This window comes from Wolffia australiana, chromosome 16, assembly GCF_029677425.1.
Source record: "Wolffia australiana isolate 7733 chromosome 16, ASM2967742v1".
Classification (NCBI taxonomy): domain Eukaryota; kingdom Viridiplantae; phylum Streptophyta; class Magnoliopsida; order Alismatales; family Araceae; genus Wolffia; species Wolffia australiana.
The window spans coordinates 6248640-6392818 of record NC_135850.1 but is presented as its reverse complement, the minus strand read 5'-3'; the positions used below and the strand labels follow the sequence as shown (position 1 = coordinate 6392818).

The following is a 144179-nucleotide window of genomic DNA, read 5'->3' as shown; positions in this document are numbered from 1 at the left end:
CTCTCCCGTCACGAAGGAAGAAGTAAAAAGAACTGCCTCTTCTTTGATTTCTGCAGTAAGACTTTCTCGGTCCATGTGACGTTTTATCTTTTGATCTTAGCGGGTCGCACTCCATAATTATTTTTTTTGGGTGCAGGAGCTGTGCAGCAGTAAGTCAGCAAGCACAGCTTCATATCTGTTATTTGATCTCTCTGAAAGGTTGATCCTTGAGGGACGCCTGTTCGAGGTAGTTTGTAGTTGATATAATTATGCTTAATTTTCCTTGATCAAGAAACTAACTTGGAACTTTATTTAGTTTAAGAAATTCTACCTTAATCTCTCATGCAGTAAATACCGTTCAATCCTCAATGCATACTCAACAAAATGTAAATTTTCTCAACGAAAAAACTTATTTTGATAATTTAACGTAGTTATGGGGTGAAGGGTGCACGTTTCTGTCCAGTATTGACATTTACCCCCTGGCTCTACTTATATGTTCCAACCTATTAGAAGGTGATTAATATTCTTCATGAGCACTTGTCTTAATCATTCTTTATGCTATTATATTTAAATTGAAGTCTGAACCGATGATGAATATAATGCATACCGTGACTAGTCGGCGTTATTTTGTTTTATCCTCTGCTTTGCTCTGTGCTCTGTTTGGAATAACTCAAACTGCACTGAACTGATGTTGAATAAATTAACATTGAATTTTTTTTCTTCATTATTTCATAATAAAAAATAAAAAGAACATCATATTTTTACTTTAATTCAATTAGATGTCGACAGAGAGACCAGCCTACTAACCTCTTACGTTGGGTTTCTTTTGTTTGACCTTTCAGGCCCTTCTCCACGCAAGGGAGTCTCTTCGATTACGTAAAAAGATATTACAAATGAAGTTCGTTTCAGCTGGACGGCAGCCAAGGAAGGCAGAATCAATGTGGACCAATGAATCTTCATTCAACGAGGCCCTTGGATCATTGATCACCGAAGATTGGCCCAGTTTCACTAAGCATCAGCATTCGGAAGACCACAGCATTACTCCGTGGAGTTCATTAAGGTGCTACCTTCAGAGCATTTTGCAGGTTATTCCCTTGTTTTGCTTTAAATAAAGTATTTTCAAATTTGAGTCCAACGTGAAAATAATTGAATTGTCATCTGCTTTAGGTGGGAATCATCTATGAGATTATTGGAAATGGGGCCGAGGCGGAGATTCTTTTTCGGCTTGGAAAAACAATCTCCTTATCGCTTGGCTTCCCAGTTTTTGGCTTTCATTTTTCCTGTAACCTAGGTATCCAGGAGCTTGTTAGTTTTACCTTTTTGTTTTTCTTGATTTCAGTGTAATAGGAAACTGAAAATGATCTCATGTTCTTCAGGGCAAGTATATCGTAAAAAGCAGCTTTTAGATTTGGCGGAGAACGAGCTTGAGGTAGCAAGAAGTAGTTTAATGGAAATCCGGGGCAACATTTCTTGTCAACGTTGTGAAGCTGCCTTGGAAACAGTAATTGGGTTGCACAGTGGAGATTTTTTCAGAAGCAAATTTCTCTGTTCATCCCCTGTGAAATGTATAGAGAGTTTGTCAAAAGCTCTGACAGAGTATAGATCAGCCATTGAAAATTTAAATCCTGCTCACAACTTCACAGTCAAAGCAACTGATGCAACAAAGGCCACTGATAATTCGTTTTCTGATTATACTCGGAATGGAGAAATGAAGGAACCCAAATTCATGACGAGACGCACATCAAGGAGGAAGGCTTCCGATGCAAAAGCAGATCTGTCCCAAAATTTCAAGCGTACAAGTTGTCATGAGCCGGCTCAGCACAAAAACGGTGAATTGAGGGAAATCTTAGTGTCAAATTCAACAGAATCCCATTTGTTGAAAGATATCATAGTTGCTCAATGGCAGTGTCACGTGAGACTTTTTTCGCTGAAATTACTCTCGAAAATGGGTATAATTTTGATGCTTTTTTCCTGTCTTTTCCTAATGGATTTCGTCAGCTCATTATTTCCTCTTCATGAACAGGAAAATGCATGAGAGTTAATGGAGGGATTCACGAAATGCACGAAGTATTTTGGCAGAGTATGTCAATGCTCTTTGATCCTGGACATGCACCTAAAACTGGGGGACGTGACCTTCACTTCCTTGAGTTCTTCGGAATGGAGAATTCGATTAGTATTTTTCCTGTTCAGCGTGCTGTATTGTTGTACGAGATGAGTCTCTTTTGTGTCAAGGATTGTTTCTCAGAAGGATCCAGGTAACCTTTTGCCATAATCTCTTTTTTAACCATTTAATTAATCTGTATTTTTATTTTCAGAAATAAGTGTTGCGCTCTATCTAAGCCTCAGATATGGAATGTGCTGTCGTGGCTGTTTACAGGATTTATTCTCGCCCAAGAGGTCCCCCTACTCTTTCAGAAGGTTACTGGTCTCTTGAGTCCTTCTCTATGATCACAATTTCTTAAAGAAAATTCCTCTGCGTTGATCTCTTTTTGGATTTCTGTTATCGTCTTTGAGGCTGAAAACAAAATCAACAACCAATGAATTTGACTGTGTCATTTCGGTTACTGACTATAAATCTTTAACCCTTCTCTATAAGCCAATTTTTCGCCCAATCTGAGGATCGCGATATCTGATGTTTTCTATTTCTGAGAGATTCAGATACTTTTACTGTCCCAAATCCTAAGTTGAAAATTGGACTCATTATTTTTCAATGTTCTCTCATTATTCGTTTTACAGCTGGAAATATTTTGTAAACTCATGAACATTTTTTAATTACTGTTTGCCTTTTATTCTTTCATTGTGTAGATTTGCAGGTTGATTGCTGCTGTGATTTCTCTGTCAGCATCGACAGGACATCTTTCTTTGCCGTTTTCCCTCAAATCGCTTACGGAAACACATTTGGCTGCGTTCTTTCACCAAGCCTCAATCGGCGCTAATCTGCAACATTTGTACGTTTCTAATGTCAAAGATATGGATATCAAGGGCAAGGTATAGGATCTTTTTATGATGTTCAGAATTTATCTGATTCAAGATTATTTTCAATATGTTAGAACTACCAGCTGTTTTATATAATCATCTTATGGTTCCGTCTGTCTTTAACGGTAGGTGAAAACCCTCCTATCGTTAGATAGAACTCTTGAATAAGTACATAAACATCCTATGTCAAAAAGAAGAAAAGTCAATCCAAGGGTATATAAATTACTTTTTTTGAAGAACAGTAAATGGCTTTATAAGAGTTACACTATAAAACAATGATCTTATTTTTTCCTTGTTTCAGAACTCCACAAAAAGCGTATTGGACTTGCAAACAAACATCAGGTACAAAAAAATTAGAGAATAAGAAATAACTCGAAGTTATGATTGATTTTAAATTGAAGTTTGGCTTTTCCGCAGACCTCTTGAGAGAGTTTCTGATCTGGAGAAGTTCATTCATGCGTCCTTCAACAACCTGCCCAGTTTTCCCGTTCTCTGCATCAGTCTGCTCGGTGGAGACTTTGTCAATCTCCTCGGCGAAACTTTGTTGCTTCCTTCTTTCTATCCGGCCTGGCTACTTCTCTCGCGATTGGATAGAAATAAGCAACCAATAGTGATGCTACTACCTGTGGATTTTTTTCGTGAAGGTATTTTTGACCCTTGAGCTCTTTTCCGCATCGAAAATGTTGAACTAAATTCATCTGCTGTTCCTTTTTCAGAAATTCAGGATTCTTCTATTGGCGACCAAAAGTATTCTACAACCAAGGAAAACCTTATCACTAGATGGGAATGCCCCTGGGGGCACACGTTAGTGGATTATGTAGTGCCACAGTATAGAATAATGCTGGAGGAGAACTACATGTCCCTTTTGCAAACGTCGTGTAATGACTTGGATACACCAAAAAACAGGGTCATTTGGTGGTCAGAGAGGTCCCGCCTGGACAAAAAGCTGGACATGTTCTTGAGGTATATTGTCGAATAAAAACAGTTATAAATTAATTTTAATTATTGTTAAAGAAACTATCTGTTAGGCTAGCCGTTGGGTTGTTTCGTATTGGCCCATCTATATTCGGCCCACTAATGTGTATACATAAGCTGTGCCCTAAAAGGATGAATATAAGCTTCTATTATTTCTTTTAGGGCACAGGTTATATATATACACATTAGTGGGCCAAATATAGATGGCCCAATACGAAACAACCTAACGGCTAGCCTAACGGCTAGCCTAACGGCTAGCCTAACGGCTAGTTTCTTTAACAAGTATATTTTGGTCCAAACAAGTTTTTTGGATGCTAGGTTACATAAACTGGTCTTTTTATGGAATTTTCCTCTTTGAATATTGTAGAAGAATGGAGGACTTGTGGCTGGGTCCTTGGAAATGCTTGTTTCTAGGAGAACGCGATGACAAAGATCTTGAGCCACTGCTGGTCAAGTTGAAGAGCAGCCTGGAATCTGAATGCAACTTAGAAGCAAGCACAGATCTTCTACGGGTAGTTGTCAGTGGTTCTTCGTCGGTGTGCAATGTTGAAGCGTGCATATCTCAGATGGTTCAGTATAAAGGCTACCTGGGAAGGGGAATGTGTTGCGGGACAGAGAGCTTTAGGATTTTTTCTTCTGGAACTGATGAAGCATCGGACACTATCTCAGATTCAATTCGTTCATTAATATTGGAAACATCCAATTCCACTCTGCAGGAGGCTGTTCAGAGAGAACCCATTGTCCTAGTGCTAGACTCTGACTTGCAGGTATGCAGTTGTTTGTACCTTCTGATGTACTTACGGACCCTCCTGATTTTATGACTAATTTTATTTTGATATAAACGAAATTATGCTTTCATGTACTCTGCTTGGATCATCGTTAGTTTTTGGGGACGATGAGGTCTTTGTGGCCATCATCATCTTCAGCTTTAAGTGACGGTGACGATTTTGTCATTGTCGTTGTCATCTGCTGCAGACAAATGAGGATGGCAATAAAATTTTTGCCGTCTCATGTCATCGGAGCAACGATGATAAACAGATGATGATGAGACAAAATCCTCATTGGCCTTTTTATCTTCGTCCTGGATTGGACAAATGACGGGAACGACAACGACTTGTCATCCTACTCGTCGTAATTGGTGATGGCGTACTCAGATCATTACCTCTCTATAACAGATGTTGCCATGGGAGAGTTTACCTAGTTTAAGGAAGGAGGAGGTTTACAGGATGCCTTCAATGGGTAGCATTTCTGCGACGCTTGCCAGAAATGTTCGGCGTGAAGAGTCCAATAAAATAGCAGCTTTCATCCCTTCGATCAACCCGTTGGATGCATACTATTTACTGAATCCCAGTGGAGATCTCAGTACTACGCAAATGGAGTTTGAGGAATGGTTTAGAAGTAAAAAATGGGAGGTAAATGAATCTTGCTTTACTTCGTTTCTTAATTTTACACATTCTCTTTTGCAAAATCAAAATCATCTACATGTTTTATGAATTTGATAAAAGTTGATGTGCAGGGAAAAGCGGGAAAGGTACCTACACAGGAAGAACTTGCTGACGCATTGCGAAACCATGACCTTTTTCTTTACTTTGGTCATGGAAGTGGTAAGTATATCGCATCGTTTTCTTTCCTTAAATAACACAGTTTATAATGTTTCAAAATGTCAAGAACTCAAGAATCCTCATTTTTATTTCCTTCAAAAATATATTTATTATAGAAAAAAAACTCACAGGAACTCGAGGATCTTGCATCCTTTTCTTTCCTTGAAAATTATATTTTATGAAAAATCGAATCTCTATTTTCAAAATGTCAGGAACGCAGTACATATCGGGCAGCACGATCCAGAGACTGGATCATTGCTCCGCCACACTCTTAATGGGCTGCAGCAGCGGATCTCTCGTCCTTCGGGGAAATTACACGCCCGCGGGCGCCCCGCTTTCGTACCTCTTAGCTGGGTCGCCGGCCGTCATCGCCAACCTCTGGGAAGTCTCAGACAAGGATATTGACAGATTTGGCAAGGCCATGCTGACATCATGGCTACAAGAGGCAAACTCTCCAAACCATCACACTCTATCTTCAGATAACAACAGAGATCTTTCCCAAGAAATCGAAGCCCCCCGTCGAACGCGGCGAAAGGCGGCCAAAGACGGGGCAGTCGTGTCTAAACCAGATTCGCGCGAAGATGCTTCGAAAACCGGAAGTTATACGAGGGTAGCATCATTCATGAGTCAAGCAAGGGCCGTTTGCAAATTGCCTCAGCTTATCGGGGCGGCCCCGGTCTGCTACGGCGTTCCTACGTTGATAAGACGGAATCAGAAGCCCTGATCTTCATTAAGCAAATCAAATCCCCTTTTTCTTCAGTCCTTTGGGTTACATCTATTGATCAGATTGCTGATTTTCAGAATTAATTATAAGATTAACAGTTTATACTGATATCCCAGGAAAGCTGTGGCAGCATTGACTCAGTTTATGTTGCATCCGTGAATCAATCAGCTCTGACGATGACCCCTTCAGCGGTGTGCCTCTCTATTTCTATTCATTATAAAATGTCACTCTTTTTTCTCTATTTTATCTGCAATGTATGTTTGGAATCTGCCATTCAGCTAATTGAACCGTGTCTTATTTGACAATTACTTTGAAAATTCCTGATCTGGTCATAATCTGTTGACATATATGTTTGCTTTTTTGTTTCCTTCTTTTCAATGCTACTTCAATGCCCATACCAGATGTTTCAAGGCTGTTGAGGATATAGTTCAGGGACGAGGACAGGATGGATTTTTCGTCCTGGGAAAAAAAAATCGTCCCAGACAAATTTCGGGATGAAAATTTGTCCCGGGAACCACTGGACGGGACGGTTTTTGTCTCGTGGGACGAAAAAACCATCCGTCCGGAGGTCTCAGACAATGGACAGACGGATGTGGACGAAAAACCGCCGGATTCACATCTGGCGGTTGAGATCTCGCCACGTGACCTTGCTATGACAATTTGCATCAAGGCCGCTGTATTTTTCCGCTCGTGTGAACTGAGGCCGCTCAGAATTAATTGTACATATGTCCATTTGTATTCTCTCTCCTCCATATTTCCCTAAAAAACTTAGAAAAATCATATTAATAAATTAAAAATATAAAATGGGTTTTTTTCGTCCGGGACAAATATCGGGATGAAAATTCGTCACTGGAGGACTGGACGGGACGAAAAACCGTCCCGGTATGATTGGACCGGACGGTTTTTTTTATTGATGGACGAAAAACCATCCCGTCCTTCGTCTCTGAACTTACGCTGGATGTCGGACGGGAAGAAATTCGTCGCGTCCATTGTCCATGTTCGGGACGATCCGGAACTATAGTTGAGGACTTTTATTTGGGTGAAAAAGACGTTGTCTATGCCGAGGACGTGTTGAATGACATTCATCTGGCTGAATGGTTATATGCATGTACCAAGTCAGAACTCTAATCAAGCACCAGTTAATGTTGTTTAGGCTTTACCTGTTGTATGCCTGATCGCCTATTGAGAGTGCTTGATTATATTGTCTACCAAGGAATTATTTTTTGTTCACAGTTTTTGCTCTTGATGTCATCAGTCAGCACCTTAGGTGGAACTTATCTTGATTTTTATGCTTCTCCAATTCAATTCATGCTAATTATTTTAGCGCTTAATCTCGTGCGATTGATTTTTATGCTTATGGTTAATAATTTTATACTTCTCAGGCACCTCATGTTAATGGTTTTTAATCTCATGCATTTTATGGTAATGATCTTTTTCCAAGGGATGTGATACCGTTCTGATGTATAAAGATGTAGGTCAGGTGAAAGATAGTAATCTTACATTGCCTTTTTGTATGACTCAAATTATGTTTTTTAAACTATGACATGTTTTTAACATTAATCTGCACCAATCGTGAAATATGGATTTTTCGAGACCTCCTAGACATTAATCTGCACCAATCGTCTGGGACGTGGATGATGGACGGGACATGATGAAGATCGTGCCGTCTGTTGTCCAGAATCAATGCAGCGACGCGGACGGGACAGTTTTTTGTCAGCGACCTCCGGATGGGACGGTTTTTTTATCCGAGTGGACGAAAACTGTCCCATCCGGAGGTCTCGGGACGAAAAACCGTCCCGTCCCGATTCGCGCCCAATCTCGACAACGGGATGATTTTTTCGTATGGGGACGAAAAACCGTCCCGTCGACGTCCCTGCACTATAGTAGTAGCACACATATGTTGAGAAAAGATTCAGATCAATGAAAACAATCAAATCATCAAACTTGGACACTAGCTAATTTGTTTGCAGGATGTATCTGTTATAGGAGACTAATATAGATAGTGTTTTAACAGGGGCCAAATAAGGAGCTCTATTGTATTTTTTGATTTTCCTCTTATTTCTATTAAATTCAAATAAATGGGAGATGCAAAGTTAAATATTAGTAAAACTGCGAGGGATAGTAGTGAATTGATGTAACAATTTTGGGCCATTCCCTGTAAACTACAAGTGTGGACCAAAGGAAAGGAAAAGCTAACAGTTATGTCTTTAAATTCCATTTCTATTTTCCCAAATACTTAATAACTGTAGAGCAGTATGGAATTTGGAGACTTGTATGTTTCTTATCATTCAAATTAGATTCTTCAATGTAGAAATCCAATTGGATAATGCATTTACTTGGAAGATAGGAATAAAGATTAATGGTCAATGTTTTTGCTTGAAAAATGCCTGCATTTAAGTTTAGATGAAAGTTTAAAATTTAAAAGGTCTAAAATATTCAAGCAATGGCTCGACCAGCCCCCTTGACCTGGATCTATTTGTGGTCAAACATAGGAAAATTATTCAACAACCTCGGCAAATCCAACCATGAAGAAAAATGTCCATTAAGAATTTAATTGATCAAGATTGCATCTCATATATTCATTCCTATGAAGATGGTTGACATTTGACCATATGAATGAAGCACCAAACCTTTGAATTTGTAGATGAAATTTCACTTAGTCCAGATAACTCTTCTACCATTTGTCACGTGTTCAAATCAGCGTGACATCGTCTGGCTTGTGTAAGTATTGAGGTCAATGTTAGAGCATGAAAAATATTTTAAATTGACTGATTCTGAAAATAATTTATGGAGAAGAATACTGACCCATATATTTATGATTCAGTTGCGAAAATAGAATCATACAAAGTTTATACCGTATTTTTCAGAATCCATCGAAGTTAAAATGAAGGTAAAATGAAGATAATTAACTTTATTTTTTTAAGGTTGGAAAACATTTTCTTATTACTACAGGTTCAAATGACTATTTTCTATAAATTTATAGGTGTCCAACAGGAATTTCCCCATGTGAACAATGTAAAGGAATGTATCTCTGGATGGTCAAACATGAAATAATGCAGAACTTAAATATAAAAGGGGAACATAGATCTGATTATTGTGAATCATCCAGACGTTTGATTTGAAAATAATTATAGGGTTTGGTACATTCCAGATGAGCCGGATGGGATTTGATGGAACGATTGATGAATGGGACAGAGTGTGATGGATGGCTAGTGGCACGTCGCCCATCCTGTCACATACCCCTGATTTTTAGAAAAAAAATCATCTAAATATGTCTTATGTCATACCATTGTGACATGTTGATACGTTCTCTTCAAAGACGTGTCAGCTGATACTCCAAGAAGAGAAGCCAAATCAGGCCGCATGCTGGAACTTACATGTGGGAACAGAGTCTCACAAAGACACTATAAATAAATGTGAAAGAAGAGAGGAGATAATGCACATATTTTTTAAGAATCTGTTACAGAAAGTGGTAGCTGGGGCTAAAGGCTGGGAGTAGGAGGCTCACGAGACCAGAGACAGAGAGGATTTTTAATTCCTCTCAAAATCTATCCCCTTCCATTCTCCAATTCTTAGTTTGCGTTCACTTTTCCTATCCGGTGACTTCTTCGCTTGGATCTGGGGTTGTTTGGAGAACTCTTTGATATATGTTCTTGATTGGGTTCATAGTTTATTTGGAAGCATTCTTCAGATAACACTTTAGCAGATTTTCCTCCAACAAATACATGATGGTATCAAAGCCGTGTTGCATCCTAACCGTCACACTTTTGAGCTGTGACCTACAAATTTTCATTTCAAGCAATTGGGGAATTCTTTGATTTTGAGTATGATGAACCACAAATTAGGGTTAAAAATGTTGTTTAAGGCTTCTGGTTGATGCAACAATATTTATAAGTTTCCTTACGAGCACAAGGTGAGCTAGGGTCAAATCCAATGAGAGCAAGTATTGAACAAGTCAAATTTATCTTTGATTTATATTTTTAGGATTTTCATCATTATTTTAGGAAAACAATCTAATTTTTTAAAAAATTGAACTACTAAAAAGTAATAAAATAATTCTAGGAAGGTCAGAAAATATTACCTATATTTAACCTAATGTATTCAAATTTTACAGTAAATTTTTTTTTGGGAACTATTATGTAAATTTGTAATAGAACAATATTAATTCATTCTAATTAAAATATCTTCTCTCGCGCTTCCACATCGCCATGTAATGGTTGATGGACATGAACACGAGTGGAGTGGAACAGCGCTGGTTGCAAAGGAGATCATAGTGGATACATGTTGACGAGCGGCTGAGCCGGATGAATGATGATGATTTTATCGTCGCTAGTGCGACGGAGATCGAAACAGATACACACCAATGAGTGACAGAGTTGGAGGTGGCATGAGGAAGAAAAACAAAAATGTGAGTTGGAAAAATATGAAGATCACACTAAGCTCGTTGTCACATGCCCAACAGACCGAGTGGTGCTTTTTCTTCACATGTCTTCATATAAACATCACTCCTTAAACCCTTCACTCTTGCAGTACAAGAATGGACCCAAACTATATTTTGAATGAGCAAATTACTCTGCTAATTGCAATTAGGAAAAAAATCCATGGGTCCTTTGTATCTATCCAAGATGGTGGATGGAGAGAGGAGAAAAATATGGAACTATCCTCAGAATTTCAGCCCAAAACTCCTGGATCATCAGATAGCATTGCTTCAATTTGGAACAATCTGAGCCATTTGATTTTCTCTCTTCCCTGAATTATATGGCAAATTCCCGTATGGCACAAACTTCTAGGAGGAAAAGAGTCAATTAATTCATTAAAATATTAAAATAAATTCAAAATATATTTTTTGACTTATAAATTTATATTTTTTAGGAATTTAACTTCATAAAATTTCATTAAAAAATAGAAAATTTAGAAAAATCAGAACATCATTCTAAAAATATAATAGACCCTTAAAAATTTTAAATAAATCTAAATATTTTTTCTGACTTGTAAAGTTATTTTGTTCATGAAATTAATTTCAGAAAATTATGATAAATTCATTATAAAAGTGCAATAAATGATATTAAGCATCAATAACATGCATTTGTGATCATTACAATGAAAATAAGGACATAAAACATGAAATTATTATGAAAACTAGGATGCTATTTATGATTATCAGAGTCAAACTACCTTCAGCTTCATGGCAATATTGAATGGAACAACTTATCCACTAAAAACACTGTACATATCAGATTTATCTCATAAGTTTGAAACTCAAAAAGCATGGAGGAGTCCAACAATAAAGGGAAAAGTGTGATATAAGATCATCCTCACATTGCTGAAATTCTCTTTAGTATGCTATTAAAACTCCAAGCCATGAATTACAAATTGGAAGACACTAATATAACTTCTTCCAGACCTGTCAATGAATCTAACCAAGGTATGCACATGTCCTTGTTGATCAGGGAGGTAAAAATAAAAGGAAAGTCAGAATTCAGGAAAAAAGCCACCTAGTTTAAAATGTGTGGAACAATCCTTTAAGCCACAAAAGATACCCGATCCTAAAAAACTCACCTAGTTTCTTTTTGATATAGAAGGCCCCGCTCAAAATTGGTTCATCTAAGTCAAGGATAATTTTGGATTTGAATATTAGTTGATATTCAGGCAGCACTTTGAGCACATATAGAAGCTTTCTTCTAAATCTTTGTGCGAGTAATTTATCAATATCTGATAACCTTAAATCTGTTTCAGATTACAAGTGAGAGTTAAAAAACTTCACGTCATTCTCATCTATCTAACCACTGACATTCATGAAATGCATATCTTAAGGGGTTGAATGATGGATATTTTGAGGTCACCAAGCAAAATCACACCGTCATGTTTTTATTTGATTTCATTGAATGAAATACTATTTCATTATTATTCTAGTGCAATGTTTCACCGAAAGAGAAAAATCGAGGAGAAGAGGACAAAAGGAAAGGGTACTCATGAGCAGGGAGGTATTTACGCAGGGAAGTCATAACTAGATTTGCAATTTTCTATCTATGAAGTTAAAAATTTCTGATATAAAAATATTCTTTCTGAAATACATGATATTATGCCTTGTCTTGAAAACTAATTAAGGAGACTGATTATATACTAAGTGTTGTTGAGGACAATCATATACTGCTCAGAACTATAATATTCTTGTTAGATCTTTGTGGTTAGTTAGGTTATGGCTTGGGGGCCAAGTTGAAGTAGGTCAAGCGACGTTGCTCCATGGATACCGACATATACCGCAGAGGTCATGTTTGTTCGATAAGCCAATATTGCAGAGGTCATGTTAGATCTTTGTGCTCAGTGGAAGGCTTTGGCTTATATATTCAGACTATATTAGATTATATAAGACATAGCCATAATAGGATAAATAATGTCAGATATGATGGATATTATGTGGACCTCAAGCCAAATCATACCACAATGTTTTATTTAAGTTCATTGAATGATATATTAATTCATTATTATTCCACTGTGATGTTTATAATGAAGTCCATGAATACCTGAACTTACCTAAAAAATTATGATCATATAATAATATAATGATCACTAGTCTTTGAACAGGTATTCAAAAAATTCCTATTCAATGGATAGTCGAGATTTACATCAAATTATCTGAATATGATAACACTAACTGATCCTACGTATAAGATAACTGTTGCTGATCTTGTGACTGTTCGTGCGGATAGATAGTGGGTGCTCTTTGGAGAAAGAGTATACATAATTGATATGAATTAATCCCTGAATGGTATTATATCTAAACATCAATCATATTGATCCATTGACCCAAAACACCAATGATATCTCGTGGATGGACAACTATGTTTTGACTATAACCTACGAGTATCTAACCATGGGATTCAAACAAGTCATAGCTCAGATATAGGAAGAAGCACACAGAGATGATGAAGCAGTCAAGACGACATCTTCTGCCCTCAATATAAAAGAAGATTGACTCGAGGAAGATGATACAGCTAAATCCCTGGCTAGGGTAGTGAGGATATTGGAGAAGGGTTTCTTCAATTATCCCCGTTGCTAACTTGATGAACCAAGAATGAGGCATGAAACACCACATATTTTTAAGGCCATTTTGGGGGGTAATTTACTTATACTATCTTCATTTTGGTCTGTGTTCTCATTTCAAGTATTAAATGGGATATTTGACCAAAACCACACTTTTAAACATAATGTTTTGCATAATTTACCAGCCCATTAATTATCATGGAAAATATGTTTAAAAATATTTTTTAATTCTTCTCTCATGTATTTTATTTTATATTCCATAGGGATGATGTAAATATTTTAAGAAATAAAAAATAAGGGAGATGGAACAAGAAATAAAAAAGGGGAGCTGTGCCAGAAATTGAGATACTGCTCGGTGCATCAGCAACCACACTAGCCATAGTTGGGCAAGCGTAGAGTGCTCAATCCCATAGTGGCTGGCAAGTGCTGTTCGAGCCAAACCGGCTTGAAGCCCATATAATAATGGGCCGATCCAAGTGTGGGGATATAAGTGTTCAATCTTATTAAAGAATATTGGATGGTGAGATTTAAAACACATAGTTTCACTATTACTTCTTTCTTTTCTAGGCCCTTGATTCGCTGTAATGAATGATGAAGATGGAGGGACCCTCGACAGACGAATCACGAAGGCAAATGCTGATAGGGAAGGCTGACAAGGATGCTGACATGGAAATTGTGAGTGCACCAGAATAAGATGGGTCCACTGGTGTGATTTAATCACAATTGTCAGACCATTTACTAGGAGATCAGATGACAATGGGCAGATCTGTCCATCTTTGCCCTTGGCTATCAACAATGTAGGCTGGACAATAGTTTCCGTCCAAGGGGCACCTCCGGATGCAATCTGACAGCCTTTGGAGGGTCTCCCTGGCCGGACTACTTCATCCACTGCTACCAGAGGTCCCCCAACGGATTAAAAAGGCCTTGATGGAGACATTCAACAACGGCGGGAGTCTCACCATGAGGTTTCCTTGCCGTCCAAGGGCAATGACAATTCCTTGGGTGTTTGGGAAGTTAAAGGCAAAGCCAGGGGAGCTCCATATCATCCTGGATTGTGCCTGCATGGAGGGAGGCAGGTAGAGACACACTGATTACAGGGGGTGTGATCGACACCCTCAATCTCCGCCTGTCTCAATCAGGCAATTCAGGTAATCTACCAATCTCCATATGGTAGATTTATATTAATTGCTCATACTCATATTGTGGATTGAGCTAGAATACCTTTGATGAAGGACGTCATCAGTGACGTTGTCCCGAGGGTACTGAGACAATGCTTGGATATCGGAGTGATGCCGGACCTCTTCTAGTCGGGTATCAAGGCGATGCTCAAATACCAGGGTGATAGCAGGCATCGTCAAAGACGTCGTCCATCGGGTATGGATCTATGGAGATGCGACTACGTGATGCAAAAACTCCTAGGCGGATGTACGTGCAGGCCCAGACTCGTGGGGTTCGCCAAGCTCTGAGCTCCGGGATGGGCAACCGATGATGGTAACGGTGACCTCCTGACCCTCGCCGGAGCGATGACGGTGTCTACGGTGCCGAACGGACTGAGTCCGTGAGTGCTCTCACGTAACAGATAGGCTTGTCCCGTACCTAGGGAAAAGGCTCGGTAGGTTCTCTCGTGTCCGTTTATCCTCTCACCTATTCTAACTCGAGCACGGTGGAGTGCAATTGAAAGATATACAATAAAATATAATTTAACTAGCGGGCGAGGGGAGCAAGGTACCTCTGTGGTGTCGTCATCCCGGAGTCTTGGTACTTGTCAATGCAGGAACCGATGGGTGGAGTCGGTGGAGCTGTGCCGGAGATGGGCATGACGTTGCTCAATTGGCAGCATTGTCGCGGCTATGGAGTCATGATGCGAGAGCGCAGGAAGAAGGGGGGAGAAGCGGGGGCACGGCGATGACGGCGCAAGCGGTGTGTCGGCGCTACGCAACAGCATTGGTGGTGTGGTGGCGCTATGTGGGCGGAAAAAGTGGTGGGGGTGACGGTGTAGCAGCTACGTGAGCGGCTGTGATGATGGCGCAAGCAGCGGCGCGGGCGGTGGCGACATCGGCGAGGACAGAGGGGCAGGTGGTGCGGCGGCGCTACGCGATAGTGTTGGTGGCGCGGTGGTGCTACGTGGGTGGCGGTGTGGGCGGCGGCATGGGCGGCGGCGGTTTGCGACGATGGCTAGCAGTGGCGTCGATGGCTGGTGGCGACAACGGTGGCAGCGAGCACCTTCCCCTCTCCCTTCTTCTCTCTTCCTCCTCTCCCTCCTCTCTTCTCTTCTTCTCCCTCGTCTTCTTCCTCTTCTTCTTCCCGATCAGGATTCTTTCCAAAAATTCAACTTGACTTGAGTTTTAGGGCACCCATCCATCCCTTATATAGGGATGGTAATGGGCCCCTTAAAATGGGTCCAACAAGGGGGGCCTAATAAACATGGGGGCCTCCTTAAATACCAAAAATACATACTAAATTTAAACACAAATGTTCGAAAAGGGCCGTGCAAGTGAATATGGCCCAAAACTTATGAGTGATGAAGTGCCTTTGCCTTCCTCTTGGCGTGACAATCTGGTGGGGTTCAAGCTGATGGCTGTCGCTGGCGATGGCATGGGCTTCAGTGTCATCCTTGATGGAGTGGGATTTCATGCTCGATCATCCTTACCTAGTTAAATTTCCTCGTATTTTAGTGTATCAGCCTCATTGAGGCATTTTCACAAACACCTTATGGGCACTGATGACTTCAACCTATTTTATCCCAATTTTATATTATATAAAAAATATTAAAAAACCTATTAAATATCTATACCTATACAAATAATATCTTTATAGAGAAACAATACATACCTAATTTCCTGTTAAGTAACCTTCATAATCCTCACATCTTCTCTTCTATTTTCTCTTACATCTCTCTCTCTATCTAAATTAAATAATCTGTTATAAATTAGTTAATCCCTATTCTCTCTCTTCCCCCTATCTCTCTTATCTTAAACTCTAAGCATATAGATATATAAATAGTCCCCTCTTCTCCCTATCTATCATAATTCTTATCCCTTTCTTCTTCATTATTCTTCTTATCACCTCTTATTAAAATAAATATTCCTATTAGTTAACTCCTTACATCTTACTAAAAATAAGAATAATATTCAATATCTAACTAAATCTGACTATCCATTATTATTATATCTACCTCTTATCTGCTGTTCAACTTACAATTAATTACATAAATAAGTCTCCTATCTCCTATTAATAGTATTTTATTATTTCATTTATCTTATTAATCTTCTATTCTCCTTAATTACTTGCATTAACATCAGTCTTAGTTATAGTACCATTTACTCATTTCAAACATCCTACTTCTTTACTATCTTTAATATCTATAAAAATATATAAATGTTATCTTTTATTATTTATCTCTTTGTCTACTTCTCTCTCACACCATTTACTGTTCAATACTATTACATACTATCTTAATCATATCATTCATTAAATACTTCCTCCAACCTACTCATTAATTATCTTCTATTACATTCATTATCTTTATTATTATTAGTTTTCCTTAACGATAACTCCGCCATTAAATTCACTTCTAAAGGCCTGTCCCTATGGAAACGACCTCACTCTTAATTTACATTTGAGTGAGTTTTCTATTTTAACAAATTTGATTGAGGCAAATTAAATTACAAAGACACTAAAATTAACATCACAATTTACCTTCATCAAAGATCAAATGACATATTAGGGTTTGACAATCAGTCATACCCTAGGTCTTTCGGGAGTCTCACACTGATGAAGGATTATACATATACAGTAACTAATGATGGTAATGGTTGCATTAGCGAGTTTGAACACTACTAGGTATCTTCTAGAGCACGAGGTGTAGCTTGGAACCCCATAGGCTGGAAAGTTAACCTATTGACTGGGTTAAAATTATCCTTAGTTAATTAATCTATATTTTGATTAATAAGTTTGGCTAATAATTTTTGTTTGGTCACTAAAATTATTAACTAGAATGATATATGGGCCTAAAGGGTCACACACATAAGATCATAGGGGCAGTGGTGAATATATTTTACTTGATAGGTTTTTATGAAAAACTTTATGTAATATATAAATAGAGGAAGGGCCCCCCATTTTGGGTACGCAGGCCAGCCAGAGCTGGGGGCCTCCCCGTTTATTTCTTCTGAGATTTTTTCCACTTTTCCAAGAAGAGAATTTTCATGGTGAGAGGGTCTGAAAAGTTTTCAAAAATAGTTGGAGAAGAAATGGAGATCCAATTGCAACTTGATCACGTTGATACTTCTAGTGGCTAGGCATGTGAACGACTTTAGAGAAATATCAAAGGGAGCAGTTCAATGATGGAACAAGTTCCCCAAAAGATACATACGATGTATTATGTTTTAGAGATCATTTTGGAATCAATCAATGCTTCCGTTGCTTAGAAAATAGTTTTCTATCATTCAATCAAGGCAGCATAATCCAAAAAGATATTGGTAGCACTTCAATGAAGTCCACCATAATTTCGTCCGACATTTGATTTGGTATGGGTAATTATTTTAACAATCCTGCAAGGGATAAGGTGGCCGATGTGTGCTTCTGAAAAACAGGCATTGATTCACATAAGATGCCAAAATATATGTTGGTTGATAGATTGGAGAGTATGATAAAACCCCTCATGGCCTCTTAACTTTGAGAAATCAAATTCTTGTAATATTTTTGGAATAAGAAATGAAACTACATGAATAATAAACCCCCAGACCATTTTGGATGATGTTTGTTGGAAACGCTGATATATTGGGAATAATTCCTCTTTTAATCATTGCTAGCTTGGGATCCTTTTTTACCTCCTGTATAATGTTGGTTTCATCCAGCCAATGTATAAGTGAGAGTGATCATAAATGTAACTCATCTGTTTTAGAATTTTACCTGGATAAGGCATCTGGTACTATATTCTTGCCACCATTGCATCAAATGTTTTAATTAAATTCCAATGGCTTTGCCAACCATGTGATAATGGAGAGGAATTTCTTTCTGATCTAGAAGAAATTTCAAACTAAACTGATCAGTACGGATAAAAATGGAATATAAAATATTGTTTCCAATGTTGAACAACCCATGCAACTGCGATTGATTCCCTTTCATAAGCTGACTTTAATTGTGCTCTTGATGATAAAGGTCAATTATAGTAATCTATCAGTTGAGACTCATGTAAAAGTCCAACACCCACTTCTTGATTTGAAGCATCAGCTTGAACATCAAGTGGTAATGTAAAGATAGGTACCTGCAGAATTGGGGTTGTTGATAATGTTTGTGTGAGTGATTTCAAGGCTTGTTTAACAATATCAATCCACTAAAATGAGTTTTTCTTTAAAAATGCTGTCAACGGTTGTGAAATAGCTGCATAGCTTCTTTCTAAATATGTGATAATAACCGGCTGGCCCAGACAAAATCATAGTTGTTTCAGTTTTGTGGGTGTCTTCCATTTCGACATAGCTTCAGTCTTGGCTAGATATGTGGATACTCATGTGGCTGATATATTGTGGCCCAATTACTCTTTATATTGCCGCCTGAATTGGTATTTGTTCTGGATTGATATAAAGTTGATTTCTGGAAAGCAGTTCAAATACTTGAGCCTTATTTTGTTCATATTTCTGGACATCTTGATTCTAAATCATAATATCATCTTAAAATATAATCCCCAATCATCTGAGATATGGTTTGAAAATTGAACTCCTAAGTGGTTGGAATGTAGCTGGTGCATTGGACAACTTAAATGACATCAGCATGAGTTTAAAATGCACCTGATGGTTTTAAAAGCCATGTTATGGATATCCATATCATGTGATATGAGCCTATGACATATATACAAGAGAACCAAGCGTCCTCGATCAACATGAAGTGCAAGGAAAACCTGAGAGCATGAGTGTGGACATTGACCCATTTTGTTGAAGTCTGTTGCTGCCTGGAGGAGTGAGAGACCCTCAATCTAGAGGCAGGGTTATCTAGCTAGAAACCCTAGTTTGAATACCATCCGTCTTCCCATCTAATTATTGCTTTTAATTTTTTATTTTATTATTCCTCATCTTCTTCATACCATTCTTGGAACTCTCATATACAACAATTAGAGAAAGCCTAAACAAGTTTTTTACTTCATAATCTGTTTACAACTAACTAATATAAAAATGAGATTTATTGAGTGCTCGCGGGTCTGAGCTTAACTATTCATATTAAGTTGTAGAAAATTCGAATATCTGATTTACCTCATATTGGGTTAACTTCTTCTGTCTTAAACGAGAAATGGAGATATTATTGATTTTGAAATTCATAGAAGTGAGGATATAAAATAAAGAAGGTAAAATTATTTCTTAAAAGTTTCAAGGGTAGTGCTTTGATGAATTTCAAAATATTTACCTGTTATTTTTTACCCTTTTTCAAACATTTTGTGATGTTGTCATAATATATTGATGATTTAATTGCATAATGAAATTACTCCAGTACTGAAAAATTTGGAATCTCAAATTACCTGACAAATTTATTGAATTTTATGATCATGATTTGAGGTCCACCTACAAGAAAATCAGCCAAAACTATATATATTTTTTGAATGCAAGGATGGCAGATGAGAAATGTGTTGAATATAAAATAGGCAAACATGTGATTAAATATATTTTAATCACTAAATATCGAATTATCTCAAAAGGAAGAGATATGAACCTGTTTTGAGATCGAACACAAATGCACTCAGTTTTTTATCAAGTTTTTTTTCAATCACTGTACAACCTGGATTTCCTATTAAGTGATCCAATATGTACCACATTGATGACTTCAGATGCTTTATCCAAAAAATGGTCTACCATAAGGAAATAGTCTAAATAGACATTTTATTTTTTATAGGACAATGGATTCTTGTTGTATTTTGATCAGAGAGCCATGGCCGGCTGTATTCTTGGTATCTAAAACTGACTTTGGTTCATTAACAAAGGCTGAACACCTTTTTAATATTTGAATCTGTCTAGGATAAGCTAAACCTTTCAGTTCTCTACCTTTTAGCTTCTCAGCCTGATTCACTTGTCTATTGTCCTGTCATGTGACCTGAAAACGTCACCCAAGATACATGAAACCTCTATGTAGATCCGATAAGTAATCAAATAAATAGAAAGAAGTGATTGAAATAGTATGATTTAAATAAATAATTTCATTATGAAGTAAATCCTCTCTGTTATTACAAAGTTTCTAAAAATATAAAAATATGATGATATAGGACCTCTGGCAGCATTGGTTTTTATTATGTTTTAATTTATCTTAATTATAAGTTAACATGTCTCACCATGAATTTTTTGAAAATATTAAATAATATATATCATAAATAAAACACAGCATCATCTTAAAAGTCCATAATCCACTTGAAAAATTTGATATCTCTATCACTTATCTCCTTCTAGAATCCATCCTTACTAAACTGAGAAAAACATGAATTTCTTGAATCAGTTTTATTCCTATATCATCATAAGATGGGTTAATGTTTTGGCTGGAAAGAGTTATGAACCCCTGGATGGAAATTCCTTTTCTTTTGGTTTTTAAAATAATAAGGGTTAGTTTGATAATAATTATTTTTGATGTTGGGCTTATTATGCTGTTATCTATGCAGTTCCAAAATTTTTCACCCATAGGTCTATTCATTCTGTATTTTTTAATGGCTATAACCTATTCTTGCAAAGGATATCAAATTCCACATGATCAGCACGAGAAATGATGACAGAATGACATATGAAATGAGATAGGTGAGGTGAATTATCAGTGGTCATCTTATCAAACATTGTAGTTAAATCCAAAAATGCTTTAATTTAATGGAAAATTCAGAAATTGAGTTTGACCAAACTTACTTTGATCATCCCACCTCTTGTTGTATTTGCATTTATTCCATGTCATTTGAGGGAGGCATATTATATGTCATTATCAACAAGGGTTTCTAAGATATCAAAAGCTTCATCAAAATCTTTATACACGAACTTTCCTCCACTCATGGAACCAATCCTCTGCGTATCTTGATACCTGAACCCTGGATAAAAAGTTTGGACAAGCTCCCATTCTTTGATTCTTTGTTGGGGACACTTCCTAGTTAATTCCTTCAATGCTTCACTGAATTCTTGAATAGCTGAATTCTCGATTAGCTCTCCTATAAGCATCACTTTTTCCAACAGAATTTTTTTCAAGCACTCAATTTTCATTTATTTCCTAGAATAAAAACTCACAAATAAGGACGTGAATCAACTTTGATTTTTATCTATAAGACTAAAAGTAAATAATCTCATTTTTATAACTTTATTATGGACATTATGAAAATGATGGCTTGGCAAATAAAAGTGAAATCTTCTAAATGGTTATATGGTTTTTCTTGAGATAAACCATGCAAATTTGGAAGAGATTGAATCATATGTTGATCTATTTTAAAAATCAACCCTGCAGAAATATGATCATTAATGTTTGTGAGCAGCTCATGCCCTAGACGAGCCAAATATTCATGTAATATTATTCTTTGATTTACCATCCCTTCATTTTCATTTAACAAATAATCCTGAACATGATCATTTATATCTTGATTATTTTAATTTTCCTCCATATCTTCTTCATGTACTAGATCATTATGGTTAAGCGATCTTCTACCATTTATTATCAAAATATAAAAAATATGATCCAATAGAACGGGACGATCATAAATTAAAAAAAATGCACTTATTTCTGTTATTTTCCAAGAACTTTGTGAGACAACTTTGATCTCTAACGAGGGTAATGAAATAAGAGAAATTTATTAATTAAAAAGAATAAAACCCCTCATGGCAATCGTTCCTAGGCAACATCACTTATGGTAAAACTCAAAATTTATGGTTTACTTATGCCATTGTTGGATCTGAGTTTAATCAATAAAATTCATTAAACAATACGTACATAATAATTCTCTATAGTGGATGAGATGGGTCATCTCCAAAGGAATGGATCTTAGCACTCTACATATGGTGATCTAAAAGGAATGAGAAAGGCTATGTATATGATAAGATATAGTGATGTGATGGAAATGAGAATATGAGATTGTGATAATGACTGGGTAATATGTGTGAGATGAAAAATAATAATAGGGAATATGTAGATAGACCAATTTAGAGAAAGGGGGAAAATAGATTGATGATGATATGTGAGAGGGTGATAGTAGGATGATATGGTGGATAAGCGAAGGGGTAAACGGATGATTTAATTGTTTTTGATGTTAAATGGAAAAGTGGATGTGATAGAGATGATGTATGTGGGTAATGATGAAGGATTAAAATAGAAGGATGGGATGATGTGGATATGTCTAGATGATATTTTGAAGAACGATCAATGTAAGGCAAGTGGCACAAGAAAATAAGGGTGTTAATTTTAATCCCGTTGTAAATTTAATTTGCCAAATTCAAATTAAATTTCTAACTATAGTAGGAGTGAGGTCGTCTCTACAGGGATAAATCTTTAGAGATTGATCTAATAGTTAATCTAGCTTTAGGGAAAGAAGATGATAAATTTAGTAAGAGGCATTACGTATATACTGATATAAGCAATGCAGTAATAATGATATGATAGTAATAATGTAGAAGATAAGAAGTAATTATATTAATTATGATATATAATAATAAGTACAAATAGGCAGTGTTCAGGACATATAAAAAGGAAGAAGTAATATATTTATAAAGATATAATTGTTATTTTATTATTAGGATTAATATTTTATAGATATTAGAGGTAATAAATGAGCGGTATAATAGAAATCATTGAAAATTTTTCATTTTATGATTAATAAAGGGAGAGAATAACTTAGGAGGTGGAGGAATTATTTTAAGTTTTTAATTAAGATGTAACTGAATAAGGTGAGGAGATAATACTACAGATACTCTGCCTAGAAGGTGATATATTTGGTTTGCTTATTTATTTAAATTAATAGTAGTTTATGAGTAAGATAGGAAGGATATCCATAGTAAATAATGGAATATTGAGGTTTATAAAGTTAGTAAATAGTGTATTTATTTTTAGTAAGGTATACTAGGAAGAAGTAGAGGAAAATGATAAGAATTATGATGACAATAACAAAGGTATGATTTACTCCTATAAATATTTAATGAGGTACATAAATATTTACATCTGATAAGATTTTAAGATTAATAGCTACAGGGGGAAATGGTTTTGATTTTTAGAAGAGTTTACATAATTAGATAGAGAGGTAGAGGACAAAAGAATATAGTTGGGTTTCATAAAGGTAGTTAAGAGGTATGTATTTATATTATTAAATGGTTAGGTGTAGCTTATAATACTAACTTACTATTTATATAACTTTAGATACTTACTAAATAATTTTTGGTTTTTATACGATAAAATCAGATAAAATCAAAATGCCTCAACGAGGATGAACTACAAAATTCAAAGAAATCAAACCTGTCAAGTGATTTGAACTCAATCCATGAATCTGAATCTAATCTACAAGAAAATATCTACCAGATAGAGTGCACAAGCTCACCTTAATCACCTTAATTCAGGTAGATGGAGAATGAGGTGCTGGTCTTTGACCCCTCGCTTTAGTGTGCATCCCTGCCCACCTTCCTCCATGCAGTCACAAAACCAAGGTGATATTGAACTCTTGAGACACTGTGATGGGGGACCATCGCGTCGACACCACCACGGGACGTGTTCGACCTCTCCGAGCTGCCCGCGCCGATGCCCGCAACCCCGACTTTAAATATTCGTCGTAAGTCTTTTATTATTTTCCTGTTTTGGTTATTGAGATAAACATTTGGACCCGGCCATGTGTTAGGCCTCGTCCCCTCTCGTTTATGTTCCGTCCTTTTTACCACGTGTAAGAGGAGGGCCACGTCATGAGACGGATCCCTCCTCCCCTTTATGGCCTCTTGGCACCCCTCTCCCCTATATAAGGAGAAGGCATGCCCAAGGGCCTGAGGAGAGTTTTTGAAAGACAAACGAGTCGTTCTTTTTTTTTAGTCATGTTTACCTTCTTCACGATGAGTTAAAAAAATAGCAAGTGTTCTTCCCCAACCTCTGGTCTGAACCAGCAGCCTGTTGGGATCCCCCCCCCAACGACCCTTGGAGTTCTGACCTTGCCCACCGCCAGAAACGATCGCCGCCGACCGCCCCCCCCCCCTGAGGTCGCCAGCCAGCTCCAGCCTTCCTCGGGTCGGTAGCTCCGCTTGCTCATCGCGGGGGGGACTTCTGCGACCCGCCGGGAAATCCTGTCACAACGGCCGTCAATCGCCGTACTGCTCTACCCCGCGGTCAACTCCCCTCTCGCAGCTGCGGCCTACGGCGCTGGCGGTCAATCCTCGCGCGCATACTCCTCTGCGCGACGCCCTCCGATAAATTTCATCGACCGCAGGTGCGTCTCCCTGCCGTGAGTGACTTTAGTTCGCTGATTCTTGACCAAGACACCGGAGAAATCTCACCGACGGTCCAGCCAACGCGTGCTCACGCGTGGTCGGCGGATCCTCGCTTGCGCCTCGACGGACGTCCTCTCGTCGCCACGCCTTGTGTGCTCACCGACGGGCCTGTGCCTCCCCACCATCCGCGCGCCCTCGGTGTCCGCGGTCAAACCCCCGCGCTAGACTGAGTGTGGACCACCCCCTCTCGGGTACTTGCTACCTCTGGCGGTGACGCCCACACTCTGAGGACCCTCCTATTGCTCGTTGAGGCCCCCTACGCTCCCTGTGCCGTCGGCCTCCTGCTCTGTTGATTGATTGTGCGTCGACTAGGACGTGCCACTGTTGACCGTTCCAACTACTGGAGTGGTATTATCTCGGGAGCCCGACATCTACGGAGCGCTTAACCAGGTTCCTTCTCGACTCGCCTCCCCTTGAATTTATCAGTATTATTAGCTCTTGCAGTGCTGTCTTTCCCTATCGTATTCTGCTGCCGCCTAGCGTCGGTAATTCTGAATAGGATAGCCACCTTCGTGGTGTGATAGGTATCTCTTTGAGACTGACGACCAGACATAGTCGCCGACGGTGAACTCTCCTGGGCCATCACACGCCCCTCTCGACGTGCTAGCTCGTGCGGATCCCGCGGGTCACTGGGAGTCTGTCCTGACCTGTTCGCCTCTCTTAGGACGTACTGAACCCTCGCCCCCCATCGGCCCGTCCTTACCCGCTCTACGAGGAATTTTGAAACTTGCATTCATCTACTTGATCGTGGCGCATCCCACATCATCGTGACGTAACACGAGCCGTCGATCCCGGCGTTACCGTGTTACATCACACTGTCTTGAGCTCCCCAGATATCTAGGGAGCTGTTATCACCCCAAGCAGCCAGGAAAACCCACGAATGAGTCTCCCCCACTACATATAAAGATTGTGAGAAGATGCTTCAATTAGGTGTTTAAGAGATATTTTTAAGGCCGAGGAAGTACCTTGTATTGTTAATGGTGTTAATGAGCTATAGGGGTCTTCCTATGCCATTGGATTGCGTGGGCGCAATCCCTCTAGACTAGAAACCACCGTCTGGCTGAAGGAGGATGAATACTGCCTGGATGAGATTTAATCACATCCATGGACCCCTTTAACCTTTTAGTGAACCCATTGCCATGTCAGTTGCCATGTCAATGGCATCCTTCCTAATTAATTGTTCGTGTAGCCAGGCCATCCTGGCCAGCTTCTGCTAACAAATAAGAAATGGAAAGATTAAGAAAATAATGTTCTTTCAATCTTGCCATCAGATCTTCCTTAAGAAGATCAGATGACCGATATTATATTGGTGTACTTAAATTGACCCAATATGACACAAGCTTTGAACTGGATTGGCTGGAACCCTGTTACCTTTGCTTTCTTTTTCTCTTAAGATCATGGCCAAGACTGTGATTCTTCTATTATCTTTGTGGGCCCAACCCATGTGTGATTTGTAAAATAGTCAAAAGTTAATTCAAAATGGAAGAAATAGGATACAACCATTGGCATATATATTCCATTCTTTTAAGTTGCATTAAATAAAACACCTTCCCACACGTGTGCCCGGACAACACCAATTTTGTGTTGTGTGCCTCATGTGTGACCCCTCTATGGGGCTCAATGGGCGTGCACCTCATCAATGATTTATATTTCTTCAACTAATGATCTGTCAACATGTGGGTGCCACCCATACATGTGAGTGCCACATGTATACACAGATCCACCTGTGTGTTGACACTTGGTTCAGTGCTTTCATTTTTTACTAGTCAAAAGTTAAATAAATAATAAAATAAGATATTTCATTTTTGGTGGAAATATTTTGTGATAGACAAGGCAGTCACACATTCCATATATTGATAATGGATGTGTAATTCTTATAATGAAGTAAAATAATACATGATTTTTCTAAGGTACTTATGATGATATCATAATACGGAGATCACTAGTCTTTAAACATGTACTTTGAGTAATCCTTTTCAAAGGGTACTCGTGATAGACTATATAGTCCCTATCATATGATGAGTATGGCTGATTGTTAGGTCCCTAACTAGGCGGCTTCCCTGCCCAGAGGCCTGCGTGCTTATTTGGAGGGCATGTTTGCGTTTTGACTCACAATATCTAATGACTAAGTCCTATCTAGTGTGATTCTGCAACACACTAGGGGTGTTGACACCCAACCCTGATCTTTCAGACCATCGCCCCTATAGCAGTAACACACTATGGATGGTGAGCGTGCCTGTCGGTGCTCTGCGCGGCGGATCAGGTTGACCCGCGCGTGCTGGAGCAAGTGGGCTGACAAGAGTGAGCGTGCGAGTGCGCCAAGCGGCTTGCGCACGCGCTGGACGCGCAAGCCGGGTGACAATGCCATAAGTGGCGTGCGGAGTTATGCGGGGAACCGTGCGGCCGCACGGGGGCATCGCACACATCACGTGTGCGGGGTGCGGATACATCCCGCCGGGAGACTAAGGCATTGGCACAAAGTGAGCGCCGAGACGGCTTGGGGTGCGTGGCAGTTTTGCAGGTAGCATTGGGCACACAGTGCCTAGCTTGAAGCATTGAGCACGGCGGTGTTTGAGCAGACCAAGTGAAAGGTGTCAGCGCGGGTGCTGTGGCGTGTGTGATCGCCCAAAGGCTGGGAGGGAGTGTGCGATTGCCTCACCGAAGGGCGCACGACACCCGGCCCAGGGACACACATGTAGTGGTGGTGTTGGCGGGCGCGTGCGCGGGGTTGTGGGCCTCATGGCGCAGGAGCGCCCCTACCAAGGAGCGTAGGGCCTCGTCTCATTACTTTGGTATCAACCCTGGTCTTCCCCCATGTAACACTTGTGACGACTATGCAATGCTTTTATGATATTAATGCAATAACCCTATTCCTCGATTGGTTTCGTCCCCACCTCTCCTCTAACCCCTTCTATGTGATCTTAAGCTATTGCAAAAGACTTCCGCTACAAGAGATCAAGGCTGCTCAGTGTTTTGCTCCAACGACTAAGGCCGGCAGGCGCCAGATTCGAGCAACTGTCCTAGCTCGGAATTTGATCGCGTGACACTGATTTATAGACCCAAAATGTGGCATGTAATCATACACATTTTAAAGTCATTTTGGACCATTTCATGTGTATTGTCTTCAATTTTATAAGTATTTTGCATTTCATGCACTAAATAGAAAATGTGATAAAAATTGCATTTTAATGTCATTTTTATACATGTTTAACACATTCAAGAATTTATCAATAAAATATTTTTAAGACATTGTGATTTTCTAATGTTCTATTTAGTATGTTATCTATATTGCAGGGAAGAGAGAAAATAAATAATAATAAAAGTCTTAAAATTTTGGATTTATTGGGCCAGCAAGTCCCGACTAGGTGCATTAGTGCCCAAGCCAGCCATAGGCAAGCGAGCATGAGCGTTGAAGCCCGGCTACAGCCAGAAAGGAGCAGCACCTGGTAGACAAGCCCAATTGGTCACACAAGGAACACAAAGGCCCATTCAGTCCCACAGAGAGGAACCAGGTCATAGTGCAAAGATGAGGTATGTCATTTTAATTCGATTGAGAATACATGCCAAAATTTATATAGCATGACAAGTTTTTGTATTTTCCGATATGGGATTTAGAATCCCCTCATCTCTTTTACTCTCCCTACGGGCCGGGCACTAATGGGCAAGAATGTGATCGCGGCCCAACGGACCGCGATCTAAAGAAAACAAGAAGTAAAATTCAGACCGGGCTTCGAGCGAACCCGACCCAAAGTCGTGTCTTTTTGGGCTATTTTTAAAAGATGGATATGATCTTATCCGTCCAATCTTCTTTTAAGAAGATTTGACGATGGGATCTTCTCCGCCACATTTAATATCTTTTATTTCTTTTTCAGGGCTTCCTATTGGCTGGTGAGGATGATGGGGACGCAGGACCCCTTGGCGGATGAATTAGAAGAATGGATCACTGACGGGGCATGTTGACGTGGCGGTGGGGGTACACCAGCTTAAGTGGGATCCACAGCTACGATTTAATCACAGCCGTTGACCCATTTCAAGATCAGATCAAACGGCCAGGGGAAGTTCGGTCCAACCCCACCCCTGGCTATCAACGCCGCTGCTGGAGACCATTTTCAGCCGGCGAGGGGGGACCGCAAGGCCATCCAACAGCCTGGGAGGACCCCTAGAGCCAATCCCCTCCATCAAATGGCCTGGGAGGTCCGTTCCAAGCCATTAATGGGGGCCCCGAGGCCACCGAATTCCCCATCTTTTGACCATAAGCCTCACGTCGACGAGGATCCCTTCCAACGGCGATGAGAGCATTAGTAGGGTCGTGACAACCTCCTACCTGCTCAAGAAGCTATGGGCGGTTCCAAGAGAAGTCAGAGTGTCCGTGGATTCTCACCTGGACAGAGGAGAAGAATGAGGGAACCATAAACCGAAGCTCGGCGGCGGTGATTGGCACCGCCACCCTCGTCTTCAATTCAAGACGATTCAGGTAAGTTCATGAATCTCTATGGTTGAATTGTATATTTTCCTTCATCTAGATGCTTTATTTTTAGTTAAATATAGATGGAGATTGAGTTATCTTAGAGTTTTTGCACCGCGATTTCGCTTTGGCATTGCATTGAACACCTCATGTGTTCGATGAACATTTTTTGATTCATATATGTTTGATTTTATCAACTTTATACAAAATTTTAAAAAATATTAATCCCTCTTATTCTGACTTCTGTCAGGCATTTTGTTGAACACCTCATTGGCATTCGACAGAAATACCCCCTTATCTTCATTTTCTACTATAAGTAGATCTATATAAACTTTATAAAAACATATAAAATTTAAATAAATAATATATCTCTCAGTTTTCGACTCCCTTTCGAGCATTTGGTCGAACACCTCTTATGTGTTCGACTAAATCAAGCCTTTCAACTTCAGAAATTGAACATAAAAATATATAAGAAAATATTGAAAACATATAAAATACATATATTAGTTCTATAATAAATATTTTATCTAAATTAGTAGTATTCTATAATTATAGGTGATCTTATATTAATATAAACATCTCTTAATTTCTATTATTATTCCTTTTCTCTCTCTTAATATCTCTATATCTATCTAGCTACTTACTTAATCCTATTATAATTAGATAATTACTTATCGTCTTCCTAGCTCTCGAACCTCTACTCTATTCTTCTTCTCCTTCTTAACTCTTATTAAACTAATTACCCTTATTAAGTACCTTCTACTTGTTCACTAATTATATTAATATAATCATTAACTATAACATCCAATATCTTACTTCTTTATTATTCTTAGTATCTATATAGTATATACACACATAATATAGGATATTCTCTCTTCTCTATTTCTCTTATTCACCTATTATTCCATCTACTACTTATTTCTTATTATTCTCGTTAACTTGAGTATTATTATACCTTATTAACTAACAACTCAATTATTAAAACTATCTCTAAAGGTCAGTCCCTGCGGAGACGACCTTACGCCAAATATACAGTTGAATGAGTTATAATTTTATCAAAATTTATTTGATTGTAGGCAAATTAAATTTACTACGACAATTAAAAATAACTACGCAATTTGCTTCCATCACTGATCTCATGGCCATCAGTGTGCAGCTACTGAAGATTAATTGTGGGTGTTATTTGGGAAACAGATTCATCAAATTGATCCCTATGAATTCCTGGATGGTATAATACCTAAATTTAAATTAGGTTGGTTCATGTAACTGTTGTGTAAGTATTCTTAGACCTGAGACACCAAAGACATTATGTGGATGTATAGATGTATTTTGATTATGACATATGAATTCTAATTCATAGAATTTCAAATCTTCTCACGTAAAAGGCCTAAAGAAGTTCATGAAGAAGATTTGAGTGATCAATATGGAATTGTCCACCCTCAGTAGAAGAGAAGACAGCTCTAGGAAGACAATGCAAGGAACTCATTTACCTAGTTAGTTCAGTGGCACAAAAGAGTTTTCAGATGATTTCCTAAATATCTGTATTAATTAGGATTCTCGATTAGGGTTTGAAAGTTGAATGTACCCTCAGACATTCTAAGAGTGTTAAATCAATTAGGGAATATATGTAAACAGTATCCAATGAGCATAAGGCTCTGTGAGGGAGCTGAAAGACTCCTTTGTATCGTTTAAAACATGAGTTGTAGCTTGGCTCCTTCTTGGTTAGAAACTCAACCTGTCAATTAGGTTAAATCAGTCATTGATCAATTAATCTATAAGTTCCCATAGATAGCCAATAAGGTTGTCTAATAAATCTTGTTGGGTCATTAGAATCATTAACAAGTTTGATAGATGGGTCTAGATGTACAAACACAAATTTCCTTTTGGACGTCAAAAGATGTACTAATTTTTTTTAAGTGTAAATAAGAGAAATGTTGAATGAAATTAACCTAGGCCAGATTTCTTCTGTGCCAATCCTTCTCCCTTCTCTCCTTGGGTGCCTTCAGTCCTGGTACAATCGAAACATCTAAAATGGAAAAACAATGATGGTGAATCAATAAAGGGCTTATCAAGATGAGAGTAGAGATTCAATGTGCTGAGCATCACATGGATACATATAGAGGTTGGACACTTAAACAAATCAAAACAAATTGCTTTAGGAACCAAGAAATTACTGGTGTGATCAATGCAAAGGTGATTCAACGATTTGTTTTTCATCCATTTTAAAGGTCTGTAAATATTTTTTTGTCTTCTGACATGTGAATCATTAGAATTTCATGTCAATCACTGCCTCCAAATCTATCACATGGATGTTTGATATATGTTCCCCCATTGAACTGGCTATGGGCAAGAAGGAAGTGGAAGTGGAACCCGAGTAGCAAGATATTATCAAAGCTATTTCATATTAACCAGATAGATACCTAACCTTCCTATTTTTACAAGTCACCTTGCTATAGAAATAATGGCTATTCAGTCCCCACCAGTCAACTTTTATTTTCAACATTCTGAATTCAAATCATGACTCCACTACCAAAGGTCATACTAGTTATCTGCACATTTGGAGACAAATTATACAAGATCTATACTGGCCATAGATGAAGGCAAAGTTAAGGCTTACGCCGATGGATGTCACACCTACTAATCGCGAAAGTATCATTCTATCACTAGGGGGCCTTCTTTAGCCTATGCCCATCTGTCACACGGTCAAATCCCGAGCTAGGTCTCTTGCTCGAATTTGGCGTGTGCCGGCCTCAATATTCAGGGTAAAACACTGAGCAGCCTTGATCTCTTGCAGCGGAAGCTTTTGCAATTGCTTAAGATCGCATAGAAGGGGTTAGAGGAGATGGTGGTGCTCAACACCGTCAGGGAATAGGGTCATTGCATTTATATCATAATGAGTACATCATCATTGGGGATAATCACATGGGGAAACATGAGGGGTGATACAATGAATGAAACGAGGCGCTTTGTGCCAAGGTAATGTCGCCACACCGCCTTAGGGCCGCCGCTCCGTGCGCGCGAGCCCGCGGGCTTGGCGATCAGACATGCCACCCCTGCCTTGACAATCACACACGCCACTAGCACCCATGTCAACACTCTAGCGCGCAGTCTGGGCGACGCTGCCGCAATCAATGCCCCCGAGTAGGGCGCTGCGCGCCCAGCACTACCAGCAGGAGCGCAACGCGCCCGCTGTGCCGTCTCGGTGCTCTCAGTGCGCCACATGCCTTAGTCTCCTGGCGGGATGTCTCCCAGCCCCGCGCCCCCCACACGCAATGTGCGCGCTGCCCGCGCGGTCGCTTCGCGTCACCCCGCACAACTCCGCACGCTACAACCGCGGCACGCCGCCCTGCCTGCGCGTCCCGCACCCGCGCGCAATGCTTCCCGCTCCCGCACGTTGCGCTCGGTGCTGGCGCGTAGCGTCGGCGCCCGCGCGTGGTGCTTGGCATTGGCGTGCGGCGCTTGGCGCGCGCACGCACACACCGATCAGCCTGCGCGGACAGTACCTGATTCGTCCCACCTTGGGCGCGGACGGACACGTGCACAGTCTGCTGTGAATCACCAAGGACAGTGGCAATGGCCTGAAAGATCAAGTATTTGGGCATCGCTACTCATAATGACTTAGTCCTTTAATGTCGTGAGCCGAATTACACGGACACGCCCTCCCAATAAGCACGCAGGCCTCTGGGCAAGGAATGCCGCCTAGTTAGGGGCCTAACACCATCCCATAGAGGGTGTGGGATGACCACTTAAAAAAGTATAACCACCTAAACAAGGTGGTTATATTTCTCTGATATGCCCATTCACAACCACACAAATTAGAGGCTAGTTCATCAAGTGGTGAAGCTTCATGGTATGCTCATATCTATTTTCTCCGATTGAAATAAATATTTTACTGGTGTGGTCTGGAATGAACTCTTCAAAGAGACAATAACTAATCCCCACATGAGTTTATCATACCATTCACAAACCAATGGCTAGTCTGAAGTAGTGAATAGGAGTGTAGAGATTCACCTGAGATGCTATGCATCGGAATACCTTAAAAGTTGGTCCACAGGACTGCATTGGGCAGAGTATTCGTTCAACACTCTTCTGATTCGACTTTGAATTCTACAATGTTGCAGGTCCCCTGACACCTTTTTCAAATGTAGATAGTCTTCTATTGGATACTGACCAGTAGAATAAATATTTTTGCATGCAACAGCTACAACGCAGTCAAACTTTCATGACTAAAAAATATTTTGGAACTATTGCCCGAATTGGAATGGCAGATTCAAGCGGAGAAACCATGGAATGCTAGATAAAAGTCAGTTATTGTAGAAGTCTTGCTCAGATGGAAAGATCTACTGATTTTAAGGACATCGTCGCAGTCAATTTCATTGATCCGTTAGCAGTTTCTGGGATTCCACCTTGGGAACAAGATACTGTCCTATATATTGGATATAAGACAGGTTGGACCAACCTATATAATATCCAACCTGTCTTATATCCAATATATAAGACAATATTGGCTGCGAGGCAGTAGTTAAGGCGGGTTAGAACAAGGGTCAATCAACTTATGACCCTTGTTAAATTGAGTAGAGAAGTACATAAGGTTATCGCCTGCAGGGCAACACATGACGACTTATCAATAAAGGGCCAAAGAAATCATTGGAAATATCGTGATAAAAACAGAGGAGGAAGGCAGTTACGGCTTCCGGTGTATCAACAATCGGCAACGAGTGGGGGTTTCTTCGAGCCGAGGCTGTAGTCGTCCAGAGCTCAGAATGTAGATGTGCTATCTGAATTCTTGGATCTCTGAAAGGCGGGGAGATCACTGTAAGGCAGTGGAGTAAGACAGGACGACGTTCTGGGGGAGACGATCGGATTCTATATCTGATATAAGATCTATTCATATCATCGCCCTAGTTCAACAAACGTGAAACTACCAGATTAATAGATAGATAGATATAGTTCAACAGCCCGCGCCCGCGCGACCCAGGCGCGAACCGCCGCGCGCGAGCACAGCGCCGACCGCCGGCGAAGCCCGCGAACGCATCGCAGCCGCGACCGCCAGCGAAGCCCGCAGACGCGGCGCAGCCGCGACGCCGCAGGTGCAGCCTCGACTGCGGCGCAGCCGCAGCGGCCGCGGCGCAGCCGCACGCCACGGCGTCGCCGCGACGCCGGCGCAGCCCGCGACGCCGCGGCGTCGCCCGCCGCCGCGGCGCAGCCGCGACCGCGGGCAGCCCGCGGACCGAAGCCCGCAGACCATGGCGCAGCTGCGGCGGCAGCCAGCAGCCGTGGCGCAGCCGTCACGCCGCATGCGCTGCGCGGCCGCCCGGCGCTGCCGCTGACCGCGGCGCAGCCGCGACGCCGCAGGTGCAGGCGCGACCGCCCGGCCGCAGCCGCGACCGCCGGACGAAGCCGCGGGCGCAGCCACGACCGCCAGCCGTTGCCGGCAGCGCAGACGCAGCCCGCACGCCGCGAGCCACGCCACAGGTGCAGCCCGCACGCCACAAGCGCAGCCTGCGGCCGCGGCGCAGCCCGCGAGCCACAGGCCGCAGCCACAGTCGGAGCCCGCGCGCCGCAGCCTGCCGCCCGCAGCTCGCAGGCCGTCGCCGCAGCCAGCAGCCATAGGCCGCCAACCGTCGCCGCAGTCCCCGCCAGCCGCCAGCCCACCATGTCTACGGTCGACTCTGGGCCCTCTCCACATGAGAATCTCTCGGTGCAGCCTCTTGTCTTCACCGCGGCTGACTTCGGGCGAGACCTACCCTCTCCGAAGATTGGTCTTCCTCTCCCGCCTGCTCCTGACTGTTGTCGGTTGAGCGCTCCGCAATTGCTGGCCTGGATCAAATTTGTGGAGTCCACGCTGAAGGGCCGTCTTCTCCACAAGCACTTGAACTGCCCGCCCCTGCCGCTGACTGACCCGCACTATGGTGCATTCGACGTCGAGCAGCACTTCGTCCACTCCTGACTGCTGAACCACACGCTCTCTCCCTCGGTCTATGACAAGTTTCTTCACTTGACTATTCCGAAGGAGATTTGAGATCATGCCCACAAGTATTGTGGCCACGATGCCGATCACTGGCGGATCTTCTCGCTAGTGGAGCTCGCTGGTGCCCTATGCCAAGGGACGATGTCCATCATAGACTATAGCTTGGCCCACACTGCACTCTTGCGGGAGGTCGACTACTACATGCCCGTTGGTGATCTGCACGGCGCTGATCGCCGCCACGCTCTTCGCCTTCGGTTCCTGTCATTCCTTGACCGCCTCAACCCGGAGTATGCCGAGGTTCGTCGCAGGACTCTGCACACCAAGGGCACTCTCCCGGAGTTTGACGTGGTGGTCAAGGAGCTGATCGAGATGGAGAGCAGCCTTCGCCGCGATCGCTTTGAGGTGGTCCCCCCAGCCGACCCTACCGCCTTGATCTCCCGCTCGGGGGATCCCTCTGGGTTGTTTCTGTGGCCCTCGGAGCCGCCTAAATCTCTTGCCCCGGACCAGGCCTCCGACCCGCGGGACAAACTAGTCTGCACCTACTACGGCAAGCGTCGTCACACGGCGAAGAGGTGCAGAAAAAAGCAGCTTGATCTTCAAGCTGCTAAGGATGGAAAAGCTTATGTCGCTGCCGTCTCCCCCGCCGTTGTAGCTCCTCTACCCGGCAGCTCGGCAGTCTCCATGGAGCAGTCACAAGCCGATCTTGCCCTTTTGTCTGCACAGTTGACTGCCTTGCAGACCCAGCCTATGGCCTCCTTCGGGACATTCGGTGCTCCCCTTGCCTCTTCTTCTGATCAGTGGTACTGTGGACATACGGCTCTCACCGCCCCTCTCGTGTCGGATACCACTTGGGTGCTTGATATGGGGGCCACGAAACACATGACCCCGTTCAATCACCATTTCGTATCCTACGAGCAGCATAGTGGGACTCGGGCTGTCCTCACTACCGGTGGTGGACGTCTCCGAGTGGCTAGCATCGGGACTATCCATGTGGACGGTCTTGGTCTCATCCACAACGTCCTCCATGTTCCGTCTCTCCGTGCTTTGCTTATGTCACCGCAGCGCCTTGTCGATGCGGTTCAGTGCTCCTTCCACATCCAACCTGACGGGATCTTCTTGTCTAACAAGGTGCGGAGGACTACACCGATTAGGCGGGACCGGGGGTTGCTGTTGTTCGAGGATGGGAGCCGATCGTGCTTTATGGTGTAGTGCAGTCTACACACCGCTGCTGAGTCTCGCTGCGACCGTCTCCAACTTGCTCACCAGCGCCTCGGGCACCCACCGTTCTCTACTTTACAACGTCTGTTTCCGTCTTTATGTATGGGCTTGGACCTTAAGACTGTTGTTTGTGAGGCATGCCAGTTAGCCAAACATCGACGTTCGTCTTTTGCTCCATTGGCTTCCCATATGACGGTACCGCTGTCTCGGATCCACAGTGATGTCTGGGGGCTGGCTCCGCAGTCCAGCTTGAAGGGGCACCCCTGGTTTCTGATCTTCGTCGACGAGGCCACACGCTACACATGAACGTACTTGCTTCCAGCCAAATCGGCTGTAGCGGCCACGGTTCAGCAGTTTTGTGCGATGGTTCAGACCCAGTTTGACTGTCCTATTCAGCGGTTCCTCTCGAACAATGCTCGTGACTACATCAACCACGAGTTGACATCCTACTTTGTCGCGCGGGGCGTTCTTCATGAGACGTTGTGCGTGGCCACCCCGGAGCAAAATGGCATGGCAGAACGTCGTATTGGCTATGTGACGTCTACTGCCCGCACCTTGCTGTTGAATTACTCGGTGTCGTGGATGTATTGGGGAGAAGCCGTCTTGACGGCGACTCATCTCATCAACCGCATGCCCTCTCAGCCTCTTCAGTTCAGCAGTCCGATCGATCGGATGTCCGCTGCATTTCCTGTCGTGACGCTGCGTACCAACCTCCTTCCCCGCATCTTCGGGTGCATTGCGTACGTCCACGACACGGCCCCTACCTTGACGAAGCTTGACGCTCTGGCCCTCAAGTGCATCTTCGTCGGCTACTCCTCTCTCCAAAAAGGGTACAAATGTTTTCACCCTTCTACTCGGCGATTTCTTATTTCTGCAAACGTCACCTTTGCCGAAGTCCAACCTTTCTTTGGCTCCTCCTCTTCTTCCGGCCTTCCGCCGGGAGAGGCCTCGTCATCTCCCTTTTTGGACCCCTTCCCTAGTGTCGCGCCCACGTCACCCCCTCCCCTGCCCACGGACGTCACCCGAGTTCCTCCTCCCCCTCCGCATGACTCCTCTCCTGTGGTGGCCTCCGACTCATGTTCGTCCACGGAGTTCCCACCTCCGGTGTCCTCTCCTCCGACCCATGTCGATTCCTCTCTTTTTCTTTCACCTTCCTCCGAGTCCTCCGCCCCTGCTGTGACATCCTCTCCCACTTCCATCGCTTCCGCTCCCACCTCTCTTGGCCCTCCACCTCCGTCGGCTCCCCCTGGCGCTGACGATGACCCCATCAGTTGGCCGATTGCCCTTCGCAAAGGGGTTCGCCAGTGCACTCGCAACCCTATGTATCCCCTTTCTCACTACCTTTCCTATGACCGCTTGAGTCCTCCATACCGTCTATTTTTTACCCGCATTGCTTCGGTTTTTGTCCCACACCGTCTTGCTGATGCCCTTGCCTGTCCTCATTGGAAGGCGGCCATGGACGAAGAAATGCATGCCTTGGTCAAAAATCACACTTGGCATGTGGGTCCTCTCCCGCCGGGAAAGAAAGCCGTGGGGTGCAAGTGGGTTCATACCCCGAAGCACCATGCGGATGGGTCCCTTGAACGTCACAAGTCTCAGCTTGTTGCTCGGGGCTTTACGCAGTCCTATGGGATCGACTACTTTGAGACCTTCTCTCCCATCGCGAAGATGGAATCCGTCCGTCTCCTCTTGGCTCTCGCTGCTCATCATGGGTGGCTGATTCGGCAATTTGATGTCAAGAACGCCTTTCTCCACGGCGATCTTGAGGAAGAGGTCTACATGAGCCACCCTCCCGGGTACCCTCTTGGCCCTCCGGGAACCGTCTGTCGATTACGGAATTCCTTGTACGGACTGAAGCAGTCACCACGGATGTGGTTTGGTCGCTTCTCCTCCGTCATGCATGCTGAAGGCTACACCCAGAGCAACGGGGATGCTACCATCTTTTTTCGGCATGGCCTGCCCGGGGTAGCTATCCTGGTGGTCTAAGTCGACGATATCCTGATTACTGGCTCAGATACTATTGAAACCTCCCGCCTCGGACGTGCTCTTGCTCAGGAATTTGAGATTAAGGCACTCGGCCCCCTTCGTTATTTTTTGGGCCTTGAGGTCGCCTACTCCTCTCGCGGCATTTTTGTCTTCCAACAGAAGTACACTATTGACCTGCTGACACTGACTGGTATGACCGACTGCTCTCCACTCTGGACGCCCATTGATCCCAACGTGAAGTTGGGTGAAGGGGGTGACTCTCCGCCGGTCAACCCCTATTAGTATCAGCAGCTGGTGGGGAAGCTTCTGTATTTGACTCACACTCGCCCCGACATCAGCTTTGCCGTCAACCTACTCAGCCAATTCATGCATGCTCCGCATGAGATTCATCGCCAGGCCGCCAATCGGGTTCTTGCATACCTGAAAGGCTGCCCCGGGAAGGGCCTCCTCTTCCCACGGAGCACTGACACCACTGTGAAGGTTTATACAGATGCTGATTTTGCCGGGTCTGTCGTCGACTACCGTTCCACCACCGGGTATTGTGCCTTCGTGTTCGGTGGCCTTGTCAGTTGGAAGAGCAGTAAGCAGGACAAGGTGTCCCGCTTCAGTGCCGAGGCGGAATTCCGGGCCCTTGCCGATGGGGCTTCGGAAGGCCAGTGGATCTACGGGATCTTGCGCGAACTTCGCGTCAAGTATTCTGGTCCGATTCACTTCTACTGTGACAACAAGTCAGCCATTGCCCTTGCCAGAAATCCTGGCCAGACCGGTCGGATCAAGCACATGGAGCGTGACCGCTACTTCTTCAAGGAGCGGATGGACGAGGGCATCTTCGACCTCAATTTTGTGTCTTCCTCCGACCAGGCCGCCGACGTCCTCACCAAGGGCCTGTCTAACCCCCTCTTGGTGCGTGCGGTCTCCAAGCTCGGCATGGACGACATCCATACCTCGCTTGCGGGGGGCTGTTAGTGAGATAGGCCCTATATGGCTAATGGGCCCTGTTCTATTAGCCCATTAGCCCTCACTCACATTCTCTCTCCTAGGGTACAAATACCCTTTCTCGTGTAACCTCTAAGTATGAGATTATTATTCTCCTTCTTCCTCTTGTCTCATCGTCCTTCTCCATCTTCTTCCTCCTAACCTAACCTAGGTTAGGATTCCACGGGAACATTGCAATTTGCAAATGAGGAAACGCAAGAAAACAAACGGAAATTTGTTTATTTTGAGGTACAACTAAACCATCATGCCGTGATTAGTGGATTCAACAGAATGATCAATGATTCACTCTCCTCTGTCTTCCCTGTTCTCTTCCTTTATCTCCTCCTTTTCCTCAATTATGTGCTTCATAGATTTCTTTCTTGGTTTGGTGACATTGGAATAACGTAGTTAGCTACGAATGTGTATTCCATGCTCGCACCAAGTTGTTAAAATGATTTCTTTCTTTTTCTGGGAAGAAGTATCCTCATAATTGCCTCTAATATCCGTTGTCTCCGCCAAAGACGAGCTCATGAACGCTCTCACCAAAATGCTACCCAAACGCCTTTCATCTGGTTTCTTGGAAAGCTCAACATCGATCGTCTTACGACATTGATAGTGACTGAAGATGACAAGAGAGATAGAACAGAAGGAGATTTGGAAGAGAGGGGAATAGGATAAGAAAATCCCATAAACTCTAAGAATGGTGTTCTGTAAATGTATAAGCACATAAACTCATTCCTCAACCAGAGGTTCCTGGAATGTGACAAGTAGTCGCACGGGGCTGATCAACTTTTGGGTCTTGAGTTTTGGTACAGTATACCTAATGGTCTAATCATAATTTCGTGGCCTTCAATGATCACCCCGAATGCTTGCGCGTAACAGACACAAATATTGTCTTAAATATTGCATAATTCCAACGGGAAGGGTAAATTTATTCCCAATGATCGAAATATACTATCTGTATTGTTGGAATGAATGGTAGATAAAAGAACGCGTAGTAAGTCTGGAACACGTGAGGTAACAGCGGAAGATAAGATCCGAATGAAGACCGAATAAACCTCTATTGCAATGACCAATATCTCTTTGACAAATCAAACAAATCACTCGTCCAAAAGAGAGGATAGAAGAGGAAAGGCTTCAATGAGATGCTCAGAAGGAAAGAGAGAGGGAGTGAGAAACTGTAGAAAAAAGTACCCGCCCAAGGGAGCAATAAAATATTGTAGTAGAGGGGTTGGTCTCACATGGGCGTAGAATAATCAAAGTCCTCACATGTACAGTACACACTCCATGTAGTTAGTTTTTGACTCGATGAATAAAATGCCTTGCAATAGAAAGGATCGAATCTTTTCTTCTACTCTTCTGAATGAGTTATTTGTCAGCCACACGACTTATTGCTGCACGTTTTCTATGTAATTTCCTGGTCGAACTATCTGAGAAAGTTATAAACTCAATAATTAAAATAAACCGGCATGATGTTTAGAATTTTCACTCTCCGTCTCATCTGTCATATTCCTCCGAAAAGTTCATTTATCATTAATCTCCTGAGACGTCATTTTCACGCATTATGATATCTTCTGAACTATATGAAAGTCACGAATCAATGGTCAAAGTAACCCACCGCCTTGATCCGTGTCTTCTGCAATCCGGATAGCGGAACCCGGAAACAAGAAACGCGTCACGACATCCCAACGAGCATGAACCCAAACAGACGACTCCAAGACTGTCGTATTGACAATAAATTCACAAGAAATTCATCACTGGGTCCTTGTACTGCGTTCTCCATCCTCGTTTACTGCCCTCTCTATCTTCCTATAGATCGCACTGTCTTTCTCTCTCGGCAACGCCAAAGGGCAGAAACGCTTGACCCTCGGCTTTCCTTAGAGGCAGGACCGTAAACAGTCTACCTTTCACAAAGTCTGACCTTTGGTGTAACGGAGGGTCACACGGCCCGGGCCAGAAGCATAGACGACCATGGAACAGCTTACCGGTGGCGGATCGGAAGGCCAAAGGGCCGGCCCAATACAAATTTCGTCGTCTTCCCCGTCACAGCCCTTCCGCGCTGGTTGGAGCTTACACTGCGGTTTGGCCTCTTTCCGTGAAAACCCGTGATAAGAATTAAGTACTCGTCTATGGCTGAGACTTCTCCCCTCCTGCCTTATAAAATCCGCCTCTCTTCTCATATCTTTCCGCCCAGGAGAGCGCAAAGATAAACCATGCCTGCCTCCGTCGATAGTCTGCAACTCGGACCGCTGGAGAAGCCTCCCATGGCTCCACCGACGGCGTTCTTCGAGGGCCTGGTCCAGCGCAAAGATGGGTATTTCTCCGAGGACGACGACGACGAAGCCGATTACGAGGCCTATATTGAGGAGCTCAAGGCGTTGTCGGGGGCGTCTGAGGTGGAGCCGTCGGAGCTGGACGAGAGGGACGAGGGAACGGCGGATGACTGGATAGAGCGGAACGCGAGCCTGGTTCGGCTGACTGGGAAGCACCCGTTCAACTGCGAGCCACCGCTCGGCCGGCTCATGCACCATGGCTTCGTCACGCCCGTGCCGCTGCACTACGTTCGCAACCATGGGCCGGTGCCGAGGGCGAAATGGGAGAACTGGCGAGTGGAAATAGGGGGGCTCGTGCGAAGACCGAGGCGACTCTCCATGGACGAGATCGTGGGAGAATTCGCCGCCAGGGAGATGCCGGTTACGCTTGTCTGCTGCGGCAATCGGCGAAAGGAACAAAACATGGTGAAGCAGAGTATTGGGTTTAATTGGGGCGCCGGGGGGGTGTCCACCGGAGTTTGGCGCGGGGCGCGGCTTGGCGACGTGCTCCGCCGGTGCGGCGTCGTTCGGAAAAGGGGGATGAACGTCTGCTTTGAAGGGGACGAGGATCTGCCTGGGGGCGGTGGGTCTAAGTATGGTACTAGCGTTCCTCTCGAGGTGGCCTTGGACCCGGCGAATGATATCATCTTGGCTTACATGCATAATGGGGAGATTCTCGCGCCGGATCATGGATTCCCCGTGCGGATGATCATCCCCGGGTATATTGGCGGCCGCATGGTTAAGTGGCTGCGGCGGATTTTGGTCACCACTGTCGAGTCCGAGAACTACTATCATTACCACGACAACAAGGTCCTTCCCTCCTTTGTCGACGCCGAGCTTGCCAAGGCCGACGGTATTTCATACATCTCCCTCTCTCTCTCTCTTTATCTCTACCTATATATCTATCTGTATCTACGTAACTACCTCTTCTTCTCTCTCTCTCTCTTACTCTATCATCATCTATCTCTTCCTGTCTCTCTTACTCTATCTTCAGTTATTTCTTCTTCTCTCTCTCTCTCTCTTACTCTATCTTCCTCTCTCTCTGACTAGGCTTCGGGGATTCGGACAGATCGTTCGAATGTTCGATCGGATCGGGCATTCGAACGACCGAATCCGAACAACGATCTGGCCCGTTCAAATCCGATCCGAACGCGATCTGAGCATTTGTTCGGATCGGAATGTTCGAACAAGGTGCCTGTTCGGATCGAATGTTCGAATAAGATCCGATTCGAACACGTTGTTCGAATCGGATCGGTTCGAATGTTCGAATCTAGAGTTGATGTTCATTTCCCGCCCGAGCTGCGAGTCGTTGTCTCGACGACACTGGGGAGAAGAGAGTGGGGAGGGCAGGAAAGAGAGTCTCCAGCGCCGGCAAGCGCCGGCCAGCGGCCGCCTGCGCCGGCCAGCGCCGGCCAGCGGCCGCCTGCGCCGGCCAGCTGCCACCTGCGCCGGCCAGCGCCGGCCAGCGGCCGCCTGGGCCGGCCAGCGGCGGCCAGCGCCGCCCAGCGGCCGCCAGCGTCGGCCTGCGCCGGCCAGAGGCCTCCTGGGCCGGCCAGCGGCCGCCGGCGCCGCCCAGCGGCAGCCAGCGTCGGCCTGCGCCGGCCAGAGGCCGCCTGGGCCGCCAGCGGCCGCCAGCGCCGCCCAGCGTCCGCCAGCGTCGGCCTGCGCCGGCAGAGAGTGTCGCTGGCGCCGACTGTCATTTGTTCGAACTTGTTCGAACAAGGTCGAACAAATGGTAGTCGAACACGAACAACCCAATTTGATCGTTCGAAACTTTCGATCGAACACGAACAAAAGGGATTGTTCGATCGAAAGATTCGAACAAATGGTTCGAATCGGCTTGTGTTCGTTCGAATCTGGCGCCGACTCATTTGTTCGAAATTGTTCGAACTTGTTCGAACAAGGTCGAACAAGGTCGAAGAAATGGCAGTCGAACACGAACAACCCAATTTTATCGTTCGAAACTTTCGATCGAACGCGAACAAAAGGGATTGTTCGATCGAAAGATTCGAACAAATGGTTCGAATCGGCTTGTGTTCGTTCGAATCTGGCGCGACTGTCATTTGTTCGAACAAGGTCGAACAAGGTCGAAGAAATGGCAGTCGAACACGAACAACCCAATTTTATCGTTCGAAACTTTCGATCGAACACGAACAAAAGGGATTGTTCGATCGAAAGATTCGAACAAACAATCCGATCCGATCCGATCCCCGATGCCTATCTCTGACTCTATCTTCATCTATCACATCCTCTCTCTCTCTCTCTCTCTTACTCTATCTTCATCTATCTCATCCTCTCTGTCTCTCTATCTTACTCTATCTTTAGCTATCTCATCCTTTCTCTCTCTCTCGTACTCCATCTTCATTTATCACGTTCTCCTTAGACTTGTCTTCCAGTCTATCTAGTTTTATTCTATATCTATCTATCTATTAATCTATTGATCTTTGTTCATGCCTTTCTGTCTCTATGGTCACCAATATCACATTAATTGTCCAGGCGTATTTCGTTGGTCACCAATATCACATTAATTGTTCAGGCGTATTTCGTTCTTTCTATGTCCGTCAGTCTGTAGCCAGTATTTGTATGCATATCTATGCATCTATGTGTATATCTGTCCATCCATATATGTTTGTGGGTCATGACCGAACTCATCTGCAACTGCCTTCTGAACAGGTTGGTGGTACAAACAAGAGTACATGGTCAACGAGCTCAACATCAACTCCGTCATCACCACCCCAGGGCACGACGAGATCCTCCCCATCAACTCCTTCACCTCCCAGAGGACCTACACCATGAGGGGATATGCCTACGCCGGTAAGCCCCTTTCTCTCTCCCTTCACATCTCTCTCTCTAGAAACCCATCTATCTCTCTAAACCCACGCCCGTTCTGTTGGAACAGGAGGGGGGAAGAGGGTGACGAGGGTGGAGGTAACGCTAGACGGCGGGGAGACGTGGATCCAATGCGAGATCGATCTTATAGAGAGGCCCAACAAGTACGGCAAATACTGGTGCTGGTGCTTCTGGTCTGTCGAAGTTGAAGTGCCTGACCTTCTCGGCGCTAAGGAAGTGGCCGTCCGCGCCTGGGACGTGGCCCTCAACACCCAACCGGACAAGCTCATCTGGAACGTCCTCGTAAGTTCTTCTCCCTTCAATAACCTCATTTTCTGATCGGATTCGGAGTCGGAAAGAGGACTTACAACGGGGATTTGAGCAGGGAATGATGAACAACTGCTGGTTCCGGGTGAAGGTGAACATCTGCCGTCCTCGTAGAGGAGAGATTGGGCTCGTCTTCGAGCACCCCACGCTGCCCGCGAACCAGGCCGGCGGCTGGATGGCCCGAGAGAAACACCGCGAAATCAGCGAAGCACCGCCGTTGAAGAAGAGTGTCTCCACCCCTTTTATGAACACCGTCGCCGGTATGCATTACTCCATGTCGGAAGTCCGTCGCCACAGCACCAAGGACTCAGCCTGGATCGTCGTCCACGGCCACGTCTACGACTGCACCAGCTTCCTAAAGGACCACCCAGGAGGCGCCGACAGCATCCTCATCAACGCCGGCAGCGACTGTTCAGAGGACTTCGACGCTATTCACTCAGACAAGGCCAAGGCCATGCTCGAAGCCTACCGCGTGGGGGAGCTCATCGCTACCGGCTACGTCTCCGACGCTTCCAACCATGGCGCCACCAATCTCCTCCACCTCTCCGCCATAGCCGAGTCCGGCCCCAACTTCGCCCTGAAAAGCCCGAAAGAGAAGATCACCTGCAAGCTCGTGGGCAAGACGGACATCTCCCGCGACGTTCGCCGCTTCCGCTTCGCCCTTCCTTCGCCGGACCAGGCTCTGGGGCTGCCCATCGGGAAGCACATCTTCCTCTCCGCCATTGTCGACGGGAAGCCCTGCATGCGGGCTTACACGCCGACTTCCGCAGACGACGTGATTGGCCACGTCGAGCTCGTCGTTAGGGTTTACCCGAAAGGGCTCATGTCGCAGCATCTCGACGCGCTTCCCATTGGCGGGACCGTGGAGGTGAAGGGGCCGCTGGGAGAGATTGAGTACCTCGGGCGAGGGAATTTTATCGTCGGAGGGGAGAGGAAGAGAGCGAGGAAGCTGGCCATGTTAGCCGGAGGCACTGGAATCACGCCTATTTTCCAAGTGATGCAGGCGGTGCTGCGGGACCCGGAGGACAGAACGGAGTTGCACTTGGTGTACGCCAATCGAACCGAGGACGATATTCTGCTAAGGGAGGAGCTGGATAGCTGGGCGAGGGACCGAAGCGAGCAGGTGAAGGTTTGGTACGTTGTGGGCGAGCCCAAGGACGAAGGGTGGAAGTACAGTGTGGGGTTCGTGACGGAGGAGATTCTCCGGCAGCGACTGCCACCGGCGGGGGGAGATGTGCTCGCCCTTGCCTGCGGTCCACCGGCGATGCTCCAGTTTGCCGTGCTTCCCAACCTTGAGAAGATCGGCTACGATGTTAAGAAGTCGCTTCTTCAGTTCTAATCGCTTGAAAAGAAGACGTCAGCGTGGGGTGTTCTCCGGCCATCTGTACATACCGCCCCCAGTATGCTAAAGAAATGGAGTGATCCTTGTGTATCTCCAACTCCTATCCGCGGCGAGCAGATCCTTCTTTGTATCTGGTATATTTACTTGTACGTTTGCTGTGAAACATGATTCTTCTGGATTTACGCGCTTGTTTTGCGCCAGAAGGATACATACAGACATGGGTGAAAATATAGATGGATGGATAGATCGATGATTTATCCTGCCTTTTGATTGGCTCAATATAAGGGGTGAAGGAGATGCTCGCTATAAGGGGACTAGACCCATTAAACAGATTGAAGTAATAAACAATAAAAAAACAAGGTCGGATGAATTTATCTCTCTGGGACACTCTGGCCCTGCTCGAGGCTATCGCTGCCGGTTTCTAGCATTTTTCAAACTGAGTTCATTCTGAATTGAAAACAGCTTTTATTCCTCATTTCTACCCTATCAGAATCAATCTCTTTAAGTTATTATTATTTTTTGGGCAAAAAAACGGTGCCGGGTACGGCGAACCCAAGGGTTGTGCCCTTAGATTGATCCAACCGGCCCCTGGATGCCACTCAAGGTGGTTTTATATAGGGCAAATACTATGAAAGAGCCCCAACTTTCACTTTTGTAAAGAAAGTAGCCCAAACTTTCAAATTTGTAAAAAAAATAGCACAGACGAATGAGACGTCGCCACTTGGCGTCCAAAATTTTTTTTCCCCCACCGCCGGTCAAAGGGTGACGCGGATGCCACCGTGGCATCCACGTCACCGCGTGACAGCGGACGACGCCGTGGTCCGTACGCCCACGCCGCCGCCCGTCTCCTTCTGCCGCCGCCGGCCGAATTCGTCCCCCGCCACCGTGCGTTTCCGGCCGCCGCCGCCGTGCGTTTCCGGCCGCCGCCGGCGTTTGCCGTCGACGCCGCCTGTCTGCCGCCGTCGACGCCGCCCGTCTGCTAATCATTTACAACTTCTCTGATCAAATTCTCACGAGCCGCGAGAGACAGCAAGCCAAGTCCCGGGAGGCAGCAGCGAGAAGCGCAAGAGAAACCGCGCAGGCCAGGGAACGATGGAAGGCGCCAAAAGACATAGCCAAGAAACACGCCGTGGGCCTTCAAACGCAGCTTTCGCGCACATTTTCAAGAAAGAAATCCATCCGAGAACAACTGAAAATACCCGGGTTCAGCAGATTCGAATCAGATGATTCCCAATCGCCGCCTCAGTTTCCCGGCTCCAGTTCATCTTCGCTGCCGAACAGCAAAGAACCGAGCAAGCTTACGAAGATGATGCGCTCGCTCGAGGACAACCCTGAAGGCGACGAAGGATTCAACCTAGAGATTGGAGACAAGAACATCAAGAAGAGCATGCCCAAGGGGGAGCAGATGCACACGCGAAGCCAAATATTTAAATACGCTTACGGACAGATCGAGAAGGAGAAGGCGCTGCAGCAGCAGAATAAAAACTTAACCTTCTCGGGAGTGATTTCCATGGCGACGGACACCGATATCAGGAAGCGGCTGACGATCGAGATAGCGTTCAAGGATCTAACTCTCACGTTAAAGGGGAAGAAGAAGAATCTCATCAGGTGCGTGACGGGGAAGATAACGGCAGGGCGGGTGACGGCTGTCATGGGCCCTTCCGGCGCGGGGAAGACGACGTTTCTCAACGCGCTGGCAGGGAAGGCTACCGGATGCGAGATGTCGGGATTGGTCCTCATAAACGGGAAGATTGAGTCAATTCATTCGTACAAGAAGATCATCGGATTCGTTCCACAGGATGACATCGTGCATGGAAACTTGACTGTGGAGGAGAACCTCTGGTTCAGCGCAAGATGTAGGTACGGTCGCTTCCTTCAGCATCCTTCGTCGATCATTCTCTTACATCTTATATACATACAAATGTATGCATGTAGTAATTCATGTTCATGCAGGATTGCATATATGTTAAAATTCCCATGTTTACTAGTGTGCTTTCTGAAGAAATGAAGATAGGAGAAGAGAGAAGTAGAGGGAGAAAGAGACAGAGCTCCAGATCCTCGTTTATTTCCGCATTCTTTGTGTCACATATTGATGGTGTTTTATAGGATATTTCTTTTACTCTCGTCTTCTCTTCTCTTACGAAATTCTCTTCTCTTCTCTTTTACTCTTGTCTTCTCTTCTCTTTTATTCTCGTCTTCTCTTCTATATTCTTTTGCTCTATTCTATCCTCTCTTCTTACGAGCTTCTCTTCTCTTTTATTCTCGGCTTGTCTTCTCTAACGAGCTTCTCTTCTCTTCTCGTTTATTCTTGTCTCCTCTTCTCTTAAATGATAGTTTTTTGATAAAGAAGAAGAGGAAGAGGAAGAAGAAGAGGAATAACAGGAAGAAGAAGAGGAAAATGACTGTCGAAATCCGCATACTGCAACTAAGTCACCTCCCCCCAAGTTAAGCTCGTACATGCTGCTCCACCAGGCGTGAATTTACATGCATTACTTTGAAGCCATTGTGGAAAGATGGCTTGTAACTATGTAGCGGTTATTTTGGTTTTGGTACCTATAAAATATGGCGATTGATTAATAACCAAGTACAAACCGAGTGCGGCGTAGTTAATTAAAATTAAGAAATAATCAAACCTGTAACTTGATCATGCTCTTCAACAAGTTGCCGAGTCCACTTGAAGAAGACTGTGATCCCTGCATTACGTGCTTAAACCTTTTTGTTTTAATGAAAATCGCGGCTATAAAGGAAGTTAAAAAAAAACTAAATCCATACTTCGCATGCGTGTTGTTCTCTTCTATTGCCGCATGTGTTTCTGTTATGGCCGCCTTGGTTGCAGAGAGAGCAGTGCATTTGCACGCCTTTCTTGGTTAATCTTAGACCACTAGGACCTGCCTCACTAACATTAGTTCTCCTTCTATGCTTCGGCCTTCCTGGTTGTTTCTTTGCCAATGGGGGGAAGAGGTAGCTTCCATCATTTCCTCCCCACATGTTTTTCCCATTCATCGGCGGGATACCATAAGTATAAGCTAGCTGGTATGAATCCCTCTTCAACCATTCGTTGACGTAGTCAGCAGGGTCCTCCCGGATAAAGTGAATGCAGGCAATAGAATGCGGGCATGGAATGCCCGTAATAGCCCAATATCTGCAGGTGCAATGTTGGGCACGCATGTCAACCACGTATCCTTCTCCATGTGTGCTAACCTCGAATTTAAGATGGCCTGCATGGATAACTCTGCATGCCCTACACTTGAGTCTGTTATCTTCGAGTACCAGTCTTATCCGAGGGCATAAGGAATCAGTAGTCTCCGAGAATATCCCCTTGTTCTTAACTATACGTTCCATGATTGCCGTTCTAATGTATTCCAACATGTCGATGATGGGTTTAGCCCTACTCGGCAAGATGAAGCTATTGAAACACTCAGACATATTGTTATCAATAACCTCACATTTCGGCTTGTCAGAAATAAAAGCCCTGCAAAACTTTTGTATGCCTACCTCTAGAAGATCTTGCACGGCTTCTGCTTTCAATGTGTTCATTTGTCCGATGACCCTCTCGAATCCTTCACGGGTTGTGCACTTCACTGCTTTCCAAAATAGGTTCCTCAAGATGCCGTTGGAATGTCCCTTCTTTCTCCAATTTGCATAAATATGTCTTGCGCAATTCCTGTGCCCCACCGTCCGTTCTTCCGGTGTTCATGGTGTTCCTCATAGTCCGCCGTGCCGTTATCTTCCCCGTCACGCACCTGATGAGATTCTTCTTCTTCCCCTTTAACGTGAGAGTTAGATCCTTGAACGCTATCTCGATCGTCAGCCGCTTCCTGATATCGGTGTCCGTCGCCATGGAAATCACTCCCGAGAAGGTTAAGTTTTTATTCTGCTGCTGCAGCGCCTTCTCCTTCTCGATCTGTCCGTAAGCGTATTTAAATATTTGGCTTCGCGTGTGCATCTGCTCCCCCTTGGGCATGCTCTTCTTGATGTTCTTGTCTCCAATCTCTAGGTTGAATCCTTCGTCGCCTTCAGGGTTGTCCTCGAGCGAGCGCATCATCTTCGTAAGCTTGCTCGGTTCTTTGCTGTTCGGCAGCGAAGATGAACTGGAGCCGGGAAACTGAGGCGGCGATTGGGAATCATCTGATTCGAATCTGCTGAACCCGGGTATTTTCAGTTGTTCTCGGATGGATTTCTTTCTTGAAAATGTGCGCGAAAGCTGCGTTTGAAGGCCCACGGCGTGTTTCTTGGCTATGTCTTTTGGCGCCTTCCATCGTTCCCTGGCCTGCGCGGTTTCTCTTGCGCTTCTCGCTGCTGCCTCCCGGGACTTGGCTTGCTGTCTCTCGCGGCTCGTGAGAATTTGATCAGAGAAGTTGTAAATGATTAGCAGACGGGCGGCGTCGACGGTGGCAGACAGGCGGCGTCGACGGCGAACGCCGGCGGGCGGCGTCGGCGGCGGCCGGAAATGCACGGCAGCGGCGGCCGGAAGCGGGCGGTGGCGGGGGACGAATTCGGCCGGCGGCGGCAGAAGGAGACGGGCGGCGGCGTGGGCGGACGGACCACGGCTTCGTCCGCAGTCACGCGGTGATGTGGATGCCACCGTGGAGTCCACGTGGGCGCCACGGTGGCATCCGCGTCACCCTTTGACCGGCGGTGGGGGAAAAAAAATTTTGGACGCCAAGTGGCGACGTCTCATTCGTCTGTGCTATTTTTTTTACAAATTTGAAAGTTCGGGCTACTTTCTTTACAAAAGTGAAAGTTGGGGCTCTTTCATAGTATTTGCCCTTTTATATATATAAGTGCAGTATTTTTAAGCGTGCTTTAAGTTATTCTCTTTACTCTTTCCGTCTAATAATTAATCATTCATCTCCATCTTTTAAATGTCACTAGACTCCAAGATATTGAGGTGAGCGGATATGCTCGGCAGACGAGCAGACATCTGGAGAGATTTAGATGATTACTGAGAGAACGTAAATCATAGTAAGTCAACCCAGGAGCTCCAGAGATTAGATCCTCCTCAGCATTGAAAGCATAGGGCATGTGAGGATTTATTGTCAAATGAAAAAAGAATCATGATGCAAGTACGAGGGAGTTGCCTTATTCATAGCCAAGATACCCCCTCAAAAACGTGCTTATACGGTGTTCATGAGAAAAATAAAAACAAACCGGTGATTATTCCGATGATATTGAATTATTGTCGTCCTTTCTCGCAAACCTTCATCTGCCCCTAAAAAAAAATGCTTTCAAATTCGTATATCAGTCATATCAAACTCTCTACACAAACATTCATCTGGACATTTTGTTTCCATCTGTTTATTAAATGTAACAATCATATCTTAGTTTCTTTGTTCATAGGTTCAGAAAATTTTCTGAACCATGATCTCGGGGATTTGTTGTGCCCATAGATAGTTTATCTTAACCTAAAACCCTATTTTGATTACATATGGATGAAGGTTTTCATGAAACTATTCATGAAAATACAAATACAAGGGGTCACCCTCATTTGATACCTATGAATCATTTTAGTACCGTAGTTTATTTTCTTGCTCTTCCCAATTGATACTTTGGACGAGATTGGATGGACAAGAAATCAAATGTTTGGCTACACAGCTTCGGGAAAGAACAAAATACTAATGCTCTAAAGATTGTATGGATGAGCTTAGATCTTGAACATCTCAACTGTTGAAGAGACTAATCCAAGGAACCAACAAATCATGGAATCATCCATAAAAAGGTGAGGTTTGGAGTTTGATCTATGTTTTGTTTTTAATATCCCTATTGGATGAAATCAAGTTCAGATTGACATAATTGAAGCCACGATTACCTATAGAAATGTTACTTAAATAGAAAATCTGAAAAACCTTATTTTGTCTAACCTTTTTTGCCAATATACTAGTCTACATAGTAACTCTACAAGCCCAACAACTCTCTATTGGAAAACCTAATTAATTTACTATATCTAGCTGTCACACGGTCAAATCCCGAGCTAGGTCTCTTGCTCGAACTTGGGGTGTGCCGGCCCAAGTGCTCGGAGTAAAACACTGAGCAGCCTTTATCTCTTGCAGCGGAAGTCTTTGCAAATGCTTAAGATCACATAGAAGGGGTTAGAGGAGATGGTGGGGACGTAGCCCCGTCAGGGAATAGGGTCATTGCATTAATATCATAAAAGAGTACATCGTCGTTGGGACCATTACATGGGGGAAGACGAGGGGTGATACAACGAACGAGACGAGGCGCCTTGCGCCAGGGTAGTGTCGCCGCACCGCCTCAAGGCCGCCGCTCTGCGCGCGCGCCCCCGCTCTGCGCGCGCCGCTCTGCGCGCGCCGCTCTGCGCGCGCGCACCCGCTCTGCGCGCGCGCCCCCGCTCTGTCGCTACACAAGTGCCCCGGGCCGGGCACCGCGTGCCGGCGGGCATGGCGATCACACATGCCACCCCTACCTTGACAATGTCACACACCACCAGCACCCATGTCAACACCCTTGCGCGCAGTCTGCGCGCTACCGCCGCATTTGACGCCTCCCAACTGGGCGTTGCGCGCCCAGACTACCCGCGGGAGCGCTACACATCCTATGAGCCGTCTCGGCGCTTCTTGGCGCGCCACATGTCTTAGTCTCCTGGCGGGATGTCTCTCGTCCCTACGCACCGCACACTCAATGTGCGCTCTGCCCGCGCGACCACTACGCGGCAACCCGCACAACTCCGCGCACTGCACCCGCGACACGCCGCCCGACTTGCGCGTCCTGCGCCCGCGCACAGCACGTCCTGCTCCCGCGCGATGCTTGGCGCTCGTGTGTTGCGTTGGCGCCTGCGCGTGGCACGTGGCACTGGCGCACGGCGCTTGGCGCGCGCGCACACACCTATCAGGCCGCGCGCCCAGCACATGCGGACCGTACCTAATCCGTCTCCCCTTGGGCGTGGACAGCCAAGTGCATCATCTATAGTGTATCACCACGTACAGGGGCAATGGCCTGAAAGATCAGGTATTTGGGCATCGCTACCCATAATGACTTAGTCCTTTAATGTCATGAGCCGAAAACGCCGACACGCCCTCCCAATAAGCACGTAGGCCTTTGGGCAGGGAATGCCACCTAGTTAGGTGCCTAACATGCCCCCACCGCCTAAACTATAAAATAATGAATTTTTAATTTCATTTTTATACAAGTTTAACATACTCATAAATTTCTTAGCAAAAATATGTTTAAGACATTTTAATTTCAAATGCTCTATCTAGTATTTCAATTTATATTTTTCAACAGAGAAGAAATCAAAGTAAAAGAAATAGTTATTGAAGGGAGAAAGAAATAAGAATGAATAATAAAAATATAAAAATGGGGCTTATTGGGCGCTGAAGAGTTGGCCAGGCGCTTAGAGCCCAAGCCAGTTGTTGGCCAGCGAGCACAAGGGCTCAAGCCAGCCCACATCCGGCAGGGGCTTGCATGCCGAGCAGGCTCATCTGACTGGCTTTAAGGATAACAGGCCCATAGGGAGGCCCATGGAGATTTCAAGCGCGCACTAGAGAGGTACGTTATTTCAATTCAAAATATAATTTAGAATTTCTCCATATAGGAAAAAAACTCCCTAGTCGTAGCGGGCCCGGGCACAATAGTTGGGCCGCGATCTTAAAGAAAACAAAGAAAAAAAGATACTAGGCTTTGAGCCAACCCGGTCTGAAGCCCTTGTCTTTCCAGGCTTATTTAAAAAGAGGGACATGATCTCGTCCGTCCAATCTTCTTAAAGAAGATCAAATGGTGAGATCTGGCCGTCTTATTTAATCTCTTTTATTTCTATTGCAGGCCTTCCTGATTGGCTGTTGGATGTTGACGCAGATTGCGGGCCCATCAGTGGATGAAGTAGAAAAAAATGAGGCTGACGATGCATGCTGATGAGGCTGGATGACGTGGCCCGTGGGTGCACCATAAGATGGGTCCATGTATGCAATTTAATCGCAGCAGTTGGAGTTTACAAGGACGATCAGACGACCAGGGGCATTTCCATCCAATTTTGCCCCTGGCTGTCGATCTGCCGGTTGGAGGGCATTTTCGGCCAGCGAATGGGGACCAGCACCGATCAAACAACCGGAGAGGGCCACCAGGGCCATCCCCCTCCATCGGATAGCCTAAGGAATCCCTCCCAAACCGTTAAAGGGGCCTTGAAGGCCCCAATTCATCCATCTTTTGACCGAGATCTATAAATGGCGGAGGACCAGTCCGGTGGTGGCGAGAATAGCAGGAGGGTCGTGAAAGCCTCCTGATCATCCAAGAAGCACCAGGAGGCTTCAAACAAGAGCTAGGAATGCTATATTCTTCGCCAGCAAGGGAGAGAAGCAAGGGGCAGACCGCATATCGAATCTAGGCGGCAGGGATCGGTGCCGCCAACCCCTTGCCTCAATTCAGGGCAGAATCAGGTAATCTGAGCTCGACTTTGTTGAATTCCAAGAGTTTATAGTTAAATTTTGCCTCAAGTTAGTCTAATCATTGGTGAAATCCACTTTGATCCAAAAATTATTACCGTAACATCGTTTCGGCATTTCATCGAACACCTAGTGTGTTCGATGAATATATCTTGATTTACCTAAGTTCTATCCCTATCAACCTTATAAAAATATAAAGTATACATACATCCCTCTATTCTGTCTCCTATTGGGCATTCTGTCGAACACCTCGCGGTCGTTCGACAAAAATACCTTTTATACTCGATTTCCTCTCATAACATTTATGTAAAAATATACCAAAAACTTACTATTAATTAAATGCTATATACATCTCTCTTTTTTGACCCCCTGACGGGCATTTGGCCGAACACGTCTCAGGTGTTCGACTAAATCGACCCACTAATTTTGGATATCGGTTATAAATAGATATATAGAATATATTAAAATCATAAGAATACTATATAAACTATATATAACTCCTATTTCGTCAATTTCTTGGGAATTTGGTGGAACACCTCTCAGGTGTTCGACTAAATCGACCCCTTAATTCATTACGTCAACTATAAAAAATATATAAAAAGATATAAAAATATTTAAAACATACAAATACATATATTATATCTATAATGAATCTGTTACCTATATAAGTAGTAATCTATTATCACAGTTGATCTTATATTAGTTTAAATACCTCTTAATTACCATTATTAGCCCCTTTATTCCTTCTTATCTAACCACTTAGTACATTATTGTGGATACTTTCCCTCTCTTTATCTATCTAAATATATATATATATATAAATACTTCTCTAGTTTACCTATCTAAAGTAAATAGTCTTTCCCTATCCATCTAACTTCTTCTTATTCTTCTATATTACTCTCATTAAACTACTTATTCCTATTAATTTCTTATCTATCTTTTCACTGTCTATATTATTATCATTCTTAAATATAGTATCTAATATCTTCACTCTTTATTATTCTTAGTACCTTTAAAACATATATACATATCCAATATTCTTCCTTCTATACCTATCTTATTAAACTAATATTCCCTATACTTACTAATTATTTAATTCTTCTTATTATCTTTAGTATTATTACTATATTTTAATAAATAACAACTCTATTATTGAATATAAACCTAAAGGCCAGTCCCTGTGGAGACGACCTTACTCCAAGTATACATTTGAGTAAGTCCTATATTTTATCAAATTTATTTGATTGTATGCAAAGCAAATTTACAACGACAATTAAAATAAACATGTAATTTTCCTTCATGACACACAATAAGAGAGGGAGAACAAGGAGGAGTGCCTAAAAAGGAACCTAATTGTCTATTTTTTGTCAAGGGCTTATATATTTGTTATAATCCTGAAAGGGAGTTGACTCTTAGATTGGATGCATATGATTTGCATTATTTCTCTTATAGAGAAATAATGTCATGGCACATTATTTGCACATGTGCTAATTCATATAGTGGAGGTACAAGACAATCTTTTATAAGTGCAACACAGATTAATCTTTGTATGTGACAATCAAGTAACACAACTACAGAAAATTGTGGGGAGATAATTGGACTTGTATGTCGTTGGATTAAAAACAATTAGGATCCTCAAAATAGATTACAAATTTTTTATCTTAAAGAGAGGCTTGAGGTAGGAGATAAATTTCAAGTAATATACAATTAAATTAGAGATAAAAGGAAATATAAACTTATTCACTCATCTTGCTTTTCTCATTTTTAGTAATCAATAAAAAATGGGAACGCTTTGAATTAAAATTACTTGAAAACAGAAAAAAATGAGAATATATTGTGGGTTGGCAAAATTCAAGGAAAAGTTAGCCATGATTTTCTGACATAAGTAACTTTGAATTGTAGAAATAATACAGATAAAGATTTCCAGAAGAAAAAGAACATTTAACTATGAAATAAAAGAACGCTTTGGATCATTATTCTCACAAAGGTATTTCTCTTGCCAAAAGCACAAGTCAATAAATCTATATAAACACAGATTGATAATTTCATTCTTCGAATCATGTCATATTCAATTATTATTCACCTTTTGATTTCATAAATAATAATGATATTTGAAAGTAATAGATTCCACCATTATGTATGAGTCAAGAAATGTAATAATGGTCAAGATTGACATACAACTCCATTCTCCCTCTCAAATAGTGCAAAGATAATGGTCATAAGTGAAGAGTAATGCCAAAGTAGTTAGTGTTGTTTTTTGGTGAATTTTGATGAATTTAAAACAATTATATCAAGGCAAATCAGAAGTTAACCATAACATTGGTTAATGTGCAACACTAAGTCAAAATCACTTGTTGTCTATGCACATTTAAATATTTAGGTGTCCTTAAAGTCAAATAACAAGTAAGCTTAGAATTCATTGGTAAAAATTGAGTCTTAGGTAAAAATTGACAAAATAATTCCCTACTTGTTATCTGATAATCATAATGGTTCAAAGTAAGAAATCTACATAAACAACATCCTAAATCATATCTAGTATGCACCAATAATTTTCTGGAATTTTTTAGATGAACAGAGTAATGATTATAAGGGTAAGCTTGTAGACTTATTTATAAAGATCACTAAATCTCAATCACATTTACAATATTCGCTATTTCACCCTCGAAACAAGTCGCCATTACATGAAGCAATGCAAGGGCACTTTAGACATAAGACTAGGCTGTTCGAAATAAGAAGGAATGTGAAATGGTGGCCTTCACCACCCTCTAAACTCTCGTGCATTTTCTCAAGTGATACATAGATCTTTGATCTCTGGTAAAGAAAAGAGAATCCTTGTGTAAGAGTTGAGTACAATAGGAAGACTGTTCCAGAACGATCATTGAGCCAAACAGTTGAGATCAACTCTTGAGATTTAGACTGTCCAGAAGAAATTTGGTAAGGTCAATCTGTCTGCTTAGTTTGCTGGTTTTTGGTTCTTTATTGCAGGGCTAGCCGAGGAATCTATTGAAAGGTGCTGGGAGGTGAAGCAATCTTCAACAGTCGAAGATTGATTCTCTGGTAAAACTGATTTGAGTATTATTGGATTATAAGTAGGGTACATTATTCTCCATGTTGAATAGATCATACTAATATATATATATATGTATAATCAAGGTATTTAATATAATTCCTTAACATGAGACTGTACTCTGATCCTTTAACTTGATTATCAAACTTTGACTGAAAGTACCAAGTCTGATGAACTTCATCTGAGCATTAATTTCAGCGCTATCAAATTATTTGTATTGAAATTAATCACAGAAGTTAATACATTGCATCAATTGAATCCAAACATATAGTATTGAAATCGTTAGAAGTTTGCTCCTGTATAGGGTGTTCTTGATTTGGTAAATTGAATGAGATTAATCTTGGAAATCAAAGTGAGTCGTACAAGTATAGCTTGAAAGAGACCAGGTACATTTTAAATTCATTTATATATCTTCTGTTCATTAATTTAAAGCTATTAAACTCTTATTTGCATGAGTTCAGAGCATATCTTCTTAAATAAGACCCTTCGATCAAAATTTAGTTATAATCATAGTGTATAATTTAATGCCTAAGAATTGAAATGCACCATATTAAACTGAGTTTGGATTGCTTGTGATTAATCCCAAGTGTCTAGTACATAATAGTACTGGTAAATTTTTGTGTGTTGGTACCGGACTAATAGTGAAGTAAACACATATTGGCCAAAGAAAGACGACAGAATATAGTTCAAAGATTTACACAAATTGTTCCAAGTTTGAGTTCTTGTGTCTTAGTGCTCATCAGGAAAATGATAAAAAATGGGTGATGGTGAGTGAAAAGTTAAACTGGAAAGGTAATCTGCAATAGAACTATCACACCTACGCCTATCTTTAATTTCTAAATCAAATTCTTGCATCAATAAAATCTATCTTATGAGTCTAGGTTTAGCTTCCTTTTTACTTAGCAAAAATTTAAAAGCTTCATGTTCATAAAAAATAACTATCTTAATGCCTAATAAATAAGAAAAAAAATTTAAGCAAAAATAACTGGTCACAATTCCTTTTTGGTGGTGGAGTAGTTGACTTGTGCTTCCCCTAAGGTCTTGGTAGTGTAGTAGATGGCCACTGGCTTCTTTTCAACCCTGTCCCAAAACTGCCCCTACTGGAAAATCTGAAGTATCACATATTAATTCAAATGGTACATCCCAATTAGGGGCCTGTAAAATTGGAGCTTGGATGAGAGCTTATTTTATCTGCAAAAAGGCAGTTTAAGCTTGAGAATCAAAAATAAAAAGTGCTTTATGAATCTCTTATAGAAGCCTGAATGGTCTAAGAAACCTCTAAGTTGCTCGAGGTTTGTGGGAGGTGGAAGTCCCTAGATCACTTATATTTTGGCCTTCTTTAACTCCAACCCACATTTGGTGACTTGATGACCCAGCCCTATCCCCTCTTGCACCATGAAATGGGACTTCTCCCTATTAGGACCAGCTTATTCTTCACACATATCTGCAACATCTTAGATATGTTAGACAAACATATATCAAATGAAGAACCAAGAACAGAGAGGTCATCAACAAATATCTCTGAACAATCTCCTCGTAGTTTAGAGAGCAAGGCACTCATTCATCTTTGAAAGGTGGCTGGTGCATTTCACAAATCAAAAGGCATCATCCTAAAAGCAAAAGTTCCTACAGGACAAGTAAATATGGTCTTTTCCTGATTAGGGTGATTTAGATGCCTTAATTACTGTCATTGTACGATTCAGATTATGAAATTCAATTTTTAAATTTACCCCAATACTTATATGTATAATGTGAATATCGGGATCATCCAAGAGAGGCTTAGTAGGTAAATGAGATGTTCAATCTGATTGGTGGATTTTAAGCTGAATTTGGGAGAGGAATATAGAGGAGATAATAGGATGAGTGATTCCTCTCTGGATTTCTTGATCTTGTCAAGAAGATCAAGAGCCTCAGGATAGGAGAAAAGAAATGAGGATTGTATAAGGGAGATTTCTATTTAGGCTTCTTGATCTTGAATCAAGATCAAGAAATCAGAAATAGAGTAGGGAATGAGATAATGTACGTGGGAATGATAATCTATATAGGAGCTGATTCAATTTTCTCAAGAGTTTTTAGGAGCTTTCTTATTTTAAAACTAGAAGGATATGAAATCAAATTCTGATTTTTAGTTAATTTTTCATTATAGGGCTCAATAGTCATCTCAAGAAAAATCAGATTCGATTCCTAGAAAGGGCCAAAACATTTAGCCCAAGCCAAGGCGCTTTAGAAGAATACAATCTAGAAATCCTGACCAGGAAAATGCAATGAAATAAACTCAGAACCTTGTTTGATCCAAGTACTGATGGAAATATATGTGGCCGGAAAGCCAATCACACATTCCACATCTCATTCCATGTTCATTAATATAACATATTCATTATAGTGCATGTGTGATGCGTACAATGAAGTCCATGAATACATGATCGGACTTAGTGAATTATGATGAGATTATAATTCGGAGATCACTAGTCTTTAAGCATGTATTCTTAACATTCCAACTCGAAGGATATGCGAGAAGGACATCAAAGTATCTGGATAGAGTAGCACTATCTAACCTCACTCATATGATGAGTACGACCGTTCCCGTAGCCATTAGTGTGGCGACACTAAGGATAGATAGTGGGTGCTCTTTAGTGGAAAGAGTTCACTGAATTGATCCGTACGAATCCCTGAATGGTATTATACCGAACTGTCAATCAGGTTGATTCACGTCATGGTTGTGTAAGTGGTCCTTAGACCTGAGACACCAAAGACGTCTTGTGGACGGACGGTTGTACTTTGACTATGGCCAACGAGTCTCTAATCATGGGATTCTAAACAGTATTAGTTCGGGTGCATCAAGAAGTACACGAAGGCGATTGAGTGGTCAAGATGAGATCGTCCACCCTCGGTATAAGAGGTGACAACCCAAGGAAGATGATGCGATGAAGTCCTTGGCCAAGGTAGTGAAATATCGGAGAAGAGTTCTCCGATCATTTCTGAATCCATCAATACTAACTCGGAGGACCGATTGGGGTTTGACAGTTGACCATACCCTAAGTCGTCCAAGGTGCGCCAAGTGGATGAGGGATTATACATACATAGTAACTGATGACGAACAGGTTCCATGAGTGAGTCGATACACACTCCTTTGTATGTTCTAGGACAAGAGGTGTAGCTTGGCACCTCACGTGTCGGAGTCTCGACCTATCGATTGGGTTAAATCGATCCGACATTAATTAATCTATATGATGATATAGTTAATTAATTTGGAAGGCCAATAAAGGTTATTGGGCCACTAGAGTCATTAACTAGACTGATACATGGGCCTAGAGGGTCACAAGCAAATGGTCTTTTGGACGTCGGAAGATATACTTAAGTTTTGGAAATTTTATGAAAAATACCCACTTAGTAAAAATAGGGGAAGGCCCTGAACAAAATTCACCCAAGTCAGAATTGTTCAGGGGCCTTTCCCCTTCTTCTCCACCCTCCCCACACCCCTCTCCATCCCCGATGCGATCGGGACGACGTAACGACGACGACGGAGATTGAATGGGGCTGGTCAATGAGGAGGAGATTCGACGTGCCGAGGATTACGTGGATACGTCTAGAGGCTGCACACGTGAGCAGCTAGAGTCGTCTCGTTCCAGGATCGAAGAAATCACAATGAGATTCGTGCAAAGTTACTTCGTTTAATGGTTTTTGTCGATGCCGTTCGATTCACAAAAGTCTTCCGCTGCGTATCGTTTTGTTCTGTTCATCCATGTCAAGGCCTCTAGAACCCAACAAGTACTTCCTCCCCTGTCGGCTCAGTTGTGGATGGAAGACTCCATAATGGGTGCAGAGAAAAGAAAAAAGGGTTCAAGTGCCTTAGGTGAAAGGGTAAAGTCACTTCCCCTTTTGCCCTTGGTCGTCCCTTCATTACAAGAGTTCAAGAGATTTGCTGGTAATTTCCACCGTTGGATTGAAAATAGATGAAGTGATCAAAATTTGAGCGTGATCCAAGGGTGGAGTTGCGAGATATGAGGGTTCGAAGTGGGCTGTCTCCCCATTTTACCATTTTCTCTCTCTGCCGCCTCCTCGTGTTCTGTCCTCGTTTTGGCTCTTATTTCTCTGAATTTTTCCCTCCAAAATCATCTAATATCGTGCTGAAACCTATCATCTAAAATATTTAGACCTAAAGAAAATCAGAAAAATCATATACTCACCAAATTAACTTCATTCTGATTTAGTGCTCAGTACATGGTTCTAATGCAGATAAATGATAATTCCATATGAGAATATGCATTTAGATCACTTTAATACCCCCAGATAACACATATTTATATCATTTTACCACTCAATTTGTGTGTTATCGTACCTCATGAGGTTGTACATGGGGTGGTCAGGCCGTAGAAGTCCTTAAAGGGTCGTTGATCATCTCTTGGAATCCCCCACAACCAGAAAATTGTAGTTCAGCCAATGGAGTCGACGGGTAGTGATGGAGATGGTTGGATCTGCTCCTAGCCATCACCCCCCTTTAAACATGGTCAAACTGCTATGATTAAGTCGCATACATTGACCTATTGAAGTTCTAGTAAATCCAAGATCCAGATCAGCATACAATCAATTCCTAGTCATCTGCCCCCATCATTGATAAGTTCACTATTAAACTTCCTTTAGAAAATCAGATGGTTATGAATAGATCATCACTTATTATTTGGCTCATTATGATACATGCTTCGAGCTGGGTAGGCTTGCAACCCGTGATTACTCCTCCCTTCTTTTCTTAAGACCATAGACTATTTGGCGGTGATCCTTCTCTTCTATTGCCGGGCCGACCCAATGCAAATCTGAAATACAATTACTTCAGAAATCCCATATTAAAAAAGTAATAAATAACTTTCACTAGAGAAATGTCACTCGATGATGTCATTTGAATCCAAATATTGTCCCCTCTATGTGTGTGGACAGGCTGCCTTCTATTAACTTTGGGTTCTCTCATGTTTGCCTTCTTTAGCCTCCATGTGCTCATTGTGTCCTCCCTACGCTGCTGCTAACTAGTTGTTGCTGACATAGTGGTGCTCACTAGCTGTGGACAGGCTTGAGTGCTATACACTTATTTGCCTAAGGCTGACTTGAGACCTATTACACCTGGCTTGGTCGTAGGTACTTTCCCAAATCATTACTGATTTATTTTTCTTTATTTATTTCATATCAGCCCTGAAAAATATAGAATAATTACTAGAAAGAAGAATTGAACAAATTAAAGTTAATAATGTTAGAACACATTTTGTCTGAAAATAATTGTGCTTGTAAAATTGTTTAAAATCATAAAAACAATGTGCAATTTAAATATAATGGTCCTAGTAATGCATGAATTGTAAATACATTTGATAAAAATTATAATACCAATGAAATGGTGGATGATAAACTGAATTTTGCAATGGTTTCTTACTGGTTAATAATCAGTTAATGCGTGTGAGGATTGAGCTTATACAACGAAATTTATAACCTCACAGCTTAGGGCGAGTGAGGGTCGATCCACAGGGAGACGGCAAAAAACAGCAGAAGAATTCTTTCTATCAAATCAGTTCATTTAATTCTCTAATTCTGAGTGTTAATCTCTGTAGAAACTTTTTAGTTAAGTTGCAGAGATTCTTTAAAAATATAGATTCGGCTAATTCCTCAGTTAGATTGTCTCCAGTTAGGTTTATAGATCAAGTTTTTATAAACTGGAATGAGCAGAACCGTCAGCAAGAGTTTCTTGTTGACGGTTCTCTCTTGCCCCTTGGGGCAAAAGAACAAGCACCCTGCGCACAGGTGGTGTCCTGTGTGCAGGTGAGTGCTCGCTCGCGGCAGCTGCTGCGCGTGGGCGTGGCCTGCGCGTGGCTATTGCTGCACGCGGGCGTGGCCTCCGCGCGGGCGTGGCCTGCGCGCGGGTTCCCTGCGCACGGCGCTGCTTGCGCGCGGGTTCTCACGCGCAGGCGGCTGTGTGCATGTCGATCCTGCGCGCAGATCCCTTGGCAGCAGGCGGCTATGTTCTTCCTGCCTGAGCGAGACCTCACCGATTGTTATGTAGAGAATCGATTAAGCATGATGAGTTAAGATTCGGATGAAATCAAACACAGAAAAGGTAAAAGAAAATGAACTCTGAACAACAAGAAAATCTTCGAATTAAACAAAACAACTCTGGTTGGAAACTGCTGAAGAACCTTGCAAGGTGCTTCAACCCCAACTGAGATTGTCCAAGAGGGAGAAGAAAACAAAGCTGAACCAGCTCAATCACTCCGACTTCGTGTCACGTCCTGTCTGACGAGTCAGCGATCTTCTTGAGCGGGTACTCTTCGGCTTGCTTCTCCTCCCAGCTCCAATGGCTCATCAGCTACTGGAGGGTCTGCAGAACACCTTCTTCTCCATGCCCTAGCTTCCTTAGAGAAAATTCTGGACAACCTCAAAATGAACTCTCAAGAGAGTATTTATAGGTTTCTCTTAACACATGCCCCGGGGGCATTTTCGGAATTTTCTTCTTCTTGAATTTTCGCCAACTCCTCTTGATTCTTGTCATCCTCCTTTGGTTGTCTTAACCTGTTTCTGAACTTACTAACCAAAAAATTTCAAATATAATCCACTTGATTCGAAGAATCAAGTGGGGTTAGTAATTTTATAAAATAATGCATATGCATGACAACTCACATGAATTAACTAAATATTCTTGATGCTTTGATACTTAAAAGTCTACATATTTGATGACTTATTGAGAGTCATCAGTGGAAAAATAGCCTTATGATATGTATGTTTGCATGCATCAAAATAGCCTCATCAAAAAATGATTTATATACCCCACCATGTTTTAATTGTTTTCCGTATGGGGCTAATTTTTTGTCTTTTTTTATGACACATAACAAAAAACTGTGTGTTAATCATTACATGAAGACCATAGATCTTCACTAAATTGAAGGGGGTCATCACTTGTTGCAATTCTGAAAATTCAAAAATAAGAAGATGAAGGCGTTAGTGGCACATTGCATAATCCATGCCCTTCATCTTTTATTTGCAAAGTCAACGGATGGTGACATTTTCCACACCGTCTATCCTGATTTATCTCTCCTTTCATAAATTTGTAATGCAGTGGTATCTCACCTAGTGCATTGATGGCCCAGCCCATTGGATGCAAACAGTTCAGCTAATCCAATCGGCCCAATATCCTCTCTTCTATCTCTTCTCTCTTTTATAACTCTTTGGTAATGTGGCCGTCTCCTGGTCCTTCCACTCTTGTAAAGGGTGATCAGATGGCGAGGAATTTCTCTGATCATCCTAAATCATGAAGTCACCGACTTCGACAAGATCATCCCCATTTTTTCACTAAATTGAACAAGGTTTCAAGTTTTTCTTGAGTTCTTCGTGATCCCCGACACTATCACTCCTCTAGGATGTAAAACCTCCTAGATTAGGATAAATCAACCCAGGCGGTTGGGTTTAATGGAAGAAAACACTGCTTGAACGTGAAGCTTTGATGATGGAATTGATGACCAAATACCTCGAACTGAATTTATGATCACAAGCGTCAGGTTCCAACTGAAATTTTGAATTACATATGGAAAAAATGAATACAAATGTGGGTCGTATAAATTTTTTACAGACTGCTTTTTGCCCTCGATTGCCCTAAAAGCATTCTACTAAGGTGTTGAAGTGGAAAGTAATCTGTGACCATAGGATTCCTATGTGAGACATGTTGGGTTCTATAGACCTTGACATGGATGAACAAAACAAAACGATTCACAGCGGAAGACTTGAACGAATTGAACGACATCAAAAAATCATTAAAATAGTGTACCTTTCCACGGATCGCATCCGTGATTTCTTGGATCCTGGAGTGAGCCGAGTCGAGTTGCTCACGTGTGCAGTCTCTAGATATATCCATGCGATCCTCGGCACGTTGAATCTCCTCCTTCTCGTTGATGAGCCTCGTTCTTTCTCCATCAACGTCGTTACGTCATCCCGATCACATCGGGGAGGGAGAGGGGGTGTTGGGAGATGGGAGAAGAAGAGGAAAGGCCCCTGAATAATTCTGGCACGGGTGAATTTCATTCAGGGCCTTCCCCTATTTATACTAAGTGGGTATTTTTCATAAAAACCCCCAAAACTAAAGTATATCTTCTGATGTCCAAAAGACCATTTGCGTGTGACCCTCTAGGCCCATGTATCAGTCTAGTTAACGACTCCAGCGGCCCAATAACCTTTATTGGCCTTCCAAATTAATTAACTATATCATCACATAGATTTATTAATGTCGGATCGATTTAACTCAATCGATAGGTCAAGTCTCCAGCACGTGGGGTACCAAGTTACACCTCATGTTCTATAAGATACAAAGGAGTGTGTATCGACTCACTTCATGGAACCTATTCGTCATCGGTTACCATGTATGTATAATCCCTCATCCACTTGGCGCACCTTGGACGACTTAGGGTATGGTCTATTGTCAAACCCTAATCGGTCATACGAGTTAGTACTGATGCATTTGGAAATCATCGAAGAACTCTTCTCCGATATTTCACTGCTTTGGCCAAGGACTTCATCGCATCATCTTCCTTGAGTTGTCACCTCTTATACCGAGGGTGAACAATCCCATCTTGATCCCTCAATCGTCTTCATGAACTTCTTGATGCACCTGAACTAATACCCTTTAGAATCCCATGATTAGAGACTCGTTGGCCACAGCCAAAGTACAGCCGTCCGTCCACAAGACATCTTTGGCGTCTCAGCTCTAAGGACCACTTGCACAATAGTGACGTGAATCAATCTGATTGACAGTTCAGTATAATACCATTGAGGGATTTGTACGGATCAATTCAGTAAACTATTTCCACTAAAGAGCACCCACTATCTATCCTTAGTGTCTCCACACTAATGGCTACGAGACCGGCCATACTCATCATATGAGTGAGGCTAGATAGTGCTATTCTAGCCGGATACTTCGATGTCCTTCTTGCATATCCTTCGAATAGGAATGTTTAGAAGACATGCTTAACAATCTCATCATAATTCACTGAGTCCGATCATGTATTCACAGACTTCATTATAAGCATCGCATGTACACTACAATGAATATGTTATATCAATGTACATGGAATGAGATGTGGAATGTGTGATTGGCTTGATGGCCACATATATTTCCATCAAGACATATATTATGGCATGTTACCCCATTGGGGTCTCCTTTGGAGCCCCTTGGCCTGGTCACTTGATCATGTAGGGTAGTATGTTCTGCTGGGTAGAGTCCCAGTTAACCTTGAGTCTGGGTTTTTTTAGAAATGTAAACTATGTTTTGATCAAGCAGAAACCCTTTTAATCTAAAAATTCTGAAAAATCCAGAATTGTTGAGGGGAGAGAGTGTGAGGGAGAGGGAGGGAGGGAAAAAGAGAGTGGAGGGGAAGAGAGAGAAAAAGAGAGAGAGAGAGAGATAGAGATAAAGAGGGATATTGATATATAGAAAGAGAGAAAGAAAGAGAATGAGAGAGGGAGAGAGAGAGTGGGAGAGAGATGGGGAAGAGAGAGAGAGGGAAAGAGAGAGAGTGGGAGAGAGCGGGGAGTGATAGGGGGAGAGAAAGAGATCGAGAGAGGGAGGAGAGAGAGAAAGAGAGAGAGAGGGATAGAGAGAGAGAAAGAGAGAGAGGGATAGAGAGAGGGAGGGAGAGAGAGAAAGAGAGAGGGAGGGAGAGAGAAAGAGAGAGAGGGATAGAGAGAGAAAGAAAGAGAGAGGGAGAGAGAGAGAAAGAGAGAGAGAGAGAGGGAGGGAGAGAGAGAGAGAGAGAGAGGGAGGGAGAGAGAGAGAGAGAGAGGGAGGGAGAGAGAGGGAGAGAGAGAGAAAGAAAGAGAGAGGGAGGAAGAGAGAGAGAGAGAAAGAGAGAGGGAGTGAGAGAGAGAGAGGGATAGAGAGAGAAAGAAAGAGAGAGAGGGAGGGAGAGAGAGAAAAAGAGAGAGAGAGAGGGAGGGAGACAGGGAGATAGAGAGGGAGGAAGAGAGAGAGAGAGAGGGAGGGAGGGAGAGAGAGAGGGAGGGAGACAGGGAGAGAGAGAGAGAGGGAGGAAGAGAGAGAGAGAGAGTAGGCTTCGGGGATTCAGACAGATCGTTCGAATGTTCGATCGGATCGGGCATTAGAACGATTGAATCCGAACACCGATCTGCCCCATTCAAATCCAATCCAAACCCGATCTGAGCATATGTTCGGATCGGATTGTTCGAACAAGGTGGCTGTTTGGATCGAATGTTCGAATAAGATCCGATTCGAACACGTTGTTCGAATCGGATCGAATCGAATGTTCGAATCCGGCGGCGCCAGCGGCCGCCAACGCTGGCCAGCTGCGCCCAGCGCCGGCCAGCGTCTGCCCAGAGCCAGCCAGCGACCATTCATCTGCCGCTAGCGGCTGCCAGCGCCGGCCAGCGGCCGCCAACGCCAGCAAGCGGCCGCCAGCGCCGGCCAGCACCAGCCAGCGACCATCCAGCCACCTCCAACGTCGGCCAGAGACTGTCGCTGGCGCCTATGGCCATTTGTTCGAAATTGTTCGAAGTTGTTCGAACAAGGTCAAACAAATGTCAATCGAACACGAACAACCCAATTTGTTCGTTCGAAACTTTCGATCGAACACGAACAAAGGGTTTGTTCGATCGAAAGATTCGAACAAATCGTTAGAATCGGCTTGTGTTCGTTCGAATCTGTTAATCAAGATTCGAACGATCCGATCCGATCCGATCCCCGACGCGTAAGAGAGAGAGAGAGAGGGAGAGAGAAAAGAGAGATAGAGAGAGGGAGGAAGAGAGAGAGAGGGATGAAGAGAGAGAAAAAGAAATGAAGAGAGAGAGAGGGAGAGAGAGGGAGAGAGAGAGAGAGGGAGAGAGAGAGAGCGAGAGAGAGAGAGAGAGAGAGAGAGAGAGAGAGAGAGAGAGAGAGAGAGAGAGAGAGAACCGGTCGTATGTCAGGCATTCATCTTCAAAATCGAGCTACTTGCACGGGCGTGCACTTGTTCCAGTGTGGCCGTGGAGTTACGTTATTCGACGGTGCATGGAAGAGTTCAAGCGTTTCAAGAACCACTAACTTACAAATTCACGAGCTCTAAAGCCTCCGAGTGCAAGAAACGTACTCGTATGTATGCAGTTTACGAATCGAGCGTTCAAGATGAAGATGACAGCGAAGGGAGAAAAAACTGACCTACGTTCAAGGCGCGAAGTGCTGATCAGCGTCTACGAAGAGCTACCGCGGCGGCCATGTCCGCGAGATCATCCGCTTCGTTCTTGCGTTCGAACAGCGCTCTCCAGATCTGTCGTTCCTCCAAACGGCGACCGGCGAGCAGCGCTCCTCTCTTACTGCAGACAACTTCGACAGAAGGGTGGAGATCAAGATCAGATCACCAAGAAGAAGATGAATTCGGTGGCTCAGGTGAGTTGAGTTTGAATTACGGCATGGAGAATAATGTTTATAATCACTGAAGTGATCAACTTGTGAAAAATTATGGGATCCTGTGTTGAGTTTGAATTACGGCATGTTTATAATCACTGAAGTGATTTACTCGTGAAAAATTATGGGATCCTGTGTTGAGTTTGAATTACGGCATGTTTATCATCACTGAAGTGATTTACTCGTGAAAAATTATGGGATCCTGTGTTGAGTTTGAATTTCGTCATGGGGAATAATGTTTATTAACACTGAAGTGATTAACTCGTGAAAAATTATGGGATCCTGTGTTGAGTTTGAATTACGGCATGGAGAATAATGTTTATCCTCACTGAAGTGATTTACTCGTGTAAATTATGGGATCTAGATTAGGCTTCGTGGATCAGATCAGTGATTGCCTTGATGGGTGTTGCCAAACTGCAGTGATTGCTCTTACAATCAGTAACCTGCTCTGATTTGAGATCTACTCTTAAAATCACGATCAGATCAAGGATCATCAGCTGTAGAAGACCTGCACTGCACAGTATCTTTCTACCTGAATATCTTTCTTCGTCAGTGGAAGTTCTTGTGTTTTTCTCCAAATCTTCTTCTCTTCTTTCGTTCTCTTCATAGGAATGACATTGATTGCTCTTATAATGGACGACCTTTAAATTGGCCTTTAAATAGGCATAAACGATTGATTGCTCTTATCACGATTCCTAATTCATCTGAGATCAAGAACCAACTGATCAGGTCGAATCTCCATTCCCGTCGAGTGCCGAAATTTTAGGTGTAGAGGCTAAGTCTATCCGATATACAATTATGTGGTTATCTAATTTGCAGAGGCTAATTCTATCTTAAATACAATTATGCTAAAATTTAGAAAGGACTAAAAAGGACAAGGTTTCTCCTCTTGCCTTTATATGGGCCCAGTCCTTGAGTCACTAGTGAATGTTTACTTTTGGAGTTCCCATTGCTCCAAGATAAGGTATTCTGGAACTTGCTGACTTAAAAAACAAGAAATAGTCCAGGGTATGTGTTATCAACTCTATATTAGACTATACCCAAACTCAACAGTGTATTATCAAATACAAAGATTTGATGGACTCAGGTTAAACATATTTTATATTTTTCTACAAGATGATTTATACAGTTAGATTTGAAGAATCATATGTTTAACTGTGTCAAGCTCAGACAGGGATAAGGCTACAGTCATGGATGAAAAGAATCCACTGTTGTGGAGGTGGCGCAGGAGAGGTGAAGAGTGCAGCAGAGGATGAAGGAGAGACGTTGCTCCAGCAAAGCAGAGTTCGCTCCTTCAGCTGGGTAAGTCCATCGTTCTTCATCTCTATAGCAAGATAATGTCTTATGCACCCATCTCTATAGTTGATATCTTAGTTTAACATTTATTTTCTTTGGGGATGGCAGAAGCGATTCAAGGGGCTCATTGAACGGCTTCCTCGCTTTTGGAGGTGTTGCAGGAGCCCTGATTGCTAGTGGGATGACCTCGGAGATAAGTTAGTCCAGTGCGCATTGAAAGAGATGAACAGGTTAAAGTAATCGTTCAACCAGACATCATCCTCTTATGAATTGTTCAGGATCAAATTACACATCTCTGCCTTTTCCTTATATGCACATGATCAAAATTTTGATACATTCTCTTTATGTCTGCCTTTTGACCATCGATGAAGGCAGATTCTGTGAAGCAATGTTTCGGTTATTTATCCGCTAATTGATGACTCGGATGAATTCCAACGGTAATGGTTTAATATTTTTTTTGTCGATTATCAGCTTTAGTGAAAAAATTATAAAATATTCAACGAGAACTATTTCTAACTTGATGCTGATGCTTTATATCATTTAGTGCAAGAGGCTTTACCCACTTTCTGTGTTTATGTTTTCTATATATATGTCATCGAGTTCCAGTCGAGAACAACTCAAAAATGCGCCTGGCAGATAGATAATTAGTAAGGTAGAAGGTAAATAATTGATTTGGCCATTCTAGAAATTCTCATTTAGATACTAGGTTTTTAGATATTGAGTTGGAATTGAGTTTTCAACAAATCATTTTGAATGGTCATTGAGACTAATCGATGGATAACTAGAAGGAACGATAGACTGTTGATCAAGATAGATAACAAAATGTCGTACTCCGAGATATGAAATGAAGAACATCATCACCTCTTGAGAAAAGTGAGAGGACTCACCTTCTGAAGAACGTAAACTGTTTGGTATAAGAAAGTAAAAGGACCATTTTAAAGACTTCACTATGGAGGCCTGCACATTGGAGGTGAAGACAATGATGGCTGAGAATACCATAAACATTACTATTGCTTCTATAAGTGCAAAAGTATGCACTAGATCTCACAAGTGTAGACATCATCTAAGCATTGGGGCTGTAAGACTTACTGAATTGACCATTTGTCAACCTTTTTAGGATGCAATTTTTTTTCTGTAACTCCTGCATTGGTCTGAGGCTGTTCGTACTTACACTGTTGATGTGGGATGCTTATGGCTAAGGCGCTGAGGAAGAAGAAAACTTAAGACAAGAAAAGCAGATTTCCTCCTATTTGATTCAACTTCCTTCACTGAGGTTTCTGTTTAAGACTATATATTTAAAAATAATAATAAAAAAAAAATTAAAATAAAAAATAATAAAAATAAAAAATAACAAGTTATCTATTTAAAAGTAAAATTATAAATCATAAAAATAATTTCGGTTTAATTAATATATTATAAATAAATATATTGAAACTAAATTATACAGTGGCAAAGGATTTGAGACTAAAGTTCCTCCAAGTTAAATAGGAACCAAATTAATGGTTATGTTGTACGATATGTTAGGTGATTACTGGAATTGGGAACATGAGAAATTTTACATGAGATGTAAGGACGTATCTTAAAAACTTAAATATGATAAAATTAATTCACATGTAAACATCATTATCTATTTGACTTGTGTTACAAATGAAACATAATATATTAAAAAATATGCATACATGTAATTATATGTAGATAAATATATCAAAATTCATTAAAAAGTCACGTTAGGCATAAATATGTATACATGTTTTTCATTGTCTTCATTTAAATGAACTTTTAAATTCTTAAAATATTTATGCCTAACGTGACTTTTTAATGAATTTTGATATATTTATCTACATATAAATTACTTAAATTTACATAAAAATAGTTTGTGGTGTTTAAATATTTAGATATATTTTAATGGATTTTAATGGATTTAATGTAAGATATAAAAAGATAACATTTTAGCATTAAATGTTTCAAATTCAATAGCCCTAAATGGGAAATAATTAATGTTCAAACAATAAAATTCAATAAATTGAAAATTTAATTGAAATTATGATTGCACAAAAATAACCATAACTATTTTAACTGGTGATCTGATGGCCTAAATTGAAGAGCATAAATCAAGATCATGAATAAAGGATGTCATGTTGCTTGGCTTCAGATTGCTAGATATGTTACTTGGAAATTAATTCTGGCATCATATTGCTTTTATCCACCCTGAAATAAATTAACTATATTTTAATAGCTGACAAAATTAGGATACCCAAGGAAAAATATTGTATAGTTGAACAAGATACTGACAACATCCCAGTTTTGGGTTTACAGAATGGGTTGAGATGCCCTGTCATCCTGATGTGACTCTGCCATTGTGTGGGTCATTGGGTATAAGTAACTATCTCTATCTCAAACTTTGGCTCCACCTCAAGCCCAAGCTATCACTACCTAAAGATTTGATAATATTCTAGACACATTTATCTCCCTTGCTTTGGCCCTCTATGTGGCTGTAACCCTCCATTCATCCTCAATGGGTTTAATGGAATGACAAGGCCAGTTAAGTGGTCTTCAACATTGTTGTGAGCTAGGTGCATCCATCCTTGCCCATTTTTAAAGATATGCTAGAGACCTTTGTAAAATCGGGTCAATATGGTCTGACCTACCAACCATTTTTGAAGATAGGCAGAGTTGGAAGAAGCTTATCATGGGTTCATTTATGAAAATATTATTTTATTTTTAATACATGTTGTGTTTGATACTATTATTCAATGGTCAACACCGATGTGATCATTCTAAAACAATCAAGCTTGATTACTACCTTCGGGCCATTGAATGGAGGTCAATTTGCATACTTGTGGAATAGATTAAACAACAAGAAACATTCTCACATTTATAAGGTATGTGTTCTACATTCTCACATGTTTTTCTCATATAGTTTCCGTGAATATGATTCTAAAGCCATATCTCATGACATCCAAAATTAGGCGTTTTTAGATGTTTTGATTCAGATGAAAATTTCAAAATACTTTCACCTTAATTAGATAAAGTAGATGAAAAAAAGAGTTGATCCATGGGAATATATGTGTTCAGTTTATTATTTTTCTAGGTTTGGGATGAAAATATTTGGGATCAGGAAAAAAACAAGGGAGGAGATTCTGGACTTTACAGAGAGCTTAACAAAATTAGGGATATAAGGTACTTAACAAAATTAACAAAATTAAGAATTAGGTTATATGATTTAGGGATATAAGGTATTATCATCCACATGAATTTTTTTAAAAATTTTAGGAAAATAAAAAGATTGATAAATATGAGAGGACCAAAGAGATTGATTATACGTAAATTTAATATGTTTTTCATCCATGGGGACCGTTCAAAAAAATAATATTTATGTAAAATTTGATAATATGGAATGAATTAAATTACTAATTTGATAGACTCATCATTTATATATTTAAATACATTTTAAATTCATTAACTTGTGAACATATTCGTTAAGTTTTCCTCCGCCTATTACCCTTTAACTGAAGTTATCTCTGTGTAATTTACATATTTAGATTCACAGATGATTATTTGGGACAACAATTAGATAAGTATTTAGATTAATCATATAATGAAAATTTTTGTACCATAACAATTTTTACTTGCATACATAATGGCGAACTGAGAAACCTATAACATCATCTTAACATAAAAATGACATTTAAGGTTTCTCTATGGAAGAGTTTCTTCAAGCCTTTCATGTACCCAGCCGCTGAACACATCAATGTGATTGATGCAATGATGGATCTCCTCTTGAAAGTATTCGTCTCTCCATGAAGATGTTGTCGATCTTCTCATTATCAAGTCACACGAGAGGGATGAGTTTAGGGGCTTTCATGGTTTGGGGAGCACAAATATCAGGCCAGAATGGGCACCTAACTTGGGTCCCCCCTTATTTATACTTATTTTATATTTTTTTACATGTATTTATTTATACTTGTATCCACTAACATCTAAATATCCTGTGTGTAATCCTCCACGGCCATTGATCAGTCTAATAACTAACTTTAATGACCCAATAATATTTATTCGGCAACCTTATTAATTATAAAAATATATAGATTAATTAATTATATATTGAATTAATAAGATCCACTATTAAGTTTCCAGATCACAAGGGGACAAGATACACCTATGAAAAATATAAACTGGAATTAAATTTTTTTATTTAAAGGTTATGGTTTATACACATATTAGTTTTACACGAATAAAATGATTATGGGAGGAATCCATTGGGAACAAGTATCGAAAGAGTAATATTTAACTTAAACTTATATTTTTATGTTTATTGTATGAATTAGTTGAACTTTAAAAAATCAAACTAATGAAAATTAACTCATAATAATTTTAGGAAGCACAGAAAATATTCATCATAGTTAAAATAATTTATTCAATATTTAAGAATAAATTTTGGAATTCGGTAGAATTTACTAATGGGAAATATTAAATATTTCTAATTAAATACATTGGGGAGTGATTTGAGAATGGTCGGTGAGTTTTGGTGTTGAAGAAACTACTTGCAAATAATTAGATATTGCAATTTTAAGTTAAGCCATTCTCAACTGTTTGAATATTTCTCTCTCACTGGATCTACGCGTCAGACTGTCAACGTGGAAATAAAATTTGGGAAGAGCAAAAAAATTTAAAAACCTCGTAAAATTTTAAATAAAGCAAAAATTATATTTATCTAGTTTGTTAAAATCTTTTCTTTTAGAAATGAACGTTATATAGTTTCATAAAATGCCAGAAAATTGGGAAAATTAGAGTATCATTCTAAAAAAATGTACCCCTACAAGTATCAAGTATATCCATAAAGATATAAGCTTACTTGTAAAGGTTTTTCTTTATGAATAATTAGCTTTTTCTTTAATAAAAAAAGTAAAATTTTCAAAAATAGATTATTACTTTAATAACACAATAAACCACTAATATATCCAAATAAACCATGAACTATAAAACCATCATTCCATTTAATACAGATGCCTAGGGGGACTTATTGAAGAACATCATCTTTAATACTAAGGGCAGATGATGTAGTTGATCACTCAATCATTTCTATTACTTCATGTATATCTAAGTTAAGACTAATTTGACTCCATTATTAGGAATTTGTTAGTCAAATTCACAATGTCTTTGGTGTCTTAAGTCAAAGGAGCACTTACACGGCTATGGCATTAATAAACCTGATTGGCATTTAGGTATAATGCCATTTGTGAGATTCGTACACATCAATTTAATGAACTCTTTCCGTAAAGAGTACCCATCGTTCTTAGTGTGTCTATACTAGTGGCCATAGGATAGTTTGATGTCCATGTTGAGCACCAATTGACTATGAAGATTAATAATACATATTCCGAGACTAATGATCATCTTATCGTGATTTCTTCATAATTCACTATGTCATCATATGTATTCAATGACTTCATTATACAGGTGGTGGTCTGTATGACTCAAAATAGACTACATTAATGAGAAAAGCTGACAAAGGGTCACCTTTCTTGATGATGGCCAAATAGGAATTGAGAGCAGTGAAGAACTTTTAAATAGAATTGATTCGCAAAATCTGGGCTAGTGTCTTTATTACTGAATGGAGTAGCACTCTCACATTCGGTTGAGTTGTTTTTTCCTTGAAATATGCTATTTAACTGAATGGAATAAAGTGGACTCTTCCAAAAAAAAAGAACTTAATTATAAACATCTCACAAGAATGATATTGAATACTGATGTATTTCAATGAACTTAAACATAACATATATATGTAATTAAATACATTATTATGAGATAAAAGGAAGAAGATAATATGTAACCATAATGAATGTTCACTACAGTGCCACAACGTCACTTTATAATTTTTTTAATTGTCATTTCTTCCTATTTTCTCAGTTGTTGAGGGCTGCATAGTTTGAATTTTATGTTACTTGTTAGGAGAAATGTTACCAATTAGTGGATAGAGCCAAAAAATGCTCCTTTGAAGCCAAAACTGCCATTACTCTTTGGCCCTTTTCAAAATGACTTTATAGAAATCAAGCAGGATAATCACAAGGGGAACCTGTCCAGACTTCTTGAGCGGTTTTCTTTCCGATGGCAAGAGACGGCGATCTATTAATCAAATAGACTGCCATATTTGCAGCTTCGGCCCAAAACTGCTTTGGTAGAGATGCATTCGATAGCAAGCAACGAACTTTCTCTAGAATTGTACGATTCATTCGTTCTGCTACACCATTCTGCTATGGCGTGTGTCGGACTGTGAGATGTCCTAGAATGCCCTCAGATTTGCAGAAGTCCTGAAATAATTTTGAGCAAAATTCCATCCCATTATCGGTTCGAAGAACTTTAACAGACTGACCAGTTTGCTTCTCCACCATAATTTTCCATTCTTTAAAACGATCAAATGTCTCAGATTTATTCTTCAAGAAATAAGCCCATACCTTTCTAGAATGATCATCAATAAATGTCAACATATATGAAGCTCCTCCAAGGGATGGGGTACTTGACTGAATGTCTGAATGAACATAATCAAGAGGTCCAGTAGATTTATGTTTGCCCACTGGAAAACTAAAACGAACATGTTTTCCATACAAACAATGTTCACAAAATTCTAGGTTGCTAGAATTCATACCGTCAAGTAGTCCTCTTTTGCATAATTCTTCCATCCCTTGCTCGCTCATATGACCAAGCCGCATATGCCATAACTTTGTGACATCTTCAGTTGATTTTGTTGATTTCACAACCGCAGCATCACCAATAACTGTATTACCTTCAAGATAATACATATTTGCTGCTCTTCGATGGCCTTTTATAATTACCAAAGAGCCTTTGCTCACTTTGAGGACACCATTTTCTCCAGCAAATCGGCAGCCCTGAGATTCCAACAAACTAAGAGAGATTAGATTTCTCTTTAGGTCAGGGACATACCGAACATTGCTTAGAGTACGAAATCTCTATAACTTGTGTAAAATAACATTACTAAAAAATCTCTATAACTTGTGTAAAATAATATTAATATAAAATTCAATAACACTAAAAGAATTCAGTCAATAGCACAATAGATTCATGACTTAGAAAGTTTAAATCATCTTAAATGCATGGATTGATAAACATATCTATCATGTTTCCCTTTGTGTTATTCCCATATTTTAGATTTTAAATGACATCTGACTATTTGAGTAAACTACTATTCAAGTAGTTAGATCAATGATCTAATGTCATAAATGTAGTACTATACCAATATTTATGCAGAAAAGATGATTTTTTTAGAAAACCTAAATGAAAAAAAATTACTTATGGACACTTCTTAGGACTAACAACATCAATTCAGAGCAATAACTTTCTCTAGACTGATCAAAAAAATTGAATTTTCTTTGAATAATTAAAATAAAAAGTATCCCCCAATGAACTCCAGTTATAAAATAAAGATAATAGACTTTAACTTAAGTCAAAGGAATAGAGCAATCCATATGTATGGTTTACAAATATCATGTAGGAACGCATAAGGGCTTGTGACGTGTGGTGCTACTGTGATAGATTGTTTCAAACGCTATGGATGTGTGACGAGATGGGAGAAGTGACATATACATCACCATTTCGTTCCTTGCCATCATCATCCATCCAATCACATCCTGGTTGTCCCATCCTGGAGTGCCGACCCCTTCGTATGACTCTATTGTGACGGATTTCTTCAGACACTATAGACTTGTGATGGGATAGGAGACGTAAAGAAATATACGTCACTGTGTATTGTGCCACCATGGTTATCCTGATAGAAATATATGTGGCCAGCAAGCCAATCACACATTCCACATCTCATTCCATGTTCATTAATATAAAATATTCATTATAGTGCACGTGTGATGCGTACAATGAAGTCCATGAATACATGATCGGACTTAGTGAATTATGATGAGATTATAATACGGAGATCACTAGTCTTTAAGCATGTATTCTTAACATTCCAACTCGAAGGATATGCGAGAAGGACATCAAAGTATCTGGATAGAGTAGCACTATCTAACCTCACTCATATGATGAGTACGACCGTTCCCGTAGCCATTAGTGTGGTGACACTAAGGATAGATAGTGGGTGCTCTTTAGTGGAAAGAGTTCACTGAATTGATCCGTACGAATCCCTGAATGGTATTATACCGAACTGTCAATCAGGTTGATTCACGTCATGGTTGTGTAAGTGGTCCTTAGACCTGAGACACCAAAGACGTCTTGTGGACGGACGGTTGTACTTTGACTATGGCCAACGAGTCTCTAATCATGGGATTCTAAAAAGTCTTAGTTCGGGTGCATCAAGAAGTACACGAAGGCGATTGAGTGGTCAAGATGAGATCGTCCACCCTCGGTATAAGAGGTGACAACCCAAGGAAGATGATGCGATGAAGTCCTTGGCCAAGGTAGTGAAATATCGGAGAAGAGTTCTCCGATCATTTCTGAATCCATCAATACTAATTCGGAGGACCGATTGGGGTTTGACAGTTGACCATACCCTAAGTCGTCCAAGGTGCGCCAAGTGGATGAGGGATTATACATACATAGTAACTGATGACGAACAGGTTCCATGAGTGAGTCGATACACACTCCTTTGTATGTTCTAGGACAAGAGGTGTAGCTTGGCACCTCACGTGTCGGAGTCTCGACCTATCGATTGGGTTAAATCGATCCGACATTAATTAATCTATATGATGATATAGTTAATTAATTTGGAAGGCCAATAAAGGTTATTGGGCCACTAGAGTCATTAACTAGACTGATACATGGGCCTAGAGGGTCACAAGCAAATGGTCTTTTGGACGTCGGAAGATATACTTAAGTTTTGGGGATTTTATGAAAAATACCCACTTAGTAAAAATAGGGGAAGGCCCTGAACAAAATTCACCCAAGTCAGAATTGTTCAGGGGCCTTTCCCCTTCTTCTCCACCCTCCCCACACCCCTCTCCATCCCCGATGCGATTGGGACGACGTAACGACGACGACGGAGATTGAAGGGGGCTGGTCAATGAGGAGGAGATTCAACGTGCCGAGGATTACGTGGATACGTCTAGAGGCTGCACACGTGAGCAGCTAGAGTCGTCTCGTTCCAGGATCGAAGAAATCACAAATGAGATTCGTGTAAAGGTATGTTGTTTGAATGTTTTTGTTGATGCCATTTGATCCGTTCAAGTCTTCTGCTCCAAACCGTTTTCATTTATTCATCCATGTCAAGGCCTATAGAACCCAACACATCCATCCCTCCACGTCCTGGACATCCTGTCCCGGGTGTGTCGATCACTAACGTGTGTTGCTATCGTGAAGAATTTTTCCAAACACCATGGATGTGTGACAGGCCAGGAGACACGACGAAATATGCATCACTGTTTGGTCCGTCATCATAGTCATCGTGTCCTAGACGTCCCATCCCAGACATGTCGTTCCCTACATGTGACTTGTGACACTAATGTGAAGATTTTTTTCAAACATTATGGATGTGTGACGGGCCAGGAGACGTGATGAAGTATACATCACTATGTAGTCCGGCACCATCGTCATCTGTGCCGTCACGTCCTTGATGTCCCATCCTGGAACATGTCGGTTCCTAATATGTGTCGATATCGTGAAGAATTTTTCCAAACACTTTAGATGTGTGACGGGCCGAGAGACGTGACGAAGTATACATCACTATGTGGTTTGGCACCATCGTCATCCGTCCCATCACGTCCTGGATGTCCCATCCTGGAACACGTTGGTTCCTAACATGTGTCGATACTGTGAAGACTTTTCCAAACACTACGGATGTGTGAAGGGCCAAGAGATGTGACGAATTATACATCACTATGTGGTCCGGCACCATCGTCATCCATCCATCACGTCCTAGATGTCCCATCCCGGAACATGTCGGTTCCTAACGTGTCGATATTGTGAGTAATTTTTCCAAACACTATGGATGTGTGAAGGGCCGGGAGACGTGACGAAGTATGCATCACTATGTGGTCCGGCACCATCGTCATCCGTCTCGTCACGTCCTGAATGTCCCATCCCAGAACATGTTGGTTCGTAACATGTATCGATAATGTGGAGAATTTTTCCAAACACGATGGATGTGTGATGGGCCGGGATACGTAACGAAGTATACATCACTATGTGGTCCGTTACGATCGTCATCCATCCCGTCAAGTCCTCGACGTCCCATTTTGGAACATGTAAATATGTCGGTTCCTAACATGTGTCGATTCTGAAGCATTTTTCCAAACACTATGGATGGGTGACGAGCCGGGAGTAGGGACGTGACGACCCGGATGTGATGGGACGGATGACGATGCGTGGTGGACGGTGACATGATGAAAGTTTCACCACATCAAACGTCCGAGTATTTCAGAAAAGGCCGTCACATTCGCGTCACCGTCACGGTTTGCGGCGTCCCTGACATGTCCTTGTCACCGGACGACGTGACCATCACGTGTGATGCAAACAACAACTATGCAGAGGAGAGAGAATCGGAGATTCATATCTCCAATTATTTTTGGACGACGTCCTTTTGCGCGCATGAATTAATGAAGGGACTTTTCTGCAAAATGCCATGAAATTGAATTAGCGACGCCACATGGCAAAATCTACACCGTCGAAAAGCTTAAATCTAACAATTTTTAAGATTTTTTGGTCATTTTTAAAAATTAATGACGGCCGTCATCCGTGACAGCCGTCGCGTCACGTCACCTGTCAGAGGCCCCCAGTCACCGTCGCGTCACCTTCACGCCCAGTTCGTCATTCCTCACCGTTGCCGTCACGAGTCCCTAATTTCATCATTGTCACTGTCACATCATTGGTCACATTGCCGTCACCGTGACGTGTGAGGTGTCGGATGACGGCTGCCGTTCCCTAGCCGGGAGATGTGACGAAGTATCCATCACTATGTGGTCTGGCACCATCGTCATCCGTCCCGTCTTGTCTGGACGTCCCGTCCCCTACGTGTGGTTTATAAATCTCGCGCGCCAAAGAGAAGCGTGGCACAGAAAGAAGATCAGGTTCAGAGCGGGCTTCAGGCGAAGCCTTCCCTTCGAAGAATTCCTCCCTCTTCCTGCTCGGGAGCGGGCAGGAATGGCAGGAACAGTCGCCTTGAGGCTCGGCGGCAACCAGTCCTGGTCCTTGAGAAACGGCCGATTCAATCGTAATGGCGCTCCTGATCGCCTCTTTGCTTCAGAATTTCCCAAAAATGGCTTCTTTGGCCGCAGTTCCCGTCGTAGTGGTTCAGCCGGAAGAAGATGCCAGTCTGGTGTGTGCTGCAGAGCCGCTGGGGCTTCCAGCGAGGAAAAAATGTCTGTTGACGCCGGTGTGGACCGTTTGAAGAAGGTGAACCTCTTAAACAATCATGTGTAGATTCTAAATTTGCTTAATTTTTGACCCTGTTTTCGAATTTTAGTGATGTGAGTTCCTTTAGGGTTCTTTCGTCGGTTTAATTTAAGCGATTTTTTGTTGAATTTTGGATTATTGGATTGGTTTTGGAAGGGGGAACGTAGTTTTGATTGATAACTACCGTTCGAGGGCGTCTATCATGGCGCAACCAGGGGAAAAGAATCTATAATACGTAGCCAACCCCAAAAAATCTTCAGGTAAAGCCATTGTGCTACTGCTGAAAGTTTCACCCTCTCGACTTCCACTTCCTTGGTTGACACCCAGTGGCCCAAATTTTTGATGCAACTCTGACCGAGTTTATTCATATTTCAAACAGTGGTGGAATCAAGCACCAAATTGTGCAGTGGGGGATACCAGCACTAATGCACCGTATCTCATCTGAACACCGATGTTACGCATGCTTGGGCGAGAGCAGTGCCAGGATGGGTGACATCCTTGGAAGTTCTTGTGTTGCACCCCTTTAAAAAAATCTTCTGAAAAAGAGGATAATCTTATGAAAAATATTATCCTCCAGTTTTTTTCGAAAGCCTGGATGTCTTTAAAAAAACCAATTCGAAATTTTCAGGGGCGTCAGATGGTCCCAAAGAATCACTTTGTAATCAAAGTGACCATGATTTATTTATTTTTGAATGAAAAGTGACCATGATTTATTCTGAAATCTGTCGTCTATTTATTGCTTTGAAACCATATTGATGATGCATTCAAACATTTGATGGTTGATTTTGTGCCATATATTTAGTTGGATGTAGTAGGGTCTTCTTATGGGCTTATTATTTCAAGAGTAATATCTGATACATATCTACTGTATCTGCTTTTACGCAGGTTTCAATATCCAATATAAGAAATTTCTGCATTATTGCCCATATTGATCATGGGAAATCAACCTTGGCGGATAAGTTATTGCAAATGACTGGTACAGTGCAAATGAGGGAGATGAAAGAACAATTTCTTGACAACATGGACTTGGAAAGAGAAAGAGGAATTACTATTAAATTACAGGTACCATCCTATGTTAACCTGAAAAGCCAGTTGCATTTGTTTGTCTAGTTTTCAGAACTCTTGCCCAGGTTTGAATGGGCCGACACAAATTTTATTGTCACCGATGAAAATTGCCTCTTACCTTTCAAATGCATTTCTTTCTTGTGTTATGTCACATTTAGAAATGATATATTATTTTCTTTCACATGATTGAATGTACTGTTTCAGATGTTTTTTTTGAGAGAACTGTTTCAGATGTTACGCTTGTGAAATGGACTGCTGTCATCTCTTTGTATCATCTGAACTAAATTCTTCTAAAATAATAATCACCCAAAATAACGTTTTCACTGAAGGGGATTTATAAATGATGCTCAATTGTGCGGTATTGTGGTTCACATCATGTGGATCTTGTGACTACGTGAACTTCAAAGATAACTAATGAAGGCCAGCAGAAATTTTCAATATGCTGCCATCTGTCATGATCCATCGGCGGGGGTCCTGACATATTCTTTCATGTGGTCAAAACGTGGTTTTGAAACTTTTTTGATAACATTTTCTGTCATTTATTTTTCGGATGACCGCATTAAATCATCTTTCAAATATTTATTTTCTGTCATTTATTTAGTTTGGTTTTGAGAGTGAAGCTTTTAAATGAGTCCTTGTTAAGTTGGTTTGGCAGTAATGTTGTTTTAGAAAGTGAAATCACATGATGTGCTATGTTTTCTGCTTACCTTTCTCAATCGCAAAGGCTATTTATGTGTATCACAAGGAAGTATGGACCTTAAAAATATGTAACGTGTTTGGGTCAACATGTCGTATTCATCCTCTCTATCCCCTGATGTCAACTTGAGCAATTCTAAGAGCGAACGATTCAATTGCTAAAGTGAAAGAATTAAAAGCAAATATCTACACTTTCAATATGCCTATTTACTGTGACAGAAAAGAATGCTCAGCATAATGAGTATGAACGCCTCAGAAAACGTTTTTTTTCTTTACCTCTGTATCACGAATTTTCGTATTCAGAAACAAAAGGCTGCCTCACTTCTTTCAAAAAAGAGGCTGCCTCATGAGATTGACCTATCATTTTTAATGTTTACCTATGGTTTTTGGTCATCGTTTACTTATCTCTGATGAGTTTGAGTTAGGGGTTTCACCTGGCATAGGTAAGTTTCTTTTTTGTGGTCTTCTTGTCAGTCATCTGTCGTATTTTTTATTTTTGTTGGAAAGGTTATAAATGTCAGGAGATAGAGGGTGAAGAGGCAGTGGGGCAGGAGGAACCTGCCGCCCTGGGAGCTCAAAAAATAACAATAGAATGGCTCAGATCATAGTGCACTCTGCCTTAAACAAAAAAATAGTAAGATACACACCAAAGTTTAGGGTGGAATGTCATTTTTAACCTAGCAATCTGACCTTTGGATCTCATGTGTGGACTAAAGGAGGCATTTTCCTTATAAGTGGAAAATATTCCCAATATCAGCCAAAAATCAGTTGGTTCTGCGTGAATTTTCATTTCCTCAGATTTTCAAAGTTGATATCCATATTTTTAGTTTCTGCCATGCCAGTGCGATGTACCTGAAAAAAAATGGTAGAAACTGTAATAAATTGAAGGAAAAGATGAGATAGTGGACTGCAGAGAGAATTTCTGAGAATATGGAGAAGAGACAGAAAAATTGGGGCAAAATGAACTGATCTTTATTACTGAACAGATGCCCCTTTTATGCAAATTTTCACAGAGAGAGAGAGAGAGGTTAATGCCTTTTGTCCAACGGTCAAAAACTGACCGTTGGAAAAAGCTGCAGAAAAGATTCCTTTTTTCAAAAAAGGACTTCCGACAGCTATATTTATAGCTGTTGGAGGCTGGGCCTGATATAAATCAGGCCCAGCATATATTAGGTCCTTGATGGACCTAATATATTCCCTAAATGGGCCCCTCACTATTGGGCCCTTAATGGGCCCTTAGTGGGCCGTTAATGGGCCCTTAGTCGGCCGTTAATGGGCCCTTATTGGGCCTTTATTTAAATCCATTTTAGGTTAGTTTTTCCATTAGATCCCTAGAATTAGTCTATTACACGTACATGGCATCAGGCCCATAAGTTAGTAAAATTAGCCCTAATTGGGCCGTGATGACCTAACAGAAACTACTTTTGAAATGAAACAGATCAAATTCCTGGCTTTATTCTAGGACGTGAGGTCTTAATATATCATTGTATGTCACAAGTCCCCATTATTTCTTCATTATTTTGTTTTATCTTAAATTTATTATTGAGCATGGCACTATCTATTAATATCTCAAGCTAAATTGTTATGTTCATAAAATTTTCAGGCTGCTCGGATGCGATATGTTGTAAATAATGAGCCACATTGCCTGAATCTAATTGATACTCCAGGGCACGTTGACTTCTCTTATGAGGCAAGTAATGTTGCGTCAGTTGTTTTATCTTTTTGACCAGTTCATTTTCCTTGATTTGGTCAAATATACGTTTGATTCTCTGTTTTTATTAAATATGGGATTTCTTACATTCACAAGTAAGAATGGTTGTATTTATCAAGTTGAATTGATTTTTTCTAAGTTAAAATAGCCCAGAACATTCAGGTCCACGTTTGGATCACACTTGATGACATGGAGGACTCTTAGTCCTTATTTTCCATGCAATATTCGGAAGGTCCACCAAATCACTCTTATTTGCTATCCACCCGTTGTCATGTGCAGAATGGTTCCCATGGGAGTCCATGATCCTAAAAGAAGCTTTGAGTGAAACTTATATTGTAGCCTTCTAAGATCTTTCCCCAATGCGGACCTACTGGGGGTCTCTAACAGTGGTATCAGAGCCACCACTCTATCAATCTGTGCAATAACCTGTAAAAAATTAACAGCTGCTGCATTCTATGTCTTGCTGCAGCCAACACTACTATGCTGCAGCCTCCGCATCCCACACTACCTGCCACCGCAACGCCAGCTGCTGCATCAACCCCAGCTGGCACAGTCACTGTGTCGGTACCAGACAACTCCACAGCAACTGTCACAGATGCCTCCGCTGCCACTACTGCCTCTGCCTGAAGTACCTCAGCAGCGGCAAGTTCACTCAGGCATTGGGACCATGCTTTCAGCTTTGCAACCTCGCTACTGTCACTGCACCACTGCTGTTGTGCGAACCCATGCCACCACTGGTGCATCCAAAAAGGTGGTTGGCTGTCACAAACCCAAGGTTTGTGATCATTTTGCATGTCAAGTCACCATAATCCGACAACTCCAGTTGTCATTAAGAAGGTGCTAATGGGTTTGTCCCAAACTGGGCGGACCTCAAGGGATTTGTCCTCGGGTCTGCCATAGCCCAATTGCTGCAGCCCAGGGCCCTCACGCCATCTGCCTGCAGAATAGCCCAAGTCCCCTGGCCCGCACTGTCAAGCACACAAGCCCTTGCGGTAGTCTGGCCATGGCCCTTGCTCTGCTTGACTTTGTTGTGGCTCCATACACTATCACCAATAGGCTGATGTGTACTCAGATGCAGCTGTTCTTTCAGAGATCGCGACGCCCCACTAAGCATCTCTATGGGCACCATGTGGGGCTACTCTTCCTACGGCCAGTGACCACCGGCCCTCCTTCCGTTGCCTTTTTCAGGTCACACCCCAAGCCTCTGTCTCCGTATCATCCACCTTGCCTGCATCTTCTTCCCCAGTGACCACATCAGCTCACATGGCGTCGGGGGTCATGTTTGCAAAGATGGATGGGCAGTCGTGAACCATTTCCTCTTCCAGGAAGGGCTGCTTACTTTGCCCAGGCTCAAGGACCCTGCTTCGTGGGGCCAATCCAAGGATAGCCCTTGGCCCATCCACAGACTTCCCACAGATCATCTGCTCACGGGCTTCAGCCTACCAATAGACCCTGGATAGCTCACTGGCATCACAAAATTTCCTTTCTGATTATTAACTGTACGTATAATACTAAGCTAATTTTGTGATGCCAGAACTATTGGTAACATTTACTTCTTGTGAAGTAATATCTTGAGGTAGTAAACCCTTATAGTTTTACATTCTTGTTTCAGATTCCATCTTCATTATGAGAAGAAATGTTGAAAAATGAAATATCCTCTTTGATGAATGGATACAGGAGTAGTACACAACTAGAATCAGTCACCTTGCGAGCAGAATTTGTAGTAAGACTCCAATAAAAAATGAGTCTGTAATTTCGAGAATAAATTTCTATCAGTGAAAAAATTTCAAGAATTGGTTTGGCCATGGAATAACGTATGGGGAATGCCAAAGTAGCAATAGAAAAGAGGAAAGAGATTAGATAGATTAGGATAGCCACATCGGCGCAACCTATCTGGCACTGAGAGGATCTCCCGCTTCTGGTCCACCTCTCTGGTGATTCACAATTTATAGTCATGGTTCATCTCCTTTCTTGTGTGCTGGTCCTTTATTTATTTATTTATTTATTTTGACAGAAGCTGGTCCTTTATTTATAAAACCTGTTCCAGTATGCTCTTTTTTATTCAAATCCTCTTGTGTTTCATTAGTGTGCTGATGTAGTGCTCCTCCTTGTCAGTCTTTGATGAATTCTTAGCTGGTTTTTATCACATTATCATACAGGTTTTCTATTTGGCATTCAGGATGACTTGTGTGAATCATCCTTGCTGAATTTGAGTTAAGAGAGGACAGGAAGGTGTTACTTCAGTTTCAAAGAGCATGTATTAGATGCCAACAAAGCGTCTTGGGCTAAAGATGGGAGTAGATGATGAAAATGTAGGTTTTTATTAGATCGCATGAAAATTCTTTTTTGAGGTTACCATTACCACATGTAGCCTTTTGTGGAAACACAAAGTTCCCATAAACGTGTGGATGTTTGGATGGTTGTTGATGAGGCAGTGACTTGTGGCACAGCCTTGCAGAAGAGAGCGTTTCCAGATGCTCTGGCAGAATGCTTTATGTGAGCAAGTAGCGAGGACGGCTGTTTTTCTTTGCATGTCAGTTTGCCCAGGTGATTTGGGCATCGCATCAAATTCCATGGTTGGATGTCACTTCTGACAAGGCCTTCTGAGACTCTATCAAGGAAGTCAGATCCAGGCGGAACATGGGATGTGGAAGTCTTCTCGCTATGCTATGGACGATCTGGCTGCACCGCAATGAGGTGGCCTTTAAGGGGAGGACTGCCTCGACCGACAATGTTCTTCATGATGTACAGTCTCTTGTTGAATACTGGTTTAAAAGGGGTTGAAGGGGGGACATTTTGGTCATCATGTGCGTTCATCTTTCATCTATTTTAATAGCATCAGATTGATCACTGCACTCGAGTGAGCTTCCTTATTTTTAAAAATATCTTTATAAGCTCACATATCTATTTGCCATCAGTCTATCTAATATGGTGTTAATAACTTGTTTGAAAAAACAGGATGGTGTTAGTAATGGTCCCTTGCTATTAGTAAGGGATGTATTTATGATATTTCAGTGCATGGGTGCAAATTTTAAGGTGAGAATGTATCTGATAAGAGAAGGTAACTAGCGCAGTGCTGTGGAGGAGGATCCCTGGCTCCCTGGAACAAATCTAGGACGAAAATGCATGTCTTTCCATTACATGGGACATGCCTCTAATATGAAAATTCCCTAATATGGCAATTATTTAAATCCCAAAAGATATGTAGAACATAATAAATTGTCTCTCTTCTCTTTAGTTATCCCTTGGATTTTGAATCTTCTTGTTACTTGGTAATGCGTTTTGTGACTAGAAAACTGTTTGAAATTCTGTGATTTGGACTTTCTTAAATAAGTTAATTCTTAAGATATTTGAAATTTCTTGTTTACAATCTGTTTAGGTCTCTCGTTCTCTTGCCGCATGTGAGGGTGCTCTTCTAGTAGTTGACGCATCTCAGGTACCATAAAATTGCAGTATCTTTTTGTGCATCTTTATTCCATACCTGATTTTTGCTGAATATTCATCGGGAAGATTATTTAGTTATAGTTGAAAGCCTTCTCTGTAGTCAACACAGAAACGCCATCCTGAATCTTTCTTTTTCACCAACAATGCTGGACTTGCAAAAGGGCTGTGAGACGGTCGTATGAATTCTGACTCTAGTAACTCTTGAAGTACCTTATCAATTTCATATTTCTGGATATATGAGTATCTGTAAGGTCGGAGGTTTACAGGTTGTGAGTTCACTAATAATTGGATGGAGTGATCAATCTCACAGGGTGGAGGAAGGGTAGACAGGGTGTCAAACACCAAGGGATAAGTAGACTTCAAGCTGGCTTCCAATTCTTTGTTGTCTTCGTTGGAGCTTTGAATGGTCATCCATTCCAATCTATATAATTCCATCATTATTACTTGCTTTTTTTTCAGTGACTTTTTGGCCTGTTTTGGATCTAGGCTCCGTCGAGATAGCTCTTGATCCCCTTTCAGTGTTATTACTTGGTTGTCCCATTAAACTTGATTACAAGTTTTTCCCAATGTATCTGAGTCCATCCCAATGACGTGAGCCATGCCATTCCCAAAATCATGTCGGTATTTCCCAACTGCAAAGGTAAGAAGTTAGTTCTCATTATCACCCCTTGAACGGAGACTTGTACCCCCAAACACATTCCTTGTCCTTTTGTTGCTTGTCCGTTACCCAAAATCACTTCAAATAGTATCGAGTCATCAGTTTTGAATTTGAGTTCATCACTCAACTTCGAACATATGAAGTTATGGGAAGCTCCGATACCAATGATATGGTTCTAACTAAGTCAAGAAACGAATTCTTGAAAACGATAGAATTGACTCACAATGGTAGCGTAGGAACAATTCTCCATATAGAGGATGATCCCAGATCCGCAGCCCCTTCTCGAGCTCCCCAGCCGAATGCAGCTTCAGCTCAGCAACGCCTCCAATCTCTAGGTTCTTTCTCCAAGTGATCGATGCCCCTCCAGTCCAGAGGGGATTTTCCTTATATGGGAGCAAGATGTCCTTGCTCCTAGCCAGGCAGTTAATTACTGCCCTGGGCGGTTAATCGTGATCTTGGACTACATGGACTCCACACGTGTGGGCCCAAGTGTGGTCCCATGTGCAGACTCATTCACCTTTTCTCCTCCCTGTTCTTCTTTCTTCTTTCTTTTATATGTAATCCAAGGTATCCTAACAGAGGCTTATCATTTGATATGTCTTACTCAAAAGACTGCTCTGCTTCTGAGGCTGTACAATTTTTTTCTTGATTCAGGGTGTGGAGGCTCAGACACTGGCTAATGTTTATCTAGCATTGGAGAACAATCTAGAAGTCATACCGGTTGGGCCTAAAAATGTCTTCTTTAATGTTACGGACTGGTTACTTTTTCATATCGGTTCGTAATTTTTTTGGTTTTTTGAAGGTGATAAACAAGATTGACCTCCCTGGGGCTGAACCTGATCGTGTTGCTCGAGAGATTGAAGAGGTTTTTTCACGTCCACTGAAACTTGATATTTTCCTTTAAGACTGTCTAATAGTCTGGTGGTATTTCCTGATCAGCTGACTCCAAGATATACGAGTCAAGATAAATTATTTTTGAATTTTAACTTTATCAACGGTTTTTGACAAGAAGAGGCTAGGGCACTGGACGAGAGATCAATGATATGCAATACAATAGATCGTTTCATTGATAACAAAAGAGGAGTACTTGTAGAGAAGCTTCTGCCTTCGTGTAGGGTAAAAGGGTGCACCGGCTAGTTTTGAGGGACACATGAGTTACATGTGCTCTGTGACTAAAGTTTTTGTCAGCTCTGCTGGAGCAGAACAGACCAGCAGCCACCCTCCACATTTAGGGTTTCCGAAAGAAAAAAAGACAACTTCAATTTCGTGCTCAGAGTCTGGGGTTTAAATACCCATGACTTGCATCGTGGGCTTGGGCCTGGGCCCGGGCCTGGATTGGGCCCGATACTAAGCCTGGGCCTGGCCCGAGTTTAAGTGTCTTAATTCACATAAAGAGGTCATTTAAACAGTGAAATAAAAGATACAAGAATGGGCTCTGTTTAACAGGTTTTATTGGTGAATCACTCCAGTAATATTTGAAATACAGTTAGGCTAAAAAATTCTTTAATGGGTTCTTAATGCGACCAGACATTCAGAAGAGTACTAAATTATGCTTTCTGATGTTTACAAGGAGGCAGCACGCAGTCACAAAAACCAATTATGTGTAATTTGAAAACTTGATGATACGCTAAAGGCTGAAATGCTGTGGTCTGTTGCCGCATCATTTCTTCTTTTCAGTTGTGCTCTAAATTGAAAATAAAATATCTGGAATATTATTTTGTCCTAAAAAAACAAGACTACATTAGAGATCACTGTGTCCTTATGACAGTCATCTGTTTTATTACGCTAATTGACTTGTGTTTTCAAAAAAAAAAAATTGCACCAATGACTTTGGTCAAATGGACAAAATTTGACACTGAACTTTGATTCATGGTATGCGAAAGTTATTTTGGATTGGCCCAGGTGACAAATCTTTATTAAATTTCTTAAACATTTGACTAATTATGGATAAAAAAGTTATTATATTATATGGTTGTGTTTAAAATGTTTATTTTGGGATTGGAGTTGGTCTTAATGAAAATCTTCTTTTCAGATCATTGGACTGGACTGTAGTAATGCCATTCTTTGTTCGGCGAAGGTTTGGAAGATTTCAATATTGTTAATCTTAAAGGCAATGCCTTGTGAGACATAATATTCAAATACTTTGTCAAAGTTTTTTCAATTTAGGAAGGAATTGGTATAATGGAAATTCTTACTGCTATCGTGACCCGTATTCCGCCACCCAAGGAAACCGCTGATAGGCCCCTTAGGGCCCTTATATTTGACAGGTAAAATTTTGATATTTGGATTTGGTCTAACTTTTTGGCGTACCATTTAAGCGAATATGACTGACAACTGTCTACTGTTATCTTGTTTCTGTAGTTACTATGATCCATACAGGGGTGTAATTGTCTATTTCCGGGTTATTGATGGTTCCATAAGAAAAGGAGATAGAATATACTTTATGGCTAGTGGAAAGGTTGGTAACATATATAATACAGATTTCATATTTTTCATGAAAAAATTCTAAAATGAATCATCTCTTTGAATTTGATTCTAGAATATTTCAATACTTCCAATGAGAACTTTCTAACAAAAACTTCACTTCTACACAATGTGCTGAAGACATTGGTGGGATGACTGTTTTGCTTTCGTCTTTTGAAATTTGGCTTAGTTTAAGTTTATCGTCCTATGTTTTCAATATCAACGTTGGCACTAGAAAAGTATGGATCCTGATAAAAAAGTCTTGGATTTTCACTTGAATTTTCAAGTCAGGATTTTATTATTGCACCAATCCAATGTATTGTCTTCTTTTTTACTCTGGAAATGATAGAAAAATTTGGTTTACACTGACTTTTGAAAGTCATGTCCTGTACCTCCAATGTAACCTTTCATTTCCTTCCTCTAAGAAAACTTAAAAGTGAGTACTTCTTGTTTTGAATCTGAATGAGAATTTCGTTGCGTGATACTTCATCTGGTGATAAAGACAGTCTGCATAGTTAATGGACGCCATCATCTAAGATATCCTCTAAATGCACATTTATAGGGTGTCTGGATTTTACCATCCTTTGTTTTGTTTGAATTTTGTTTAGTAACACTTTGCATTGTGTTGGAGTAGTATTTGTGTTCCCATACTCATGTCAGATGTCTGTGATACATAGTGATGCCGTTTTGGAAGATTTTTTGATTCACTAAATAAACATTCTATGTAAAAAGAGAGAGCCACTTTGTAAATGGTTATTATTTTTATTATCCAGGATTATCTTGCTGATGAAATTGGTGTCTTATCTCCCAATCAGTTACAGGTTGACGAATTATTTGCCGGTGAGGTATGATGAGTTTGAAATATTTCATCTTAATCATTTGTGCAAATTTCATTTGATAAGCCTTTTCATTGCTTATAGTCTGCCTCAATGAGAATAATGATTGTTCGAGAGAATGAATAACTTTTCTTGATCTACGTGGTGAAAAATTAATCAAAAAAATTATGTGTTTTATTGGTGTTTCCCTAGAACCTCTTGGGCTTTATCGGATGTAGTACTAATGACCTTGCTGTGGTCATCACATGGCCAATTCTCCTATTGCTGAAGAGTATTCACACAAGATAACTTGTAAATTAGGCCAAGTGACCTGAAATGTCAAGGATTACTCCAATTGTCTCATTGAAAAATTCCCTTGTGTTATCTGTTAGGAACCTCTTTACTGCCACATCAAACTGATTCCTGACCATTACCAGAAAGTCCCATATTACCCAAACTTCAGATTTGGTCCTGAGCTGATAGACCCGCGCCAACCTTGTGCCCTCATCAACAAAGATTCAAAAATCACTTCTATCCTGTTAAGGGGACTGACACATCGCTGTTGATTCATGACAAAAATGCTTTATCTTGCTCCGTCCTCCCTGTGTATGATGCCCCTTCATGGTTAGCATATGGACAGGTTTGACACAAAAGCTTTGACCAATCTGACAATCATCTCCAACTAATCAAAATCAGGGTATTGATTTGGCTAAGTATTGAAAGGTATAGAAATGTCAAAGAAAATATTCCTTACCATGAGATAGATCCGTGAACAGTACCCCCTTTCTGACCTAATTCCTTGCAACCAGCACTCCCATCTTCTGATATTGCCTTCCTCTGCAAGCCCAATCACCCTCAGCAAGATACGAACTGAATGTAGCCCCCTCATTACCTCAGTCTTCTGCTGCAGAGATCAGCTTTCAGAAAAATGCCCCTCTTTATTTTTTTAAATCTCCCCGATCCTTCTTAACAGTTCACTTTGGACCCGCTCTCCAAAATCCTCTCATTCTTCTTTCTTTGCTGTCTGATTTGCCCCAGCTTCCAGCTGGATCCTCCATTGGTATCCTGCACTTGAGCATCATGCTTGCACCATGCTCGCCATCTAGATACAGCAAACTGTTCCTCTATTTTGAGGGTCAAGTCCTCTGGTTACTTGCCTAATCATATATAAAGCACCCATCAGCTCCAATTGGAAAAAAAATTCTTTGAGTGGATAGGTGACTCAACTCGTTAATGACCAGATGCCACTGATGTAGTGCTTATCATATTCTTTAGAGTCACTTAACCTTCACCATCTTTGACCCAGATTTTGCACCTCCTCTTAATCTGGTTTGGACATTCACCTCTGAGTCTCCTGAGTCAGCCATCGGATTGTTTCTGAAGGAGAATATGGCTTCAGCGAGAAGAGAGACATCGAGAGAGCGAAGAACCGTGAGGAAACTTGAGGGAGAATGGAGAGAACAGCAGCATCCACACATCAAATGGCCATGGGCGAGTAGCTTTGAGAGACTCTGAGAGTCTTGTTCAGCAGAAAGGAGAAAAAAAATTGTTGTATTTCCCATGAGAACAAGCCCTAACTTTTTCTTAAAAAAAAACAAAACAAGCCCTAACTTTATACAGAAGGATTGGCCCCCTCAATCGTTAATGTGGTCCGTTAGGGTGTACAATGGTAAAAAACAGAAAAGAATATAGAGATAATTATACTAAATCGTAGGGTAAAATAATAAAAGGCAAAAAACAAAAGGTAGCTTCGTCAACAGTTTCCTTGAGTTTCTTGGACCTTAGGTGGATTTTTCAGTTGCACAGAATTCTGTCAAGATACACTGTAAGCCTCTGCAGTCGTCAGGGGCACGCTACTTCTTGCGCAGTCCGTTCTTGAATTTATCTCTTGCATCACCTTCATTGCCTGCCGATCTTGACGCACACAGCACACTCATCACAGGTAGGTCTTTGCCATCCACTGATGCCTGCTGGTACGGACCTTGATCTAGGTTCATATTGGAAGGAGGTTGGAGGACGAGGTAAGGTAGAAGTTCCCGGGGTAGAGAGGTGAAACGGGAATGGTAGAGGGGGGTCCGAGCAGAGGGGGCAGGGATCGGCCGGGGACGAGCCGCTTGGAGATGCGGTGAGGAAGAGACGATCTCGGGGGACGGGGATCGTGAAAGGAGAGGAGAGGCCAGACCTGGACTTGGAGAGGGGGAGACAAGGCACTACTTCATTCTTCTTCTTCTTTCATGGCTGGCCTCCTAAAGGGAGGGCATCCCTATTTAAAGGGAAATACATAATAGCAAATGACTAAAATGCCCCTATGGGCTAAAAGACGAAACTACCCCTAGATAGGTTTAGGATCCTCTCGAGAATCCTATCACCTGCCACATGCCAACCTCCATGGCACACAGCACTCCTAATGGTAGGACCTCTATAGTCGTCGATCATTACTGCATTCTGTACTCACTGCTAGTTTTGCATTGAAAGGTCATCAATTGAGGCCTGAAGATTTGCGAGGTACAGCGACTGAATCAAACTCTGTGGAACTGGATGGTCGGACATTAGAGGTGGAAGATGACAAACAATATGCCAAAGTGGCTGGGGACATCGATACAGTAAAGAGCGTGTAAGAGGAGATTGGTGAGGAGTGGTACGTACTGTAGGAATAGCAAAAAGCTTTGAAATCACGTCTAAGGGAGCATAAATTGCTGTAAACTGTGGATGACGATGGACCAATAGAAGATGAGCCTTCGAAGAAGGTGAAATCAGAAGTAGCCAACAAATATACATAAATTAGGATAGTCATACACAGACTGGCTCTTGCTGATGGATGAAATAAACACTTACCTACTGTGCTGAAAGCTATAGCCTATAGCAAAGGCGCAACTTTTCATCTTTTTGCAGGATGTTGTACCACAACAATAAACTTTTCTTCCATTGGCTGTAAAATATGTTTCATGTATGTGTTTTCCCTGATGATCTTCGTTCCCCTGATGCTCAGTTTCAATTAAAAGGCTGGGGAAAAAATATGATGTTGAGGGAGATCAATAAATCTCATTCTGTTATATCCATGGTTCTTCAGATTGTGTGGAACCTTTCGGCTGAAACTTTTAGAACGTTTCACAGAATTCATAGTACTAGAGATATGATACGATCCTCTACCCCCAAAGGGTATCTTAGGAATTTAGCCCACTAGGCGCATTTTAGTAATTTGATGTTTAGGTAGATTGCGTACGTTCCTTATAAATAGGTGTAGCCCTCCATTGAGGAGGGCAGTCAAGACTTATGGTAAGATCGGCCTCTTGGCTCACTGTCTCGATCCTCCTCGTCTCGGTCCCGTCCCCTTGACCGTCCAGCGATCCCCTACCCCCGTGGTCGTCTCACCGGATCTTCAGCCGGCTCCCCTCCAATCCGATCCCTACCCTTGCCGTTCGGTTCCCTTCTAGTCTCCGGCGATCCCCGTCCCCGCGATCGTCAACCCTTCACCGCGTCATCAGGCGGCTCGTCCTCGGTCGATCCCTGTCCCCATCTGTTCGACCTCTCTCTTCATTCCCGTTTCGACTCTCCTACCCCGGGAACATCTACCTCGCCTCGTCCTCCAACCCCCTCCCGATACGAACCTAGATCAAGGTTCGTATCAAGATATAATCAGTATTTCACGTTCCATGGTAATATTGTTCTCTCTTCTCCCTCTCTCTTTTGTATTGTTAAAAAATAAAATATTGTTCTCTTTTGTTTCACTTGGTGTATTTTGGAATTGACCGAAAGTAGGCTTCTTTCCAGCCTGCTGTTGAACCAGGAACTCTGATTCATAAGAATCTTGATGAAATTTCATACTTTGAATTGGTCTATATGTTTTCACCTTTCTTTGTTCTTCTTTTATTCAGGTTGGTTATCTCTCTGCATCAATAAGAACAGTAGCTGACGCTAGAGTTGGTGATACAATAACAAACTTCAGTCGGAAAGCAGAGCAGTCCTTGCCTGGATATGAAGAAGTAACACCTATGGTGTTTTGTGGGCTCTTTCCTATAGATGCTGACCAGTATAACCCCATCCCCTACGTTCTATTTTATTTACGGTATCAAAGTCTTTCAAAATAAGAAATTGATCAATTCACATATATTATACAGGTTCCCCGAGTTACGCGACGCATTGGAAAAACTTCAGCTTAATGATGCTGCTTTGAAGGTGTGTTTTGAGATATATTATCAGTGTTAGTAAAGTCATGTTGAAAAAGTAGCTTATGCTTCACTGATTTTGCACAAACTCAGAAGCAGTGTTATAAAATGTCAGCAGATTGGGTAGAAACGCGAGTTCTGAACGATTACTTACTATTATCTGTCAGTAGACAATGATAGTTTGAGCTTTACGAACATATTATTGAAATTAATTTTTCTGAATTAGTTTGAGCTAGATCCCATTTTTTGAAGATCATCGTTAATGTATCGACGGTGAAGCTCAGTAAATAATTTCTAGAGCATAGTACAGCAAATGGCCTGGTCTGGGTACCTCTTACAGATATGTTAGATGCGGGCCAATATGGAATCTACTCTGCTTGGTGTTTTTTCAGATAACATTTTCTTATTTAGTAGAATTTCAAAATAAGCATTCGTTTTTGTTTTGATTTTGATTTTGATTTTTCTTTTCACCATATCAAAATGCATTTAAATGTTATTATTTTTTTTTGAAAAGTGATTTAAGGTGGTCACCTGACAAAGCAGTAACCACCCGGAGTTACATGTGGAGATAGTTAAACTCTCGTCACCACCTGGCCAACCTCTCTTAACTGATTACCCCTCTAGCGAACCAGGATGCCATGAAGCCCTCGACCTCGTGGGCTAGCCCGTCCTTGGACACCTCGGCCCCCCTAAATACCACCTCATTTCGGTGTAGCCATATTTAAATGTTATTATTGATTTAATTTTGCAAAATCCTCATTCAAATCTGAGTTTTTCTTTCAAGACTCCTAATTTAACAGCCATTAGAGTTTACAAATACTGGTCGGTTATTGCTCTATGTGATTTTTCAGTGGTTTGGAATTTCCTCTTTTCCAATGCTAGTAGTGACGCAGCTGTCTTCTTTCTTTGTTTTTTGAAGTTCCTTGATATAATGAGCCAACATTGCTGACATTGTAAATAAGAAAAGAAAGGGTGTAAGATGAAGAGAAAGAATAGTAAATGGGCCAAGGCCAATTGATGTTGGGTGTGCTTAACAACCCGCCTCCAGCTGAAGCATATTTTTGTGTGAAGCTCGGTCATAAAAAATATAGACCCAAGTGCTTGGTACACAATATAGAGTCTTGTTATTTTCCAACAAAGGACACTTAATTATCCTTAGTGCTTAGAAACATCAACGCAGGTTTCAAATTCTAAACAGGACAGTGGGTGAGCCCCATTCAGTGGTGAATCGATTTGATCCTTTCTTGGTATAAGTAGCGTTAAAGGTTCCCCAAGATTTCCCTGTTTTCTACCTCTTTTAAAGTTACTTCTTTGGAGTCTTTCGTCATTCTGACAGATCTCTGTTGGGAATTGCACCCGATTCATATTTTTTTTAACTGAGGTTAGGAATTGGGCTATGCCCCGTTTACACAGAAATAGAACAAATAAAATTGATTCTTATGTTTGATTCTTTAACCCTGATCTAGATGATTTAAGGGTAGTCCCCGGACTGCAATTTAAGACCATTGGCGGAGATGATAACCTGATCACAAAAAATAAGGGTCTTCTGCTAAGAAAACGAAACACATCTCAGTTCTCTAGTTATCCAATGTTCCCAGGTGCAGCTCGGACATTTGTGCACCATGCCAAGTCAATAATCCATAGTGGTTTGGTGGAAGAACTTCCCACATTGAATGGGAGCCAAAGAGCTGGAACATATTAAAGTGCAGAGTTGGGAAGGCGTGAAGAGGGCCCAGACTGACCAAGTGAAGGGAGAGTCTTCTGGGCTTCTGCTGAATGTGCCATGTGACGTGAGTTGTAATGACGGTAACGTGGGTTCTCACTGGTCAGTATCCTCAGCTGTGATCTCAGAAGACCATCTATTTGTTGCAGCCTGAAATGCTGATAGAATACATGAGAGTTGACTGGTCCTATGGTATCTTACAGTCTCAAAGTGAGAGAATGCCCCAAATGTTGGGATCTATAGGGTTTCACAGAGGTCGTAAAAAATAACATCATCATGCTTCCAATCTTCTCACCTAGTGGGGTTATTGACTATTCTCCAGAAATATGGCAAGTCTTGGCCTGACGTTCCAAATAGATGAGAATGGCCTATTTTCGCTGAATGTAATTGATCTAATTTTTACGGTTACATTATAAGTTTTAATTAGCAGTCTTTGGGGTTTCAACCTGATACACTGCTGTATCGAATTAGGTAAAAATGCTGAAAATTCGGACTTACAGAATAGCCTCTGTGATGCTCCTCGTCTTGCCAAAATACCCCACGTCGTCTTCACGCTTGCTCCCCCAAGAACTCTGGAGAGATCCCTCGCCGAATGCAGCTCCCGACTCTTCCAGAACCCTTGCTCAAGAAAGCCCAAATACTCCGTATTCCTTCTTGTCGCCCCTGCCTCCTTATTTATACTGCTTCTTTATTTCCTAACTGACTACCTTTCAAGAAAGGTGGTTATTTGGCCAGCTCAGATCCAGCTGGCCAACTTAGTTTCTGCCCACTCCTCTTTCTCCTTTCATATACTTTTATGGGTATCGTATCACAACCCCACCAAAGGAAAGTAGCTTGTGACAACAGAGGAGGCAACAAAAATAACAATACTTTTGACGTAAAAGTGACAGTAGAGCACTGGATTTGAAAAAGTTCTGCAAGCACCTGGACAGGGGGAGCTGTGTGGGGACAGCCTGGAATCAGTTCTTGATTCAATGCTGTCATTGACCTCTTTTTCTGTCACTGTCTATCTATCTATCTCATACTCTGCGTACTTAGAGTCTTGTCACATTTCAACTGGAATAATGTGTGTCCTTAATGCAAGAATTGTGAACCTAGAGGAGTGCCACTTATTTTTTATTATGTTCACATGAATTTGGGTCTTTGATCCAGCATTTAAATTTTAACAATGCAGTTTGAACCTGAAACATCCAGCGCCATGGGTTTTGGTTTTAGATGTGGATTTCTTGGGCTTCTGCACATGGAAATCGTTCAGGTGAATGCTATCTTTTTAATTTGGCATCATTTTCCTTAATGTATTACACTACTTTCTCATTCTAATTAACTCCTCAGGAAAGGCTTGAGAGGGAGTATAACCTGACCTTGATAACCACTGCTCCTAGTGTCGTGTACCGGGTCAACTGTGTAAATGGTGATACTGTAATTTCTCTTGCAGCCTTTCTCCTGTTTTAGACTTTTTTAAGGTCTCATATCTTCCCAATAATTGGAAATTTTAATCATAACACTTGATGGTTTCTGTTGGACTCGGTAGGAAGTGGACTCATGCTTTGATTTTGTAATTTTTTTTGGGGGAGTTACTAAAATAGCGTTCCAAATAAAAAATATGTTGGACCTCTTAGTTGTTATTCAATTGAGTGTTTTTTTTTTGTAAACATTCAATTGAATGTTATAACTGTTAGGGCTAGGGATTAAAAAAATGATCTGTTATATTTGTCCTCATGATGAAAACATATTTTTTCTATCTGGAAGGTTTTCATCTGATTATGGTTGTTTAGGAAGGTTTTGGCTATTTTTACAATTTTGAAGATGGTTTTCTGGATTTTCGGACAAATTTTGGGATTATTAAATGCGCGCAAATTTTAATGCTGCATGACTATCTCATTTATGAAGCACTTTCGTTCCATTTTATGGATACAAACCTTAAATTGCTCTATCTTTGCCTTGATAGCTTTCTGTCTAGACTGTCCTCTCCGTGTACCAAAATGTTGAAGCATAGATTGGAGATATGTCACATTTTTCAAGGAAAAAAACAGTGACTGATTGAAATACTGATGAACTCGATATATTTTTAAAAGTTAACCACTTAGGTCTCTTGTGTGCCAGGCTCAAACAAAAACCTTTGTGCTTCATGAGAGTTTCATCTCCTCTTCTCTTTTTCCTCTTTCATGATGCATGATGTGGATTCCATTCCATGCTGCTGATTTTTATTTTCTTTCTTACATTCCGTCTCTTCCTGGTAAAGTGTTCATTTCAGGCGGAAGGTTATATCCCTGGTTTTCCATTTTGTTTCACTGGTTTTCCATTTTCTCTTAGTCCTCTTCAAGACGATTCGATTTTTTCCATTATGTGTCTCTGGTCTCTTCTGTATTGACTACGTACTCACTAATATTTGATAATTTTTTTTTGAAAAAAACTAATATTTGATAATTTATATAAATAATTTCTGGTAAAAGGATGCATCCTTGAAAATTTGAATATCTAATCTACTTATTGCATTCTGCTTTCATTATGCTGTGAGTTTCCACCTCTTTTAAAGTTTAATATTATCTTATTTCTTATATTTCGTATTCAAATGCAGATTGAGTGCTCAAATCCCTCATTGCTTCCTGAACCAGGGAAGAGAAAAACCATTGAAGAGCCATACGTTAAGGTTGATTATATTTCTTCTCATGTTTTCCTGTTGTCTTTTACTTCCATAGTAATACGCACTGTGCTGAATGATCCATGGAGCTTTATTTCTTAGATCGAGATGTTATCTCCAAAGGATTACATTGGCCCTCTTATGGAGCTTGCTCAAGATCGTAGAGGTATTTTCAAGGAGATGAATTTTATATCGGAGAACAGGGCCTCTATCATATATGAGTTGCCTTTGGCCGAGGTATTGATAAAATTGAAACTGTATTTTTTCTCGAATAAATTTCTTCATGTAACATGATTGATAACGTTTGGATATCTTATAGCAGTCCAGAACTGTAACTCAGAGTTTCATCCCCCTTATGTAGATGGTTGGAGACTTTTTTGATCAGCTGAAGTCTAAAAGTAAGGGATATGCAAGCATGGAGTATTCTTTTATTGGGTACGTCTGGAAATTTGAAAATCTTTTATTGGTTGGCCTGCTTGTCCAAGTTAGCGTTTATGAAGATTTTGTTGTTGACTAGTCTGTAAGACCCTTTATTGTTGTTTACTGGTCGACTTTAAAGATATTTAAGCAATGCACCTTGATATATAGTTGATCAAAACTCCGCTCATGATTTTTTTATGTTTTCCCGATGCTTCTTGCATATTGTACTTATGCCTATCTCGAAAAGTCCACTTCAATGGATAAATACTTGTACTTCTGCTATTATTTTCCTGAAATATTTCTTTGGCAGTTGTCCGAATTAACCTGACAAAGCCAAGATAGGTACTGTCATATATTGATGAATACTGCTTACTGTGGATACCTACTGTTACATATTTAGTTTTGAGCTATTTAGTAGAAGTGATATTAATCTTGGCTGTATTCAGAATTTTATGATCCTGGCCCAAACTGTGATTTTTGGTTTTTATGCTGTTTTTCTGTCTTTGATAGGTGAAACTTTTTTTATCCCCGGACTTAAGGAGGAATGCAGAAATTATTTGGCTCACTGATTTAATTCTTTCTATTATTGTGAGTAGGTTCCTAATTTGGGGTAGTAGTTTTTTCTCTGAAGAAAAAGCAACGATTTCTTCTCTACTTATTCCTTCAAATTAAGAGCTGGATAATGCATAGTCTGATTGCCCTGGACGTTGTACTTACTATTTTTTGATCAAGGGTTACAAAAGACCCAGAGAAGTAACTTTAGTGTAGTCGAGCCCAAGCAGTGAGATCAAAAGTTGTAATACGATTTGTAAGGAAGAAGTATATGAATTATAATGAGGGAACAATCACAAAGGATCCCTTGTAGAGAGTATTCTAGACTTTCCCATACCTCTCTAGAACTTGAACTTTATTTGAACTACTCATCACTTGTTTATGATGTTGCATTTTTTATAGAAAATATGATGCTTTCGTACTTCTCATCGTCATTTTAGGGTGTGGGCATATTTCTCTTGCACTAGTGTTCTGTCCCCATTTATTTAGCCTTGTCCTTGAACTAAAAGAAGAGATAGCTTCTGTAGATGATATGCCAATGTCCCTGAAGTTTGATGTGTCGTAGACCCCACCTTTGGATGAGCAACTGAAATCTCCAAGGCGAATCTTTCAGGCTTAGGATTTTTCAGGTGAACTTGAAGTTATGCTTCACCTGAGAGTCCCAGCCGCAGAATCTATTATGGTATGCTTCAAAAAAGAAAAAAGTATGGGGCGAGGTAATTGTTGAGCACGTCTGGTCGATGATCAGTGTGGGGTTGATTTGATGAAATGAAATCGTTGGTCACTTGATAGAGTTCCCACAGGAAATCTATCTAATATCAGGACTGTAGAGAATAGATGGGGGAGGAGAAGGGAAGAAGATGAGGAAGAGGACGATCAAGAACCTGCTGAATACACCATGTTTGATCCCCAGACAAACTGTATGGGTATCCTTCAATCAAGAACTCGGATGCTGTTTCAGAAAATCTCCACTCTTGGGCAATAATGGGTAGTTATACCCTTCTTTTTACAAAGAACGTCCGAAATTTCTCACCATTTCAAGAATGTCTAATGGGTAGTTATACCCTTATTTTTACAAAGAACGTCCGAAATTTCTCAGCATTTCAAGAATGTCTAATGGGCTTCTCAGGTGCCTTTCTTAGAACTCTGTCATTGCTCCTTACAATTTAAGTAATTGTTGCCCGAAACATATAGGAAATTCCTTGACTTGGGCATGCGATGAAGTTTGATAATCTCACTTGTAAAAACTACTGAGTGTTGAATAGCGAGAAAACCACTCAACTTAGTGATGTGATTGATTACCATAATTGTAAGCCTTTCAAAAATTCGATTTTGTAATCATTAAAACTCCATTAGGCAATTGACTTCCCTAAGACTTTAAGGAGAACCCATAAGGCAGTATGACAAAAAAATCCCTCCTGTTTTTGGCTTTCGTATCATTGACAAGAAACACATCCTGAAACTTTGCTTAATAGTACATACTTCATGCCTTTACCAAATGACTGTTGGAGATGCAACTATAAGTTCCAAGGTACCCTGTGTGTTCTCCATTGTCATAGAAGGGATTAAGAATAAAAGGACTTGGTTAAAATTTGTGTGGAAGACCACAACTTACACATTATAGTTCTTTCTAATTTTTGCTGAGTGCGGGCATCATGATGCTTTACAATGAGGCTTTGAGAAAATCCCTGACGTTTGGGTCTGAAGATAGGTTTTAATCAATATGAATATAATGTTGTTGAGATAGCTGCCAAGAATAACTGTAGAATAGAATGATGAAATGATCGCTGGAGAATACCTGGCAGGACTACCAGTATCTCTCCAATTTTTTATCTCCCCTATTTTGACTGCTTTCTGCATATTTCATGTGTGTCCAGACTTCACACCAAATGCCCCTATGGCATTTCTCTCTGTCATTTGATGCGGTTAATTATGCGTGTAAGATAAATAGAAACTAATAGTTATGGTAAAGTTTAGAGAAGAAGAATTCTTCCAAAAAAATTTAGAGAAGAAACGTTGTACTTTTTTTCTTCACTGATGTGCCCTTGAGATTTCATTATGATACTATTTCCTTAAATGGGTTTGGAACTTTATCTTTTAGATCTTATTGGTAACTAACGTTGTATTTTGTCTGTTTCCCAATTAGAATATTTTCCCAACATGTATTCATTTGGTCTTTCTTTCTCATTTGCCAGGTACAGAGAAAGTGATCTAGTGAAACTTGATATTCAGATAAATAGTGAACCAGTCGAGCCCTTGGCCACAATAGTCCACAAAGATAAGGTAATTATTATCATATTCCCTAGATCATGTCATGTTCCCATCTCATTTTATGTTACTACCCTAGTTCTAATATTATTACCCGAAGCTGAGTATGAACTTTTGGTTATGAATGCGTTGATGGTAATAGCTTAGACGTATTACTTGGATCGAGAATCAGCTGAAAAAATGTAGTATCAGAGAGAAAGCAGGGTACTTTTGTTCTAAAATGTACCGTTTTATTCTCTCATTTCTTATATCCACGCAATGAATGTGTTATAGCTTCACTGTGACAAAGGAATTTCCCAACTCATTCTCAGTCCGACAAGAGAAGATGAAAGATCGGATAGAAGAAAAGTAGATCGAAATAGATAATGATGACGGGAAGAGATCAGATCGCGATCTCCCTGCTGGCCGACGGGAATCCTCGTCCGACTGCTCCAGCTTCCGCCCCCCTTTCTGCCGCTTGGAATTCTGAGTAAACTTCAAAACGTACCCACTCCCTCCCAAGCCTGCTTATTTATAGGGGCATTTGTTGAGTTCAAATGACGCCAGCTGCGTCGTTTCCCGCCCTCCAAAATTGGCACCTCCGATAAGCCTTGTTGAAGCGCTTATCAGGATGTCTTTTCAGTTTTTTCTCCTATAACAAATCTCAAATGTGATTAGTTTTTAAATAATTTTTTTGTGCCTCTCCTGTATTTTGATTTTCTGTCCCTTATTTCCAGGCGTACTCCATTGGTAGGGCCCTAACACAGAAGCTCAAAGAGCTTATACCGCGTCAGATGTTTAAAGTGCCGATCCAGGTAAATCTTTTTCTTTCGCTCTGAAGACTATACTGCGGGGTGTACATTCTAATTTATGGAGTTGAAAATTTTGATCATTCATCTTCCTAGGAGCATCGGGTTATTTCTTGACAAATCAAATGAATTGGAGCATTTCTTTCATGATTTTAAAATGCATTTTTTTTAAGTGGAGAGTCCAATCTCACGAGTTACTGCTTTAGACTTGGTTGTATCTTGTGGAAAAATTGGGTAGATGAAACATTTATTTTAACCTCCTTTCTTTGGGTGTTATTGTCTTGTCATTACAAGTCACATAGGCGATCCATCAGTTCCCTTTAAGTGAAGCTCTCTCGTATGCAAATCTTGAACCCCAAGATTTGGAAAGTGATCTGGTCACTTGTAGCTTGATGTCACTTATCAGTTTTTCCTTCCTCGCAGTTGAAAAGTTCCATTTCACTAATTATGGTGTTATGTCAAGGTTTTTATCTTCGAAAAACATTTTTTGTTACATCCATGAGTTATTCTTTCTCGAAATTATGACAAAAACTGGACCATCTCTCTCACTTTTCAAACCCTTTGTCATTTTTTTCGGTAATATTACAGGCCTGCATTGGTACCAAGGTGATTGCTAGTGAGGCTTTGTCAGCTATAAGGAAGGATGTTCTTGCTAAATGTTATGGTGAGTTTTTGTGTGCTCGATTCATTTATTCCGTGTTCCAAGTTGCCTATCTCTGACTATTATGTTTCTTTTTGGCTGACAGGAGGGGACATCACTCGGAAGAAAAAACTTCTTCGGAAGCAGGTGAGTTGTACGAATAAATAACCAAGAGCTAATTAAAGAGCTATGCATATTCCCTATTGAAGGATATCTTCAAAATCTGTTTAAAAGCAAGGAAACCACTTACTCAGAATCAATTGAAAATTCCATTTTATTCTGCTTTAAGAGATCCTAGCTAATAAGATTCAGTGGAAACGAGTAGAAATAATCGGGTCACATGAGAAACTTAATTGATTATGTTCTCATCGAGTGAAGTATTTTGTCGATAAATAATGCTCTGTACATGGCAGTAATTTCAATCACTACTTTTTTTGGTGACCTTCGTTTGTAATGTGTTGCGTCATCAGTCTATTGACTTAGTAACTTTGGCTAATTGAGGTTTTCCCCTTATTTTTTCTTCCGCTTTTACCATATTTATTCTTTACAACAGGCGGAGGGCAAGAAAAGGATGAAGGCAATAGGCAGGGTGGAAGTACCCCAAGAGGCATTCATGGCGGTCCTCAAACTAGAGAAGGAAGTGCTATGAGAAGGAACTCCCGATGTGTGCAATGCAGGTTTTACATTTCTTTCTTTTCTAGTCTTTCTTCGATGAATATATTCTTTTTTATTTCTTGGGGAAGAGAAAACCTTTTTGAAATTCCATTAAACCTCTAGTCAACGACTATACTATGTTAATAATTGGTTATGCCTAACCAATTATCAACTACTTGCTCATATACTAAAGCTCGAATCATCACCTATATCTGATGCATTGAACATGAAAACCCTTAAGGTTCAGTTTTTCAGGTCAACTACTTGCTGTTTGTGTTTGCATGCGGGTTGGCGCTGGTGACATTTCCAAAGGGGATATATTTTTTTATATCGCAGAATTTTATTTCTGCCTGTTATTTTCAGTTTACCCTTCCAAATATGAAGAGCCATCAAAATCTAGAACGAGTTGCATTTTGGGGTTTCACAGTTCATTCCAGCATGTGCCTGAAAATAATGGAGGAACTATTATGAATCATGAGGAAGAATGAATACCCATGAGTGTTGTGTCAGAACTATTGCTGTGATTCGAGTTCTGCCTCTGGTTGTAGAGGAAGATATTTCTCCGGTTTTTTGTTGAACCATCGTGAAGAGAACACCATTAGAACGTTATATTTGATGCTTATAAGGCAGTCTATTGTGTTATCATACGAAACTGGCAATAATTTTAATTGATAGTGATCTAAGTTGTTGGGCTACATCATGGTGTCATCGCAATGTAAAAAAAAGCACCGATTCAATAATTTGTATTTTGGTTATGACAGTTAGATATACCATTTTATATTTCTGGTTGAATTTTGAATATGACTGAATAACAACCTGAATAGTTTATTCAAACATATTTGAAGATAAATTTGAATTTAATAAAATGAGTTTATTGATAATCGTAGCTCAGTCTCCATCTGATTCATTCATACTTATTTTAGGATTGGAGCGTGGTGTCTTAGAGGATATACATAAGCTTGTATCATGCAATATGTTATGTATTTTTTTTGTATTAAGTTCCAGTGTCTCAGGGATAATTTAAATCAAACTAATACTTTATTAAAACCGTTCACTTTATATCCTTGTGATAAAATTATGCATTCAATATGTTTTTAATATGATATCATCATTTGAAAACTAAGATTGTTACTGGTCAGGTTGTGATTGAAGAACCATAAAAAGGCGACTAGAAATGGCATTTAAGGTTTGTGGTTTATGCAACAATCTTTATAATTTTCCTTACAAGCACAGGGCAAGCAAGGGGTTGAATCCACAAGGAGAAAATATGCAATAATCCAATTTTAGCTTTCTTTTTTGTAGTTTTCTATGTTTCTTTAACAAATTAAGTCAAATTTAATAAAAAGAAGCTATTCAATTTTATTCAAAATAGTTCTAGGAGGCAGAAAAAATATTTTCCATAACTAACCTAATTTGTCCAAATCTATCGAATATTTTTTGGAATTTTATAATTTTCTTATGAGAAATCCAATGGAATTCTTAGGAAAAATCTTAGTTGGCACTTTGGCAGCGCTGGGTGAGATAGTGGTGACGTGAGTGGAGTGAATGAATTGTTGGGCTATGGTGCTATGTTTGTGAGCATAAAAATAATTTTCCAATGAAGATAAGCAAAAGATCAATTCATAATGGAAACCTAACACAATTGTGGGAGAGTTTCTTGAAGTGTTCCACTTGCTCGACCTCTAAAAGTATCCACATGATTCAAGGAGTGTTGAATCTACTCTCGGGCTCCTCCAATTCTTCTTGAAGACCTCCTTGAGTAGATAAATGAGAGAAAGAAGAAAAGGGGTGCCTAGATCTAGCTAGCATAGGCACCGAAAGTGGGTGTCGACCATTATTTCTACTTATTTCACACTCTTTGATGACAAATTATATCTTCTAAGTCCTTTCATTGTATATGTGTAACCTCTAAGCCCATATATCAGTCTAGTTAATAACTCTAAAGGCCCAATAACATTATTGAACAACCTTATTAAGTAACTAAATCAACATATATATTAATTAATCATGGATCGATTTAATCCAGCCGGTAAGTTAAGGTTCCACCCTATAGAGTGTTGAGCTACACCTCGTGCCCTAGAAGATAAAGAGTAATGTTTAAACTCTCTCATAGACATTACCATCATTGGATACCATATGTAATCCTTCACCTGTACTCGCGAATGAAATTGAGTATAGTTAGTGATCAAATCTTAGTCAATCATCTAGATAGTAATGATGTGTAATGGGGATCATTAAACTACGCCTTCTCCAATATCCCTACTACCTTGGCTAGGGATTTAATGTGTTTCTTTATTGAGTCAATCTCCTCTTGTACCAAGCGTGGATGGTCGTGTCTTGACCACTCAATTACCTTTGTGTAGTTCTTACTATGTATGAACTAAGATATGTTTAAATCTCCTAGTTAGGGAGTACAATGTTTTAGTCAAATTTTGGTATTACATTCACAAGATACCTCGGTGTCTCAGGTTAATGGACCACTTATACAATTGTAACATAAATCAAACTCATTAACACTTAAATATAATATCCTCAAAGGATTCATATAGGCCACTTTAGTGAAGTCGTTCTTAAAAGGGTGCAGACCTCCGGTCCTTAATGTTTGCACACTATTTACCACACTATTTACTAATTGTATAAGTAGAACAAAATATTGCTATTTCATCTAGATAACTCGATGTCTATCTCAGAGTATCCAAGGAATAGGACTATTTAGAAGACTAGTGATCATTGTATTATGATCTCATCATTATTCACATAGTCATTTCAGATAATCAGGGACTTCATTATATACACCACACAACAAAAATAATTATTAAATATTCATCTCAATGAACTTAAATAAAGCATGAAAGTCTGGTTGGCTTGACATCCACATAATATCTATTACCCTTGTTCAAAATTTTAATTCTTCTGTAATGATGCTAAAAAACATTATGAGATAGAGGCTTCCTTATTGAGTCTGCTATATTATCCATTGATGGAACCCTTTTAATCACAATATATCATTGAGAAATGATCTCCCTAATCATGTGAAATCACCTTAGAATGTAAAACTTCTGATGAGAACGTGGTGCTTTTATTTGCAATATTGCACCACTTTTATCACACAACAATGAAATAGGTTCTGAGATCGAAGAAACAACACCAAAATCAGTGATGAATTTCTTCAACCATATTGCTTCTTTGGAGGCTTTGACTACTGCAACGAACTCAGATTCTGTTGTCTAGTTCGCAATAATACTTTCCTTTGAATTTCTTCAATATATTGCACCTCTGTTGAATGTGAACCTGAATCTAGATGTAAATATGCTATCATTTAGGTCAGACTCGAAACTCAAGACAATATAACCCAGAAACTTCAGCTCCTCTCCTCCATAAATTAGAAATAAATCCTTAGTCATTTTGAAAGTGCTTTAGGATACATCTGATTGCTACCAAGTGTTCCTCATTGCGAACACCTAGAGAAATTGCAACATCAGTCCTAGGAGATTTACTATATTTTTTATAGAATAAATTTAGGAGAAAGAGAGAAGGGTGAGTTTCTCCAACCCAGGTTTTATTGTCATTTTCAAAAAGGGTTAATGACGATCACAAGTAATGCTGGTCACTCAAAACTATGGGATTCATCCATGAGCCAGGATCTCTGATTTTTTCTATGTAAACTCTCTATTTCTCCTTCATTATTTCACACTAAAATGCTTTACCAAATTGAATTGGGGGAGTGCAAAATCTCACTTGAATCTCATTTGGTTCAATTCTTCACTAATCACGAGTGAAGTTTCAAGTGGTTCTATGGACTTAGTCTGGATGAAACAAAGTAGATTGTTGGAATGGAAGTTATGCCAGGGAGCTGGAACAGAATTAACAAACAAACCATTTGGGCATGGATTGCATACTTGATTTCCTAGATCGTCAATTTAGATGTGTTGAGCTAACCAAGTGTGCAACCTCTAGACATATCCACATGATCCCTAGCACATCGAATCTCTTTGTTCATCATGATGAGCTCTATTCATGCTTCTTCGGCATTGTTTCATCATGTGGATCACATCAAGAATGGAGATTAACCATGGAAAGAAGGGAGAAGAAGGGGAAGGACTACAAAATTTTTTGATCTAGTTGAATTTATTTCCTCATAAAGCCCCTAACTTAAGTATAACTTCTGATGTCCAAAATGCCACTTGTGTGTGACCCTCTTTGCCCATATATTAGTATAGTTAATGACTCTAATGGCCTAATAACCTTTATTTCCCTTCTGAATTAATCAACAGTATTATCATGTAGATTATTTAATGATGTATTGAGTTAACCCAGTCGATAGGTCGAGCCTCCAACACCTAGGGTGTCAATTCTACACCTTGTACTATATCAGATATTACTATCAAACCCTAGTTCCTCATGTTAGTTAGTACTGATGCATTTGGAAATCATCAGAGAACACTTGTCAAATATTTCACTACCTTGGCCAAGGACTTCATCGCATCATCTACCTTCAGATGTCTGCTCTTATACTAAGGCCAAACAATCCCATCTTGATTACTCAACTATATTCATGAACTTATTGATGCACCTTAATTATGACTGTTTAGAATCCCATGTTTAGAGACTTGTAAGTCATTGTCAAAGTACTATTGTCTGTTCATAAGAGGTCTCTGGTGTCTCAAGTCGAAGGACCACTTACACAAACCTAACATTAACCAACCTGATTGACAGTTTAGTATAATACCATTCAGGGATTCATACGGTTCAATGTAATGAATTATTTCCAGTAAAGAATGTCCACTATGTATCCTTAGTATCTCCACTCTAATGGCTAGGGGACCGGCCATACTCATCGTATGAATGAGGCTAGATATTGTTATTATATTGGTATATCTCGATGTCCTTCTCGAGTATACGTCAAATAGGAATATTTAGAACACATGCTTAAAGACATGATATCTGTTTTTTATCTCACCATACTTTACTAAATCAGATCATGTTTTGATGAACTTCATTGTAAGCCTCACAAGTGAATTATAATAATACATCTTATTAATGAACATGGAATAGGATATGGAATGTGTGATTGTCTTGTTAGCAACATATATTTCCATTAGTAGATTCATGTCATGATCATGTATATGGCTAAATACATAAATGGTCCATTGACCTAAGACACCGACATATGGTGCATGTATGACTGTGTTGCGGCTATGACATATTAGGCTTGATCATGAAGTTCAAATCAGTCTTAGCTTGCATATAGCAAGATGTATACAAAGGTGATTTAATGGTCAAGATGTGATCGTACGCCTTTGGTATAAGAGATAATTGACATGAGGAAGAATATGCATTAAATTATTGTCCAAGATAGTGGAGATGTTATAGAAGACATTGTCCAATTATCTCATTTACACATTAATACTTACTAGAATGACATATTAGGGTTTGATTGTTAACCATACCCTAATAAATTTAGGAGTGTTACATAAATAAATGATTATACTGTATAGTAATCAATGATGGTAAAGGCTTTCTGAGAGATTTTAACCATTAGTACATATCTTTTAGAACATGACTTGTAGCTTGACACACCAGAAATAATAAACTAAACATATAGATGGGCTTTCATCGTGCATTGCTTAATTCATCTATATGTTGATGTAGTTAATAGATAAGGTTGAACAAGAAATGTTATTGCGCTATTAAAGTTATTGATTAAATTCCTACATTGGCATAGAGGGTCATAGGCACAAGATATTTGAGCTTACGCTAAAAGATACTTTGTGAAAAGTTCTAAATTATAAATAGAAGGGGCATCCCTTTTTAGGATCCATGCCAGCCTGATCTGGGAAGCCTGCCTTTAGTTATCCTCTTCTCGGATTTATACCCCTTCTAGTGAGATTACGAGAAAGAAGGTTGACAAGAAATTCAAAAAGGATTGAAGAAATTCAATAACAGATCCCTCGTCATTGAAATCAAGTGTGTACTTCAAGAGCCCTGACATGTGAAAGGCTTTAAGATACTCTTCTATGGACCAAAATGAGAGTGGAATCAGTTACACACAATGTGATGAGATCAGCTTATGTTTTATTGTTAAAATATGATTTTATGTATATGATTTTTTCTATGGAAACCATTTTCAGATCTTCCATTAAGCCCACCAGACCCACAAAAAGCTTGATTCCTCTTCTTGATTTGCACCATCGTCTACACCTTAGTACGTGAATCACATTAAGCTACCTGGGTTGCTTATTTTTTCTGACAAAAGGGTGGAATCCAAATGTTGATGTGGCATGGAAGAAAAAAATAGATATTGAGTGCCCAAGTTGTGCCTGAAAATTGATTGATTAGGCCACAATCACTAGAATCTTCTTTAGGACAAACTTTTTGAGGGATAATGCAGACCATCTCTTTGATCTCATCCTTAGATGGAGCTTGTTGCAATCTACATTTAGCAGAGTTAACAAACAAAAAGATTCAGCGAACAAAATCAAAACTATTTTTAGTTCAAAGTAATTAAATGAAAAAGGAGAATATGAAATAATGAGGTATTATTGTCAGAAAATAAGGTGCATACTCTCCATTTGGTGGTGTTCACATAGACAAGAATTGAGTTGATGAAAGAAAAACTAGAAAAACCAAAAAAGCCTCAATGATCATATAAAAATGAAGTTTTAAGGTGTCATCTTACGTTTCAGTATTTTCAAAAAAATATTTGAGTCCATAATTGAAAATTTGTAATAACATCACCTGCAAATGCTCGAATAGCTTCCAACCAACCAGTAACAACAAAAATTTCTTTAATAGGGTTGAACATTTAGGACTTGGGACCAATTGGAGTGGACCAAACCAGGATTCTAAGTCCACCATTTTAGGGCTGGCGAGCCAGTTTGACCAGCTTAGGGCCTGAGAGACAAATCAGCTGATATCGGAATAAAATATTAACATAAGTATTTTATATTTTATAGCAAAAATCTAAAGTCAGTGCAGAGCTCATTCTGCTTCCTGCCTCCCTCTCCTCCTCCCCACCCCACCTTCTAGTCCTCGCTCGCTCGCTCACTCACTCATTCCAGCCCTTGCTCATGCTCCCCCTCCCTGTTTTAGCTTTTAAATTGCTTGGCCTGTTCCAGCCCCTGCTTATGCTCCCCCTTCCCCTCCACACTCTAGCTTTATATGCCTTATTTTCCTGCTTGGCTGCTCTGACCCCCACTCCAGCTTCTCAACCCCACTCAACTGCTCTGTTTCCTCAATTCCCATCTCCGAAGGAGGATTTCACATTGTGTCGCTCATGCCAAAAGTATCAGGGGCCTTAAAGAGCCATTGGGCACGATAAAAGTTAATTTGGATGTAGAAGAGCATTGATCGGCTAGGCTTGATGATGGAAGTGCAGTAGACTTTGGGCTGGGGGTCAGTGACAGGGTTATTAGTGAGGGTGGGTGATAAATGGATTTTTAGTAGTAAAATTATATACATTTTAGAGTCATTATATGCATCATTTTATTTATATTATCTCTATTTTACAATAAATTTGCCCTCTATGCATTATTTCATGAAAATTTTGAAAAATGCCATTTTTTATTAAAATCCTATTCAGTGCATGGAAAACATTTATTGTTATTTCATTTGAAAAATGCTTATGGCCTTCAAAATAAAAATAAATAGATATATATTAAAAAATGCTTATGGCCTCAAGCCAGTCGCCAGTCAGCGAGCGCACTGCTCTCAAGCCGGCCCAACAACCAGCAAGGCTTGCCGCACAAGGAGCCCTAGCAGCCACCAAGTAGTCTACAAGCAGCCCACAGAGTGGCCATCAGAAAGGCCCACTCAGGCCCATAGTGAAGACGAGGACACACACTCAAAGGTATGTAATTTTTATTTCATTAGAATATATATGTTGATAAATATATAGTGTCGTGGCTTTCCATATTTTTCAATATGGGATTAGACTTCCACCATCTATTCTACTTTCACATCGGGCTGGGCCGATGAGCAACGAAGGGATTGCGGCCCAACGGGCCGCTATCTGATGGAATTATGAAACAAATTATGATCAGGCTTCGAGCCAACCTGGCCGGAAGCTCGTATCATTTTAGTCCGTTTTAAGTAGACGGATATGATCTCGTCTGTCTGATCTTCTTAAAGAAGATTGGATGGTGAGATCTATCCGATTTTTTAAACTTGTTTTACATCTATTTCAGGTCCTCTAATTGGTTGTTAGGTTTTGACGCAGATAGCAGGATCCTCTATGGGCTAATCAGAGCACACAAAGCTGACGGGGCAGCTGTAGAGGCTTGCTGATGGGGCAAGAGATGGGTACACTGATCAGAATGGGTCCACAACTGCAAATTAATCGCAGCCGTTGACCCAAATCGAGGAAGGATCATATGGTCGAGGTGCAATCTCATTTTTCTTCACCCCTTGTTAGCCGTCCTCCTCGTTAGCCGGCTGGCAGAAATCGCCAATGAGGGGACCACAGGCTGGTCCAACGGCCTCTGGAAGGCCGTTGGACCAACCCTGTCCTCTAAGGGGATCAAGAGACCTCTCTCGACCCTTTAAATGCAAATTTAAGCTTCAATTGTGCATCTCTCGTCACAGGAATGGAGACGGCAGGCGGAATGCCCTTATGAGCTTTGAAGCAAGACGGCGGCAGAGTGACATCACTGGTGGCTGTGGAAAACTTGGGAAGGCTTCAGAGAGGAGCAAGAGAGCATTGATTATGTGCCAACAAGAGAAAAGAGAGGGGGAAAATGCATGTTGACACCAAGCGGCGGGCGATCGGCGCCGCCACCCTGTTCTTTGATTCAGGGCAGAGTCGGGTAATTTCAAGCTCATCTTTGTTGAAATTCAGGAGTTTGATAGTTTAATTTTGATTCAAGTTTGTTTAACCGGCAGTTTAGTTCAGTTCAATCCACGATTCCATTTTGGCATTCCATCGAACACCTTGTTTGTTCGATAATTCATCCTCTATTACTATAAGTTCATTTGAAAAAAACCTTATCAAAAGTTAAATATATACATCTCTATCTATTCTACCCCGACTTATTACAGGCATCCTGTTGAACACGTCAAGGACGTTCGACAGAACCACCCTTCTTAATTAGATTTTCTATCATAGAAACCATATAAAAAATTTAAATTCGTACATATAACATTTAGTAGCTACTAAACCCATATAAATTGAATTTCACTCTTATAATTAACTAAGTAACAACAATATTCATGCTTAAAATTCTTATTAGTATCTTTACTTTCTCCTAACTTTCTTCTTATTTCTTATTACTATAGCTTATTATCCCTCTTCTCATTCAAATATTAATCTCAATATACCTAGATTCTACTTATATTCTCATATAGCTTACCAATAATTAAGTGACCCTTAACTTTTATTCACAGAACTTAACTATATCTTATTAAACTTCTCTACTTACTCCATCATCCTGACTAATATTTCTCATAATTCTAACTACATCTCCCCTTTCTTTATTATTTCTAGTATCTATAGGAATATATAACACTCTATCACTTACTAGTTATTCATCACCCATACACTCACTATCTCATTAAATTTTTATCATCATTATCCCTTAACTAGTAACTCAATTATTGAATACCTCTCTAAAGGCCAGTCCCAATGGAGACCACCATACTCCAACTATATGTTTGAGTAAGCTTACATCTTTATTAAAAATTATTTGATTGTAGGCAAATTAAATTACAACGACATTTAAAAACAATTATGCAATTTGCCTTCCATCAGTGGGAAACAGTTTAGTCGAGGTAGGTTGTTGCACTGCGCTTGCCGGAGAGGCCCATATCAAGCTCATCATAGCCGGAGAAAGTTTGGCCGCCGCCGGGCCCCCACTAAACAAAGAGGAGCTGTCCTTCTGAGGTAGGCTACAAGAACCCATCAACCTATCAAGTGTTTCTTCTTGCTCTATTCACCTGATTATGTTGATGGTAAAAATAACCATCAAGACTGGACTGGAGCCTGAAAATTTTAGGTAAAGCTTAGGTATTTGATAAAAAAATAAGTTAGAAAAAAGATATGTGTCTACCCATCTGCGCTGTCAGTATTAGGGATCGGCAGTAGTCATCCGTCACGTCACGCGTTGATAACACCCTAATTTATGTCTTTATTTCATGTTATTAGCATGATTTTATGCATTTAAAGAGCTTAAAATGGGGTTTTTATCATATATTTACATGAAAATAGTGTTTTCTAGTGATTTCTGATTTTTCCCTAATTTTCTGTTAATTCTATGAATTTTAAAGGATTTATTGAAGCTCGAAATAATTATTTTTGAATGAAAATGGCATATTTAATATTTTATTTCGACATTTATCAGCATGGGAATGAATCAGTGAATTTTATAGAATTATTTACGAATTTTTAGGATTTTTCTGAGATTTATTTGAAGAGGAAATGTATTTATTTCAAGGAAAAAATGTATATTTATAATAGAAAAAGAAGTATTTTTATTATTTTCAAACTTTCAAGGGCCTTTTTGCAAACTTTCGTTGCAAAAAGACCCTGAAAACAGCTCTCGGTCGCCTTTGCAGGCATAAAGATCCAATTTAAAATTTTACAGGGTTTTATTGTAATTTTTAATATATATTTTTAATGTTTTTAGGAGAAATCGGAGGAGAGAGAGTGCGCCAGGGGCATATACGCAATTACTTTTAGGCGGCATCCAAAAGAAATTCCGGGCTTTTTAAGGACGTTTCTGCAAAAAGGAGGATTCAAAATGTGCCAGCCAATGAGAGAGCGACACGTCATTGCATGTTTAAAAACGAAATTAATAAATAAATCAATTTTAAATCCAATGGATTAAATTGGTTTAAAATTGATTTATTAATAACTTTTGATCCTGAAGTCCGATTGAGATGATTTTTTTATGGATTTGTTTGTCTTGATCCCCTCTTTCTATCTTATGGTTGTATCATTCAGATCCAGCCTACATTGATAGATAAATATTAAGTACTAAACGGGGGTAAAATGGTGATTTTTACCATATAACCTAAGTATAAAAGCTAAATTTCGAGAGGGGGAGCTCATTCTTGATGGTTCTCTATCACAGCTGCAAGACAGAGAGGAGTCCCACCCTGGATCAAGTTATCTGGTACTTTTTCCTTGATTGTATTTGGATTTGTGCATTTTGAATGAGATTAGTTCAATTTCTTGTTTCTACTTCTTGGTTTTGATCTAAAATTCTAAATCGCTTGGCTTGAGCTGCATGTACAAGCCCTGATTAGGATTGAGAGGAGAATTTGAGGGATTCAACTAAGCATTCAACTGCATTCGAAAGAAAAACTCTAAAAAAATTAGTTTTAATTCTTAGGAGATTAAATTGATAACCCCCATTTCAGTTCTGAATTATCAAAGTTGCAAAAATAAACCAAACTAAAATTAAAAATTCCCTTTTAACCTCTCTAATTGACCTCTTGGATCCTTTTATTAGAATCAAAGAAGCCAATTTAGAGCTCCATATTTCTTCTATTCATCTCAACTCTTCTACCCCCTTTCTAAATTCTCATCTAATTAGGGTGACTTGATCCTCATTGAAGATGAAATTCAGTTTAATCAGAGTGAAACGACCAATACAATCACCAAATCGAATTCCTTACTAGCTTCCCTTGAACGACACTCGTACTTATCACTATACCTCTTAAGTGGAGTTCTTATAAATTTTATTGCATAAGCCAAAATCCACAACGACAAGGGCTTAAAATTGCATAGTTTTTACCCCTATTTTCGGCTTATCAATTGGCGCCGTTGTCAAAATATAAACAAATTATTATGAAGAAGGAATCTGTATTGAAACAGATTGAGAGAGAGTCAGAAAGGCAAGTCAGTAACTTCGACCGAGCGAACACAATATTCTTGTTGTTATGGGGAGTTGGCGGCGCTATCAAAGAACTGCGGTTGCTGATCTTGAAAGACAAAAATATCATCTTTGAATAGACCCCGGCGATCAGGTCATTTTCGAGGGGCATGGTGCTGGAAAGAAAGACGTGTCCATTTGACGTCAACCCACCTGAAAACGCACGCAGAACGTTGGCGTTAATTAACAATTTCATTTTTAAGTTCAATACATTATTATAAATTTAACGTGAATCATTGATATCAATTTTGACAAGAATACGTAATTGGCTAGAAGTAACTTACGGTGTAAATTTTGAAATGACCGTTGCCGTAAAATTGTCGGTGCTGCAAAAAAAAGACCACCAAGACCGCCGATCCTGCAGAAAAACTGACCATTGGTTACGTTGGAAAAAATTGACCACTGCTGGAAGGAAATAAGACCAAAGACTCACACTAGGCGTCATCGTCAAGGGAATCTTCCCCTCTATCTCCATCGCACAGCAGACTGTTCTCGGCACGTAACCAGCACTTCACTGTAACCAAGAGCTCGATGCTTTCAGCACTAAGCCGTGCTCGCTTGAAAGTGACAACTACACGTCCGACCGAGAATAAACGTTCTGCTGGCGCACTGGTTGCACAAACTAAGAGGAATTCTTGCGCTAGTGTATCAAGTCGTGGGGAGGGTCGTGCACCAATACGTGCCCACCATCCCAATGCTATCTCGTTGTCCTTTCTCTCCGTTGATTGCAGATACGCCTCCAAGTCCTCGGCTGGCGTTGGCACTCGTCGTTCCTTCTCTCTAGTTGGGTGGTACGCCATCAATAAGTTCGGCGAGCCAATCTTCATCCTCGGGGTCTTTATAGATAAGGTCTTGCTGACCGTGTTGAGGCATAAGCTGGCGGACAAATGCAAGTGATTCCTGAATGTCGTTGGAGTCAAGCGACGCTCCCTTGTTGAAAGGGTCCAGAATTGCAGCTGTCGTCGTCGCACGGTTCTTCGAAATGATCATCTCATACTTTAACATCTTTGACTTCATGCTCTCACAAGCTCTGCGTATGGACGCAATCTGTCCGGCAGTCATCCTCCTTCCTAATACATAAAATCGTGGCCATATCAAACTTCGACAGGATCGTGTCGACATGTCGCAGCAACGCCTTCAGGATGCGGATCATTTCCATGGCTCTAACTGTCTTTGAGCCACTCACATACTTTGTCGTCCGATAAAAGGGCCATAAAATGTCGCAGAAGTCTGCCAACATGTCCCACTCCTCCCTTGAGATTCTGATGTCCTTGTCCGTCACCGACATGATCTGTAAGGCCATCAAATCGATGACTTCTCTCGTCTCCAATGCAGCATGCAACATGTCATGCGTACTATTCCACCGCGTCGGGCAATCTAATGGCAATTGGTTGGGATTCTTCCCCATGTCGTTGCAGGTCGCCACGTACTGTTGTCATCATTGTGTCGATGCTCGGATACTCGTCACTACTTGCCAAACACGGGCAATTGCATCCCCTAGGACAAGGCCACCATCATGGCTGACCATTTCTGCATGACTTGCTGCAGCCTCCCGCATGGCGTCTAAGTCGTCTGTATCGGCGTCATAATCTGGTTCATACGCTGCGTCCGATGTGCTGTGGTCGGTAGTCTTTGGAGGATTTGTGGTCACCGATACATGTAATGACTGTAGTGCGACCTGGACGATGATGTTCAACACGTGGGCAGCGCACGGGACATGTCGGTCCCGAGTGAACCGATTGTTAATCGGCTTCAGTTCCTTTGCGAGCATCCCTACCATCCGCCCGTTGCTTGATGCATTGTCGGTAGTGATTGAACAAAACTGCATGGCAAAATTGTTAGTTTTTCAATACGGATGTACGAGCCAAAATTGAAGCCAGTTTACGAGCTGTCGACCTTCGTCTTCAAGCCGAAGTCGTCCAACGCTTGGAGGACTATGCGCTCATATTCTCACCGTTGTGTTTGCCGACTAGCTCACGAATAGCAAGTACACGTTCACATAGTTCCCACCGATCGTTCACCCAATGAAACGTGATGCCGAGAAGACCACAGGAATTCTCGGCGGTCCATGCGTCAACCGTTAGGGACACACTAGGGACATCTGCTAATGACGACACGAGCTTCCCCTTCATGTTCACATATAGCTTACGCGTCGCATCTTTGATTGCCTTCGACCCTAGGGGGTCAACTGTCGTCTTAGCAGCATACTACCACATAATCTTAAACCCCATGTTGTCCACTATAGCCCATGGGGAGTCCGTGAGACAGACAAACTGCACTATGATCTCCTTGGTTTTCTCCAGCATTTTCTTGACGACACTGCCTTGTCCGTATGCCTCGGTTATTGTACGTTGATCTGGACAGACTGAAAGGGAGGGGGAGAGACCAAGAGGGAGTCGTGAGAGGGTGAGGGAGCAAGACAGAGTAGAGGGAAGGAGAGAAGAGAGTGACAGAGTGGACATGCTGAGAGGGAGGGTGAGAGACCAAGAGGGAGTCGTGAGAGGGTGAGGGAGCAAGACAGAGTAGATGGAGAGAAGAGAGTGACAAAGTGGACAGACTGAGAGGGAGGGTGAGAGACCAAGAGAAAATATCTAATTCAAGAATTTGTAATGTAGATAATATTCTGAGAGAGAATTACAGTAGTAACAGCTTCAAAAACGTTAAGATTCAAAATTTTTTATTCTATATAATATTCACAGAGAGAGAGCATCACAGTCATAAAAGTTCTAGAGGAATTTAAGATTAAAAATTTCCTATTTAGATAAGAGAGCCAGAGTGGTAAAACTTTCATAGAAATTTCAGATTCAAAGTTTGTGCTGTAGGTAATATTTTGAGAGAGATAGAGAGACACAATGATGAAAGTTTCAGAGAAATTTCAGATAATATAGTTTGTGCAAAATCTGAATTATGAGATGAAAAATTTTAGTGAGCTCAATTGCAAACTAAAACAAAAGTTTCATTCATTCTGATGATAATTTTTGTTAAATGAGATGTAAGGAATACTCTGATAGACAGGGAGCAGGACTTAATACTGAATGTTGCAAATTCTTGAGCAAGAATGATGATAATGAATGCTACAGATTGCATCTTGTGAAACATGCCTCTAAATTGCTCCGAATATGCCGCCTATTAGAATTGCTCCGAATAAACTATGTGCGAGAATTACAGTATGTGGTCCTGTTTCTTAGCTTTCCAACCTGCATGACGAGAACCGAGCAAAAATTTATTCCACTTTCAATCTCGTTTTCAAGCAGAAAAATACAAACAACGAAGAGAAGAAAAAAAATTCTTTCACACATAGAGAGGGAGAACCAAAGGAGTGGCAATGCTCCAACTAGAGACGGGGAGAGGGACCGACGGACAGATCCACAAAGGGAGAGGGAGAAGAAGAGGGCGAAAGAGACGGAGCGAACTAGAGAGAAGAGGAAGAGGGACTGAGGGAGCGACCTAGCCAGAGACAGAGAGAGGGAAAGAGATCATAAGGGGACAAAGAGAGGGAGAATCGGAGGAGTTGAGGGAGAGCGGGAGAATTGTAAGGGGACAAGGAGAGGGAGAATCAGCGGAGTTGAGAGAGAGAGGGAGAATCGTAACTTTGTAAGGGGACAAAAATGAAAAATGAAAATAACATTATCAAATGTTCCATAAGACCATAAGTATAAAAATACATAACCTATAAAAATGAAAAAGTTTTCCGTCACGGTGATGGTGACACCATCACCGTGACGGTGACGTGACGGTGACGAGAGTTTGCGGACGAGTGACGGGTCGATGACAATTTTTCAGAAAATCCTGGGACGAGTGACGTGACGGTGACATGGCGAACAGTTCGTCATGCCACCGTCCGTCACGACTCATCATCCATCTCGTCACGTCCGGGGCGTCATGTCCCGGACGTGTCGATCCCTGGTCAGTATGCTTGGACCATCAGATCGAATCTTATCGAATTGCATTTTGTCTGGGGGAAGCCCACGATCAGTTAATCGATCCGATTGAATCGATTGAAGGGCTCCCGTCGGATCCGCACGTGCATTGTTTGCCTCCATCATCTTTCCTACAGCAGCTGTACATTTCCATCGACTAGCTGTCCGAGAGAGAGAGAAAGGAAGAGAAAAATACATATCTGTCTCTCTACGTCAACAGCCTACTACTTTTATATGTATATTTCTACTGGCAAGTGACTGTGGCGTAAAGAGAGGACCACCTTGGCTCTATCTATCTCCACCCGTCGCTAGCTCTCTCTCTTGCTCTACCTATGTTTATAGCTAGTACAGCTAGTCGCTAGATACCCTTGTCACGATTGGTCACCTTGAGGAAAACGTGGGATTATATCGATCATAGGATTGAGTGGCTGGGGAGCTCACATCAGGCTGTCAGGCCAGAAAACATCACCATACTATCTCTCTCTATCTCTGTTGTTTTCTCTCTATCTCTCTCGTTCTCTCTCTCTCTCTATCCATTCTCTTTCTCCCTCTCTAAATACGTTCTCCTTCTCGATCCCTCTTTTTCTCTCTCTATCCGACGATCATTTAATCGAAAGATTAGTCGATCGAAGGGGCTCCGCCAGATCTTATCAGCCAGATCGATTGCTGATCGAATGGTTCGTCGAGCGGTTATGTTTACCGATCAACTGGGCCATATCGGAACCAGGATTGTCAGTGTTGCGGTCACATCTTTCCTTTTCTGACTCTCATCTATGAACTTTATTTATTACAACGGCAGGCTCTTTTGTCCAGATTTCATATCCGCGTGATTCGTTTGCTTCCAACATCTCTCCTACGCCCCCTGTCCATTTCCAAAACATTTCCAAGATAGATAGATAGATCGATAGAAGATAGATAGATAGATAGATAGATAGATAGGTAGATAGATAGACTGATAAATAGATAGAAGAGAGATAGATAGATACTCTGAAATGAATATCTTTAAGAAACTCTGAAATATTTTTTTTAAGGTATATTGATTGGTTGATAGATAGATCTACAGATGGACTCTCTCTCTGTCTCCTTGACCTTTTTTGTCAGATCTGTACAAACTGGTGTCTTGTCCACAAACATGTGCGGGAGATATTGATGGTCGCTTTGGATGTATCCTCTCTCTGTATTCTACTTTTGTCTCAATCAAATTGCACTGAGCAAGTAACAAGTGGACCGTTTCAATGAATCTATACCCTCCAATGGCAAGTTCTCTCGCTTTACTCGGACAAATCTCCTTGAGAAAAACGTTGCGTTTTATCGATTCTTATTTTATCTTCGAGAGGCTGTTAGCCAACCATCCGAAGCGACAGTCGATATTATCCCACGTGTTTGTGAACGAGGACACCTGTCGCCTAGTCGACACATCGGACGAGAAATATCACCTTATTTCCGAAATGAACGAGGGGGCTTTCAGCATATATACAGACTCTACCCAAGGTTGTACTTAAGAAAACTTCGAAGAAGTGGGGAGAGGAGGGAAAGATGGGGAGGGCGGAGCTTGCGGTGATCTTCTTCTTAGTTGGGGCAGTTCAGTTAGCGGGCGGAGAAGGTGGGGAGGGGGCGGCGATAACGGCGGCGATAAGGGCGGAGGCGGCTGCGGCGGAGATGGGGCGGTGGCTGAGGTGGGTTCGGCGGAAGATTCACGAGACGCCGGAGCTGGCTTTCGAGGAGGTGGAGACGAGCGCGCTCGTGCGAGAGCAGCTGGACGCGATGGGGGTGAAATACCAGTATCCGCTCGCTAAGACTGGCATCGCCGCCTTCATCGGCAGCGGCCGGCCTCCCTTGGTAGCGCTCCGGGCCGACATGGACGCCCTCCCCATCCAGGTTGAGAGAGAGAGAGAGAGAGAGAGAGAAAGAGAGAGAGAGAGAGAGAGAGAGAGAGAGAGAGAGAGAGAGAGAGAGAGAGAGAGAGAGAGAAGGTGACTGAGGAAGAGGTTGTTTTTGTCGTGCAGGAGATGGTGGAGTGGGAGAACAAGAGCAGAGTTCCGGGGAAGATGCATGCGTGCGGTCATGACGCGCATGTCGCGATGCTCCTTGGCGCCGCGAAGATCCTCAAGTCTCGCGAGCGTCATCTCCAGGTTCTCATCATCTGCATAATCATCGTCATCATCATCATCATCTACTTCTTCTTGATGATCACAGTCTTCTTCTTTGTTATCTTCATCATCATCGTCGTGATCATCATCATCTTCGTCCTCTCCATCCGCGTCTGCTTCTTCTTCTACTAATTCATCATTGTGCTCTTCAGCATCACCGTAAATATTTTCTTCCAATTCTTGGTCGTCTTCTTCATCATCTTAGCTACGGTTGGTGATGGCAGGGGACCGTGAAGCTGCTGTTCCAGCCAGCAGAAGAGGCGGGAGTCGGAGCGCAGAAGATGATCGAGGAGGGAGCACTGGACGGCGTGGAGGCCATCTTCGGCGCCCACGTTTTCCACGATCTCCCAACCTCCGTCGTCGGCACCAGGCCCGGCGCTCTCCTCGCCGGCTGCGGCTTCTTCAAGGCCGTGGTCAGGGGAAGGCAGGGCCAAGCCGGGTATCCCCAGCTCTCTGTAGACCCCGTCCTCGCCGCCTCTGCCACCGTGATCAGCCTTCAGAACATCGTCTCTCGTGAAGCGAACCCCCTCGACTCACAGGTAAACCGAAGAGACCTCATTACCAGCCCCAAAAAGAGCTTCTTTTCGTCATCAAACAGTTCAAGTTAGAGAGAGACTCAGAGAAAAATGATAAATAATCTGAGAGGTATGCTGAGAAAGTTAGGTAAGGACACGGTCTGACCGAAGTTCGGTCAGACCGGACCGAACCGGACCGTCGGTCAGACTTTTTAGGGCTGACAGAACCTTCCGGTCCGGGTCCCCTTCGCACGTCGAACCCGACAGAAGACCGTTACTCTCTCACTTGCTCCCTCTCCCTCTCCCCTTCTCTCCCTCTCCCCCTCTCTCCCGCTCTTTCTTCCTCTCTCTTTCGTCCTCTCGCCCTCCCTCCCGCTCGTTCTCTCTCTCTCTGTCGTCCTCTTTCCCTCTTGCCTGCGCGTTCTCTCTCCCTCTATCTCTCTCTCTCGTTCTCTCGTTGCCTCTCCCGCTCGTTCTCTCTCACTCTCTCCCGTTCGTTCTCTCTCCTCTCTTTCTCTCCCTCTGTTCCGGTCTTGCTCTCCCTCTCGTTCGCTCTCCCTCCCTCCCTCCCTTTCGCCCTCTTTCCCGTTCTCACTCTCTCCCTCTCCTTTTCTTTCCCTCTATCTGTCTCCCTATATCATTCTCTCCCTCTCTTTCTCTCGCCCTCTTTCCCGCTCTCCTTCCTCACTTCCTCACTCTTTCAGCAGCTCTTCCTCTCTCTCTCTCTGTCCCTCCCTCTCCCCCTCTCTCTCTCTCCCTCTCTCTTCCGGTCTTACTCTCTCTCTCGTTCGCTCTCCATCCCTCGATCCCTCTTTCCATTGCTCCCGTTCTCATTCTCTTCCACTCATTTTGTTTACCTCTATCCCTCTCTCTATCTCGTTCTCCCCCCTCTCTCTCACCTTCTCTCCCGACCTCCCTCTCCTCCTCTCTCTATCTCGTTCTCCCTCTCTCTCTCTCACCGTGTCACCCTCTCTCCCCCTCCTCTCCTCTCTAACTCGTTCTCTCCCTCTCTCTCTCACCCTCTCTCCCGCTCTCCCCCTCCTCTCTATCTCACCCGCTCACCCCGCTCTCCCTCTCTCTCAAGTCCCTCTCTCCCACTCTCCCTCTCTCTCAAGGCCATCTCTCTTTCGCCCTCTCTTCCTCTCTCCCTCTCTCTCTCTCTCTCACCTTCTCCCCTGCTCTCCCTCTCCTCCTCTCTCTCAAGGCCCTCTCTCCCTCTCTCCCTCTCTCCCCCTCTCTCTCACCCTCTCTCCTGCTCTCCCTCTCCTCCTCTCTCCCTCTCTCTCAAGCCCTTTCATTCTCTCTCCCGCTCTCTATCACCCCTCTCTCTCCCTCTCTCTGTCACCCTCTCTCCTGCTCTCTCCCTCTCTCATTCTCTCTCACACACTCTCTCCCTCTGGCAATCTCTCTCTATTGAACTCCCTCCCTCTCGCCTGCTCCCTCTCCCTCTCTTCTCCTCATTTCCTCTTTCTCTCTTGTACTCGCCTTCTTACCTGCTCCCTCTCTCCCTATCGCACTCACTCTCTCTCTCTATCTCTCTCTCTCTCGTATTCTCTCTGCCGTTACACTATCTCAGTGTCACTCTCTCCCTCTCTCATTCTCACTCTCTTTCACTATCCCCCTCTCACTCTCTCATTATTCTACACTGCTTCAACACCAGAGGTGACTTTAGAGAAGACCAAGTCAACCTGATATTGACTAGTCAACATGACTGACCTAAGACCGGACCGAGCCCGGACCGAGCCCGAGAGCGGACCGAAGGATAGAGATGGACCAATTTTCTATCTCTCTAACACAAAGAGAGGAGGGTTGACAGGAAAATCATACTACTTTCTCTCTCTTCTTTCTCGTGGAAGGATGGAATCCAAGTAATCTCATTATCTTCCACTCTGCGTCTATCTGATTCAGGTGATATCGGTGGCATCATTCAATGGAGGGAGCAACCTGGATCAGATCCCGGACTTGGTCACTCTCACTGGAACCTTCAGAACCTTCAGCCCCAACTACCAGCAGCTCCGGCGAAGGATAGAGCAGGTAAACTCTCTCTCTCTCTCTCTCTCTCTCTCTCTCTCTCTCCCTTTCTCTCTCTCTCTCTCCCTTTCTTTCTTTCTTTCTTTCTTTCTTTCTCTTTCTTCCTTTCTCTCTCTCTGTCTCCCTCCTCTCTCTCCCCCTTCCTTTCTCTCTCTCTCTCTCTCCCTTCTTTTCTCTTGCTCTCTCTCCCTTTCTTTCTCTCTCTCCCTCTCTTCCTCCCTTCTTTCCGTTTCTCCCTCTCTCTCTCCACCTTTTCTTCTCTCTCTCTCTCTCATTTTTTCCCTCTCTCTTATAGGGATGGGAAAATAAGTTTAGTTTGTTTGCAAACATGACATTGGCATGTGCCAACGAACGCCAACAAACCAAATAGAAAAAATCCTATCCGAACAAGTTCAAACAGCCGAACGGTTGAGGAATTATTTTTTACAAAATAATAAAAATAATCATGTCTTCCTCCCCTCTCCCATGACTAGGGAAGGACACAAGCCGTTGGTCAGCCCTTTTAGGGCTGCCAAACCTTCCGGTCCGGGTCCGGTTTGCCGTTGAAGGGGACCAAAGACTGGCCCTCTCCCTCTCTCTCAACCTGTCTTCCACTCTCGCTCTCTTCCTCTCGCTTTCTTTCCCACACTCGCCATCTTCCTCTCGCCCTCTCTCTCTCTTCCTCTTTCCCACACTCGCCATCTTCCTCTCGCCCTCTCTCTCTCTTCCTCTTTCCCTATTGTTATCTCTCCCTCTCTCTCTCTCATCCACTCTCCCTCTCTCCCGCTCATTCTCCCTCTCCCTCTCTCTCTCTCCTGGTCGTTCTCCCTCCCTCTCTCCCGCTCACTCTCTCTCTCTTTACCCCTCTCTCTCCCTCTGTTCTGGTCTCACTGTATCTCTCGTTCGCTCTTCCTCCCTGCCGCCCCCTCCCCCGCTCTCACTCTCTCCCTCTCGTTTCCTTTTCCTCTATCTTTCTCTCCCTCTCTCGCCCTCACTCCCCCCCTCCCGGTAGTTCTCTCGCCCTCTCTCCCGCTCATTATCCCCCTCTCTCTTTCTTGTTCTCTCTCTCCCCCCCCCTCTCCCTCTGTTCCGGTCTCACTCTCCCTCTTGTTTGCTCTCTCTCCCTCCCTGTCGCCCTCTCTCCCGCTCTCACTCTCTCCCTCTCGTTTTCTTTCCCTCTCTCTCTTGCCCTCTCTCCCGCTCTCCCTCTCCTCCTCCTTTCCTCTCTCTCTCGCCCTCTCTCCCGCTCTCCCTCTCCTCCTCCTTTCCTCTCTCTCTCGCCCTCTCTCCCGCTCCCCCTCTCCTCCTCTCTCCCTGTCCCTGTTACCCTCACGTTCTCTCTCCCTCTCTCTGTCACCCTCTCTCCCGTTTTCACTCTCCCCATATCTCTCTCCCTCACACACTCTCCCTCTCTCCCTCCCGCACTCTCTCCCTATTGAACTCTCTCTCACTTGCCTTCTCCCTCTCCCTCTATCCCTCTTTCACTCTCTTCCTCTGTCCCTCTTGTACTCTCCTTATCACCCGCTCCCTCTGTCCCTCTGTCACTCTCATACTCTCTCTCTCAGTCTCGCCCGCTCACTCTCTCCCTCTGGTATCCTCCCTATCTCAGTCTCACTCTCTCCCTCTCTCATTCTCAATCTTTTACTCAGAATGAGCGGGAGACTGAACTTCACGTCTAGGTTTAGGTTTTCCGTAAAGTGAAAATACTACAAAAGAGCATGAACTTTCGTTTTTGTCAAAAAATAGTATGGCCAATAAGAAGACGCCACTTGGCGTCTTCTTATTTTTTTTTGTCAGCCATGGTCAACTGCTGACGTGGTAGCCACCGTGGCAGCCAGGTGGACTCCACGGTGGCGTCCCACGTCCAGCAGCGCCGCCGACGCCGCCCGTCTCTGGCCGCCGCCGCCGTCCCCCGTCTCCGCTGCCGACGCAGGCGGGGCAGCGGCGGGGAATGGGGGAGGGGGCGGCGGAGTGGCGGGGAAGGGGGTAGCAGGCGGCGGTGGGGAAGGGGGGAGGGGGCGGCGGAGCGGCGGGGAAGGGGTAGCCCGCTCCGCCGCCTGCTACCCCTCCCCCCTTCCCCGCCGCGCCGCCGCCTGCTACCCCCTTCCCCGCCACTCCGCTGCCCCCTCCCCCCTTCCCCGCCGCTCTGCCACCCCCTCCCCCATTCCCCGCCGCTGCCCCGCCTGCGTCGGCGGCGGAGACGGGCGGCGTCGGCGGCAGCCAGAGACGGGCGGCGTCGACGGGGGCTGCTAACGTGGATGCCACCATGGAGTCCACCTGGCTGCCACGGTGGCTACCACGTCAGCAGTTGACCATAGCCAAGTGGTGTCTTCTTATTGGCCCATGCTTTTTTTAGACAAGCATGAAAGTTCATGCTATTTTTTAGACAAAAAAAAGTTCATGCTCTTTCGTAGTATTTTCCCTTCCGTAAAACCCCCCACTACCGTGCTCCCTCTCTCTCTCTGCCCACCCCCCCCTTCTACCGTGCCCCTTCTCTCTCTCTCTCCCCGACCCCCTCTACAGTACCCTCTCTCTCTTCGCCCCCCTCTCCCGTGCCCCCTCTCTCCCTCTCCGCCCCCTCTCCCGTCCACCTCTCTCTCCGCCCCCCTCTCCCGTCAACCTTTTCTCTCTCCGCCCCCCTCTTCCGTCTCTCTCTCCGCCCCTCTCTTGTTCCCCCCTCTTTCTCTCCCTCTCCTATGCCCCCTCCCCTCTTGCTCCCCCTCCCGTGCCCCCCCTCCACTCCCAATCCCCTCTCTCTCCCTCCCGCTTCCCGTGCCCCTCTCCCCTTCCCCTAGCTAACTTTCTCTCTCTTCTCTCTCTCTAGCTCTCTGATAATACAGTTTTTTGACCATTTTTCTAAGCGGGTAGAGTTTGCCAACTGTTCGGGAATGAACCCGAACAAGCCAACAGTCTCCCCCCCTTTCTTTTTCTCTCTCTCTCTCTGCTCCTGTCTTAAACACACACACTCTCTCTCTCCCTGTGTCTCTAGAACTCTCTCTCTGTCTTTAGTACATACTCTCTCCCCCTCTTTCTCTCTCTCTCCCTCCACTCTTTAGCACACACACTCTCTCTATCTCATAGTCTTTAAATCTCCCTCTGTCTTTAGTACACGCACACACTCTCCTCTCTGTCTTTAGTACGCATGCTCTCTCTCTCTTAGTCCTGAAATCTCCTCTGTCTTTAGCACACACACTCTCTCTATCTCTTAGTTTTTAAATACCCCTCTCTGTCCTTAGATCTTTCGCTATCTCTAGGACACATAACCCGTAAGACCCGCGAACCAAAGGAGCTGAGAGTCGTGGCAATCTTCCAGGTCATAGTCGAGCAAGCGAAGGTTTACAGATGCACGGCGGTCGTAGACTTTTACGAGAAGGACTACCCGTTCTACCCGCCGACGGTGAACGATGAGGCTCTGGTGGGGCACGTGAGGAGGGTCTCCGGTGACCTTCTGGGGAGGGACAACTTCAGAACCGTGGCGCCCGTGATGGGCGCGGAGGACTTCTCCTTCTACGCCCAGGTCGTTCCCGCAGCCTTGTTCTTCGTGGGGATACGCAACGAGAGCGTGGGCTCCATCCACATTGGCCATTCTCCTCGGTTCATGATAGACGAGAGAGTACTTCCTGTCGGAGCCGCCACTCACGCCGCCATCGCAGAGAGATATCTCAGGGAACGCCACCACATCCTCCGACCTCAATCCTCAAGAGAGAGAGGGAGAGAGGGAGAGAGTGTCCTTTCCGAGATGTATGCCGGTTGACGTTGGAGGTGTCCCCTCCGACCTCTACCCTCATGAGACAAAAAATGAGAGAGAAAGAGGGGGAAAGATTGTCCCCTCCGATGTGTTTGCTGTCGAAACGGAGCTACACGAGAGAGTAGCGAAGGATTGAGAATGGATCGAAGAGGAAATGAAAGTGAGACTTGATATGTTCTGGCTTGCCGAAAACTGTTACATTGCCTAAGGATTTATATAAGATAGTATTTTCGGTTTGTGTTTCTTTTGATGGGATGCATCCGTGTGTGTTGGGATCCGTGCATCGCGGTTCTCTTCTGCTTCTGGAAGCTTCCGAGTTGTCCGTTGCGCCCCTCCTTGGGTGTCGTCACACGTGCCATGTGTGCCACGTGTATCCTCTTCCTTAACATTTGCCGGTGGACATTGGAAGTGTTACCAGTTTGATCTAGAGGGTCACATTGAATGGCTCACCGATCATCGTCTATGATGCCTGATTGGCATCAGTGTCACCGTCAGCGTTCAAGAGTAATCTTCTCTACTTCTTCGTCAACAATGGAGACAAAAAATGAAAATGGAAACCCACAGAGAGAGAGAGAGAGAGAGAGAGAACATATCTCAATACCCACTATGATTGTAAGCTTTGGCTCTAATGTAGCCAGCAAGGGAGTACAATAAACCAGAACTATAACAGCACTATACCCACAATCGTGGCCACAAATTATGTCAAACTAGGAACCGACAACCAGACACAATAGTAGGTATAATGTAAATTGCTCAATGTTTCAAATTTAGTCGAACTTTGTTCCTTTCTGACATAAATTGTAAATCTTAGAAGTGATTCGTTTCTCCCGGTATAATGTAAATTGCTCAATGTTTCAAATTTAGTCGAACTTTGTTCCTTTTTGACATAAATTGTAAATCTTAGAAGTGATTCGTTTCTCCCGGTTTGTAGTAATGCAATGGTTTTATTTACTAAGATGAAGAAAATTTCCCACCAAAGGATTGGTCCCATCGTTCCAATCGCTGCTAAATAGAGCAATACTTCTTCATGTTTCTCTGCTGTTTGAATATGGAACATCATAATGATGAATAAGAATGAAGCCACAATAGCTACTGGTACCATGGATACCATATAGAGAGACCTAACAAAATTAGTAAACATGGGTGTTTCAAAGAGTGGGATGGGACACTAGAATGGATGTGTTTGCTGGTAAATGGTAATGTAAACATTAAATTTCCTCTGGTTGAATCCATTTTTCAAAGAACCGAAAGAAACCCGCACTTGAATGTAATAGCATCAGCTTCACTGACGATATAACGTGGTACTTTTCTGGAAGCTTTGGACCTTAGTAAGGGAAGATAACTCACGTATAATATATGTCTTCTTTTAATCTATAAATGTGTCTGATGTTAACCCACAATAGATAATCTTGACGGGTGAAAAAATAGGAAGAGTGTGACCTACCTGTTTAGTAACTGTGGATGATTCTTCTAGATTTACTTTGGTGTATTTTTCTCTTCTAAGTCAAATATTTGACGTTTTCAAAGGTTTTTTGATGCACATAATAATGTAGATGCTAATATCAAAAATATACAAAGTGATCATGGTAAATAATTTGAAATTTCAGAGAATCGAATTACAATGCTATTATATTGTCCCCATGCATTGGCGTTTTGCCAAAAATCTAGAAATAACGCAATTTCACAAGAACAAAAAACTTCCAACTCAAGGTCCAAGATACTTCCACTCCAGAATTCTACGCTGGATAAACAGTTGGTCAAGATTTGAGGTATTTTTATGCTTTCTTCACTTTTCAAAGTCAACTAAAAAGTATGGATGAATAGAGGGTAAGAAGATAATAATGTTTAAGATTTGGGCACATTCAGACAGTTCGATATCAAAATATCATTTTTTAGGTTGGTTTAATCTTAGTTACTTAATTCTGTCTGATTTCCATCATTCAACTTTTTTCGTCAATTGTTCAATAGTCTTCTGACATGAGCATCTGTCAAGGGAATACAAAAACTGAAGAGAACCCTGTAAAACAGTTGATCATTACATGGCATTGTGAATCAAGCGACATCATATATGGCATTTCCTTCATTTAATCAAATGCATTCCGCAACATGTACCAGAACATGTCACACATCCCAAATATTCAATGCTCTAAAAGTATTCTATTTTATTTCACCATGTGTACACATTCTTCATTCGTACACATTCTTCATTTTGTTTCTACATGAAGATTTTTCATCGTGCCAGACGTGTGTGGTTTTAGTCTCATTGATTAAAATGCAAATATTATTTTCCCTTTCTGCCACATGTTCTTGTAGAGAATCATAAAACCTTAACAAGTCTTTCCCGTCAGGCTTAATAATTTTTTTATTAAATTTGTATCTCCCTATTTGAATTCTCAACTTTCCCTTTATTTTGCAAGTAATGTTATATAATGATAGTGTGCATCTTGTGCGTTCATTTACATCATCATTCCGTATTTAAAATACAAAATTATCATGATTATGATGCAGTATATCATTAATTTATGATATTTTTACGATTACCATCTTATTCCATTGACTCTAAAACTTCCATTTATCTAATGCTTAAAATATGAACCGTATTTCTGTTTGATCTTGTTGGAAGCTAAGAGGGGGGGTGAATTAGCTTTTCTGATTTTATATTATCTAAATACCTTTTAATGATTCCTTGTTTTAACTCTCACCTCCTTTCTCTAAGACACCAAGTTTACTTGGTTCCTCGATCCGCTAAGTGATCGAGTCAATCCAAGGTCCCCCTTCGAGTCCAAACTAGGACTCAGGATATCCTTATCAAGGATCCTCCCTTTTAAGGTACCCTCACCCAACTTACAGAGTTGCTAAGGAGTCTTCCGGTGGCACTTCTCGTTCCTTGGTGCACGAGCTTCAACCCGAACGCCGGGTGGGCCGTCACGAGCACTTCCTCGCACGCCTACTTCTCTCGTCACCGTCACGTCCTTGATGCCACCCACGTCACCTCCCCGCCTTCTGAATCTTCTTCACCTGCTCAGATTAGTAAAAAGGAAAACAATGCCACTCCCCGTGATTGATTCAACAGTCAATCACCGCACTCAATGATGGATGAGTATATGATAATATCACAAGCACAAGAATCAAATCTTCTTTCAATCTCAGATCAAATTACTATCAAAAATCTCTCTCAGATCACAGAAATCAACTTCAAATATTTCTTTCAAAAGATCAAGATCAAAATTCCACTATCCTTCACAATACTATATGAAAAATCACCACTAAGACTATGATTGTGAAGGAATCTATCAACCTTTTCACTAAATGAGTGAATGATCAAAATGAAAAACTTCCCTTATGAGTAGAGAAGCACAGCCACACCAATTGCAGGGGAAGAACTTCACAAAGAGGAGCACTTTCTTCACACACCAAGAGCTCAAGAGAGATGGTTTTCAAAGAGGATGCCTCAACCCTTGTTCTGAAGAGGTATTTATAGGGGTAGAGGGGTAGATTGTAATTTTCTGAGAATTTCAAAAAAAATTCAAGCTCAAAAGGAGCTGTAATTAATTTTTTTATGATTTTTTCAAAGTTTTATAGAAAGTTTCCTTAATTAAAAAATTAATTATAGTAATTAATGCTAATTAAAGTAGTTAGGTTTAATATAGGAATTTCAAAATTCAGAAAAAATATGATTTTTAGAAATAAGAAATGATTTTGGAAAGTCAACCGTCGAACCCAACCTTTGGAATAAATCGAATTTCCTAATTCGATTTTTCGGGTCCAAAGTACATTATATATGAATAATTTATATCTACACTAAGAGATGACTTCTGGCGCAGTGGTAAATCGCTACATTACTGAGGCGAAGGTCTTGGGTTCAAATCTTGTTCTCCCCATATATATATATATATTTTTAATTCAAACTTTAGTAGCGGACCCGACCTCGGATTTAACTGGTTAAATCCGCCCGTCGGGTCCGCCACTAAGGCTAATGGGCTCCGCCCATTTAGGCCTTATTGGGCCCTTCTTAAATTAACTAAAATGCCAGAAATTTATTTAGGAGTCAATTTTGCACTATTTAAAATACTTTTAATTGTTTAAAAAATTCAGAAAAATGTTTATAATATTTTTAAAGTATTTAAAAATATTTCTAAGGCTTCTGAAAATAATTTCAACATACGTTAAATATGAAATGACCTTTTAAAATATTTTAAAGTATTAAAATAACATTTTAATACTTTAAAACTATTTTCAGAAACTTTAAAAAACATTTTTCATTCTCCCAAGTACTTTATGATTATTCTAGTTTATTTTATAGTTTTAACACATTTAAAAAACATAATCTTAAAATATTTTAAGCTCTAATTATAAATTAGTTTCTTAGTTATAAATTCATGATGTTAATGTAATTTAGTGTACATTAAAACACAAAAACCTCAACAATCTCCCCCTTTTTGATGTACTACAAAATTACTAATATCATGAATTTAAAAAAATAATTTTCTTAAATCAGAAACTCTCCCCCTAAATAAGAATACTTATGTCTCCCCCTATCATGATATTTTCTCCCCCTTTTTGTAATCATCAAACAAGGGTAATCATCAAACATCGGAAATGTGTGCTACCCATGCACTAATGAGCAAAGACATGTATGAATGAGACCTCACCGCGGTAGATGCATTTAGATAACAATCCAATGCATCACCTAAACATCTAGGAAGTGCATATAAGGAGGATCTTACATGCCTTCATAAATCCTAAAATTAAAATCATACCTTATAAGGGAACCACTCCAAGCAACTTGCCTCTTCTCCTAAGATTGCGGACTTCCTGAAATCTTTCAGAATACAACAAGTTCTTGCAAAAAATAGGTTAGGCTTAAACTTAAGAATGTCTAGGTAGAACAATTTTACTCCCCCTGACTCTATGAGCTGGTGACGCCGTTTGTTGGAGACAACCACACGTGGAACCTGTACGGTGTGGGATAAAACAAAACCGGCGAAAAAAAAAAAAAACTTATCGGGACAGTTTTATGCGTCATGATAGTGTCAGCAACACAAAAAAAACCGAGAAGATAATTTGGAGAGACTGAATAAAAATTTTAAATTAAAACAGAGGAAGAAATGAAAAAGCCACTCCAAGCAATTTAACATAAAATTTATCAAAGTGAAAGAAAGAACATGAGTAAATCGATCCGTCACACTAATCATGACCTGTCCCTTTTGAGTGCATATCTTAGCAAAATAATTGACACCATTGGATGCCAAATGGTTGCTTAGATATTTTCGGATAAAAACAAAACCGAAAAAAATCCTGAAAAACAAAACAAAACCAAACGATATCAACAAAAATCATATGGTCTTCATGATAACTGACTTCCTTTCGTCATCCCTAGTTCTCTTACTAGTGTACTAAATCTTTCCCCTACTAAAGGTTTAGTAAAAATGTCTGCGATCTGATTTGACGTTTCTATGAACTTCAATTCAACATCATTTTTACTAATATGGTCTCTAATAAAATGATGCCGCACCTCTATGTGCTTCGTTCGTGAGTGCACGATAGGGTTTTTCGCCAAATTTATGGCGCTAGTATTATCACACAGAATCGGAATCTTCTCAAGAAATATTCCGTAATCCTCAAGTTGGTGTTTCATCCACAAAACTTGAGTCACACATGCACCCCCTGCAATGTATTCGGCCTCTGCTGTCGAGAGAGCGATCGAGTTTTGTTTCTTGGAATTCCAAGAAATCAAACACCCGCCAAAGAACAAGCATGATCCGCTTGTGCTTTTTCTCTCAACTTTGCATCCTGCAAAGTCAGCATCACAATATCCAATCAAAGTCATATCCTGATTTTTGGGAAACCACAGACCCATGTCAGTGGTTCCGACCAAATATCGGAAGATATGCTTCACAGATTTCAAATGAGACTCCTTTGGAGCACTTTGAAATCTGGCACAAAGACAAACACTAAATAAAATATCTGGTCTACTAGCCGTCAAATATAATAAAGATCCAATTAACCCCCTATACTTATTTTGATCAACACTAACGCCTTTCTCATCGGCGTCTAACTTAACTCCATTTCCCATTGGAGTTGACTTTGATTTCAAATCTTGAAACCCAAATTTCTTAATTAGTTCTTTAGTGTACTTTTCCTGTGATACAAACAGACCATCCTTAGTCTGTTTTTTTTTTGGTTGAATATCAAAAAAAAATAAAGTCAAACTTGGTTGAATATCACTTCTATTTAACCTCTTCTTCTCCATCTTTATATTTCATCTTTGATTTCTACTCCCAACTTGTTGGAGGCTTAGTTCATCAGATTTTTTTGATCCATTCTTCTTATGCATGAGTGTGGAAGATACAATTTAATTGTGATCAAGAACCTTTGGAGAAGTGACCACAATGTTTGATTTTAATTTTCTCACATTTTTTTATTGGTCAACATTCCAATGGATAGCCTTGACTTCAAGCTTTCCAACCCATCAAACATCACATAAAAATGCCCCCTGTAGCAAATGATACATCATTTTTCGTCCACTACATGTTTTTGCCCAATTCTATCGCCCAGCAGCGCACCACTACCTGCAAGTTGTATGCTGATGGATGCAACCACCCACAGCTTTTACCATGGGAAGCAAAACCAAAGGTTCTACTTTGCCTTGATATTTATTGCTTTATCTAAAAAATCACAATAACTTCCTAAAATCATAACAAATTATTAGAACTTTATCCAAAATAAATAAATATTCTTTAATTTATTTAAAATATTTTTGAATAGCTTTATTTCATTTAATTCATTTTACTGTTTAGAAAATAATTAAAAATCCATAAAAATATATAGTTACCCAAATACACTATTTAAGAAAATATTTGAATTAAAATTTACTCTCTTATTAAATATTCTTTGTGGATTCGACCCTTACCCTCCACTAAATAAGGAAAATTTTATAAATATTGGTCGATGAATCAGAGCCTCAAAATGACTCCTTAAACCTAAATTTTTGTTTATCATGAACCCATAGGTAGAGCTGATGTCGATGTGTTTACAAATAACTGTGTCCTAGGAAGCTTACGTTGTGGCAAAGTATAGATGTAGTGCAAGGATAGACCATACATGGTCCATAGTGGTCTAGAATTATAAATATTGGCTCTTTTGAAGAAACATATATTAAAAAAAATTATACCCCTTAAAAATATTTGCATCTAGAATCAATATTATATAGTGCTGTGTTCTAGTGCCTTGGTTCAATTAAGAAAATATGCTATTCATGAAGTAGAAGTGATTATAAATTCGTAATCAATCTTTAAAACAAAACATCACCTCTACCTTTTGCTTGTTCCAACAATACCTTTTAGGAAACTTGATCCACCTTTGGCTTGCTCACTCCCAGGTCAGTTTGAAGCCGTTCATGTGTCAGATCTCTAGAAGTATCAACGTGATCATGTTGCTCTTGGATATCCACTTCTTCTTCTCCAACTCTTCTCGAAAATCTTTAAGATCATGTTACCATGAAGACTCTCTCCTTGGTTGAGTGGAGAAGGGATCAGAGTGGATAAAGAGGGGGCACCTAGTTCTCGCCGGCCTGGGTGCCTAAAATGGATGCCCCTTCCCCGTTCTCTAATATCCTTTCTACCTTGGCTAGGGATTTAGTTGCATCCTCTTACTTGAGTCAATCTGGTCTTATACTGAGGGTGGATGATCCTGTCTTGGCCACTCAATCATCTCCGTGAGCTTCTCACAACATTTGAGCTATGACTTATTTGAATCATGTGATTAGAGACTCGTAACTCGTAGTCAAAATACAGTGGTCCATCCACGAGATGCCCTTCATGTCTCAGGTCAATGGATCAATTATACCAGCATGACATGAATCAACCTGGTTACAATTTAGGTACACTACTATTTAGGGGTTCTTCACTATATGTCCTTAGTTTTGCCACACTAATAGTCACAAGATCAACTATACTTATTGATAAAGGGATTTTTAGTAAAAACCTACACATTTTAGAGTCATTATATGCAAGATTTCATTTTATTTTCTATAAACTTGCTCTCGATGCATTATTTCATGAAAATCCTCAATATGGCCATGTTTATCATTAAAAACTTTTTTGGTGCATGAAAGCCATTTTTTTGTTGTCTCATTTGAAAGGAAAAAGCTTATGGCCTTCAAAATAAAAATAAAAAGATATAAAAAAGGTTTTGGAGTGCTGGACCAAGGCGGTAGCCCTCAAGCCAGCTGCCAACCAGAGAGCGCATTGTGCTCAAGCCAACCCAACAGCAAGTGAGGCCCACCGTACAAGGAGCCCAACAGCCACAAGTGGAGGCAATCACAAGGCCTGCACAAGTGAGGTGCAACAGGTAAGCCCATAGGGGCCCAAGGAGTCTGCAAACACAAGAAGGGTAGTTTTTTTAATTCATTATGAGATATGTCTAGCATTTTTTATAGCATCCAATTGTCTAAAACATTCAATATGAGATTCTATTCCGTTATCTCTTTCAGTTTCGTGTCAGGTCGGGCCGCAAAATAACGAAACTGATCACGACCTAAGGGCCACGATCTTTTGAAGCTTTAGAAAAATTAATGACCAGGCTTTGAGCAGACCTGGCCCAAAGCCCGTATTGTTTCAAGCCGTTTTAAGTAACTAGACTTGATCTCAGCCGTCCAATGTTCTTAAGAAAAATTGGATGATGAGATCGACCTCGTTTTATCTAACATTTTATTTATTATTATTTTATATCCCTCATTGGCCACGACCGCTGATGTGAATACGAGAGCCACACAAGCTGGCGAATCAGAGCATGCGAAGTGGACAGGGAAGCTGACAAGGCTTGCTGACAGGGCAAGAGAGAGGTACATCGATCAGAATGGGTCCACAACTGGGATTTAATTGCAGCTGTTGACCCAAATCGAACAAGAATCAGACGATCGGGGCAATCTTGTCTTTTTTTGCTCCTAGCCGTCCTCCGTGTCGGCTGGCCGGTGGAAGTTTCCAACGAGGGGATGACTGGCCGGTCCAACGGCCTTTAGAAGGCCATGGGATAGACATGCCCCCCTTAGGGGTCGAGAGACCTCTCATGGCCCTTTAAATAATGATTTTAAGCTTCAAATTCTCATCTCTCGTCGCAGGAAAGAAGGGGGACCACAGAGGGCTCTTGAAGGTGACCCATGAGCTCTTGGAGGTGCTGTGAAATGCCTCGATAGCTTAAAGGACTCTAAAGAAAGATCATGAAGGTCAGAGCATAATCGATTCACACCTGGACGGAGGAGAAGAGCAAGGGAACAACCAAACCGATGCTCAGCGGGCGGCGCCGCCCATGCTCTTTGAATCAGGGCATTTGGTGAGGTCTTTGCTGGAAATCAAATTTCATCTTATAGAGGATGAAAATTTAATCATGATGGATATATAAAACCGTGGATTAGCTCATCAAAATTTGTGAAGCTAATTCCACTATTGACTAGCTCCTGGGAAAACTTTCTTCTAGCTGTTCAGTTCCCAGGGCTTGAGATGTATCCACACAATTAAAGAAGTGATGGTTCTCCTCTTGATTTTATTCAATTCTTCTTGAAGATGTAATTGATCTTCCCACCATCAAATCTTATCAGAAGGAGGGAGATTCGAAGAAGGTGAGAAGACAAGGGGTTTTCACAGATTTAGCTGGGTTGGGAACATAAAATGGGTTCCCCCTCTATTTAAAAATATTTTAAAATTTTGCACAAAAGCCCTTATAGTATGCCCAGCCACATCTATATATCATACCTATGTGACCCCTTTGTCATGCGTAACAGTCTGTTAAAATCCTTAATGTCCCAATACCATTTATTGTCCAATATTATAACTATCCATATGAATAAATAGATAAAACGTAGCAATCCATATAATACAATCAAATAAGGTAACTCCAGCACATGGGGTGTGAAGCTGCATCTTATGCTCTAGAAGATATTTTGTAGTAAATAAACTCACCCATAAAATGTTTGCCATCTCTACTTACATAATATGTAAAACCCTTCCTTCATGCCAGACTCCAACTGACATAAGTCATGGTAAAGCATAAAAACCTAATATCCTAGCTCTGTCAATACTACTGCATAATAAGGATCATTGAAAAACAACTTCTTTAATATTTTCACTTCTGTGGCCAAGGATTTAATGCATCTTTTTACTCAAGTCAATCTCCTTCTATCCCAAGGATAGATGATATATGTTGACCAGTCAATGCCCATTGTTTACTTATTGCTATATATGAGATGATTTAATTGGAACCCATGACTAGGGACTCGTAGACTGTAGTCAAAATAAAGCCATTCATCCATGAGATGCCATTGGTGTCACAAAGATAAGGACCACTTATATGACTATCTTGCAAATCAACTTGATTGAAATTTAAGCACAATAATGGAACGAGGTTGATATGGATCAATTCAGTGAAATATTTCTCTAAAGAGCACCTGTCACGACTTTTAGACTCTCTACACTAATGGCCAAAAGATGAACCATAATTATCTTATAAGCACTATCATATTGTGGCAATATTTCTAAATAGTTTAATGCCCGTCTCAAGTATTTATAGAATATAAATGTCTAGAATGCACTTAAAAACTACTTATCATTGTTGTTTATTATATCATCATTTTTCACAAATATAATATTCAGGGACTTCATCATACACACTGCACAATAATAATAAGTATCACATTTTTATTCCAATTAAATTAAACATGACATGAAATCCTTCATATTTATCATCCATCCTCAATTCATAAATTTTAGCTTGATCGTTGTTTCATGCACTATGGGACAGACTTATTGGAGATCCCACACCTATCGCCACCTCCTTATGCCTAAATTATGTTGATATATGTAAACTCCTAACATGGAAATAATCAAATAATACACGAAAATACATTTTTAGTTTCAAAAATTGGAAATAAAAATATTACATCACCCATAGAAAAATAATATAGATACAAATAAATCCTATCAGGTGGAGGAAGATATGGAATAAAATCCTAGGAATGAGGTTTGACATGATAAACAGAGGCACCTAAAATTTTCAAAACTTAACCCAGCAATTTTTAAACAACATATTTCATTATCTTGTTCTTTAAAATTATACAAAGAGAAACCATCAAGAATAAGAGTCTCACTCATAGAAGAAGAGTACGTGCGCTAGCTTCAATACAGGTTAAAAAGTCACTGCAAGAACTCCGGCGTTTCCACGCGCACGGAGGTTTTTCAGTGCATGCAGAGGGTGGAGCAGTGAATCGGATCAGTTCGGGTCACTCCCAATTCCAATCAATAACTTGGAAGTATGGCCGAGTGGCTTAAGGCATTGGTTTGCTAAATCGACATACAAGAAGATTGTATAGTGGGTTCGACTCTCATTTCCTCTAGCACGGAAGTTGAATGGACAGGCAAAATGAAATAATGTGGGATAAAACTTGTCACTTGATAGAAGTATTCAAATGCACAACTATCGCCATGCCCTTAACTGAAGTCCTCCATAATATCATTAATTATGAAAACTATGTAAATGATCTATTTACGTCTTCTTTTAATTAAAATATAATCAAAATTTTAAAGAATATTATATCAATTTCCTTGAATAAGATTCCTATAAATTTTAAAGAGATCTAGGAGATCCATTAATTAAGTGTGAGATAGGAGAATGTTTTTTAACTAATGCTTCTACATTCAGGTTATAATGTTAACATCCAATTAAAAGCTTTTCACTATAACTTAAAATTTTCTAAAATTGAATTATATTTATCTAGAATCTCAGCAAGTGAGATGGATTCAAATGTCAGCCTTTTTGAAATTTTGAGGATGTGATACCAAAAGTATAGAAACATTTGTTTATTATTTGATTTATCGTTTCCAATAAAAGGGATAAGAGGGAAGCTAAGTTATGCACCTATAATTTTTGGATGATGATTTCTAGTCACTACACAGCCCACTATGAGAAAATAAGGCATTGTAAAGCTCGGGTAGAAGATGAAATATTGAATCATCTATCATTTTGATTGATGCCCTTATGACCTATTTTGTCTTGAATATAATGATTGTAATATGTGAAATACCCAACACCAAAAACATTATATTAAATACTAATCTAAACCAGTTAGCTTGATATTTAAGGCATCCACATTTAGGACCATATACTTATTTTCCTGTGATTGTGTCATCATTGTTATCCTGCAAACCATACATCAAATTACTCCAGGCCTATATAAATATAAGTATGGCATAGGATGGAAAATATATGATATTAAAGGTAAACCCAATTATTTTTTAGCATAAAATATTTCTTGAAGAAAATTCAAGGAGTTAATGTTGACTTACGCCTCACATGACAGGCTTTTAAAAATAAGAACATGCAATATCTTATGGATGGTTTCATCTATGATATTATGTGGTTCCTAAGAAAACTGGAATTAATTTTTTAAAAAATATGAGGATCTTGAGGATTTGGAACCAATAGTAACAAAAAATGGAGATTTCACATCAACGATATGAAACTGAATTCAGGAACTAAAAAACATCTTTACCCTTACCATTGATTTAACATGTTATTGAAAGTGTATCTGCCAACAACTTTTTTACTATTTGTAGATGGATATCCTGGATGTGACAAATTTAAATTAAATAACATTAATTTTCTAGTTTGTAACTTATTTTTGGGAAAGTTCCATTCTAGCTATATAATTGCCAGCCAATTTTTTAAGGCTCATGATAGCTATGTATTATGAACAAGTAGGTGATTGTTTATTAATATATATGCATGATTTGTCTATCTTTGGTTCTTATTTTAATATATATATTTATCTTATTTAATCAATAATTTTCAGAGATGTGTCAAAAGCTATCTAGTCTTAAGCTGGGAGAAGTCCAACTTTATGGTGAAAGAAGGAATTTCCCTAGGGAACCATATCAGCTAGGAAAAAATAAAAGTGGATCATGAAAATATAGGGTTCATTAAGAACCTTCCCCTTCCCACAGCCCTAAAACAACACTTTTTTTTAAAACATATTATATTCTAAAACTGATTTATGAATGATTTGGTAAAAAAATTAAACCTTTGACTCAACTACTTTCGAAATGTGAAGCTTTAATTACTGATGATAACTAAAGCCACTTTTTGACTACATGCACGTGAGTAGATAAAACCTTTTGAAATCTTCTGTGATGCATCTGATTGTTCTCTGGGAGCCAGTAAAGTTCAATCTCTAATGCCATATATTAAATACATAATATTTTAGCATGAACCTAGGTGAAATATTCCATTACTGGAAATGAATTACATGCCCATTTGAACTGCAATAAATATTTTAGTCATGATTTTTCATTAGTGAAATAATTATTTTATATCATGCTTCCTTAAATGTTTTCCATTCACGATGAATCTACCTGATGAAGTATAGGTAAAAGCTTTTGCAGTATGCTCGCATTGTGAATTTCTTATAGACAATGCTCTAACCTATTTAATGGGATATCAATGAATGGAAACTTTATATTGGGATCTTAACAAATTTATAATGATGAACATGAAAATTTAA

At 41.3% G+C, this 144179-nt stretch overlaps 7 protein-coding genes and 1 long non-coding RNA gene across 14 annotated transcripts in view; 7 read left to right on the top strand and 1 right to left on the bottom strand.

The window, feature by feature from the left end:
• ESP (separase) overlaps positions 1 to 6581 on the top strand; it is a 17742-nt gene extending 11161 nt beyond the window's left edge. For all 3 annotated transcript variants that reach the window (XM_078588517.1, XM_078588516.1, XM_078588518.1), the window contains 15 exons: positions 1 to 55; positions 137 to 226; positions 822 to 1064; positions 1147 to 1270; positions 1356 to 1928; positions 2003 to 2234; positions 2295 to 2397; positions 2785 to 2967; positions 3257 to 3297; positions 3373 to 3599; positions 3672 to 3918; positions 4298 to 4697; positions 5106 to 5342; positions 5447 to 5534; positions 5744 to 6581. The exon at positions 1 to 55 is cut by the window's left edge and continues 299 nt beyond it. In XM_078588517.1, coding sequence (XP_078444643.1) covers positions 1 to 55; positions 137 to 226; positions 822 to 1064; positions 1147 to 1270; positions 1356 to 1928; positions 2003 to 2234; positions 2295 to 2397; positions 2785 to 2967; positions 3257 to 3297; positions 3373 to 3599; positions 3672 to 3918; positions 4298 to 4697; positions 5106 to 5342; positions 5447 to 5534; positions 5744 to 6255 — 3355 coding nt within the window. In that variant the 3' untranslated portion in view covers positions 6256 to 6581. The remainder of the gene's footprint in view (positions 56 to 136; positions 227 to 821; positions 1065 to 1146; positions 1271 to 1355; positions 1929 to 2002; positions 2235 to 2294; positions 2398 to 2784; positions 2968 to 3256; positions 3298 to 3372; positions 3600 to 3671; positions 3919 to 4297; positions 4698 to 5105; positions 5343 to 5446; positions 5535 to 5743) is intronic.
• A 34961-nt stretch (positions 6582 to 41542) lies between these two features.
• On the top strand, positions 41543 to 46368 carry LOC144713707 (nitrate reductase [NADH] 1-like). The gene is made up of 4 exons (XM_078588376.1): positions 41543 to 42535; positions 44356 to 44496; positions 44582 to 44814; positions 44897 to 46368. Exons 1-4 carry the CDS (start codon positions 41584 to 41586, stop codon positions 46175 to 46177), a joined length of 2607 nt encoding a protein of 868 aa, XP_078444502.1. The 5' UTR covers positions 41543 to 41583; the 3' UTR covers positions 46178 to 46368.
• Positions 46369 to 47030: 662 nt separating this feature from the next.
• Positions 47031 to 48652, top strand: LOC144713708 (ABC transporter G family member 28-like). The gene is made up of 2 exons (XM_078588377.1): positions 47031 to 48040; positions 48515 to 48652. Exons 1-2 carry the CDS (start codon positions 47487 to 47489, stop codon positions 48627 to 48629), a joined length of 669 nt encoding a protein of 222 aa, XP_078444503.1. The 5' UTR covers positions 47031 to 47486; the 3' UTR covers positions 48630 to 48652.
• Positions 48653 to 49918: 1266 nt separating this feature from the next.
• On the top strand, positions 49919 to 50399 carry LOC144713692 (uncharacterized). Its single transcript, XR_013584119.1, has 2 exons — positions 49919 to 50090; positions 50178 to 50399. It is a non-coding gene; the product is annotated as an uncharacterized LOC144713692 (long non-coding RNA).
• An 18257-nt stretch (positions 50400 to 68656) lies between these two features.
• LOC144713970 (uncharacterized) lies at positions 68657 to 70767 on the top strand. Of its 2 annotated transcripts, none has more exons than XM_078588710.1 (3): positions 68657 to 69041; positions 70234 to 70361; positions 70464 to 70767. In XM_078588710.1, exons 1-3 carry the CDS (start codon positions 68870 to 68872, stop codon positions 70530 to 70532), a joined length of 369 nt encoding a protein of 122 aa, XP_078444836.1. In that variant the 5' UTR covers positions 68657 to 68869; the 3' UTR covers positions 70533 to 70767. The 2 variants fall into 2 exon arrangements, with proteins under 2 accessions (XP_078444836.1, XP_078444835.1); XM_078588709.1 differs by having other exon boundaries at positions 70230 to 70361.
• Positions 70768 to 81357: 10590 nt separating this feature from the next.
• Positions 81358 to 106926, top strand: LOC144713449 (Small GTP-binding protein). 3 transcript variants are annotated; one of them, XM_078588000.1, is made up of 23 exons: positions 81358 to 81710; positions 82596 to 82772; positions 85075 to 85161; positions 88562 to 88618; positions 89939 to 90004; positions 90087 to 90149; positions 91317 to 91361; positions 91451 to 91551; positions 91646 to 91742; positions 92521 to 92592; positions 96438 to 96592; positions 96681 to 96738; positions 99626 to 99706; positions 99784 to 99870; positions 101030 to 101101; positions 101195 to 101329; positions 101454 to 101527; positions 104260 to 104347; positions 105049 to 105126; positions 105709 to 105784; positions 105867 to 105907; positions 106314 to 106437; positions 106670 to 106926. In XM_078588000.1, the coding sequence occupies exons 1-22, from the start codon at positions 81459 to 81461 to the stop codon at positions 106407 to 106409; spliced, it is 2058 nt and encodes a 685-aa protein (XP_078444126.1). In that variant the 5' UTR covers positions 81358 to 81458; the 3' UTR covers positions 106410 to 106437; positions 106670 to 106926. The 3 variants fall into 3 exon arrangements, with proteins under 3 accessions (XP_078444126.1, XP_078444124.1, XP_078444125.1); XM_078587998.1 differs by having other exon boundaries at positions 106662 to 106926; XM_078587999.1 differs by having other exon boundaries at positions 106656 to 106926.
• A 16804-nt stretch (positions 106927 to 123730) lies between these two features.
• On the top strand, positions 123731 to 130810 carry LOC144713848 (IAA-amino acid hydrolase ILR1-like 6). 2 transcript variants are annotated; one of them, XM_078588564.1, is made up of 5 exons: positions 123731 to 124082; positions 124211 to 124336; positions 124579 to 124893; positions 126778 to 126903; positions 130193 to 130810. In XM_078588564.1, the coding sequence occupies exons 1-5, from the start codon at positions 123741 to 123743 to the stop codon at positions 130631 to 130633; spliced, it is 1350 nt and encodes a 449-aa protein (XP_078444690.1). In that variant the 5' UTR covers positions 123731 to 123740; the 3' UTR covers positions 130634 to 130810. The 2 variants fall into 2 exon arrangements, with proteins under 2 accessions (XP_078444690.1, XP_078444691.1); XM_078588565.1 differs by having other exon boundaries at positions 130134 to 130272.
• A 5164-nt stretch (positions 130811 to 135974) lies between these two features.
• Positions 135975 to 136703, bottom strand: LOC144713988 (secreted RxLR effector protein 161-like). Its single transcript, XM_078588722.1, has one exon. The coding sequence runs from the start codon at positions 136701 to 136703 to the stop codon at positions 135975 to 135977; it is 729 nt and encodes a 242-aa protein (XP_078444848.1).
• Positions 136704 to 144179: the final 7476 nt, after the last annotated feature.

Excerpts from the sequence above, each read along its gene's own strand:
- LOC144713707 (XM_078588376.1), top strand. The coding sequence starts at position 41,584 with ATGCCTGCCTCCGTCGATAGTCTGCAACTCGGACCGCTGGAGAAGCCT. Across the intron at positions 42,536-44,355 it reads CGAGCTTGCCAAGGCCGACG|GTTGGTGGTACAAACAAGAG; the intron begins GTATTTCATACA and ends CCTTCTGAACAG. Across the intron at positions 44,815-44,896 it reads AGCTCATCTGGAACGTCCTC|GGAATGATGAACAACTGCTG; the intron begins GTAAGTTCTTCT and ends GGATTTGAGCAG.
- LOC144713970 (XM_078588709.1), top strand. The coding sequence starts at position 68,754 with ATGCAGTTTACGAATCGAGCGTTCAAGATGAAGATGACAGCGAAGGGA. Across the intron at positions 69,042-70,229 it reads AGATGAATTCGGTGGCTCAG|ACAGGGATAAGGCTACAGTC; the intron begins GTGAGTTGAGTT and ends TGTCAAGCTCAG. Across the intron at positions 70,362-70,463 it reads GAGTTCGCTCCTTCAGCTGG|AAGCGATTCAAGGGGCTCAT; the intron begins GTAAGTCCATCG and ends TGGGGATGGCAG.
- LOC144713449 (XM_078588000.1), top strand. The coding sequence starts at position 81,459 with ATGGCAGGAACAGTCGCCTTGAGGCTCGGCGGCAACCAGTCCTGGTCC. Across the intron at positions 82,773-85,074 it reads GAATTACTATTAAATTACAG|GCTGCTCGGATGCGATATGT; the intron begins GTACCATCCTAT and ends TAAAATTTTCAG. Across the intron at positions 105,127-105,708 it reads TGTTTAAAGTGCCGATCCAG|GCCTGCATTGGTACCAAGGT; the intron begins GTAAATCTTTTT and ends GTAATATTACAG.
- LOC144713848 (XM_078588564.1), top strand. The coding sequence starts at position 123,741 with ATGGGGAGGGCGGAGCTTGCGGTGATCTTCTTCTTAGTTGGGGCAGTT. Across the intron at positions 124,337-124,578 it reads CTCGCGAGCGTCATCTCCAG|GGGACCGTGAAGCTGCTGTT; the intron begins GTTCTCATCATC and ends TGGTGATGGCAG. Across the intron at positions 126,904-130,192 it reads TCCGGCGAAGGATAGAGCAG|GTCATAGTCGAGCAAGCGAA; the intron begins GTAAACTCTCTC and ends GCAATCTTCCAG.
- LOC144713708 (XM_078588377.1), top strand. The coding sequence starts at position 47,487 with ATGATGCGCTCGCTCGAGGACAACCCTGAAGGCGACGAAGGATTCAAC. Across the intron at positions 48,041-48,514 it reads TGGTTCAGCGCAAGATGTAG|TTTTTTGATAAAGAAGAAGA; the intron begins GTACGGTCGCTT and ends CTTAAATGATAG.
- LOC144713988 (XM_078588722.1), bottom strand. The coding sequence starts at position 136,703 with ATGGGAAATGGAGTTAAGTTAGACGCCGATGAGAAAGGCGTTAGTGTT.